Raw genomic sequence first — 144,179 nt, forward strand, 5'->3', positions numbered from 1 at the left:
GTTAGAGAACAGCTCATGCTGGCTTCCTCTCCGGCCATGAGTGGGAAGGTCTGGCAGCAACCTGCAAATGGTCGTTGGTTTCAACAAGCATCTACACAGTTTCCTCCCACCATAATGCTGCTGGCCATCATATAGTCAAATATTCTTGAGTACAGTGTAAAACACCAACGAAATAAATCAATAAATTGAAAACATGGGAAATCGACCACAGGATTTTTATATTTATTTATTTGATTGGTGTTTTACGCCGTACTCAAGAATATTTCGCTTATACGATGGCGGCCAGCATTATGGTGGGTGGAAACTGGGCAGAGCCTGGGGGAAACCCACGACCATCCGCAGGTTGCTGAAAGACCTTCCCATGTACAACCGGAGAGGAAGCCAGCATGAGCTGGACTTGAACTCACAGCGACCGCATTGATGAGAGACTCCTGGGTCATTACGCTGCGCTAGCGTGCTAACCAACTAGGATCTTTATAAATACACTGCTTAATTCTGAAATATCAGATGGAACTCACAGGATGCATTTTACTTTAGCCCTGAATGAACATGCAATTAACGATAAATACCTTTAGACAGACTACACAAATGCATGTAAGTGTAAATATCAAATGTAATGTATAAAAGAGTCTTCTCTGCATTAACTCAGCTTGTCAAATGATAAACATGTATGGAGTACATCATAGTTTTAATTGACACATCATCTCGCACACTTCTCCATACCAAGACATCAAACTACTCAAACACACTCTATGGTCAACTATTAAAATGAATAAATGATTTGGGTTTATGGACGAAAATTTTGAAACTTGCTGTTTGGAATGATATAATTGACTGAAATAGTCATTGGCTGCTATTTACATGCATCTGTTCATATATACACATTTGCATATAGAAATATGAATGTATGAACTAGTTTATATGGCTTTGTTTATTGTCTATACAAATAAAATATTTGATAATTTCACATAATTAAGTAAGAGACTTCATAATCCATTCTGTAAAACAGTAATCTTCTTGTCTCAACTAAACAGCTAGTTTAACATGGTGAGATCTATGATACACGTATGACCTATGTGGGGCAAATGGAAGTCTTTGTGACAGCTTTCCGGACTTCAACATCAATGACTGGCTGTTCCACTATCACCTCTTATAGATTTCATCTAACAGGTTTTCAACATTTTGATCAGCGCCACTGAGGTCAGACATAGCCAAAGGATCTTCTGTTCTGTTCCTGCAAAGAAAAGTGACACAAAACATTAATATCATTTAAATTAATGGGAGTTCTTGAACATAACACTCACAAATTTTCATTTATACCAGTTTTATGGGGTGGGGGTGGGGGAAAACTGGAGTACACCACTGACCCTTGGCGACCTCATGCACATGTGACAACCACTGTGTGTCATGTTGGTGAATAGCAAATGACAACCACAGGAGCACTAGAAGCAGGGGGATACTGAAAGGAAAAGACCTCTAAAACTATGCACAAAATATACTTTCATTTATTTTTCAGATTTTTGTGAGAGCAGTTAAAGGCCTTCAAACATTTGAATTCTAAGGTGAGCTTTACGAAGTTTAGGAACTCTGACGTCACAGGAAATTTTTTTCAACTCTAATGATGACACTGAATGTTGAGAAAACTCATTTTACACATGAATAAAACATTACTGATAAACATTACTAATACTGTTCTCAAAAATTCCTTTCTTCTGGTCAACATCAGGAAAAAAAAAAAGGTGATGTGATGTCAGAGTTCCTAGATACTGTCAGCAAGTCTCACAGAGCCCACCACAGTATTCAAATGTTTGAATGCCTTTAAACACTTTAAGAAATCTGATAAAATCTGAAAGTATTTTTACACATAGTTTTCAATTGTGCGTATGATGAACCTTACTTCATATTTTAGCTTTCTTTCACTTGAAACTTCCCTGCCCAACAACGGAATTGAACGCAATTTTGATGTGACTGAGCAACCACTCCCATGTTTAACAAGTATAAAACTGAAAACATGTATATGTCACAACTGACCTAAGTTAAAACTTGCTTTAAAGGTAACATTACCTTTGTTAATAAATGAAAGTTCAGAAATCTGATACATAGTATTAAGTACCAGCATGTACTTGGTTAATACCATTTTTAAACATAATGTAAAGTCTTTGTAATTTTTGCAGGATCTCTTCACATACAGTATCGCTATTCATGATGGTGGTATTTTCTTGCACATTTACCCAGCAGCCCTTGTAGATGATATCATTCTGCTTCGCCCAAGTTCTCGCTCTAAGTTAGACTTATCCAGTTTGATCTGCTTCTCCCGGTTAGCTTGTCTGGCCAACTGGAATTGAGAAGTGAAAGTGAAAGTGAAATCCAAAACGGTTCGTGACTAGAACATTTGACAACCAAGCTCCTGAGAAAACCTGCACATCCATAACAGAACTTTTATGCCTTGAGCATACATTGCAATTTTTACATGGGCTTCTGTAGAGTTTACTTGAGAAACCTTGAAGAACTTCAGCACAATCATAATATTTAATGTAACACAGCACGGAAAGCTATGGTGCATGTTGGTTTTACAGCCTTTCGATCAATTTGTTAACAGGATACAACATGAAATAAGTTCTGAGTATGATGGTACGTGGAAACATATTACCTTAGTACTATCATAATACTTAATATGTGGAATGCTACGGTGCATTTAACTGTTGCCACAAAGTTGCATTTACACCCCTTCAATCAATTTATGAACGGGTTACAGGATGAAATGAGTGGCGAGTATGATAGTACATGGAAATCTGTTACTGTAACACTATCCTGAGAATCAAACCTCACCTGTTTACTGGTCTGAGATGCCCTGAACTCTGTGTCTCTTACACGGTCCTCAAGGCGCCGGATCTTGTGACTGTACTCAACAATAGTTCTCTCAGCCTAAAAAAATGTCATAAATACACAGGTATATTGCTGTTAATAAGAGAGGAAAACCAATTACATTTGCAGGTAAAGGTAATATTATAGTACTTTGGAAATACTCAACACAGTTTCAGGGGTCAGTTGTTTAAAGTTAATACCAGTCTGTTCCTAATACAAAACTAATAGCAAATGCCAAGTTAATACTCTATTGACCAACTAGACCCTTGACATGATCTTTAGCATTGAATCTTTGTGTGTTTATTTTGTACCAATTTAACAAGGTTTTTTTTTTAACCTACATGTAATTCAGTATGGCAAGACACATACCTCAAATGTTTTCACTTGACTTTCTTTGATCAGGGAGGTCAGCTCCTCATTTCGTTTCTTACACCGGCTCAGTTCTGTCTTGTACTCATTCAGCTTTGCTTCTAACTTCTGCGCTATTGTGTTACACTCTTCCTTCCATCTACAACACGACACAACACAAAACTATAATCATTTTGTTTGTGAGCATGATGTTGTTCTTTGCATAACAAGAAAACTTTTGATAGATTTTTTTTTTTTTTTTTGATTGGTGTTCTACGCGGTACTCAAGAATATTTCACTTATACGACGGCAGCCAGCATTATGGTGGGTGGAAACCGGGCAGAGCCCGGGGGAAACCCATGACCATCCACAGGTTGCTGGCAAACCTTCCCACGTACGGCCGGAGAGGAAGGCAGCATGAGCTGGTCTTGAACTCACAGCGACCGCATTGGTGAGAGGCTTCTGGGTCATTACGCTGCGCTAGCACGCTAACCGACTGAGCCACGGAGGCCCCTTTTGATATAAACTGCACACTCCTTAATATGCTGTGTGCTAGGTTTTTTGTTAGAATTAATCAGTACTTCAATCTATTATATAACATTTCTCTTAAAAATATACCAACAATATAACTTTGTCTTCATTTTGCACCTGTGTGTGCAAACAGCATGTGTCAAATATATATATATATCCATATTTGTCATTGCATAAATTTGAAGTGTTGCCGGTGTATATAGCCCACAGTATTCATATAATACTGAGCTGATATACACAACTGAGTCGATACACCTTGCCTGCTAACACACTAATGCACAAGTGTAGTACAATTATACTACTAAGTAGGCATACATGTATTGTAATGTGAGGATATATCATTCACAGGTAAAATATGCAGTTTACAGGTTTATTTGTTGATAAACACCATACTAAAAATGTTTCACTCATACATGGTGGTTGGTTTAATGGCCGGAGGAAACCAGAGTGCCTGGAATAAAAAACTTGCTTTTGGCAAGTTACTGACAGATTTTCCCACTAATACATAGGAATACAGATATTCACACTATATAGGATGATCGGTCGTGGACAAGTGGTGTTCACTTATCATTAGAAGGGGCAACCACCACAGGAGTTTAGGTGAAAGCTTATTGTCACCAAACCCTTACAAACAATGAGAAAAGGGTAATCTACAAATTCCCTTCCCAAGGGCGGGATTGAATTCATATCTCATACGACATCTTAACTGACAGACAAGTGTCTTAACAACCCAGCTAAAATCTGCTCCAAGGGTTTTACTAGTGGTTGTATTGTGTGTTTACTGCGTGTGTGAGGTAAGCAGTACAGGTAAACATCAAAGCCCTGTCCACCCACCTGGCCGTCATCCTCTGCTGGGCAGACAGAAGTTTCCTCATCTCAGCCTGACTGTGTCTGTTGGCATCCTCTGTCGTCTGTACCTTAGCCTCCAGTTCTCTCATTTGTAAAAGCTGGTCCTGCTCAATCAGGCTCACCTGTAACAAAGAGTGGTTTGATTAGTTCACCTGTAACAACTGATCTTGCTCAATCAGGCTCAACTGTTACAAAGACTGGTTTGATTAGTTCACCTGTAACAACACTGGTCTTGCTCATTCAGGCTCACCTGTAACAAAGAGTGGTTTGATTACTTTACTAGAACAACTCATCCTGCTCAATCAGACTCAACTGTGACGGCCGATTGATTAGTTCACTATACTGATGAAGGATGATCGGTTACATGTACTTAACATCTGCCCCAAAATGAAGAACTTTATCATTATTTCACTGTATGAACAAATTAATGAATAATTTTAATATCTGCACCTAATGTCGTTCTGATAACAACCAAGGCAATCATCATGCTGTTCCTAGCTACACTTGTTTCATTTCAATATTACACATGACAGTACAGCCTTACTCAATTATATCATTACCAAACACCATATCTGTATCTATTGATCACACTTCCTAACACTACACACTGCACCTTCACCAAATTAGTACACTTTTAAGCTATCATGGAAGTTCCTCTGATTATGTCTTTATTATGTGCTAATGCTTCTTCATTATTATTTTATTTTTTTTATTTATTTGATTGGTGTTTTACGCCGTACTCAAGAACATTTCACTTATACGACGGCGGCCAGCATTATACTGGGAGGAAACAAAGCAAGGAGGAAACCCATGACCACCCACAGGTTGCTGACAGACCTTCCCACTTACGACAGGATCTTCATTATTACACTTCCCATTAAACACCTATATTTTAGCTTCTTTCTAAAACTTCTTTACCATGACCTGTTTATTACACTTAACACTGACCTCTTTATTACACTTCATGACACATATCTACATGTGCATATACTACAGCATCCTTCTAACACTTCTTCAAAATGACAACTTATTATATGCTTAATATTATGCTTATTAATACATTTATTCTACAACTGATCTCCTTATTACACTTCCCTCTGAATTATTTATTACACTTCCTAACACATACAGATATATGTTAGCTTCTTTACAACACTTCTCTACACTGACCTCTTTATTACACTTCCTGACAAATAGATGTACATGTATATTCTAGCTGCTTTTTAACTCTTCGCACTGAATTATTTTTTGTACTTCAGACTGACCTCTATATTACACTTCACATTGACCTCTTCATTACACTTCACACTGATCTCTTCATTACACTTCACAATGACCTCTTTATTACACTTCACATTGATCTCTTCATCACACTTCACAATGACCTCTTTATTACACTTCACATTGATCTCTTCACTACACTTCACACTGACCTCTTTATTAGACTTCACAATGACCTCTATATTACACTTCACATTGACCTCTTCATTACACTTCACAATGACCTCTTTATTACACTTCACATTGATCTCCTCATTACACTTCACACTGACCTCTTTATTACACTTCCTGACGGCAGCATCCCTCTCCTGCTGAGCCCCCAGAAGTTTGTTCTTCAGCTCATCAATGTCATGGAGGTAGCGCAGTCTGTCCTCGTTCAGACTCTCTGTCTCCTCCCCCAGCTGTTTCAACCTCTGCTGCATCTGGCTAAGCTGAGTGCTCAGCTGCAGCTGCTCCTGCTTGTTACTGAACACATAACAACAGCATTAATGGCGGATAATGGTACCAGAGATTATCAAAGTCGGTTTCACAGAATGACGGATTAACATTTGTTACTGATTTATTCCATACATGTTTTACAGCAATGGTCAGGCACTATAGTACTATTTATACATTTACATGAACAGTTAGAATAAAACCCTGACTTTGATCAAATATGAAAAAAACTGTCCAGATCCCGAAAAGAAATCCCTCCCGAACATCTTCCCAATATAAAACCACAACTGAGCTAAGGTAAGCCAGATTTGAACTCGCATCATTTGTCAATGGTCTATGAACTTCAATAAAGACTAGCACTTTCCACTTCTCGACCTTGTGATAATGTGCAGCAGGTGCTCAGTATTGTGTGAGAATTTCACGTCGGTACAGCACAATCAATGACAGCAAGCCCAATTCAGTATTGCAGTACTTCACCGAAGCTCTTGGTACTTCATGAAAGCTGTACTTTACCTGCTTAGTACTATGATTTCATGAGCTGTGCTGTGTGACTTATATGCCAAATGGTATACAATTTTGTGTTACTGTGGGACCTGTAATGTATAGTAACCATACAGTATGGATAAGTGAATGTTTTGCCGTGTATAGATAACTTACTTCATCTGGTCTAGTTTCATGGCTTGTTCAAGGGCCTCACATTTCATCAGGGTCTCATCCCTGGCTCGCTCTGCTACAATGGCCCTCCTGCTGATGTCCTCATAGCTGTCTCTATCCTTACCTCCCTGGACCAGACCCTCCTTGTATATCTACAGCAGAGACAGCTAAACTGACACACACCACACTCATACCCATAACTTACCTAGTACATTCAACTGATTCAAGGACATACATTTCATAGTTAGTTTAAAAACACTGAGTCATGTTTAACTATTAAAAATGCACATGTAATATGATGTGGTAATATATGTAATTTAGATAAAAGACAATGAAAATGGTAATGCTTCTCTACATGTACAACATGGTCCTAATACTGCAGACATGGTATGAAGCAGTAATCATTTATTCAGTCCATTCTTTTCAGATCAATCTTCCTACCAGTGAATTAAGCGTTCATTTCACTAAAGCTGTTATCAAGGTCATTTTAACCAAAGAAAAGGGACCATAATACTGGCCGCCGTCGTATAAGTGAAATATTCTCGAGTAAAGCATAAAACATCAATCAAATAAACAAATAAATAAATCAAAGGAAAGGGATTACTTTTTACGGTGCAGGAAACACACCCTGACAGAAAAGCATACTTGACATTTTATTGGTTACCAAGATTTAAGCAACACTATACTGCACACTTTGTACCTTTTCTAATTCTGATTCGGCTGTTCTTTTCTCTCTTAAAGCTCTATCCAGCTGTGCTTGTTTCTCAGCATTATCCTGTCAAGAGATAATTTTACAAAATCATAATCAGACACTCTTACAGCTAAAGCAAGTAAGACACACCCAAGAGGGCATACATCTACACGATGTCTTATGTATATACATGTATTCACTGTTTTAATGTCAAACCTAGTGCTTCAAATATGAATTTTATACTTACTCAAGGCTATTCACCCTACTCGATGTCCATCAAGTTTAAGAATGGAGGAAACATGGTAAAACGGCCACCTCATGGTTTAAGGACTAGTGTACTAGTGTGACAACAGCACTCCTAACCACTTAGCCAACAAGGCACCCTATATGTCCATCAAGTTTAAGAATGGAGGAAACATGGTAGAACCGCCACCTCATGGTTTAAGGACTAGTGTACTAGTGTGACAACAGCACTCCTAACCACTCAGCCAACAAGGCACCCTATATGTCCATCAAGTTTAAGAATGGAAGAAACATGGTAGAACCGCCACCTCATGGTTTAAGGGCTAGTGTACTAGTGTGACAACGTGACAACAGCACTCCTAACCACTCAGCCAACAAGGCACCCTATATGTCCATCAAGTTGAAGAATGGAGGAAACATGGTAGAACCGCCACCTCATGGTTTAAGGACTAGTGTACTAGTGTGACAACAGCACTCCTAACCACTCAGCCTACAAGGCACCCTATATGTCCATCAAGTTTAAGAATGGAGGAAACCTGGTAGAACCACCACCTCATGGTTTAAGGACGAGTGAACTAGTGTAACAACAGCACTCCTAACCACTCAGCCAACAAGGCACCCTATATGTCCATCAAGTTTAAGAATGGAGGAAACATGGTAGAACCACCACCTCATGGTTTAAGGACTAGTGTGACAACAGCACTCCTAACCACTCAGCCAACAAGGCACCCTATATGTCCATCAAGTTTAAGAAAGGAGGAAACATGGTAGAACTGCCACCTCATGGTTTAAGGACTAGTGTACTAGTGTGACAACAGAAATCCTAACCACTCAGCCAACAAGGCACCCTATATGTCCATCAAGTTTAAGAATGGAGGAAACATGGTAAAACCACCACCTCATGGTTTAAGGACTAGTGTACTAGTGTGACAACAGCACTCCTAACCACTTAGCCAACAAGGCACCCTATATGTCCATCAAGTTTAAGAATGGAGGAAACATGGTAGAACCGCCACCTCATGGTTTAAGGACTAGTGTACTAGTGTGACAACAGCACTCCTAACCACTCACCCAACAAGGCACAATATATGTTTGCTAATTCTACTTTCAATAAGGTTAAGATTTTGAGTCAAGTACTCCTTTTTAGCAAACAACAAAAACATTTAACTCCCTTTGAGTCTGGAGCTATTTTCATTTCACTAACAATCTGCACACCTCTAGTTTGCATGTTGTGAGACTGGATTTTATATATTAAAATAAAACCATAGTTACAGTCAAACTGTGGTAAAATACACCTGGCTTTAACTGTTGAGAATACAAATGAGGGCTTTGCTTAGTTAAATTTGTGACAAAATTCACTGAAATATCTCTCCTGAAATACTTACCATTTCCATACTATGCAGTTCTTGCATCAGCTTCTCTATGCTGTCATTACATTGTTTACGGACAATGTCAACCTGTTGAAAAAGACGCAAATACATTTCAAATCCCAAAACACATCTGTCAATAGGAGCAAAACAGAATCAGCTTTTGAATGGATTTACCAAAGAAGTGAAAATTAAAGTCATCAAACATAGTATGTACAACATGGTACCTTCTATCTATTACATGGTACATGTGCCTGTTATCTGCAAGAATTCAGAGATTACTTTCATGATCTTCAAGGAATTTGCAAAAGGAACTGGTCAATGTACAAGCCAAATGTACATGTATCTGCATTCTCCTCCAGAGAGGATTAGAACAGATGGAGATTAGTACAGATGGAGATTAGAACAAGATGGAGGTTAATACAAGATGGAGATTAGAACAAGATGGAGATTAGCACAGATGGAGATAAGAACAAGAGGGAGATTAGAACAAGCTGGAGACTAGCACAGATGGAGAATAGAACAAGATGGAGATTAGAACAGATGGAAATAAGAACAAGATGCAGATTAGAACCAAATGTAGATTAGAACATGATGGAGATCAGTACAGATGGAGATCAGTACAGATGGAGATAAGAACATGATGGAGAGTAGTACAGATGGAGATTAGTACAGATGGAGCTAAGAACAAGATTGAAATTAGTACAGATGGAGATTATTTATTTATTTATTTATTTATTTGATTGGTGTTTTACGCCGTAGTCAAGAATATTTCACTTATATGATGGCGGTCAGCATTATGGTGAGTGGAAACTGGCCACAGCCCGGGGGAAGCCCACGACCATCCGCAAGTTGCTGAAAGACCTTCCCACTTACGCCGGAGAGGAAGCCAGCATGAGCTGGACTTGAACTCACAGCGACCGCATTTGTGAGAGACTCCTGGGTTATTATGCTGCGCTAGCGCGCTAACCAACTGAGCCACGGAGGCACCCTGATGGAGATTAGTACAGAAGGAGATTAGTACACATGGAGATTAGAAAAAGATGGAGAAGACCTTTGGGAAAACAAGTCTATTAAACTATGATAAATGAAATAAAATTTCCCCTATGACTAAGCTGCACATTTCACCTGATTCGGAAGGGTCTTTAAAGTGAACATAAAGTCAGCTACTAAAGCTGAATTAATTAACAAAGTAGTACTCCAGAAATGTTTTAAAAATATTAAAAAAATTCTACACCTCTTATCAACAAAATAAATAGCAAACAATTGTCAGTACCTAGCCACTCATTTGGTGACGCCATTTTGCCATGTTACAGCTATATACGGTGACGTCACAAATCCTAGGAGCTCTTCTGTACCATAGGTATTAAGCAATGTGACAAATGAGAAAATGGAAACAAAAATGCCTGATGCCCAACCAAAGAGTATCAGCTCTGTTCTGTGTTCAAAGGGCCGACCTTTCTTTTAGCTTGGTGTTCAGTCAGTACGATGTTTGTGGACACAAGCGTCATGATTTAGCAGCCCTGCTTGTCCTCGTCCTTAATGGGTGTAAGTATTTGGCCTAGCTGACTGCACTAGCCTCAGGGAATTTACCGAACATGGTAGGACCTTCTGATTGATAACAAACTGTTTCATTCAGATTTTAGGAAGATATTTTCATAATAAATCGAACTTTGCTAATGAAAAATAATGCAAAGTCACAATATTTTTGTGACTCTCCCTAGGGAGTTTTCTTGCACACTCCCCCTGACAAATTACTGCAGTGTCCTGTCCAACATATATACATTGTGACACGGGCAACCGTTCTCAGTCCCCTGCTCATAAATGTGTCATTCAAAATGCATCAGTTTACCACTTAGACTAACAAAACACAACGACAATAGAGAGCTAATAGGTTTTTTGACGTGACAGCCAATTATCATGTGACAGTTTCAGCTCTAATGATTGGCCAAGTTCATAAGGAACTCTACAACATGGCTACTAGGAGCGAATTGTCCGTCAGTGCCATACATGGTACATGGAGGATAAGATACTACTGAGTTTCAGAGCTACAAGTAATATGTGATGACAACTGTTTGACTCTAAAAGTTCAAATCTCATCAGACATCTCTACAGACAGTAGATTAATAACAGTAACACAACTTCTGGCATCACTGGTAAACATGTCCATGTGTAAACACTTGCATAAAACATGATCACTGTGTAGAAAACAATCAGTCTTTTTTTCTAATTGTTTGTCCCCACATTCTAGCATCCAGAAGTAAAACAAAACATTTTGGCAACAAGCCACTTAACCTTGATGAATACTAACACTAATCATTGATTTATTTGTCAGACCTATGTACTGCACACAGTCAAGGATCCTTCACCTAGCAGTGTTTTAGGTGGAGGAATCCAGACAGAGCCAGGGGCAAATCACCCGGCTTGCCAGGCAACAAGCAAATATCCAGTCAACTACATGTATGGCAACAGTCAAATGACTGGGAGCACAGTTTAAACATGTTAACCTGTTTTTAATGAATCATGCTATGAAGTATGATGTACTTCAATCAATATACTTGACCAATAAAAAGATATAACCTTATAAGCCATGTTTTTCTTTGTTTTCTTTTGAACCACATTAATTTGAAACAACAGCTACATGTACAAAACCAATCCCCTTTTTTCTTCAGCCTACACCATCAATTACTTTACAAGTTTTCACCCCGCACTCTGTGTTATCTTATATCTTCATCACATAGAGGTATTTTCTCCATAATAAAGTTTGCCATACATACTTGTCTTCTTGACTGCACTCCAGCCTCATTAATCAGTTTTGTAATGGTGCTCTGTAGCTGTTCTATCTCCTCTTCCTTCTGGTGTACTAACACCTCAGCCTAAACAGCCAAGAATTCACAATTTTTCTATAAATATTGTACTTGTAAGTATTGTACCTACCATTATAAATTTATTTATTTATTTGATTGGTGTTTTACGCTGTACTCAAGAATATTTCACTTATACGACGGCGGCCAGCATTATGGTGGGTGGAAACCGGGCACAGCCTGGGGGAAACCCACGACCATCCACAGGTTGCTGGAAGACCTTCCCACTTACGGCCGGAGAGGAAGCCAGCATGAGCTGGACTTGAACTCACAGTGACCGCATTGGTGAGAGGCTCCTGGGTCATTACGCTGCGCTAGCGCGCCAACCGACTGAGCCACAGAGGCCCTACCATTATAAATAAAAGATTACATCTCATATCACATCAACTTCTACTAACATATAGAATAATTTCCCTTCTTGTTATGTACGACACCATGATACACCATTATTTTTATATACATTAAAAGTTATGTACAATGGGTCAATATTTTTATACATAACAAAGTATATATGATCACCAAAAATCTGACTACACTTATACCTTACCGATGTATGATGTAAGTATGTTATACTGAGGTTATGAAATTACACAGTAGAAGGGAATTTAACAGAAGGCAATTTTACAAGGCTTTGCACTTCACCATTAAGTGACTGGGAAGCTGCAAGCAGTATGATCCGCAGTATCAGCTTTATTAACATGTGCAGTAACACCTGCAGTAACATCTGCAGTAACACCTGCAATAACACCTGATTTTACCTGATCTTTCTCCAGTATGGCATTCTCCACTATTTGTACACTCTCCCGCACCTGGGAAATACTTTCCAGTTCTCGCTGTTCTAAGTCATCACTGTGATAAGAACAATAAGGTACTCGGTCACTCAGCAATGATTATTAAGCAAGCATAAACCAAATAAGTCATTATAATTGTGTATATACACGTATATATAGGCTTAATGTGCTTTGTGTTTTTAATTAAAATGTAATAAGTTAATGAAGATCTAAACTTTCCTTCATTTTAACTTGTCAGAAATCAATGGCTTAACCCAGGAACTCTCCCACCTACAAAAATTGACTGCGATCTTACAAGTGAACAAATTCTTGAGTGTGGCATTCAACAACAATCAAGGATTTTGGATTGATTGGTTACTTTACACTGCACCATAAATAAAGTACTTAACCAATGGTGGCCAATATATTACTGTGGGCAGAAACAAGCTCATAAATAAATCCTATACTCCATGGGAAGCATTCCCACTTCCAGTAAATTTAATAAATTGTATACAAATAATTCGGTGGAGAGTAAATGTGCATAATTCATTACCGACTTTAAATCACCTACTTCCTTTTCTGTAGCTCTGAGGCTTTCGCTTCATAGGTGGATTTCTCTGCTTTGGTCCGGCTTAGTTCTTGCGTAAGCTGAGAGCATCTGAAACACATAAGAGCTAAATGTACTTGTGTAAGAAAAGTAGTTATAGTACATAAGTGCATTATTAACACGGTCAGCCCTCTTTACAATGACATTCATTACAATGGAATATTCAACATCCGCCCAAAATATATCGGAAACAAATGGACATGCATGTTAATTTATTTATTACAGCAGAATATTCAACTTCCGACTCTGACAGCCATTTTCGAGGCCCTTGCACATTCGGACTTCAGTCAGTCGAACAGTTGTTTTAATGTTAAAGAAACCACAATTTTGTTGTATTCAAGATATTAAATTCTACCAATTTAATGTAAATCCTACATGAAACCCGATGGATTTGAAGGAACACTTAAATACCATTAATGTCCACAACGTCCGAGTCCGCACAAAACGAAGGCACACACACTTAACTGTATCAAAGAAACACAGGTTGTAACATTCAAAGACAAACATCCCAAAGCTACACAGGATGATGTAGCTAAACACTTTTCCGAACTCTGGCATAAACAACTTGGAATCTCAACTGTTTGTGACATTCTCAAATCTCTGGAAAGTGGATCAGTGTACCAAAAACCAGTGACATCTTCCTACAGCATTGTGGTGGAAAGTTTGAAGATCTTGAGCAGGCTGTTTCATACGCTTTCTGATGTTTGTGCTAAGAATGCCTACGTGACAGACCAAATGCTACTCGAGAAGGCCAAATATTTTGGAAAGTAACTGAAAGTAAACTCGGACTTTCATTATTCCACCTTATGGCTGCAGAAGTTGAAGAAACACTTCAACATCTCTAAACATGTGATACACAGAGAGGTGGGCAGTGCTATTAAGTCGACTGTCACAGAGGGGTGGATTAAACTACAGGAAGAGCTGTCCGGATATGATCCAGAAAATGTCTACAACATGGACGAGACAGGCCTCTTTTACAAGCTTGAACCTAACTCCACCTTGGCAAATGGATCTGTCCGCGGGAAGAAAAGACAGACAAGAATAACAGTTGCTTTTTGCAGCAATGCAACAGGTACAGACAAACCAACACCTGGTTATCGGCATGTCGGCTCAATGTGTCTTGTACAAGTCTAACAAAAAAGCATGGATGTTAACAGATGTTTTCCAATGATGGCTCTGTAAATTTAATCGAAAAATGCAATCAGCACGGTCATAACAATGCCGGACTCTACCTGTCCCATACGACTGAAATTTTTGGTGCCAAACACCACATCACACATTCAGCCCATGCATGCAGGAATTATCTGCAACTTCAAGGGATTTGACAGAAAATTACTTGTCAAGCATTTTCTACAGTGCATTGAAAAGACAGTAACACTGCAACAAGCAATTCCCATCGTTAAACAGGCTTGGATATGTGTGAAGCCATCTACGGTAATAATCTGCTGGACACGTGAACATTCTACAAACTGCGGTCACCACTCTACAAGATGACGACATCAACGAAGGCAATCTTCCTCTGATCTTAGGTAGCTTTTATTGAACTTTCCCACTGAGAATCGCATAGATGCAGACACATACATTGACATTGACAATGCTACCCAGACGAGAGAATCCTTGAGTGATCAGGCAATTCTGGAGACCCTCAGCAACAGCCGGGGAACTAGAGACAGTGACAGTGATGATGCATCAGGAAATATTGAAGCACCGGTGATTTCAAAGACTGAAGCAATACAGAATTTAGCAAAAATGATACAGTATTTTGAACAAAACTCTGGCTTATGCAGTGTTGGTCATTTGGACAGTGTCTGGAAAGCTTTACGAGCTATGGATAGTCATGTAGCTGCCAGGATTCAAAAGGCAAACACCGATTATGTTGCCTGAATTACAGTACAGGTGGGCCTACAACTTACAATAACTTGCTGTTTTGTTGTTTGATTTGTGCCATTGGTGTATAGGTATGTTCGCATAGAGTTTTAACACTGTTAATAAATAAACATTTAGGAACGCTATATACATTTTTGTCAAGTTAATTTTTTTCTGTTTATTAGACTGAGTACTACAGGACATCACCAGTAGTAATAGATTTCTGATGACGTATATATAGGCCCTACTCATCACAACGACATGAGCAATACTGTACTGTGCCTCCTACTAATTAGGCTAATCAGTTACTCATCAGTAGTGTTATACATCTATTACTAGGTGAACATAAAAAACCTAGTCAGGTTGTAACAGTGTACATAATCAATAATGTACTGTTAGCAGTCGTTTACCTTGAAGTTACACATACACAGTTGAGGTAAGTGGGTCCAAGATTTGCCCATAAACTGAAGAGTGCAAGAGCACTGACTGGATAATACTTCCACACAGACATTTTGGGTTCTTAATAGACTATACATTTCTGCCCTGATATTTTGCACCTAGTTAAAATATATCAGAATTTTGTCTGCTTTGGATAGAACTGAAAACTTTTTGCCCAGTTTTACCAGGAGTTATTCACCAATCAGCACCAAGCGAGGCAGCAACAAGTGCCATTTCTAAAGTCTTCCGTATGATCAGTCCTGGGTTTGATCCTAGGTGGGGCCATGTTGAAAAGTGGACGATCTAGCCACTAGGCCTCCAAAACGGTCTGGTGCATTTTGCATTTTGTCCAAACCCATGTTATCATCAAAGCCATTTAGAGAATACTGTGAAAGTAAATTTCGTCAAAAAAAAGTCCTCTGTGTTAATTTTATTTTGTTAATTCATACTAATGTATTTTGTCACCCTGAGAGAAATAAATGTCTGATAGTTTTCACTGTATTCTGATCAATTACACTCTCGGTACACTTAACGTGTACATACATGTATTTAACTATGTTAAAGTGTCAACAACAGGGACAGATCAATAGACAGACTGACCGGGGTGTGTCCAGAGAAACTTAAAAAAGCCTATAGCACCTATGTAAATATTTTTTGCATGAATTCACATCATTTTCATTGTTCCAAAATCTACCTTAAATGGTGTTTTATATTTTACATGAAAATATGACTTCTTGTATTTAATCCCCAAATGAATTAATAATCTCTTTACTACCGCAATTACTCTGTAAGAATAAAAATATACATACACTTTTACGAATATAATGAAATACACTTATTGCTTGCATGGTTTGTTCAAGATTATATTTATCTATTTGATTGATGTTTTACGTCGTAGTCAAGAGTATTTCACTCATACGACGGCGACCAACACTATGGTATGAGAAAAACAGGTAGAGCCCGAGGTGAAACTCATGACCATCTGCAGTTTGCTGACAGACCTTCCCACATATGGCCCAAGAGAAAGCCAGCATGAGGTGGGCTTGAACCCACAGTGGCCGCATTCAAGGTTGTATAAGCAATATCACAGCCAGTATTGTAATCTTTTCCTGCTGTAACAGTAACAATTTGGTTAAAAGATTCAATACCAACAATCTGAGGAATGACAGGCCAAAAGCTGTACAATCCCATTATACCAAGATTTCTTCTAACACACCAGAATATATACTCTACTCCAATACCACAACACAGCAGTGAAATTAACCTGTACAAGTCACTCCTGCAGTTTACATAGAGAAAAGTAAAAATACTCACTTTTGTGTGAGATCATCCAGGGCTTTCTTCAACTGTAACACTCTAGTGTCCACAAAACCTTCCTTCATGACAGCATCGGATATCTCCTGATCCTACAAAGTACAAGATATGAATGTTGAACTTCTCTGATATCAAAACTCCAACAGCTATTGTGTGCTACAATAATTCCTGTCATTATTCCACTTCCTATGGACAGCAGACATCATATTTACCTTCCATAATAGCTGTTGCTGCAAGTCATCTATTGTCTTTTCATGGTCTGTGAGGGTCATCTTGGCTTTAGTCAACTCACTACGGGCTTGCCTGTAACAACAATGTATGTAGTTCTGCAACAATGAACACCTTTTCGCATAATCTGTACATATACATGACTGGCTTAAAACCGTTTATACAGAATGCATTACTAATTAACAATTCTGTAGAAAATTGATCAAATCGGGCAAAATTTGTCAAACAATAACTTCAATTGCAACTTATCCAACAACAACAAACAATTTGAGACTAAAATTACATTGGATGAGTTGGCAAATTTCCTAGTGTTGTTTATTAATCTAGACAGATTATTACCCTCAAAACACCAAATGTTTGAGGATTTAGGAACTGTGTATGCTATGTACATGTATTTATTAAAATACAAGATAACCTAAACAATGAAATGAACAATATACGTTTATGGATTAGCTACACATTAACATCTGAAGTGTGTTGGGGAAGCATACACTGATGCACGTGGACGTGAGTATGTATCTGCCACGGCCAGACAGCTTACCGAAGCTCTGTTTGCAGGGAATTTAATTCTGTATTGAGAGCTGTAACAGTGCTGTAATACTGTTCTTTAACCTGAAATAATAAATAAATAAAAAATCACATACACACAAGCAATAATCTAGTAAAATATAACAAGGCAAAAATTGTCCTGAACAGGAAAAACAAACTTCTTGTAATAATAACTCATGCACTGTCTTAATAAATAAATAATCAGGCAAAGGAGAACTACAGGTACCAATAGCCCTTTCATCATCAGTTTTCAGAACAAAGCTGACAAAAAACACAATATAAGTGAAAAGAAACAGATGTTAAAATTATTACCAGTGTATGTTTTTTTATTCATTTCTTTATTGGTGTTTACTCCATACTCAAAAATATTCCACTTATATGATGGCAGCCAGCTTTATGGGGGGAGGAATGTAACTAGGCAGATTCTGAGAGAAATTTACTGCCACATGCTGGCAGATCTTCCCTCGTGCAACCAGACAGGGAGCCAGCAAGAGCTGAACTTGAACTTACTGCCTTGGTGAGAGGCTCCAGAGTCTAACACACTAATAAATTGGCAACAGTGGACTCCCTGTGTAGGTTTAATTTTAGTGCCCTATTTAACTTGCATATCAAGGAAGAATATCACTAATGTCAGTAAAAGCATCAACTGGTCATTAACTAAATAATCACTATCCTTAAAGAACGATTAAAATCTGCTCTCACCTGATTGGCTTGCTTTTCTACAACTCTCCAAGAATGGCTGTCTTTCTCCTCCTTAAAAAAAAGAAAAAAATTTTGAATATTTTCATTAAATGAAAACACACACACAAATCCTTACACAAAACCAAGCCAGGAGAAACAATGAATGTCAGCTTACAAAGAAGTCATGACTAGCAGAATTGTTAATTCTCTGTTTCGAAAGAACCACCCTTGTTGTACCTTCTCTACATTCTTGATCGTCTATGCTTTTATGTGGCAAAACACTGTGTCTTTTTTTCAAGAAGTGAAAAATTGTCTGTGATTACACTGTATGTAGTTGTTGATCACCTTTTGTCCTGTTCATCTATTTGGTATACACACTGTATATACATGTACATAAGTTTTTCTGTGAATGTGTGTGAGTATGTGGGACTCAAGGAAGATTGCTTTTGTAAGTAATTACTCTTTCTCAGAGGTAAATTATTATCATTACTGTTACATGTATTATTAACACTGAGCATTAACCCCCCCCCTCCACCCACACACAACATTTACATGTGAGACTGACTTATCTGAAAAATCCACACAAGATGAATGTCACTTGGAATTACCTGTAGTTGTGACTGCAATCTGTCAATCTCTGCCATGGAGGCCTTCCACATTTCCACTGCATGGTCCTTTTCCTAAAACAAACACACCAGGGCACAATTTTTGAGGGTGTCCGGCCCTCAGAGACGACTGAATTCCCCTGTGGGCAACCATAAATTCCTGTCACACTTGCCCCAAGGTGACAGGGCTGCAAATTGCACACCACATGTACTTTCCAATGCAAATGTTATGCTTAAACTACTCTTAGTCCAGCCCAAATTGTGTCAACAATAACCAGAGCCCTCTCATAAACAATTATAAATCTCTTTTTGTACATGAAGTTAAATTTACAAAATCAAATTCAGAATATTTTGTGCTGGACATAAATTTTGACGGGAAAATTTCAGTCCTCCCGCGTTCATCATGTTATCCTGGTTCATGGGCACCATCACTACATTCCCCTATGTTAACTGGGAGACACATGGCCTGGAATCAAGCTACACGAAAAATACATATGTGAGTTACACTCACATGTGCTGGGAGAAATAGGGCAGTGTCTTGTTAGATATGACACTGCTCAAATGTCTTAGGGACAGTCCTTCTGGTCAGTAAATAAATCCAGCAGGAGGCCACCAGATATCTTTAGAAATGAGTTTCTTATACAGGGCTCACTGACAGTGCCATTATGGATTAAACAGTGAACTCAGCAGGTGCTACAATCTAGTCAAAGCTCACGTGGTAAGAAAAGTGTTCACAAGTTCGAAATTTACATGTACTTTTCAAAATGTTGGATTTAAGTAATTTCCGCACAAATTCATTAATGCTACAATATATGGTTGGCTTCACTATAGTTGTCATCACTTCTGGATTTCTGTTACAACAACAACGTATAAACGGGACTCCATCTGTAAACACTGGTTTCACTTTCAGCTACATGAGTGTTATATATGCAGCACTAGCAGAGCAGAAAAACAACATGCAGCAGCCTGGTGTCATGTGATATATTTCAGACACCATAACACTCACTTGTAATAAATATGTCAATTTCTTTTTTGTTTCTTTTTTGTTGGTTATTTGGTTTAAAACCATGTGGGGAAATAGGTATACATGTATGAATCTTTCGATGAAATATTGTAGACGTAACTCTTCGGGCAACCAAATTCCGTGCTGGGCAACCTCAAAGATATGCTATGGTTACTCACAGGGCAACCAGGTAAAATCTTAAACTGAGTCCTGTATACTTCACAAAGAGCAAAATAAACTAAGAGAGATCTGAAGAATTTAATTTAAGATGTTCAAAAATGTGACTGTACCACACAGTTAGTGATTCCTCAGAAAGTACTGTGTATCAAAGACTTTCAGTTTTATTTTCACAGGCTGGTCCATGTACATTGTACATTGGCACACAAAATATGGTGAATTTTCACCGTCTTTATTCTCAGTCAGATTAACTGTGCTGGTGTACATGTACACGTAATTACTTGAATTTGTCTTGAAACACCTAAATCAATGTTACCAGATGTCCGTTCGCCAGAAATCTGCAGCTCAAGTAAATTTGTCTGTCCTGGCCAGCTGGGGTTAACCTTACTGGTGTAATTGCTAGCATTCTTCTAGAAACACCTGAACGGATATGAAGTCCATCAGCCAGAAGTTAGCAACTCAACCTACCTGAGAAGCCACCTGAGCCTGGTGCTGAAGATTGTGAAGCAGTTGTTCATCACTGATTTTATCCCTGACATGATCCGTCTCTCCTTCTATGTGCATCAGCAGAGACTCAACGTTATCCCTTAACTCACCTCTCAACCTGGTATTTAAGATTAAAATCTGGAATTTATCAGGTGTACCAAAACAGGGGTTAGCAGAAGCCAGTGATGTCAATAATCAGCCCCTCTCAACACTGTAGAATGATGGTCACGGCAACAGAATGACAGTCATATGCAAGAAAACACACATGCATGTACATGATACATAATTCAGACTCAGAACATCTTATGACAAAAAATCATCCTTATTTTTTTTTTTAAGAAAGATAATAGAGAGCTTCTCTCTCAGCTTTTTGAAAAAGTAAAGATACAGATATGCTGTGCATTAGATGAACTCATAATGTGAGAAAAGAGAAACTGTGTATCCCTGTTACAATTACAAAAATAAAAAAATAAAAAAAGCCTGAACAATTAGAATAATGCTTCAGTTTTGAAAAAGTACCTGAAAGAGAACAACTTTACTGATCCCAGTGCAGAAAACAGGTAACTTCCATCTTCAACACATCAGTCATTTTTGTGAACTCTATTAGTGGTGTATCTGACTCGCTCTTTTGTGTTTTTCGGCTTATGAAGTCGTTATGTAATAAGCTAAAGTTCCAGCATAATCTTTGAATACTTTGACACAGACAGAAAGAATTTGGCATTGAGTTTTGCACATATCAAATTCATGGAAGTTTGCATATATATGCAACTGTGGATAAAGGCCATAGATCATTTACACAAAATTACACAATTTACACAGCTCTCCCAAAAAGAAATGTATAGAATAAAAATGTCAAACATCACTCATCCCTTCATGCAGTGTAGCAAAGAAAAACTGGTTTTATGATATTGCATCTTGATTTAAAACTATTCAATATTATTAGCAACAGCTGTGTGACGTACCAAGCAGAGTGGTTTTATAATCAACAAATAAACACCTGTGGTGGCTGATGATAGAAATAGTTATAACTCAACTGGTTTTACCTGGAATTTTCCCCAAGCAAATCATCCACCTGTTGTCGAATATCTTGTATTTCTTTCTAAAAAATAAAGAAATATATCACTCGCGCACTCCCATAACTTGAGTTTACTTGAAATCAACATTTACGTGATCATACTATTAAATGTAAGTTTCACGATGTAGCAGGAGAGTCTCCAAGTTGTCATATCTCCTTTACAGGGTAGGCAGCAGGTCATGAAAAATCAAGATGACCAGTTTCTATGTTCAGCAATGAGCTAGGAAGAAGTAACATAGCCAAACTATAGGCTCAACTATGTTCAGCAATGAGCGAGGAAGAAGCAACATAGCCAAACTACAGGCTCAACTATGTTCAGCAATGAGCTAGGAAGAAGTAACATAGCCAAACTATAGGCAAATCTATGTTCAGCAATGAGCTAGGAAGAAATAACATAGCCAAACTACAGGCTCAACTATGTTCAACAATGAGCTAGGAGGAAATAACATAGCCAAACTATAGGCTCAACTATGTTCAGCAATGAGCTAGGAAGAAATAACATAGCCAAACTACCGGCTCAACTATGTTCAGCAATGAGCTAGGAAGAAATAACATTGCCAAACTACAGGCTCAACTATGTTCAGCAATGAGCTAGGAAGAAATAACATAGTCAAACTATAGGCTCAACTATTTTCAACAATGAGCTAGGAAGAAGTAACATTGCCAAACTATAGGCTCATCTCTGTTATGTAATGAGCTAGGAAGGAATAACTATAGGCTCAAGTAATTGAATACATGAATGTTTAGAATACATGTATGTTATGTGCATTAAGGGCCATAACTCTGGTGTGCAAAGCCAATTCTAAAAACTGAACAAATGTGTAGAGGTGGTTGACAAGACAGTCACAGTAAAAGTCAATTCTGAAGTCCATGTACATTTTCATGTACGTTGAGCTCGGTTTTGCAGAATGGATTTAAAGAAAATATATACTTACACAATTATTCTAAACTATACGCACTTCATATTGCCCTTCTTAAGCCATTTTTGCCTGAGAAAAACCCATTTAAATTTGTTCAAATTTTTTTCAGTTGTTTTGTCTCCAAAATCAACTGAAAAATTTGTATAAAATGCACTTAAAGTTGACCTTTCATATGTGAAAAGGTTGAGGAAATAGGGTACTCACTTGATTATTATTCAGCTGCTGATTGAGTTCTTGTATAGTATTGTCATATTCCAGTAACAATGGACTCATTAAACTGTGGAAGATAAAAACACAATATCCAATGTAAAGACAAGAACAGACACTGTAAAATTGTCCAGGGGTATACTTCCATGTGCTTTAGTTACCTGTACAGAATATGCATATTAAAATGTTTACAAGCCACTGCATCCAAGTAAACAAGTTTTATATCTCAAGGCCTGAAAATGAGTCATGGTCTAATATTGTAAGTTCAAGGATCAGCAAAGTATTATCATGCAATTTTGACAACATAAATAGTTCAGGTATACATGTACATAGAAAGTCACCATCGGGATAAAACGTTTGCCAAAATGCATTTCTTTGCTGTTTGTTTGTTTATCTATTATGTCAAGATATATCAAACAGATACAGTAAGTTAAATCCTTAAACAACATTAGGATTTAAACATACCTGTGGTCAGTTTGCCATGGTTGTAAGGTGTTGTCCCCGGCATCTGTGGTCTATTTAATAAAAAATGAAAATAAAAAAACAGCAATGATATGAAGGATTGGTAAACAGAAATGTATTCTAACATTTTCATTTGAGCAAGGTGCATTAGTAACATTCCATCCCAAAGTTTACTATGGGCACTTAGGATTATGTGGAAGCACTAATGTCACTAGCCCATATGGAACAATCAGGTAATAATAACGGTAAATAAAGACACCTAATTGGCTAGTCTCTAGGCTGGCAACACCGGTGTTTCCACATTATTGTAAGCCCCCAATGCTAAAGTGTTTCAGCTACAATGGTTGTCTTTTCTACCAGTTCACTTTATAATATCTATAGGCAGTTAAGTTCATATAATCTATATGCCATCAGAAGATGGCTTTCTGACATATAAAACATAATGTAAGCTTGCCTCCAAAAAATACATTTAAACAGAGATGCCTAAGAACAGAGTTTTTACCTTCAATGATGTGGAAGGAGAAGGATACTTCTCTTGGTATTTTCTCAGTGCTGCAGTTAACCGTTGTACTGAAATTTGGGTAAAAATGAGGTAATAATACCATACATCCAAAAACTTCTCAAAAACATTGATCAACACATCGCTGATAAAATTGTCTGCATTGACAAAAAGTAGGGACATCAGTATTATTGAAAAGAATAAGACAGTGCAAACTCCATGATTAAGATGACAAATGTGAAAAAATTATGATCAGTCAAACGTGTATCAGGCTGTGGGGACTTAGTTCCTATGTCAGCATTACCCATTCCTTTGAATATTCCAAAGAAGTGCTCCTTACGATCCCCAATATGTTGCCAAAACGAAGTATGCATTATGCATATGTGTGCTGGTCAACAACAGATTGTATGTTATCTTCCCTTTCAAGCATAGCCCTACATCCATTAGCCACCAGATCAACCTCAGCTTATAATGACCATCTCAAGAATGATGATCATGTATTGGCAGTGCAAACTTTGTTAATCATAAATAATAACAAATATTGTACTGTTAACAACAACAGAAATACAAAGGTGATATTACGGGAATTGCACAAAAAAAAAATGAAGACAACAGACAATATGAAATTTATGATTTTAGTACCGGTGATGAGTGTGCTTGCCCAATAACCACCACCTGTTTGTAACTGCTCTTATAGACCCTAATGAACTTTGTGGAACAAGAATATTGTGGGTCTACTCTGTTTACGAGCCAAAATTACATCACTACAAACCTATATGGTTTAAATGCAAATCAGGTGGCACGCAATATAATCTAACCATGTCACACGAACTAAATTCCTATATTGTTTTTTATCAAGGAGATTATTTGCATGAAAATGTAAGTAAGATACTCTTGTGCTGATAGTGAGATGCACATGTGTGACACAGTACGGTGCTGTCATTCATTCAACAGTACGAGTGTAACACGTCCAGACACAGCTCTGCGCCACAATGAATGCCAGCTGTCAGACTATATCATGGTACTGTCCAATAATGAATTCACCTTGGTCTCTCAAGAAAGGCACATCTTCAGCCATTTCGCAGACCTTTACCGCTCAGATCTATGACTCTCCGATGAGACTGCGCAGGCAGGTATTCTCCAAAACGAAAGCAATCAAGAGGGTAGGCTGGCGTCGTGCAACAAAATTTCAATCCACCGCCATTAAAAGCGGCGAGATGGTGCAAAACTCTAACTTAGCCAAATAGTCGAAAGTAATTGTATTTTTTATTATTGGTCTTCTTTGTAGTGAAGTTTTCACCATCCAGCCATTCATATTTGCCTCAATATACCCTAAATTATGGGCCATAGAAAGTAGATTTGATATACGCTACAGGATGGAATTATTTCATGATTAGAAAAGAACCGTATTCCCTCTAGATTAGAAACTTTTATGTCACACAAGTGAATAGCTTCAAGATGGCAGCCAGTGCTCTGCGTTTCGGTCAACACCTCAAAGAACTGAGAATTCATCTGTGTCAAAAATCTGCAGCCAGCAAAGGAGTCAGGTAACGGATTTTAAGGAATGCTGTTTTGTCTGTCAGCTGAACATAATGTTTATGTCTGGGGAGGAAATATAATATATATATATGTGTTTCGAACCATTGAATGTGGGTGCAACAACAACACAAGAGTGTAAGGGTATCCTGATGTGACATTTCCCAGAAAATTATGTATTTGACACTTTCTTTGTTCCTATCTTACAAACCACAACAACCAACCCATCAAAATAATCCTCAGAACAAATGATTGGATGTACAGACCATATCGTAGACAAGGTTGATGCCTTTGTTGATTGCTGATTTTCAACTTCGGAAGAAAAGCAGACTTTTCAGTGAGTGTCGCCATGTGACATCAGCCACAACCTCAATTAATCACGTACATGAATTTGATCAAACAAATGCGATGTAGCTGACTTGATGCTGTAGAATGTGGAGAAATATAAAGAAGGCCGACTGTGTGGTATTCTTGTGTAAAATGGTGTCATTGAGTTAAATGTGCAGAACTTACTAAATTTTCAGTGAAGCAGACTGCGAAACATAATTCACCTAGAAGCTGTATCCCCCTAGGGCGTAGTACCTACAGTTTTGGAAATTTCTGACAGTTGCAATGTCAGATTAATTATTCAAATATTATTGTCTGTCAGTCAATAAACCAATCATTGAATCAGATATTTGTGAGTATCTGAGTTAAGGAGGTTGTTAAAGGTTATATGAAATGCTTTGGCTTTATTTCCTAGTGTGCAGTTTAGGACATGTAATAACATATAACAAAAACAAATTTCAACCTTCATTTCATGTGGTAAAAATGGCTTCAAAGTATAATTTTCTTAAGGCCTCAGTGGTAAGCTCGGAAATTAAGTACCTTGCAGTGGTGATGTCAACGATGATTCCCATTAAAAAGAACTCATTGGGGGAGCAAACCAAATGGGGGTGAGAAACAGATCGAATGGGGCACAGTGGGGGCACTAAGCAGATAGGGGGGACCTATGCATTGTCTGAATATATCTGCTTACACTGTATGTACATGTATATAGAACTAGCAGCCAGCCAACAACAGATCAGGCACAATGCATATAAGTGAACATAGAAGGCATGTCGTTCATTATACAATGGTATCAATTTGAACAATAAATCTGTGACCATTTCTTGGAGGAGTTTGACAGTGACAGCTCAGAGCATTCTGATCTGGTCATTTGGGGAAAGTTAGATTGTTTCATTTTCCTTGTCCATTCCTGTCAAAATGCCTAGATCTTTCTATTGTGGGTAGAAATAATCATAATCGTCATTTTTGAAGATAAATTTAGTAGTAAGGTTAGTTGAAGTTGCTGTCATGTGGTAGATTCATGTCAGCTCCTTGAAGAATCTACTTTTCACAATGAACTTCTGTTAAGGGTGTCAAACATAGGCAGTAACCTTGTCTCTGCAATATCCCATAGATCTTGGGACTTAGGGTTTTACAAGGAAATGTTTGACAGAATTTTAGAAAGACTCTAAAGCAGTTAACCAGGCAAAAGTAACAATACAGATCAGCATTCTTTTATGGAATTACAAAATTGTCAATAAATGTGCATATCTGTATTTTACAATTTAACACTGCAAAACGACCAACCCAAGATATAATCCTCACAACACAAAAAATATACAGAACATATCAAGAATGTACTTTCTTGATGTCATGTCTTTAACATGGACAATGGCATGGACTAAAACATGCAAATCTTTTTTTAATTCGCCTGTACAATTTAGTAAGGCAAAGTATTGTGTATTGGGAAATGGGTCGGTGTTGTCCGGTTAAGCTTTTTTATCTCAGCTGTTGTATAATGGGCTCTCATACATGGATTGAAGGTTAAGCTTTTTTTTCTCAGCTCCTGTATAATGGACTCTCATACATGGATTGAGTAACCTGCGGATGGTCGTGGGTTTCTGCCAGGCCCTGCTCTTTTTCCTCCCGCCATAATGTTGGCCGCTGTCGTATAAGTGAAATATTCTTGAGTACGGCGTAAAACACCAATCAATCAAATCAATCATACATGGATTGAAGGTTAAGCTTTTTTATCTCAGCTCCTGTATAATGGGCTCTGATACATGGATTGAAGGTTAAGCCTTTTTTTTTCAACTACCTAATCTAAATCTCCATCCAAATTTCCCAAAATCAGTCAACTTTGGTTCACTCAACGAAACGAAAATTTGGTAAATACACAGCTCAACACGGTTGAACACATGACAACAGTGTTGGACAGTGTTGACGTATCTGATTTGTAGTGTGGAAGGGACACTCAACTTAACTCAACAGCATTCAACTTGCCAATCTTTCAATAAATTGGAGGGAAATTTCCATCTTTCTCTCCAATGCATGAGACACATTGACGAGCAGCTGGAAAAATCGTGTGGTCGGTTTGTCGGTTGTGCTTATTGCCATGGCCATACTCTTGTATCAACAAAATTGTCTCATTGTGAGACCAGTTTCTCTCTTTCAACTTTGGCGCCACCATTTTGGTCTAGTCACATGCCTTAAAACGTTCACAATATTTCTGCTTTGCTTGCTGATAGACTACATTCACACAGCTTGACTCAACTTCTTGACAAAAATACACAAGCGCATTTCCCATTCAGCCAAATTGGATGGTGTTGAGTTTTGTTGAATGGAGTTTTGCACACAAATTGTAGCCCTATACATTACAGAAAGCTTTCTGTGGATAATATGCATACAGGAGGAAACTAGAAGAAAATTTCTAAACCCATAAACTTGGTAAAAGTAGTCAGACAGCTGCAAAACAACGGCCGTTCATTGACCCTTTATTGTAGGTATAACAGTGTGCAAGAATTGTAGCCCTGCATGGAGACTTCCTAGTGGAGATGTTTTTACTACAGAAAACAAAGTGAAGTCTATATAAGTGGTAAATTTTTGCATTGAAAATCTATCAATCAAAATGACTAAAAAACATTCACACACCCAATAAAACTAAAACCAATAAAAAAATCAACCTTCCATCAGTACCCTATTTCTTCTAATTTTTAGGACTTTTATCAACAGTGTTAAAATCATATATTACCTTTTTCTCTTACTTTATTTGGAAAAGTAAAGATATGGAAGTATTATTCATTTGACGGACTTACCATGTCAGAAAACAGAAACTGTGTAAACTTGTTATAATTACATGTGTATTTGCCAGAAAGAGGAGACAAGATGTCCCAAAAATTAGAAGAAATAGGGCAGGTCCTTGGTAGATGTACACACAACCATGACTAAACAGACCAGGCATTGTCATACCAGACATCCTGGTTTGCTTAAAAGTCACTGTTGTCGAACAAGTGAAATATATATCAGGCAAGCTGGTGGGATTCTCTGAATGCCTTATTAAATTTGACAGTAGCATTTACAAAAGTGTCAAATTAATCATTTTAGAAGTTTCCTTATTGTGCTTTGTTTAATATAAACCAATATATGGTGGAATTTGTAGATATCTGATGTAAGGAAACCATTAAGATGTGAAATCTTCAAAACTTTTTAGCCCAAAAGGAGTACTAAAGTGTTAAACTTTAGTGGTTGAGTAAGTATTGTTTGTCCTCCAGTGTCGCATAAATATTACGAGAAAATCATCATCTTTAAACAGAAAGATCTATGAAGTACATTAATAAAAAAATGAACTTTATCATGAAGTAATGTATCAGTTTGTATCCTTATTGTTGCATTATCATGATTTGGCTTTCAAGATATAACTGACTGATTTATCACACATTTTCAGGGACTTCCTTGAGAGGCATTATGTACCTGTGAAAAAGAGCAATCCCCAGGTTCCCATTCTGGTGCGGGAATGTAGTGAAGTACAACCCAAGATGTATGCCAGATATGGTAAGGTTTGCTTCATTCTTCAGCAGTAAAAAGTATCTTGGTAGATATGGAGAACCCTTGCATTAATTTTTGGTGGACGTGTTTGAATTGACCATTGATGGTGGTCAAAAGCTCGCTGGTGTTTAAAAGGTCTGCTGATCATAAGGCTTGATTGTGGTTAAAAGACTTGATAGGCTTGATAGTGTCAAAAGACCTGCAGACTGCTCCATTCCTGGGCTATAGACTGGTTGTGTAAAGGCTTGTTAGTGTCCAAAGTCCTACCCACTGCTCCATTCTTTGGCTAATAGACTGGTTGTGTAAAGGCTTGCTGGTGTCCAAAGTCCTACACACTGCTCTGTTCTTTGGCTAATAGACTGGTTGTGTAAAGGCTTGCTAGTGTCAAAAGACCTTCACACTGCTCCGTTCTTTGGCTAATAGACTGGTTGTGTAAAGGCTTGCTAGTGTCAAAACACCTTCACGCTGCTCCGTTCTTTGGCTAATAGACTGGTTGTGTAAAGGCTTGCTAGTGTCCAGTTTTACACACTGCTCCATTCTTTGGCTTTGCTCATCTTCCGATATATTATGGAAGTCAAATAAACTTGAGTACAATGTGACACATCAACATTAACAACATTGAATAAGTTGAACAGAGTTGCTTTCCCTGAGATATATCACTGCATACGTAATTCATTGTCCCATATGTTATTGTGTTACAATATACATGTTTAATCAGCAGGAGTTCTACCAGTCATCCTGAATTTCCCTAGGAGGTCATCTTCAGTTCTACAGTAATGTATTCTTAGTAGTTTCTCTAATGTGTGCTCTTCTGTTTTCTTATATGATAACTCTATTGAACAATTCATTTCACTTTTCATTAACTCCTTTCACTTTTCATATGTCTATTTCAGAATACGGCCGTGAAACAAGTGTGCCCTTGACAAACTTGTCTGCAGATGATGTCCTGAATTCCATGAAAATTCTATCAGAGAGTACTTAGAGAATGGCCTGCATCTAATCAAGTACTTTGTGAAAATGCTTTGTTCATTGTTGGGCACATCCTGATGGTGCGCAGTATAGATGTCACAATTGCGGTACAAGTTAGAATGTTTGGTGATATCAGTTTCACCCATTGGATTACCTAGAAGGAAATGTGTGACTACTGCTGTGATCCCTCGCATGTGAATTCACCAAGCACAAGCTTTCAGCATATTTATACAGGATATTTTTTTTTTTTGCATCTCCTTATTAAAGACATGACTGGTTTTGTAAAGCCAGTGATGTACCTTAATAGGTTTTTCCACTGTTCTGGTTTGTGGCAGCAAAGAAAAGATGTGAAAATACAAGAATGGTTTGTTTAATGACATTGTGTATGTATATATAGTGCTTTGTAGTGTTAAATATATGATAAAAGAGTTAAAGCTTCAGTTTGACTTTTTCCAAACAGTTTAGTTCAGGCTAAGGATTATATTGTCTAGAGCTATACAGTGTGGACTTTGTTCTGGAGATGGGAACAGACCCTGGTCTAGAGGTTAAAGGCAATCCAATCCCATGGACACAAAGTGTGCAGGTTTAAAATCATTAACAGTTATGAGGCTTATAAATAACAATAAATGGTGTTTCTTTTTTGCTTGAAATGTCATTTTATAGTGTTGAAATTTCAAACCCTTTGATTCAAATCTTTTCACAAGATGCTTTGTCATCCTTCAAGGCTTTTTGTTGAAAACTGTATCACAGCTTTGTATGTTATAAAACTCAGCTCAAGCTTCATGTATCAACGTTCTTGACTTCCAACAAAACGAAATGCAAAAACTTAAATCCCATTGTTTTACTTTTGGCGGAGCAGTTGTCTGGCCATGTAGGTACCTGATGAAGAATAAAGAAATTGCTCCTCCGCAGTCTGATTGCCCCTCCACAGTTTGATTGCCCCTCCACAGTCTGATTACCCTTCTTTGAAGTGGCACTTGATGGTTTGGCTGCAGTCCTGAGTTGGAACTTCTGTTATAAATGGTACACTGGGAAGTGGTTTTCTCTGGATGCTTCCCAGTTTCCTCCACTCATTAACCTGACTGGTTATGGTATGGTTCTATACATGCAGCAAAATTATAAATATAAATTAGGATAAGTGGCATAATTTGTAAATTATGTTGGTTTTGTTCAGTGCAAGAAAATTCCAAAAATAGTACTGTTCCTCAAAAAGGAAAAGAGAAGTGGGTTGCCTGTTTTTTCTGTTGCAGCATCTAGGCAGGATTCCAGAGGAGTCTTTGTGCTCTAAAATGATGCAGTATTGGGTGCAAAATAAATGGCAATGGCCCCTACAAGTATAGTCACTTGTAAAGGAAATGTCCTTTTGCCTGGGAATTGAGCTTACATTGGAATTGAGCTTGATCCTGTATATGTACGGCAAAGGCAAAGGAGTGTCCTGTTTTCTGTAGCACATTTAAGTTTTGAAGAGCCAATCCTCCATGGAATATTCTTCTTGTTCCTCACTAGAAATGGCAGTTTGAAAGAAAACATTAGTCCAGTATACGCTACATGTAAGTGTATGATTGATATATAGACTGTATGACGACAACCCACTGACAACCTTATCTCTGTGTTGTGTTATTGCTCTCCAGTCATCCGCACAACCAAAATCAAACTGACGGCTGGTTAACTCGGACGCACATAACATTCCATCACCCTTTTATCGGTCAGTTTCCTCCGACAGCTCAAGTGGGGCTTTCGGGTAATTATCTCCCTTGTATTGCTCCGCCCTTGTCGATTCTTGCTTAGATAAGCCGTGCTGGCGACATACGATAACACTGGGTGGAATATTATTATAACTCCCCGTATAAAGCTACTACATCGGTACCGCGCGTTGTCACTTGGCAACGTTTCAAACAAAGCAGTCAAGGTGGCTTTTTAACCAAAGTGTCTGAGGTTATTCGAGAGTCATCGGTAAGAGTATTTATGAGTGTAGCACGTCCGTTCGCTATGTACCGTTCTCGGACCATTTCCTTTGAAGTCTGAATTTGCAACACTGTGATTTTTTTTCGGCATAACCACAGCCAGAGAGTTTCTGATAGGCCTACGCGTAGACTAGTTAAAGTCCTTTTTTTTTTTTTTTTTTACTTATGAAGTGTTGTGCGCAATAACTACAAATATCTCTGCTGGCCATGTTACCTACTTTTTTCCACATAGAAACCCCCAGCCTTTAGCCGATGGGGTCGGTCGTGTTTCAGCTCTAAAGAAAAGCCAGGAAACATCAATGACAACAGCAAAGAAACAATTTTACATGCAAACATGGCGAGTCTCGATGCCAGTGGTTGAACAGAGGCAATGTGAATTAATTTGTGGAAAGAATGAAAAACCTGATCAGCGTTGCCAGGTGAACACACCTTGAAAAATAAGGCCCAGTGTGTTAAAATGTGTGTTATCATTTTCCACTTTTAGAAAGTTTAAGCCGCGCACTAACTTTACATACTTTTTGCGTTGATCAAGTTATCGTATTCTTATAAGCATGGCATTATAATCTGGACAATGTCATTTCCCAAGGGGGACTTCATATATTATATTGAGGAGTCTACCGCATTGAAGACCGTTTTGGACTGGATGTTTCCAGTCATTGTTATTGTGGATCCTATTGTAATGAACCGCGGAACGGAGGGATTTTGGACAGCGCTGTGTAGTGTTGAAAATGCTGTGATCAACAGTTGATTTGTGTCTTGCTTTCCATGGGAAACAACGTTACATATACAAGAGAAAATGCACCAAAGCCAGCAGAATTTAAATAGCACAAAATATAGAGAAACTGCACCAATATAGCATTTGACAAGAACAAAGACAAATAAGACGATTAAAATCGCGTGTTCAAATCCGTGTTCTTGAATCCGGCGTGAAAGATAACTGAAATAAATAAATTTGACAAAGAAGTAGTTCACTGTTGTTATAGGCCCGATGTTAATCTTGGTGTCATAAGTTTCCTGCTATCTAAACACTGACTTTCATGCCTGAAAGTTATAATACTTTCACTGATTCCAGTATAGAGCTGTAATTAAGATTAACATGGTTAATTTTTTTGTGCAGGATTTCAGATATTGTTTATGTTTGTTCCTACTTATCGTTTTAAGGTATAGGGTTACTACTTATTTGTAGCGAATATTTCGAGAGGCTAGTGTTGGCTCGGAACTAAGACATACATGTATACAGTCGTGAGTGGTACCTTGCTGCAGGATCTAATGAATGTACCCTCACACTTATTCACTTCCGCTTGCGCGACCAAGATATCTTAATCTCGGGTGATTTAATGGCTTCTTGTCTTGGACGGTGTAACATCTGGTGAAAACAGTATAGGCACGATTTAGATGTATAAACGTTACATTTATGATTACACATGTGTATATGAAGTATCTGAATATCTCGATTTACTGCAAGACGTAGTTCGGTGGTAAGGTGCTCGACTATAATCATGAGGCGGACACCAGATTCTGGTTCAATCCTGCATGGCGTGCAAAACGTTGTTTTGGGGGTGTTTATTGGCGCCCCACGGCGCTCGGCGCTCTGTCTTCCATACTGGTGGAAGACAGATCAATCTGTCCTCCACCAGTATGTGTACGTAACCTGTACTTGGGAAAATTCGTCGTCATAACTTATCAACGTGCCGTTATTCATTCAGTATCTTGCCAGAGGTCGTTGATCTGCTCCAGACCCTCTGGTATCATCCGCCATTGTACATGATTGGGAAAAAATACATATACAGTGAATGTGGTGTGAAAATTCAACACAAACATTTTTTAATTCTAATTTACGGGTACCATAAAAAGAAACAAAACACTGTGATACTTACTTGGCGCTTTGTATATGCTCAACATTGTGTATTGGTACTGTAGTATATGCATGTATTCACCACATGGATATCCGACTTGACGTTTAACCAGTCCTCAGTTTGTACCTTTATGGTGGTTCGCGGGTTCGAATCCAATACTCGATCATAGTGTCGTCTCTACAGTTTTATGACAAATTAACTCCCGCGTACTTTATTACTCAGACGAGGTGTTCTTCTCTCATTCACCCACTCCTAAATCTGATTGTCGTGTATGCCAGTATTTGCAGACTGAAGAAGGCCCTATAACTAGAGCATGTGGTAAACTGTAACGTTATGCTCGTAACTATGAAACATTGCGAAAACTACGATAAGGTGCAATGTTCAAATTTTATATGAACAAGATACAGCTGTAGGAGACTACACAAAGAATAACTGTATTTGTCAATTCACTGTAAAGTGCAAGGAAGGATGTTTCAATATGGTAAATGCTAATATTAATACGGTGGTTGGTAATTCAGTAGATAGGCCTACTGATACGCTGAAGCAAGCGTAACAAAATTGGTTGTCAGAACAAGCATTTTTTTTTTTAATGGAATCATTTTAGTTAAACCTCAAACGATCTGGTCATTCACAGCACAATAATTTTGCTAGATGCATTCAGTTCATTTCACATGTTGTAATGAATTAGGACCCAAACCTAGTAGATTTATAGATGGATGTTAATTGGTACAGAAATACACCTGGAACAAATGCGCTTATTCATAGACCACACGCTTACACACACCGCCTATACACTCTGCTTACATAACAGTTTTGGAGAGGAAGTGTATTACTACATGCTGAGGGAATGGGTGGAATCTTGGATTGCCCGCACTGTTTTTAAGAGCACAAAACAGCGTGATTAGTTTTCCATCTTTACGCGTTTCGCTGAGTGGGGAAAGCGAATAGCGTAAAGAAAAACTGTGGAGCACACATACGGATTGTCTGCCCAAGTACTAGGACCGCCTCCTAAACCCTTCACGGCTAAGCAACACGATACTGGCTCATAAAGAAGTGTCTATCGGTAAGGCATAGCCAAGCTGGTAGGGCCACACTATACGAAAGTTACTGGCGTATCCAGCTCACTCACTAGTCGCTGGTCGCGGGCTGCAGGCGGTTGTCAACACACATCCTTCGCGAATCCACTGACTAGTGTTTCAGCCTAGAGACAATCGAGCATGGCTCCGACTGGGAGGAGGAGACAGCCGGGATTATCGGTTAGGTTGTCGGACTTCAAAAGACCGCTTTCAGTACCTGTGATTTTGATATGGCTATCTGTGTTCCTTATCCAATGTTGCTTTGCTCAAATTCTCCGCTACAACGGTGGGGTGCAGGTACCCTTTGGCAGGTCCGTGTACATCAGCCCAGAAAAAGACTTAACAATTGACGTTCAGCCTGGTGATCGATGCTCTGTATTAGTATTGGACAGCGATGCACTGTCCCAGAGGCCAGGGAAATTGATGCCACCGGTATTCCCGTGTCAGTTTGGCAACCGGGAAGTACAATATACCCACTTTGGATTACGAAGTCCGTCTGAGGACAGAGTTCGACTCCAGATCAGATATGACAGCCCCACAGAGACTATCATCATTCCGTTCACGCTGGACATTGACGTGACGTTCGTGCAACTGGAAATCGTCACCCGTAACGTCCCCATCACTGTGGACAAGCTTCTGGGTGTGAGTACACCCATAGATGAGAGTACGCTGGAGCTTACCTTTGACCGCGACGAGGAAGTATGCAAGCTGTCCATTTTGAATGCAGCTAGTGGATTACCGAGGTACGGAGAAATCATGAATGACACCTCCACGCTGTCCATGATCGACTGCGACGTCTTTCTGACGCAAGGCATCCGCTATCGACACACGGCCACGACGAATTCCCCGAACAAAGATTATATCCCGATGGTTGTCGAAGTAATGGAGCGTGACGGGACAATGACCAAACAGGAATACTTCCAGGTAATGGTCCGCATCACTGGCGGATCAGAGAACACAAGGCCTTACCCTACCTTCAACTCTTTGCTGGTCATGGAAGTGGACCAGTTCGTCATGACAGCCATCACTCCGGAAATACTGTGGGCTGAGGATGTGGAAACGTCTGACGACGACCTCGTGTTTAACATCACCCAAATACTTGGCGTCGGTGAAGGTGTCATTGTCAGCACGGATGACCACAACCAGCCCGTGTCGTCCTTCTATCAGCGTGATGTGCGTGACTTGAAAATCGCTTACAAGCCACCCAGCAGTGATTCGAATACTCAGAGAATTTTCCAAATCGAGATGGAGGTTGTAGATAGCGAGGGATTAACATCAGACCCCTTTACTCTGATGATTGTTGTGAACCCAATGAATACCTTGGCGCCAGTGGTCACCAGGAATACAGGTATTCAGTTATTTGAAGGCGAAGCGAGACCCTTGGTCAGCTCACAGAACTTGGAAATTTCTGACGAAGATAACCTGGAAGACGTAAGAATCACAGTTATTGATGGTTTACGTCACGGAAAATTGTTAACCACTGGCGTACCAAGAAAAGTGTTCACCCCAGCCGATTTAGATGCGGGGCTGGTTGTATATCAACACGATGATAGTGATACATTCAGCGATAACATCATCTTTAGGATGACGGATGGTCGAAACGACGTGGAGTTTTTGTTTCCTGTCACCACCTTCCCGCAAGATGACGAGCCACCTGTCATCAGTGCAAACACGGGCTTAGATATCAGACATGGCCAACTGGCGGAGATTTCTCCGTTTGTATTAAGCGCCACTGATATTGATAGTGACGATTCTACCGTTAAATTCTTACTCGATTCACCCCATTCAACGGAAGGAGAATTCGTAAAGAGACAGTTTGAAGTGCCCAAGAGTCAACAGCCATGGGAGTATAACAATGGCGTCTATGAAAAAGTTGTGAAAGAATTCACCCAAGAGGATATTTTGGAAGGTAAGGTATTCTACCGACATGTTGGTCCCCCATAACTCCGATTTTGTGGTGGATCGTATAAAACTGAAAGCTGTTGACGGCAATGATCCACCCAACGAGTCCCCTGCTCAGGAATTTATAGTCAAGATAGCCCCTGTGGATGACCAACCACCATACCTTCACCCAAACAGCCCTATGGAGATGAAAGTACAAGAGTTTCAGCTGACACCCTTTAAGAGAAAATACTTTCGATATTCTGACGACGGCACTGATAGTCGAAAACTCCAGTACACAGTTGAAGCACCGCCTTTTGATACTGACTTGAACACCTTGTTACCTGCAGGACAAATCGTTCTGTGTGACAGTCCACAGAACGAGGTATCCTTCTTTTCCCAAGCTCAAGTTAATCATCACAAAATTTGTTACCAGCCCCCTAGCAAAGAGCTGGGCATAACCCCTAGGGTTATTCAGTTTGTGTTCTCCGTCCAGGACGTAGCGGGGAATGCATTGTCAAATCAATTATTCACCGTTCATCTCCAGCCTGTAGACAACAAACCTCCAGCAGTGACGAACAAAGGACTGACAGTGTTTGAGAATGGTTACAAAGTGATTTCACCAGAAATGATGGATGCCCAAGACCCAGACACCGACTATGAACAGCTCCAGTTTGTGCTTACAGAAGAACCAGAGTATGGAGAATTGCAACGAGATGGACAGCCACTTAAAACAGGGGAGTCGTTTTTTAGGACTGATATCAGTGATGGCCTACTGGCTTATGTCAACACAGGAGAGGAAATGGACCATGACAAATTTAGTGTTGATTTATCCGATGGTGTTCACCATGTGCCCTTTACCTTCAAGATTAAAGTGAGGTCTATTGACGACGAAGCGCCGGTCCTACTGAACACAGCGCCAGGTGAGTTAGGTGGCTCGCTGGAAGTTGCGGAAGGACAAGCCACAACGATTTCCACAAACAACTTACAGGCTTCCGATCCGGATACAGAGGAGCTGATATTGACGTTCATCGTGGACAAACCGCCAAATGAAGGAATCCTGCTCAGGAATGGCCACCCTTCGGACCGTTTCACCCAAAGCGATATTATCGATGGCTTGGTGCAATACCAGCACACAGGGGGTGAAATTGGAACCCAGGCAAAAACGGATTCTTTCGTTCTAATGCTGTCGGATATGTCAGACGACTGGGTAGTTGGAGGAAACAAAGTAAAGAATGTAGAGATGTTTGTTGACATTATGCCCGTCGATAGTGTTCCGCCAACTGTTGACGTCGTTGGGAAGCTCTCTGTCTTTGAAAGTGAAAAGGCCCCATTGTTACCACGGTATCTCTTGATGGAGGATCCCGATTCCGATATGGACGATTTAATGTGTACCATTATTGTGCAACCAACCAAAGGTTATCTCGAAAACAAATCCCCAGCTCCGGGTTCGGAGAAATCCAGAGCTGGTATGCCAATTACTTCCTTCATGATGAAAGATGTTATTCAAAATGACATCAGTTACGTTCAGAGTGTACACAAGGGTACTGAGCCCAGAGATGATCGCTTCACATTTAAGTGTTCTGATGGCTCGAATCTATCCCCTAACAAATTCTTTCCTATTAAAATCCGACCACTAAACGATGAAGCACCAGAGGTGTTCATGAGGGAGTTTGTTGTCATGGAAGGTATGAACTTAATAATAGATCTGCCAATCCTGAATGCCGTAGACAAGGACGAACCCAAAGACATTCTCACTTTTGTCATTGACAAACCCCCAAGACACGGTAAACTAGTACAGCAGACACCAACGGGAATATATCCATCAGCAACTTCACGCTGGACAATATCGAAGATGGCTCCACCATTGTGTATGAGCACGATGATTCCGAATCTAAGGAGGACTCGTTCAACTTCACTCTCACTGACGGAAAACACAACATCAGCAACGGCATCTCCATCATGATTTTACCTGTGAATGACGAAACTCCTAGACTCACCATAAACAACGGACTGGAAATAGAGGACATAGGTCAGACGGAATACATCACCAATAAGGATCTTAAAGCTACGGATTTAGATTCACCTGATTCGTCCATATCATTTTCCGTCCGTCGCTCACCTAGTCATGGTTGGTTGCAAATTGTTCTGGAGGGAATTCCACGTAATCTTACCAAAGGATCAAACTTTACACAAAATGACATTGATGAGGGTCGAGTCAGGTATGTGCACACCGGGCTACAAGGGGTCAGGGATTTGATCAAATTTGACGTCACTGATGGACTAAATCCCCTAATCGATCGTTACTTTTACGTCACCGTTGCGGGTATAGACATGGTTTACCCAGACGTCGTCAACAAGGGCGTGGAGCTTCCAGAAGGAGGCCAGGTAACTTTGACCACCGCCATTTTGAGCGGTACAGACTTGAACAGTCCCGACAAAGGTCTGATTTTCTCCGTAACACGTGCACCGTCACGAGGTCACCTGGAGGCGACAGACATGCCTGGAATACCAGTGACAAGCTTCAGTCAATTACAACTGGCGGGAAACAAGATTCGTTACGTGCACACCAGTGACGACGAAATGAAAATGGACAGTTTTGAGTTTGAAGTTACAGACGGCTACAATCCAGTTTTTAGAACTTTCCGTATATCATTGAGCGACGTGGACAACAAAAAGCCGGTGTTATTCTTCGAAACTTTGCGTGTCAAAGAAGGTGGAAACAAACTCATTACGCCATTCGAACTTAAAGCCGACGACAAAGACACTCCCGATGAAAGAATTTTATTCACGATCACTCAAGTCCCAGTCCATGGCAATATTCTCCACAACTTTACCAAAATCGTTTCCACGTTCACTCTCGCGGACTTGAGCGAGAATCTCATCAGTTACCAACATGATGGCACCGAAACATTGAGCGACAGTTTTTCGTTCACAGTAACGGACGGCACTCATTCGGACTTTTACGTATTTCCTCAGATGAATTATCTCACACGGAGACCTCAGATAATGGACATTGAAATAATCCCCGTGGACAATGGCATCCCCATGATCTCGGTGAACAAGGGTTCGTCTTCCTTAAGCCCACTTCCGGGCGGAGATTTGGGATTCCGGATCACTAACAAAGTCTTACGGACTGAGGATCGCGACAGCCCTGTGGATGAACTTCTCTACTCAATCATATCGGAACCCAAGTTCGGTTACATAAAGAACATCAACATGGGCGACTTCAGCATACATAATTGGACACAAGGTAAGAGCTTTACATTATTGACGAAATATCTATTTGTCATCTTGCTTCATAGAGGTAGCGGTATATTTTTGCATTTTTTAAACACCAGCCTAATACTTATGGTATTTAATCACAGTATTTTAATTTAAATTCAAAACTGCCTTTTAAGATCAGGAAGTTGATTGAAATTAGTCAAGAGTCGAAAGCTTTAATAGCATTCAATAAAACTTATAAGTAAAGATAAGTTAGAAGTTGAAAGGAAAAGAAATATGTAGTAGTTAACCATTGGCAAGGCAGAATGTTCATTTTATTAAAGTGCACTTGTAAGCTAAATTCAATACACATTTTGAGGCCTTGGAAGACAAATCAGATTGGGTCTTCACTATTTAAGCAGTTTTGTATACTACATGCACGTGGGGAGGCTTTGACTGCATGCAGTGTTTCCATCAAGGAAATGTAGGCTGAGTGTAATGTCCTGCAGACACAGTTGTTAAATAGCCTTGACTGCATGCAGTTTTTCTATCAAGGAATCTCATGCTGAGTGCAATGTCCTAAAGACACAGTTGTTAAATAGCCTTGACTGCATGCAGTTTTTCTATCAAGGAATCTCATGCTGAGTGCAATGTCCTAAAGACACAGTTGGTAAATAGCCTTGACTGCATGCAGTTTTTCCATCAAGGAAACATATGCTGAGTGTAATGTCCTGAGGACACAGTTGGTAAATATCATCACTGTACAATAAACATGAATGAATCAGTTAATGCTGATATGGCTTTCATCTCATTGGCAATATTACAACCATTCAAAACCTCTATAATTATCATGGAGCCATCAAAACTAGACTTAAACAGGCAGGGGAAGTTTTATCTCAGTTTTTTAAAAGTGGGGATTTTTTTACATGGAATTTTTACCTTTGTCTCCTTTTTGTGACTTAAATGTAACTTAAGTAAAACTTGACCTGAATAGTATTTAGGTTCACTATGCCAAGGTCAGTTTAACCAGTAGTTGATGATTAATGGCTTTGGTTTCCGCAGGAACATAACAAACATAGTGACTAGCAAAGATACATGTACCAGGTATGTGGTGACTGTAAAGTTACATGTACCAGGGATGTGGTGACTCGTAAAGTTACATGTACCAGATATGTGCTTGGTGTGTAGATGCCAACCAGATAGTCAGACTCTACTGACCACATCCTCAGGCTGTACTGTCTGCATTAGTGTGTGCCATGATTGTTAGCATGGATTCAACCATAGTGTGCTGTTTTCAAAATATCTGCCAGAAAGTGAATTCTTGACTATTTAGTCTGAGGTTTGTTTGAAAACTTGTTCCTGTCTGATTTTGAGTCAGGTGATGACACTATTTTAACTCCAGGTTTTAAACATCTGCATTAATCTAAACATTCTTACCCTCTTTCTCATGGCACAAGTATGGGTTTCATCATGGTGTGCCCATAAATTACCAAAAAGACAGATGTTGTCCCTTTTGAACTGATATTAAAAAGGAGAAGTCAACACATGAGGATTTGGTGTATGGTACTTTAGATCTAATCTTAAATTTGATAAACTGATTGTTGAGGAACACTGATATTGCTGCATGTATACACATGTAAATACATGATTATCAGATAGGATTCCACTTAAACAGCAATAAAAATAAGATGTTCTCATGTAAGTTTCTGAGTCATTGTTATTGAAAGTCACAAAATTTACCTTATCTGACTTTATTTGGAACACTTTACAAACAGGGATTACAGTAAGCAGAGTACTATTTGCTTACAAAAAGTGTACATGGCAAGGTTTGGTATAATTTGTTCTTACACAGAGCACAAGATAAAGCTTTCTGGAAAACTTGCAAAGATGCTATTATTTTCTTGTTAGACATTGTTACCCACATTTGTCAGATTTTTGTCCACTACTGCTGAGTACTTGCCCAGGGACAGGTCAGTGTGTTTGGAGGGTCTAAAGTCATCTCAAGTGTAAACAGCTTTGAAGGGAAATGTTTCCATGGAGTCCAGGGTATTGGCCACCATTGTGTTACAGCATCCATATCTCTGCCTAATGATGTTTACAAAAATAAGGCATAGATGAGTGTGGTTGAGTTTGAGTGATTTGAGCAGCAGGTTTAAGCTGCAGCTAGCATATCATCATCTGGCACTACCTGGTATGCTTCTAGTTTTATACCAGGGTAATACACTCATTGGTCATAATGAAATTGCTTGAGGTCATCCTTAAAAAAATTATTCTTGGGATAACCCAACCCTATAAAAAAATATGGTATGTTTGTAGGGAGGAATTTTCAAAAGAAATGAACATAGAGTGTAGGATACCCCTAACAAACATGTTTTTAATGATTGACAATCAGAGATAGTCCATTTGGCTGGTATAGTGTGAGGGTGATGAGATAAAGATGCCATGCTTTTAACACCAGCTGGTCAGTAAGCCAGCTTCTTGACCAGTCTGTCTGCATAAATATTTTGAAGACATTTACAGGCAGTTTAACAGGTGCTTGACTGATAAGACAGTGGGATGAACCATTCAACAAAGAACCCTTAACTCTCATTATCAAAGCAGGACCAAATTATGACCTAGCTCTTTTCTTCGTAAGATCTATGATTAACCAGTAGTGTTGACTACTTCAGAGCTAAACATATTCTTATTTTGTGCAATAAAATGAACTCAATTACTTTAGAGGGAAAAAAGAACAGGAGCTGGAATCTTGGCACATTGCTAATATTAAACTACATGTACCTGTGGACCCGTCTAAGTGGACAGGTGAAATAGAAATCAGCTCTGCTTAGGCACTTTTAGCAAACAAAACATACTGGAACCAATGGAAATTTGGACACCCTGTCCAAACAAAAAGGTGTCAGAAATGGTTGGCTGGACACCTTTTTCTCATTTCTGGCTATCTGCCTGATTATCATGAGAAAGATTTGTTAAACACAGTACTAATAAGAGTAAAAGGTGTTTGTAGAAACAAGATTGGCAAATTTTGGCAGGACTAAATGTTATAATGATGAAGCATTTACAGGCCAAATCTCGAACATGTGGACCATTTTTTTTTGGTGGTGGATGAGAAAGCTGTTTGACGTGTTTGTTGTGGAATGGAATGGGCCTAATGTGAATGAAGAGCTGGCTCACATATGTACGCCTATTCTTTTTGTGACTAAAACCTGTCATGTTTATAGCTTTTGTCAGAGGAAGAAGTACATAGGCACATCATTGTTGCATCTGCCTGAAGGAAAATTACATTTGTTCTTTTCATTCAAGCATCTGGGACTTTGGTACATATGTGATGCAGCTACATGTTTCATGTAATCTTGAAGCTTTACAGGGAAGTTGGTTTGAACATTGAAATATTCAGTTCATTAGACTACCAGTACTTCATCTTCCTTTCATGTTAAAGCGGTGATAATTAGGACTTACCATTTATTTGAGGATACAGAAAATATATTTCAGTTAAGGACAGTTCAGGTCAGTACAGCTTTGTTTAGGTAGAATAGCTGTCACAAATTTCAGGAGTTAATTTTTTTCTCACTTTATAATGGTGTTACAACAAAGAAAACATCATCTGTCTCTCCCCAATGAAACAAAAAAGATTACAAAGGTTTGTAAAAGCTGTTCCTGACCTTGTTCAGTACAGGCGAGTGCAACGATATTCAAATCCTATGATTTTGTAGCAGAAAGTGTTTGCATGTAGGCTTGAAGTGATTGAAAGGAGTAACTCTGAATCATTTACTGAAACCAGCATGAACAACTGCTTAGAAACTTGGTACAGATGATATGATAACTGGAATATATCTGTACTTATGAATGGACGCTGTACAATCTGTTAAAGTGGTGGGACATGTTTTGGCACTCTAGAAAGATTATCAAGATGTGTGTTTAACCATTTGGTTTAATTGCCTGCTGGAATTCAAGAGAAATTAAGAAACTTTGTGTGTTGACAGCCAGACTTAAAGTAAACAGTGACATATTGTGAAGTTGTTTGTTTTACTGCTGGCCAGACTTTGGCAGTATCACTTTTGTCCATACTGGGGTATTTCTAACTAGGCCTGAGATGAGAACCACATGGAGCAGTTCAGTGTCAAGCTTGTTGGCGGATCAGATTCCATCTCACTGATAACCCCTGTTTAAGCAATTAAACACTGTGGTGGTGAAGGGGATTGCCTTCACTATCTATAGATGTATACTAAATTAACACAGTTCACTGGTTTGATTTGTTTTTATGTAGATTTCCATTGGATATGAATAAAAGTTGTGCTGATTATTTGAAAAGATGTGATGTTTGTTAACAACAGTTTTAAAGCGTAGATCTTAAAATACTTTCAGGCATACTAGTCCAAGATCTTGGTCTTGCAACTTCTTTTCGGGTTGAACATTATAAAAAAATAAAACAGCTGCAAATAATTATAAAGTCTGTATTAAAAAGTTGTATTGCATTTAGTTTAAAAATATCTGTAAACACTAACATTTTGTTTTTTTTTTTTACATGTTTTTACATTTACATTAGGCCATGATTGATGAGGCAGCCAGGCATGTGAAAGTATTGTGCATAAGGATAAAGCATCTCTTGTATGTTCTCAGTTTCATCCCACTGTGTATAATGTAGTATATAATGGTTGACTAGCCGGAAAGCAGAAACCACTTTATCCTACAGGTCACTGCTATAACATGTGTAAGTGATCATATTAGCTCAGAGTTGAAAGTCTCAGATTTAACCCCCTGCCATTGTAAGTTCTCCTCAAACACAAATATGGGCACATAAACACTCTTTAACATACCAGTGCATCTGATTGATACAGATACGTGGAATTATCAACTTTATATCCATGGGAGCTGTTTTACATACCTAATATATCTGAAAGTAGCAGTATGATATTTCAGCGTAATATCTGAAAATATTTTATGTTGCATTGCCCAGCTTTGCGAAGCTTATGAACTTTGCCAAATGAAATCCCTTCATATATGCGTATACAGACTGTAAGTGTTATTAATGGATTAAGTAATGTGAAAAAAATCCAACCTTCAACGTGAAATATTCTGTTGATTATTTATGTTTTGATAATATGATGATTTTGTGCATTTGAACAGTTTAATATGGAATGTTTTATAGCATTTTATAGTGTATATGGCGTAATTTCATCCATGTTTTAGCTGCATGCCTTCACAGACTTGAATATAGCGTAATGTCATCCATGCAGTCTTGTATGACATATGTCTTGATGCGTAAGAATGTTAAAGTAGACTAAACTTTTATTATGATGTCATTCCACTGAGTTTGGAATGAAATGTTATGGAACAAAATGCTTCTTTCTTGACATCATGGCGTCTGGGTGTGAAATATCAAAATGTAATACCAAAATTGATGTCTTATTGAGCGAAATATCACTGTTATCAGGGAAGGAAATCCTGACATTTCAACTTTTTCAACTGTATATAAATATCTCTCATTACTCATTCATCAGTCAATAAACACCTATTTACTTCATGCAGTGTAATTACCTGTAGTTCGAATTCTCTACTTCATTTGATGTAGAAAATCTTGAATCCTGATGTGAGCATGATGAAACTGTTTTCATTATATTAATTGTAGATTATTAAATGATGATAACAAAGAATATTGGAATTCATTGTGTGCTAAAAATCATAACTTTTCTTTTATGATACAAAATAAGATGCGTTTAATTATATTTTAAATGTTTTTGCCAGAAAACTTGTAATTAGCTGTTAACATGGAATGGTACAGTCAGTAGTTTTACGGACAACTTATAAATATACATGTACCAGTATTTTCAGCTACTACAGGCATTTGCCTCCTCAGTTTATTTTTGCATAAATGTGCTTTCAAGCATCTGACATGTAGGCCTACATGTACTCAGAAGAAGGCATTCCCCAGTGCAAGTTTTTACAAAAAGCTCTGGAAAAAAATAGGATGAGACTTAAACAGCCTTGTGAGAGAGACAGACAGAGAGAGAGGGAAAGAGAGAAAAAAGGGACAAAAATTTGGCAGAGAGTTTGTGTGTGGTCATGTAGCTACAACCTATGCCCCACCCCTATTCCCCCTGTTGCGACATATACAAAAGCTGCAGTTTGAATAATATTATGTTTGACGAACACACTGCTTTGGATCGTAGTTTTTGTGCCTGGTAAATGCGCTAAATCTGCAGGCTTCTTTCTGGAGCACTACACGGCATCATCACATCATATATGCGAATGAGAACCTGCCTTCACAAGGTGCAAGGGCATAAGGTTGCTGACATCCAGAAATGGGATACAGTTTTATGTTTTTTTCATACTCCTGCAAAGTGTTATTCCTGGCTTTCTAATACCGGTATGGAAATATACAGTTCTGGGCCAAACCTGCTGACAGTTGCAGCAGACTGGAAGTTACACCTTTGAACTAAGACCCTTCATGTCAGGAAACCGCCATGATTTGGCTTAACTAAACAAAGTCTTGGGGTGAAACCTGCAGACAAGACGCCACAGGCTAAATTCTTGTCTTCACTACCAGTACAACAGTACTGCTACAATCTTATCTACAAGTTTGTCAATGTTTTAGTTTCACACATTGTGTAATTTGTAGCTCCTGCCCTTGTCTTAGAAGATTAATGTGAAGAGCATTGGTTTTCTATTAAATTTGTCTCCAAATGTAACTAAATGCCACAGTTTTGAGCTAGGGTAATTACATTGCTCAAAACTAAAAATGTATATATGTCACTGATGATGTATGACGAACAGTACAGACTGTCTTACACTGTCCAGGTGAACCATTGTTCAGTTTTGCTTAAAAGCTATAGAGGATATTGCACAGTGAAGGTTGAATAATAACCCTCTGGCATTGATGGTATTTATAGTATTCAACCTTCACTGTGTAATATTCTATTTATTATTTATATCCTGACATTTTCTCTACATGTATATAAATGCGTATCTGTTTATTTGTTGCATCCGTGAAAAAAATAAGCAATGTGCCGTTTTTGTCGTATTTCTGATTTTATTCATACGCGCTTCAATTTGGTTAACGTCCCTGCTCACAAAACCTTTTACAGCTTTAAACGCTGCCTGTAATTAATTATGCATTCTACAAAGGTGCTTAATGCTAATGCATTGTAGGTATTTACATAAATTAAGCACATGAAGAATTTCTACCTTTTCTTTGGCACGGCTTTGTGATGTGGTTCATGAAGGATCAAGGTCTCCAGCAGTGTAATAGCAAAGTGTAATAACAAAAGTTATATCTAACTAGTGAAGATATCATTTTTATCAGTGAAGGAAATACTGGGATTTCACTGAGGTATAAATAATAAAGTATAATATTTAGTCAGATTTAAATGATTAATCAAGTCCTTTCCTAATACACAGATGAACAAATTAAGGCTAAAGCCATTATCAGACTAAAAAAATTAATTTTGATTTAGAAAATTTATGTTGTAACACACATATACAGGCAAATCCATAAACATAAATATATTGTTTACCAGCATGATATTATTTTATGTGGATATATGAGTATAGTAGACAATATTTCATTTTGGCTGACCCACTTATCTTTGTACACTGAGTACTCTTCAGATTTTAAAGGGATACAGAATCAGGCTAGCTGTGGAGATAGGGTTTCCTGGGTTAAATTCTCCAATCTTTGTCACACTTGATTAAATGTACCATACCTAAAATTGGTTTTTGGCAAGGCATAGCTTTACATGCCCCCCTCTAACATCATGTACCACTAATGTGAGAGTATGTTTGCTCATCTGATAACCTGCCCTTGTCATTCATTGCCCCCTCTTCTATGTATCACCTTCTTTGTGAGAAGATAGGTGTTAAGATTAGTACAATGGGTTTAAAATCAAACACTCAGACATTCCCCAGGCCTTTCAGTAAACAAACCATTTCAGGTTTATTTAGCTACCACATGTTGTGTCTTTGTCCTGAGCCAAAGGTGAAGGGTCTGGGTCAGTTGGAAGTTGGGATGGGTTTTAGAGGACACCTGGTTCTGTTAGTGCCAGGTTAGGTGCTTGACCAAGTCTTTAGGGTCACAGGGTTTGTAAGGTACAGAGTACATGGGTCAGTAGGCCCCAGAACGGCCAGACCATAAAGCCTGGTGTCTGCAGTGTGTTGTGGTAGTTTTACACTCTTTTACTAGCCTGGAATAGCACACTGAGAAATTCCCAGCCACTTAGCCTCAGCTACTGCTGGTGATAACTGGGAACTTGGAGTGGCTTGAGCAGCCAATGGTGCCAGTACACTATCTGTATCCTCAATTAAGCACACCAGTATTACAGGCCCCTAGAGTTGGCTGTAGTCCTGCTTCCATACTCTTCCCAATATGTCCAAGTAGATTAAAGCCACTAGCCAATTTTCTTCCTTCATCACTTAGCGCTGAGATGAGGAAAGCCATGGATTTGGCCTTGTTGATAAGAGGACTAAATTCAAACCTCACAGAGCAATATTTGTGTTTAGAGAGTGATGCTCTCTGTTAGCCTATGAACTTTTTAGGGAAAATGAGAAATATTAGACCCACATGCAGTGGATATTATGCTTAATTTGTACCCTGATATTAACAAACAGCTTTTTTACAGGTTTTTGACCACGATACTGTAACTCTTATTAACATTGTCATATATTTTGTACAGTTAAATTACAGTCACATGATAATCTAAAATTATAGATTAAAATCTAACTATTAATGACGATGTTTATATTTTTTACTAAATGGTACATATACTATATGGTGTAAAATATCTAAAAAAAAAATAAATGTATGTGCATGTAGTGTCTTACTAAAAGTTACTTTTCCAAAAAAAAGAAGAAGAAAAGAACGAAAAACAAAGGAATTGGGTCACATGTTTAAGAATATATGCATTTTGTTGCTGATACTACAGTGTATAACCAATTTGCTAATGCATGAACTATTAACTTTATGCTAATGCATGAACCATTAACTGGTGTATGGTTCACTAACCAGGGTTTGAGGAAGCAGGTAGATGTGTTCATGTTCCAGATGTGAAGGGTTTTGGAAGCCATTAGTTGTGAAGCAGTGATGGACTAATTAACTTCTAAATACACTGAATGGTGTTGTTTTTGACAGTTAGTTGTACAGATTACCTTCATATGTCCAGACATCAACTGTAACATTAGTTAACCACAAGACATGTAGATATACAGACCTATGCATACCTTTATTTTATCTATCCATTTAGCATTGTTTTATAATCAGGTTGACGTGAATAATATTAGATGTAATTAACTATGGTTTTTCAAACCACAGATAAAACAGTAATTTTGTACCTATTTTGATTTGAAACTCTTCAAAACACTAAAAGCAATACCACTTTATCCATGATTATCCATGTACATATATAAACTTTCAAGAACAAAACATTCCCTCAGTTTTTAAAGTTGGTATTTTTGGAAGATGGGAATTGATGCAACTACACAAGTTTTAACTGTTCCCTGTTAAGAAATGAAATTAATAAAGCAATGCTTTATCAGTTGGGCCAACATAAGTATGTATAGACACAAAAGTCATGTACAGTACACTTAATTAAGTACGACGTTAAACCCCAAGCACTCACTCACTCACTCACTCAGTACACTTAACTACAGTACATGTAGTTTACAAGTTTGGGTATGAACAGTCTTCTCAGTTATACCCATTGAACCTGTTAGAATTCTAGAAACTCAGGAGTTTTTTTTATATAATTATGTGTTATGAGTTATGTGAAGCAGTTTTCCTGCCTTTCTGTCCTAGTTGTGGCTTACATAAATTACCTACTATCAGGTGTTTGCCTTGGCCTTCATGTATGTAGATAAACCCTGTAGGACTTACATGTACAAGTTTCAGTAGCAGTTTTTTCTAAGGAGCCTACTGGTGTCAGACTTATAGCAAGGCTAGAAACACTGGTGTGAAGCACAGACAGTGTAAAGAATATACATTTTCTTTGGCCCCAGTGATTTTTTTTTGTTTTGCTGCTGCATTTTTCTGAATGCTGTAGGTATTTTCACCTTGGAGATGTATTGCAGCTGTTCTAGTTATTTGACATGTGATGAGAGTGGTCAGAGAGCGGAAGGTGACTGACCAGTTAAACATGCTAATTAGCCTGGTAAAGAAATTAGGGAAGGTCTGGAAATAACACATGTGGAAATTGGACAGTGCAGAAGGAATTCAAACAGAAAATGTAGGGTTATGGAGTTCAAGAAGCTAAGTTTATATTTGCATTTCCTTATTAATTCGTGATACCATTCTGAACAAACAGTGTATCCTCTAAATAATTGTTTATTTTGTACTGTTTGTGCAGGTTGATTTAAAATCTTTGATTACATATCCTCGTGTGTTCACATGCTGGTTGTATAAGAGGTGAAGTTCCCCCAAGAATATGTTATGCAAATACATCTGTGGTATTCTCATCCCCAGAAACTTGTTAGATGACAGATGTGTTCAAATAGAAAACATTGCTGCTAAATCACAAAATGTTGAATTATTTTGGAAAAAGGTCTTACTTCAAGCTTTGAAAACAAGGTGTCTAAATCCTTACAAGAAGACATGCACAACAGAAAATCATCAAAAAAGCTTGCATGTTTCCTGAGTTTTTCCTTCAAAGAGCTAACATGTATCAAGATCTGTTGTTATAGTTACATACACATAATTCAAAGCCAAAGGAATAAAGGCGTGAGATATTGTTGATTTAACAATGTCTAAGCTGTGTTCAGTAGAAGTGTTACTTGTAATTGGAGTTTCCACACTTAAAGCAGAGATTAGTGAGACATGTGGTGTACCCACCAGCATATAGGGTACCTAAATTGTTCAGAATTTATCGATGGTAAACTGGACAGGCTTTCTGATGGATACAGACAACTTCTTTGATTTACCATTACTATCTTGACTTTTCAGTGTAGGCATAACCTGTATTAACATCGTTTTAGATCTTCACACAGACATCTAGCTTACACCAACACCATTGAAAGACCTCCACTTTTGGGCCATTGCATATGCATCAAGTAAATAGCAAATGTCTGGCTGGATCTCAAGGTGCTCTGCTAATGTACAGGTGTGTGTGTGTGTTTGTCTGAGAGATCTAAGGCTTGGCATCCAGGCAGCTCATTCATCTTTATACAGTCACATGTACAGATGTATACATAGTTTGGCAGAACTGTAGCTCTGCATCATAGCATTTCATTCAATTTTATGTCCAAGTGTAGGCTATAATGTTACACTATTAAGGTAAAAGTATGTCTTTGAAGACTGAAACTTGATCATCTGTTCAGATTAAATCAGCCACACATCAAAATAAAGGCCAGGTAAACATATTCCTGATAGTGTTTTGGCTGTTAACCTTTGCTGACCCAATCAGACAAGTAGATTTAATTTGTCTTTTGGTCAGGAACCTGAACTAAATCTTACATCTTGAAGTTTTTTTTTTAAACAGAGAGCCTGTTTTCATGCATACCAGTTCTGCTACTTATCAGTATTTTTTTATATGTGCTATGGTGCATTATGTCAAATTTTGTAAATTTTCTGTGCAATAAAATTATTGCACATGAAACATTATAGAATTGGTGATGTGATTGGACCACTGAAAAATTAGTTTAGCAGCAAATAAGACAAGATAATTGAAAATTTGAAGGCTTGCAAAGACTGGTGTTTTTTTTAGTTTCCAAGAGCAATTCTTTTGAGTTGTAATACTCATAACATTAGGTGCACACATGTCTCAAACCACAAATAATTTGTTAGCCTATAAAGAGAGGAATGTTTGAGCCAGGTAGATTCTTCCTGTAGAGATAATGAATGGCTGTAAGTACTCTGTTAGACTCTAAAGATTAAAGAGATGCCTACATGGATACTTATGGAGTCAGTCTCCCTGTTAAACCTGTGGTGTAAGCAGGGGCTGGCTTCAGCTAGTTGTACAACTAACTCAACATTAAGGGATAGCTTGGAAGTCTTTGCAAAGTGGAATGGAATATCCAACTTGAAATTACTAGTAACTTGTCATTAGCTACACAGGCACATAACATTTGCCTGTGTGTGGTAAATAGGCTGAATTATAATGAGTTAAAGAGGCTGTATGATCTTACTTTCAGCATGCAGTGCTATGTGTCAAAGTAGAGGCAGTTGAGTAACTCCATATGTCTGCTGTATTTGATAAAATTTAGTGCAAGCAAATATGGATTGAGGTTGGTGTATTTTTTTTTAAATTTGTAAAAGGCAGGCATGTAAGTTAGAAAGCACAGTTGTGTTACTTAAAATACAGTATACAGTGTTATGTAAGTGACATACAATTTCATCCATATCTAAGTTGCTCATTTATCCTCTGACTCTTGTGATCTTTGAAATGTGCCTTTTTTGGGGTTTAACGTCATACTGAACAATTTTTCAGTCATGTGATGGTGAGGAATCATTAGATGTGTGCACGTAGATGTGTGCGTATTGTGTCTTCTTGTGGCAGGGCGAGTCCGTGCCAGCAAATTGCTGCTGCCACTGAAATCATCAGATCTAGTCTTGTTATACTGACACCCAGTCAACCAGTCTTGTTTCCTTGCTCTAACTGCTCAGTGCTGTGTGCGAAGCAAGGCAGCAACAAGAACCATTTTTGAAGTCTAATGTTTAATGTTTTAGTTTGAAAATGTGCTTTGAGGTTTCATAGGAATGTAGGATTATATCCTATGGGAAAATGTAAGGTTCAGTGACAAATGTAATATTTTATCGGATTTATTTGCCCCTAAAAATGCACATTTTGAGCAAAAATTTAGGTAATTAACAGTATTTATTTTATACACTATACTAATGTTAATTATTTGATTTCGATGCTCATATCAGCTTTAAAGTAAGAATTTGGGATAATCCATAAGCTCCAATTATAAATAAATACAGCATATTGGACAAGTAGTGGTCTGACCTAAACAGAGAGGTGTGACACTACAGTTTCTAAAATAAAGAGGGTTACATAATAACTTCTTCAAACTTTAGATTCACCTTAATGATATACATAGGACAGGCATGAGTCAGATATTTACTGAAGTGCAGTAATTAGAGCTAGGTAAAATATGTAAAATTTGATTTGATCATAGTAAGTATGAATTTGTTTACCAGATATCTCCAGTGTAGCCTCTTTAGTTCACACGGAAGGTGTAGCAAATATCAGCATGTTTCTTTAATCACCTGTCCAAAAATTACACTTCTCTCCTATGCAGGACTTATATATCTTCCCGTTACAGACAGGTGAATTAATGATCTCCGAATCAGATCACAAAATGCCTGTTATAAATGATGTCATTGATCTTCATCGTTGGATGGCACAGATAAAAAACAAAATTCAGTTGAAAGTTGAAAATCAATGCTTTGTACTGTCTAGACTTACATGTTATGTGCTGTACCATAGGGGAACCCTGTGTGGTAACACTGATGTTAGTGCCTATATACTACACAGTGTCTGGGTTAGCTGATAACCGGGCAATTATGGATGTCTTTTGGGGCTGTATTTTTAGATAGACCCCATGGTGGTGTATTTACACATAATTATTCGGGGGAATGCTAGAGCCTTCGCCTGGGGAGATGTCTCGAGAGGAAAAGTCATTATATAACATGTTGCTGATACGTGTCGGAACGTTGCTGATACGCGTCGGAGCGCTTTAGCGGCCACAGATTTTGTCAGGACGTGATGATGATTGATAGTTATTTTATAATTCCTGGAGTGATCTTTTTTTTCTTGTGGCTTGATGTTATGAAAAAACAACTATTACAGAATAATCAAAGTGTATATGTATTAGAGCAAGTGTGTATATTTAAGATGTGTGAAATATGATACTTTTGGCAAAAACCTTTTTATTTATACTGTGCATTCTGAGTAGGGTGCTCATATTCTTTTATGCACACTTTTAAAATTCAGTCATGCTTGTTGGAAAACCCTACCGTTCATAAATTCCACTATAAAATGGAAAAAAATCCATCAGCACAAATCTGATCAAATTTTTGCTGTTATTTTAGAATAGCCCAAAGAATTACCTTTCACAGAATATCATGGTGGTCTGTTGTTGAGTTATCATTCAAAATCAGGAGTAAAGCTCCCAAAATTTATGAGCTGGGTGCATTTATAAATTTTTCAAACGTAAGAATCCTTTTAAGTCTATGAATAATACAGGTATGAATCTGATATTTGCCTAAAGGTAATTATTTTATTACAAAAAATTTGATTTGATTAGCAAATTCAGATGTTTGGCCCCAAAATTTGTGGTATATTCTCTTTAACAAACCTGTTTAGTTGAAATCAAACCTACACAAATAATTAACAAACCTGTCTAGCTAAAGCAAACCTTTACAATCCTTTTCAGACATGCCCTATCATCACAAGCAAGCTTGTCACTAGATCCTCTTTAGACCAGGGTTGGGAATTTTTTCAGGTGCTTAATAATGCTGTGATGTAGTGTCTCTAGGACTATATGTATGGTACATTATTTCTGATTTGTCATGATACCAATTCTGTGCAAACATAAAATAAACTTTCTTATTAGTCCTATTCAAGTCTCTCACATATATATGGGTTTTATGAACTTTTACTAGTATCTCCAAATATGAAGTATGTCAATCAATGTACCGGGTGCGGTTCAGAATTGAGAACATATTAATGGGCCAGTTGAATTTTATTTCAAGCCAAGCCACGGCTCTCTGTATAAGGGCAGTAAAAACAGGGATCATTTAATTGTAGTGAGAACTTGTAAAGTGTAGCGGGATATGTAACAAATGTTCAAGATAGGCTGCTGGGCTAAGTTCAGCCAGACTCAATCCGGTGTGTTAATTCATGTATGCAGGTGTCGTCAGGATCTTTTGTCATGTTGAGTTTTTTTTCGAATTTACTGACTTAAGGAGTATGTTGAGGTTAAGATGTTAAGTTATTCTCTAAAATGCTGGCACTTTTAGTACCTCTTCTGTGTTATAAACAGAAAGGATGTGCCCAGGTTGGCATTTTGATGCCAGCTACGTGACTTTGACTCTTATGTGGAACATTTTTTAATTTTTTGTCTGCAGCTGTGAAGGGTGATTTTTTTTTCCGGCCTGCTTTCCAACTTTTTGACTTGTATACAAAGAATATGGCAGTATCTCTGCTGTGAGGCTATCTGTGGAGATTATAGAGTTACCTGAGATTTGTTTATGTTTTTACTTTTTTGAGGTGAAGACACCATGTTGAGGGATCTCACACTGTGAGTCAGATGCCAAGTTTTGGGTCACGCCTTACATTTAGTGGTCATAGAAAACCAAACAACTTCAGTGACCTCTACTTTGTTTTCATTTCATATTTTTTATGAGCTACAGGTGAAACCTGGGTTAGCTAAACATTACTCCTGGGCAATGTTTGGCATGAATTCTGTTTTTTTCTCAACATAAGGTTTGGTTTTACCTGTAAAATGGCAGTATTCTTGTTGGTTAACTTCTCCAGCCCAAAGCTGCATACTCTTATTATCAGTGTGGGGATACATGTACTTTGTGGTTGTTTCAAGACAGCTAGACAGTTTGAGGGCTGACAACGGTCTTATCATGAGGATGTTATAACCACTAGCTGGGTGCCCAAACGGCTGTGGCTAAGTCATCTTTAAGATATTTTTAGTAGCGAGAAAGTTCAGAATTCAGCCATAATTATTGTCGGTCTTGAGTTAGAAAAAGACAAAAGTGCCGTGCATTGTCTGATGTTCTGTTACTTCTCATTTAGGAATAAGAAAATAAAAAAAAAATAATTGGAATATGGAGAACTTCAGTTTTCCCACAAAAACACAATACAGTTAATCATCGTGAAAACGTAGAACTTTTGTTGTTTTGATTTTCAGACATCATATATGCTAGTATACATTTATTAAGGTGTTCACTCTTAAAATCTGCATGTAGTGAAGTAAAGGCAAAAACACAATATTTCACCTCTAAACTTTCATTGTATCAACAAACTCAAATCTCAGAAAATCAGAGGGAAGCCAGGTTTTACTATTGGTCCAGGATTAGAATTTAAGGTTAAGTGTGGATGGGGTTGTTTAGGCTAGTATGGGGAAGTCTATGATCCACACTTGTCACACCAAGAAAATACCACATTTATTTTCAGCCATTTCAGATAATTTAACGTATGTATTAAATGATTAATGCTGACATGTTGATGTCAGCTATAGTTGAATGAGTTCAACTACATTTACCACATGTCTTTTATGAGACTTAAAACATGTGAATTCATGGTAGATGTTGGAATGTTTTGCTTCTTTTAATAACTGAATTCAACATGTAATGTAAATCTTTTTATATTTGCTTCAGCTGATATTGACAGAATGCAGATCTACTACATTCTGAAGCCAGATGTCAATGTTACCAGTGACAGTTTCTTCTTCAAGATAACAGACAAAGGTATGGTCTCACAATACATATATTTTTGTCATATGATTGATTTGATAAGTGATTTTGATTGATCAACTAATGACAATACAGTGTTTAATTTGTAAATTCTGGTGAAATGTAAACAATATAGAAGTCTTTGCATTGATAAAAAAATAAAGTTAATTTGGTTGTTTGTGTCTGTAAGATAAATGTGCGTTATTAACAGAGATTTTCAGGACTCATTGACTTTGTCCAGTGTAGGGCAGTCCAGTGGTATTAAAGAGCAAGATCATTTTTCATATTGTGAATCATATAGCTGTATAGTATGTATTTACCTGTTGTTATATACCTGTTGTTATTTACCTGTTTCTTCTTGTGGTGAAAATATGTGTTGGCCAAATGATGGGAATATGAAATGTGTATTGTTGTACGATATCTATGAATTTCGATTGCCTTTTGCTGCTTACAGCAAAGGAGCTGTGTACTTTTCCTAATTGAACTAGATTATTAAAGCAACAAAATCGATATTGATTGTGTATTATATATTTGTAAATGCTAATGTTAAACATGTTTTCTTCATATACATGTACCTACATCTCATGTTGTGTACCTGTAGTATAGTAAATATTCCAGTCATTCCCAAACTGAAAATTACATAATAACTGTATGATGTGAGAATCATCCAGCGTAATGTTTATGTAAAAAACTGACATTAATGTTTTTGCAAATTATGCTGTTTTTTATCCTTCACTGTTGCTGCCTGGTGTGTATTTGGCAAAGTTCCCCACATGATGTGTATTGGTGGGTTATGCTGCAGGTTGTTCCACCCTTCAGTTGCAGCTGTAATGCCACATTTCATTCATACCAGACACAGTATGCAATGTTCTGTTTTAAAGTTTGACAGCCTTTGTTTTTTTTCTGACATTGTAGTCTGTGATCCTGTCAGTACAAGGAGTATTGACTTAAAGTGAAGTTTAATTCTTGTGCATTACGTTCTGCTCAAAGTTTGATAAGATACCTTTGTTAATGTTCAGATTAAAGAATTTCAAAAAAATGTCCTTGTTAGATCTTTGCAGATTTTTTGGATGTAACAGAACTTTTAATGCTGTGATCCAGTCAGCAAAAGAACCATTTCAATAAAGCAGATCAAAATGCATCATAGTACTTTATATGCAAGTTTTAACTTGCCCTTGACCTTCTGGAACGTTATGTTAAATGTTATAAAACACACATTGAAGAGTGACTATGCTGCCTCTCGTATGTACCTTTTATAATAATAGTACATGTAGTGTTTTTGGCAAGGGACGACCTTCTGCCGTGCCAACTGCTCGAGTATTCGTCTTGCATAATGCACACAAGTACCTAAGGGTAATTGTGAAATGTGCTGCATGTACATCATACATTTTGACAAATTAAGTTAACAGTGGAATTGTGAGGTGCCTGCAGCGGCAGTTAATGTGACGAAAAATGGATGTGCATATATGTATGGCTGAGCCAAGAAGCATTTCTGACAGGGTATTAATGAGGCTGTTATTTTCCTGATGTATTGTGGAACAGTTGCACAAACAGCAATGTTCAGTGTGAAAGAACACTCTCTCCAAGTCTGCAGGTGGGAAGGCACTAATCAGACACTAATGTTTATGCCACATGGTAAAATTGGACGGCCATTTTTTCTAAATTGCTAAAAAGAAAAAAAATTTCTGTACTTCTGTACAAAATACCTCTTTCAGCCGCATTGTAATACATACCAGCAAAAACATTCTTCATATGTTTTCTGTATATTGTACACCTATTGCTTTTACTGTCCACTTGAATTTATACTTGGAGTTTTTACCCAAGACTCTCTTCGAGTATATTTGATATAATACATATTAAGATACTGTACAGCTATACATGGACATTGTGGGCTTACATTATAAGAGAGCCAAAATCACTGCAAGAGACAGGCTGCAGAAGTCAGGTATATATACATATATATCCATATATATATGTTAAATTACACATTTTTAGCAAGTGTATTTGAAGAAAGGGTCATGGCTCATCACATAAATGCTGACTTCTTTTACCTGTTTTCTTATCAGTCTTGTTAGTCAAATTGTTACACTATGCAGAGATACATTGGAAACATTTTAGATATACTAAAGCATTTTACCACCTGATGCCCTCTAGTTCTGGACTTTACATGAATGAATGAGCAATTTTGAGACAGAGATGTATAAAATTTGTTTTGATGAAAAGGTGATAAGATTGTTTTTCTTGGTTTCATTGCTCTTGGAACAAACCTCCTTAAGTATTTCACTTGTAAGAGAGCACAGAGCGCTGTGAATGGCAGACTGTGTCAGGGTATGTTGATGGTTAGCATTCATGACTTTATTATATTTGACATCACTGGAATGCAGCCAATGGTACCAGGTTCCAAAAGCATCCAGGGCCTTTTGACTCTCAAAATGTGCATGTGTAGACAATCAAAGGTGACTTTTGCTTTTGTGGTTTGACTCATTTGGTGAGGATGTGAATAAATAAGTGTAATACTGATTTCATTTGCCTAGAACATTCCTTGTGTTTCCAACATCATTGAAAACTGTTGATTGGTTCTCTTAATTTGCAAGAATCCATCTTTATTTCATACTGTATATACATTCTTAGATCTTTGGTGGTTGGTATTGAATGTTGTTTTAGGAATTGGCCTGGCAATTATTGACCTGGAACATCCAATTTGGTTGACAAATAATATATGAATGTTTTGACACCTAGATTAAAAAAACTGTCAGCCATTATGGGCAGTTAACCATTTGATTCATAAAATGACTAAATTTTATGAAGAATTCATACACCTAAAGTGTTTTCATGAAACATGCTTAAATTTAACTTCCTGTTGGCTCATCTGTATAAGGCACCTAATAATGCACATGCAACTGTTCACTTAGATCTGTTTGGTTCCCAAAATCTCTTCTAAATGCACTTTGTTTCATTATATGACTGTGTTCACCTTAAAAAGAAGCTGGGCAGTTTTTATACGGGTAGATCACACACAATAACAATAAAACTAAATGCTAAATCAGTCAAAGAAATGAAATACTCATGGCCTTGGATCCCTTCTGGGTATTCAAGTGATCATGACTGTTGGCTTTCCAAAACACTTTGTAACTTTGTGTGTAACATCCATATTCATATGGTGGATCAGTTCCAAATGGAAGTGGCTGATTTAGGCATAATCCATGCGTATGTACAAACAGTATAAATCTTATACACCTGTAAGGCTGACCAGTAGGTTATAGGTTATAGGTGTTATACATTGATGTGACCTGTGCAGTCCTAGACTTAGGGTTTTGTCTTAATTTCCAGACCTTCAAGGAATCTTCATGTGAGCATACACAGGAATTCCACACTTACCAAATCCAGCTGTAACGAGTGTATAACATTTCAGTGACATTTCGTTACTGGAGAGTGTCTGACACTGACTGACTGTGGTCAGTGCAAACCTTTTGTGACTTTTTCTGTTACTACTTAACATCTCTCTCTTACATGTTTCCATTGCAAATATTTGTGACAACTGGTGGACAAGACTCAAAAAAATGTTTAAATATTTGAATATGTTGTTTTAAGTTTCTTACAAAGTTCAAAGTATGGTAATAATTGGTACAAGACATCTTGAAATTAATACTGAATACATGTAATGGATTTTTCTAATTACGTGAGCTTCATCAATTAAGTAGTTGTTGTGATAGTTTTGCTGTGGTAATCAATCATTTCATTAGCAATGAGTTGCATGTAAGTGTAAAAGTCAGTTGAACATGTATGTCATTAATATGTGCACTTTAGGGCCATGTTGAGTTGATTTCTTAAATGTGAGTGATTGCTGATGCAACTTAAGAACATCCTGCACTAATGCACATTTAAATAGAAGATCCTGTCAGCTGTAAATGATTTACAAACCTTTTAGAAGTAAATGAGTGCAACCATAAAATTTCCTTGTCCAGTTGCGCACAAGTTTCCAACTTGGTCAGTATTCACAACTTTATGATAGGGGGTGACAGAAGATGATAATTTGTAAATTTCTATCATTGGTATTGTATAAAGGCAAAGGCCATAATAGCTTGAGAGTTCAACACAGTCATTTTTCTGTAAATGGTAAGATATTTGATTGAATGATTTGAATAAATTAGAATATTTGGAAGTCTTACGATCAGTGTTCCTGGGAATTAAGAAAAGACATTCTTAAAGAAAATTTTCAAGTAGACCATAATAAACATATCTCAGGAATTTTAGTTATAATTGGGTGTAAACAGAAAGAAACCAGACCTGTGAAGTGGCTGGAGAAGAATTTGGGGGAATCAGTCTTCAGGTGTGCAACTATTGTGTTTGGAACTAGTTGGAGTGTTTGTAAGAGCACATTAGTACAAGGCATAGAGATATTAGTACTTCCAGATGACACTGGCAGTGACATTTATCACCAGTATTCTTATCATTTACATCATACCAACTGTAATCAGTTGTCCATCTTCCTGGAAGCTGGCAGCCTGGTACTAATGTGCTTTAATTGCTAGCTTTCGTGCCTTACCACTTTAACCTATCCTGAAGCATTCTGAGAGTGTCAAGAGATAATTTCAAGGTCACATTGAAGAAATTTCAGACAGCTTTGCACATTTGAAATGGGTTGAGGATGATTCTAGAAAAGCTAATGGTAATGTAGTGATGGCAGCAGTCATGAAAGAGTTCTATGGTGGCTAAAAGTCATCCAAGATAGAATTAAATCCAATACAAATACATGTATTTACATGTATATGACACTAATGTTTTGATGCAATGGAAACTAGGAAAGAAGAGGCTATGTGAGTAAAATGATCCAGTTCCTAACATATATATCTATTTTGGTGAAAACATCAACAAAAGGGCCGAGAGTTTGGCCAAGGAACAAGTATACCTATCTCAGCTCAAGACGCCAACCTATCACCAAAGCCATTTTTCAAACTGAAGATGTAATAAAGTGCAATAGGATGTTAATTTCCTAAAAAAAAGTACTGGTACCAACTGACTGGTCTGGTCCAAATTATGAATGTCTAATCTATCGCAGACCATTGCAACTGATGGTAATCTGGTGTTTTGCTCATTTTTAGCCCATGTGACAGTGGCAACCATGTTGAAATTTATGTCAGAACGGTTTCAACTTCTCTGCCATTTTCCATCAGTATTACTTACTGAAAATTTTGTCTCCCCAGACATAACAAGGTTAAAGTCTTGTGAAATTCCTGTGGGAGATAAGATTGATGTTTGTTCATATGATTATTCTGAGTGCCCCTTGCTGCTACTCACCCGAAATTACCAGATTGAGAAAGAGGCTTCGCAATTTACACCTGTCGACTTGTCTGCCCTTTCTTGTCATCATCATTCAAACTGTTAGTGAGACGCAAGCACTGAAACATTGTAGGCTTTTCACATTGCCTTCTCATGGGCTAAATATAAAAGCATAGGTTTTTTTGTTCTTGTTTGCCAATCTCTGTTGAGCGGTATTTTTTTTTTGTGTGATTGTTTGACATTGTAAACAGCCTTAATATGCCACTCGTTCTTGCCCTCTTGGCATTGTCAAGACAGAACATGGATTCAGACAGGCTCAAGCATGCTTCATTCATGCTTGGTTTACTTCATGTGTGAAAGCAGTTTGACAGATTATATCATTGCCTTGACTAATTGTAGCAGCTGGATTTTACATGTGTAGGAATTGATTTTTTCATTTTTTGATTTGTTGTTTTACGACTTACTTAACAATATCTCGGTCATATGACGATGGCCAGTGTGGTATGGCGGGTGGAAACCAAGCAATGCCTGGAGGAAACCCACACCCCTTGGCAAGCTATACTGGCAGGCTTTCTCACGTAAGGCCAGAGTCAAGCTGGCAGGAGCTGGAATCGAAACCTTGACCTCATTGGTCACAGGCTACTGTGATCGTCAGGCCTTAGGCCACTCGGCCACTGCAGGCCCCTTGTAGGAATTAAACAAAATGTGTGAATTTATGCTGTTCTTTTATTTAAGTACCAAAGTCTTAAAGTTACATCTATTCATTTTTTTCATAATTACATGTATATAAGAAATTTAAACACAAAGAATGTTATGTTTTAACGTCATTTGTTTTCCCACAGTGAGTAGTATTACTGATGGATTTAACATGTGTAGGAACAAAATTCTGTGTACATGTGTGGGTTTGTACTGTATATCTGTTAAAGTACCCAAGTCTTGAAGTTTCATGTATTCATTTTTTATTAGTTATATGACGAATTTAACATGGAGAATACTTTATATTAATGTTATACTTGTTTAACCACATTGAGTTACATTACACGAGTCTTACTTTGGTGTAAGTAAAGTAAGCCATGACAGTTTTGGCTCAAAATACCATGGTAGTGGAATACCATATGTAAGTGGTTAAGTGTTAACATTTCTGTTAGAAGCAAGAAAGGAGTTAGGAAAAAGTGATAAACTACATGTATATAAAAACACATACAGCCTGTGGTTTGGGGATTTCGCTAACCTATCTGCATTCCCTTCACTGTTTTCAAGTAGTTAGCTTAACTGCAATTCCCACACTGTAGGCAGCTAAGGCATCCTGTATTTGCACGTGTGTTTGTTTGAAAACTATGTTCTGAGCTGCATAACTTAAGTAAAATCTAGGGAGAAGACTTTTTGATATAGGCTTCATACATATTTCCAAGAAGAAACTTCTATAATTCTAACCGATGGAGGAAGGCTTTTCAGACTTCTTGTTGGCATACCTTTCTGAAATGAAATAGGCACTTGTGGCAAACCTTCTTTAACTATGCGAGAAAGCCAATTTACTCAAAGGTTTGGTCTAGAGCATAAAAAATACACTGGTTCATCACTATCCCCTGCGTTCAGAATGAAGAGTGAGCTACCGGTACAGTACCTACGGCTGAGTTGTTTAGAAGGTTGATTCTTTTTTTTTTTTTTTTTTTTTGATTGGTGTTTTACGCCGTACTCAAGAATATTTCACTTATACGACGGCGGCCAGCATTATGGTGGGTGGAAACCGGGCACAGCTCGGGGGAAACCCACGACCATCTGCAGGTTGCTGACAGACCTTCCCACTTGCGGCCGGAGAGGAAGCCAGCATGAGCTGGACTTGAACTCACAGCGACCACATTGGTGAGAGGCTCCTGGGTCATTACGCTGCGCTAGCACGCTAACCGACTGAGCCACGGAGGCCCCTAGAAGGTTGATTCAATTGACTTGGCCACATCTGAGGTTTCCGAACACTAATAGCTAGTAGATGACTTACTAAATATGTACCATACAGTACATGTACCTTTGGTCAGAGGTGTGTGATGGATGGGGTATTGGTCACGCGCAGGTTTCAGAACTTGTGCAGATACTTAATTAACATGACAAACTTAACATGACTGCGATATTGGAGTCTGTCTGTCACAGGCTGCCCTTGAGATCAAGACATTGTGAACAGTTAACAACTATAATCATGCTCGTTCACAGGCAGCTGTCGGCCAAGTTGCATTTTCTATTCATCACAACTTAGGTTTAGGACGATAACGTATACTGAGAATGACAAAATTTGTCACCTAACATCACAGTGGCAGGTGACCTGTTGGCAACTGATCTTTGTTAGACAGTTAAACTTTACTGAAATAAATATTTCTGTTTTGTTTTTTGGGGGCCGAGGGGGCATGTGTTAATGACATATATGTTAGACTCCTTCATTTACTCACAAAGGTAGTCCGCTTCGGGACCGGTAGATCCAGGATCAATCCTTGATCGAGTCACACCGAAGACTTTAAAAGAGGAAGTTGTAACTTTGTCGCTTGGCGTTCAGCATGAAGGGGATAGTGCAACGACTGGTTGACCCATATCAGTATAATGGCTCGGGCGGGGCGGCTTACTTGCCTTCGGTGAGTCGTCTCAGTGAAGCAGCACTAGATAAAAGAGCGGTGAAAATCCGTCCTGCAACAAGGAGGCACATTACACGTACATGCACCCTAAGGATTCCTTCGTCGTCATATGACTGAAAAATTGTTGAGTACGATGTTAAACCCCAAGCATGCACTCACTCACTCACAAAGGTAAAGTTTGGCTTTTGCCAGAGATAATTATTCCTTGATCAAGGAGGTCACATGATTTTTCCTAATTCTGACAGTTTGAGTTTAGAAAGGCGGTTTAAGGTTTCTTGGAATATGGGATGATAGTCTACTGGAAAAATTGTAACTTTCAGCACCAGAAATAATATTTTGTGACATTTATTTCCCTCTAAAAATGTACTTTTGTGGGTGAAATTTATGGTCATTTAAGGTATATCCACCAAAAAAAAAACGTGCAGCTTGTTTTATTTTTATTCCAGTTTTATTTTTTAGTGTTGGATAAAAACACAGAATAAAATTGGTGTGACCTCAAGTGTGCGTGCATGTTTCAGTAATGTCAAGTGTGCATGCATGTTTCAGTAACATCAAGTGTGCATGTATTTTTCAGTGACCTCAAGTGTGCATGCAGTTTTCAGTAACCTCAAGTTTGCATACATGTCTTAGTAACCTCAAGTGTGCATGCATGTTTCAGTAACCTCAAGTGTGCATGCATGTTTCAGTAACCTCAAGTGTGCATGCATTTTTCAGTGACCTCAAGTGTGCATGCATGTTTCAGTAATGTTAAGTGTGCATGCATGTTTCAGTAATGTCAAGTGTGCATGCATTTTTCAGTAACCTCAAGTGTGCATGCATGTCTCAGTAACCTCAAGTGTGCATGCGTGTCTCAGTAACCTCAAGTGTGCATGCATGTCTCAGTAACCTCAAGTGTGCATGCATGTTTCAGTAACCTCAAGTGCGCATGCATGTTTCAGTAAAGGTGTCATGTTGTGAGAATGTAAAGATTGAAACCCTGTTGTGCCTTTCTGATCTTTCTGTAAATGATCAGATTTAATAAACAAGATATTTTTCTAATTCCCCAAGAAAATACTACCAACCCACAAAGTTTGCTGCGGCTGCTAAATAATCTCAGCTGTGAACTCACTAAGTAAAAGTCAAAATGGTAATCTATCAATAACAAACAGAAGAGGTCTAACTTTCCCTTGAGGTTATTTGATAAGCATATAGGCTTCACTGTAAATATTCAGGGTCTTAAAGTCAACTCTTCAAAGCTCATGAAACCAGATGGTCAGCAAATTCAGTGCTTAGTGTTTGAGCTGTAGGCCAGTTTGAGAAGTTTGTTTATTTTGAAAGCATTGGTCAAGTCCCCAATGGACTGTAAAGAAAGTGATATGAAATAGACTTGCAGCTGTCTGGGTTAACAGTTTGTGTTTGTTTCACACAGCCTTAATTCCCGTGTGGGATATGTTAACTGTGTGGTCAAAATGTCTATAGCACAACTATGGTTATGAAAAGTCACTCTTTCTGAGTCCTTATTGATATGATAGTTTATGGATGAATGGTCTATGAAACACAGGTTTTTCTTTGTGTTAGAATACAAACATGAGCAGTGTGCGAATAAAAATCATCACATTGTAAATAGTTATGCATACAAAACCTGCTTAAGGTGCCTTATTTTTTCCCGTATTTATATAGAGTTATTAAAATTGTCGGTGTGATATGTACTTTTTGTGTCGTCTAGGTGAAAGCATGAATGGAGAAAAGGTACCAAGCAAGCTGTAGATCTTTAGGGGTCATGAAGAAAGTAGTTTAGTGAAATTAAGAAGGTAAAAGGTCCATATGCATGTTAACAAGTTTTCTGTTACAGGAAAACGCATATGTACATGCTCATGTCACATATGATTGAAGCATGGAAATTGGAAATTTCATTTACCAAAATTTACTCTTTTCATTTGGGTAGCCTTTGAACCCTGTATTTAGTGTAATTACAGCTCCTTAAAGGATTTATTTGTTGCTATGAAAATCTTTGCCTATAATCAGTGTAGATGATAACTTTCAGCGTTGAAATGCAAATAAATTGTGTAGAGCATACATCACCTAGTTTAATTCACCTATATACTGGTAACAAAAGGCCACTGTTAAGCTCTTTTGGTTGGTCAGTCAAATTATTTGATTTTTTTTTTAATATGGACCATTTCCAATTGGCCTTCTGGAATGAAAAGCAGAGTGACTTCTTGCGCATGAACTGCACTATGAATTTGTCCTTGTTTTCATGAAAGAAAAGTGCAAAATATTATGAATGATTTTTTATTCACTTAAGAAATTTGATTCACTTCACATGACGTTGTACAGTTTTGCTGAGGTTCAGATTCATTTTCAGATTTTGTTATCCATTTACTACTAGAATATTGTCTCCTTTCTGATTTTAAGTAGATTAAATAGGTACAACATTGTTATATACAAATAATTACAGATTGTACCCAACTTCAGTGATAAGCCATACATGGGATACATGGTCTGTAAGCAACCTGCGGATGGTCATGGCTTTTCACCAGACTCTGCCCGGTTTCTTCCCACCTTAATGCCGGTTACCGTTGCGTAAGTGAAATATTCTTGAGTACGGTTTAAAACACCAGTGAGATAAATCAGATCAATGATAAAGTGACTTGCATGCTTTACATGTGCTGCAGCATAGGCCATACACATATACAAACATGTAATTCATCAAGATAAACTCAATTATCTTGAGCAGCACAAAATAGTTGACTTTAGCAAAGCCCAAGTGTTCCTCTTTAGTCAACCAACATATCAACCATCCATCTCTATGAGCTAAATGTCCCCAGGCACAAGACACCATGTAGACATTTTTATCTGGGCTGTCACCACTGATAAAGCCTTGTGAACTTTTGCTGCCTCAAATTTACCATTTAAGTTTCCAACAGCTCTTATAGCCCCATGGTGTGGTTTTGGTGTGGCACTTAAGGGTCTGATTTAATAATATACAGCCTTGCTGTTTTTGGACATAAATGTCAGAAAAGCCTGGAATGTCTAGTCTCTCTAGCAACCATAATTTTTCAACTTTGCCTAACCCCTGATGTATCCCTACAACTGCTAGGCCTCATAAAACATGTGGTTTTTGTTATAAATTGTGTCTCCAACTTTTTCAACAATGTTGAAAGCAGTAATAAACAGTTGTCTGCTTTCAAAATTTAGGAGGAAGCTGACATGTTAAGAACTATGTAAAAATATTACAAGATAATGTTTACTTTGTCCTATAAACATTAAATTTGTGTGAGAATTTTGGCTTGATGTAATAAAACTATCTAAAGTATTGTTAAAACCAACAGTGTCTTACTTTTGTTACAGTTGTTAGTGACATCTTTCTGAAATAAACTGTTTAGGGGAATGCAATCAGCTAAAATCAAAAATGTTGTTATTATTTGTTATACTTTTTAAAAGAATGTTGAATTTAATGCACCTGTATATACTCTGATATGGTGAGGAATGAATTGGATGTTTAAGTTTCAGAAAGGTTGATTAATGTTAATATAGTGTTACATTGATAAAATGCTATGCATAAGGGTATAATATACAGTGTTGTAAATTATATCATTTTGGTAAATTGATGTAATGTGTGATATCTATGTATGTCAGCCCTTGTAAAACATGGCTTTGTGACAAGAGGCTATTAGACCCACTTGACTCCTAGTGTTGTCATGACTACACATGTATGACAGTCAAACCGCCAGCATGTGTTGTGTTTTGTCAGAAGTTAGCTGCCCAAAGCATGAGGGGTTTATTTGGCTTTTTGGTCAGGTCAGCTGTTGTCAACATCAGAGGTTTTCTCTTACAGTGTCATTTGGACATACCATTTTGTTTTGCAGCTATGACTTAAGAAAATGGGTAACAAAATGTATATTTTCTTATGTACAGCTGATTGACCTTGTCATAGGTCTGTCACCCATGCTTCCACAAAAATGGCAGAAATTAATTTAAGTATGTCCGTCTTTCTGTCCTTGGTTTCTATGTAATAAATGCTTCAAATACTGTCCAATTTAGATGCAATTTTGTATTTAGTTTCATTTTATGGCCCCTCTGATCAAGTTTGAAAACCAGCTGGATGGAGCCGCCCTACAAAATTTTTGCATGTTTAATGATTGCCTTGATTGTAATTGGTGGTGGTTCCCTGTTTAATAATGACTTCGGATAGATTGTCCAATTTGGATACCGTTTTTTTTTACGCACTCATGTTGGGGCCCCTCAGATCAAGTTCATAAACTGGCCTTATCCATGCAAAAGTTTTTTGCATACTAGTATTTACCATGGAATTATAAATTCATGAATTATCTTGTAAAGCTATATATTTGTAATAGCGAGGTCTAGCTGTTAAACTTATATTTCGTCCTTAAAAGTGAAGGTTGTGATTTGTCTGTCAGCTGGACTACACTGCACATGTATGTGGTTGGACATATATTTATATGTATGTGGTTTGGACAGATATCTACATGTATGTGGTTTGGACAGGTATCTACATGTATGTGGTTTGGACATATATCTACATGTATGTGGTTTGGACATATATCTACATGTATGTGGTTTGGACATATATCTACATGTATGTGGTTTGGACATATATCTACATGTATGTGGTTTGGACATATATCTACATGTATGTGGTTTGGACATATATCTACATGTATACCCAGATTAATAGTATTTCTGGTGGTTTGTGTTATGTCAACTTTGCTTGTTATGTGTTGTTGAAAGGACACAAAATTTCCGAGTCTGTCTCGAATCATAAATGAAGACAGTGACAAAATTGATATGTATATCATGGTAAATGACATAAAATTTCAATCATAACTTTAGTTGAACATTTTGCCTGAGTTTGAGAGTTATATTGGCCTTAGCTAAGTATTTTGACAATTGCTTGGAAGGTAAATGATATCCTACCGGATCCAGCACCTAATGTAATATTTGATGACATTTATTTTGCCTCTAAAAATGTGCCTTATGAGCAAATTACTTTTGGGTCATTCACCGTTCATGCCTGCATACATATATGTACTCTTCTGCACAATTTTACTTAGCTCTGATGCACACCATGACCAAAGTCAGGTAATAAATATTGCAGAAAGAACATGTTTTTAGGAAATTGGAACTAGACAGTATTATAAGAAATTTATAATACCAGTAATATGAATTTCAACTCCTGAAAGTACTGCTTTGTAAATTGACCATATGTTGTTCTTGATCAGGTACTAAAGTGAAAGTTCATGTGTCTACTTGAAAGTTCAAACCACAGGCAAAACGCGCAAGAACTTGGTACACTAATATTGTTTTTGTCGAACAGTTGTGTTGAACTACGCCCTGGACATCTGTGACAGTCATCGCATGTATCATTTTATGAAAAGGGGCACCAAAAATTGCTGACGCAAGGCTCTTTGATATAAGCTCTGTTTACCATATGATGTTGACTGGACAGAAAAAAAACAACTTTTTTTATCTTTTTAAAGCAGCCTATGTTCTCTGGCGAAAGGGCTAAAATATACACTTTTACTTCCGTTGCATTATAGAGGTGGAAATGGGACAGACATTAAAAATGTTGCTGTTTTGCACCAACTGTATTATGTTCCTTGTCCCTTGTACCCATACATTTGCGCACAGCATGTTTTCCATCTCACTGTGACACATTATAACTGGGGATATATGTCTGACTGTAAGCTGTAAGCTGCATGCTGAGGAAGTACATTGTGGTTATCTTTAAACTTCATCTACAGTCTAACTAATGCTGAATGTTTGCACATTTAGGTTTAATAATACACTCAAGCCATTTGCTTCATACATGTATTATAACCAGTGAAAAGTGTCTCACCATTACCTTGATACTGGCTTGATGTCAGTCAACAAGTCATATCACAACATATGTAACTGGCTTCTGGATGACATCTAAAGGATCTAGTTTGATGTACATACTTATATAAGAATGATGTATGGACTACTGTTATATGGAGATCCAGATTTCAAGTGAACGTTATTGTTCCAGTGTATAAATGTCTTAATTATGTTTATTATACAATTGATGTTTCTGCTTTAGATTTCTTTGAAACCTTGTATAATTTACATTTGCTAAATCTGTTGCTTGGGCATTATGCATGTGATGACAGACTCAGGTGAGATTTGAACCATCTATCTTAAACCAAAAACTTGCCCCAGAACATAGCTTTTGAGAAATGGAAAAGGAAAGTTATTATCTATATAGGCTGTAGATAACCTTTATACTCAAAGTTAATGTCTATTTACATTTTCACAGATGTGTCTAGTAATGATCACACTGACATTACTATAGGTAAAGTAATATGTTCTACAAATTTGAAGATATTTTAATGGTTAAAATTTTAAAGCCACTCAGCGAAACTGTTATGTGTGTTCCAGGTGGCAATGAACTGAACAATCAGCCTTTCCACTTGAACTGGGCTTGGATTTCATTGGACGATGAAAGTTTTATGACCAATGAGACGGCAGATAAACTGGAGGTGACCTTACACAGAAGAGGTTATCTTGGAGAGACTTGTTTTGTCAGTGAGTACATTTATATTTATCTGAAGAATTAAAACTAGACAAACTACATACTGAGCTGGTGTGTAAGACTCTTAATTTCTTTAAAAAAGTAGTGTTTGAGGTAAAAAGAGGGCTTCATTGATCCTTAAACGTATCTATTTCACACAGAATTTTAATTTGTGGGGTCTATGTGGCTTCGATGGTTAGCATGCCAGCACGGTGCAATGACCCAGGAGCCTACCACCAATGTGATAGCTTTGAGTTCAAGTCCAGCTCATGCTCTCTTTGGCGGTGCGTGGGAAGGCCTGCCAGCAACCTGCAGATATTTGTGGATTTCCTCTGGGCTCTCCCTGGTTTTCTTCCCACCATGATGGTGGAAATTGTCGTATAAGTGAAATATTGAGTATGGCTTAAAATACCAATCAAATAAATATATAAATTTCTAATTTGTTTAAACAAAGTTGTTGAAGTGGTAACTGTGTCTTATGTTTCAACCTCATTTCTTTGTGAGACAGTGTTTTCAAGGAGAGCCACTGTATTTTATGCATCCTGATGATACGATAAATGATCTCAAATCTCACCCATCCTGAGAATTCTGTTGATTGTAGAAAGGTGTTTTGCGGGTTTTTTTTTTTTTTTTGTTAGGATGATATTCTTCTGAAATGTACATGTATACTTCAGCTATGACATTATGTGACTCAAAAACAGCATTTTTTTGGATGATATTCTAGGTCGTATGTGAGGAATAACATTTTTACAATGTGAAATTTGAAATACAACAATATGAAAATTTCAGCAACTTTCATTTTTTGTGGGAGGAATTTTTCCTTCATCAAATGTGAACAGGGTTTTCAGTCATTTTGAACCGGTGTACAAGAATTCATTACTTTGCAACTGGAAACAGTGCATGTGCATTGTACATGATCTATTTTAGTTCAGCTGTAGAAGCAGAAAAGATTCAGCCTTGTGTTAACTCACTCTCCAGGTAAACTTGTGATAGGTAGTGGTTATTTTGTGGCCATTCAGTTTGGCAGTTCTCATGTTGCCCAGAGGCGTTAACATTGTGCATAATACAGTATACAGTCTCTGCCACACATAGGCCATTGCTAGTGTTTTAATCTGTTCCTTAACTGTGCTTGAGTTGTCTTAGAAACCAGACATAAACTGTGTCCTAAACCCATCTCAGCACTTGTTAATGTCCTAAAGCTACAGTGTATGTAGATGAAATATGATGCATTTCTGTGTTATTACCCTTATGTTTGTTGTTTGTAGCTGTGATTGTTGAAAACGACACTGCCAGAGTTGGAGAAGATGTTAGTTCCCGCTATGCTCACCAGGTACAATTCAACCCAGGTATGTTAAACAGACACATACTGTAGCCTTTCACAGACAAGGATATGAGTTCAAACCCAGTTGCGATCTGTAACTTCTCATATTTCATGTACATGCTGCATTTAAAATATCAATGTCGGGATAAAGTGCATCACTGTTGGTAACTTAGAGTAGTAAGACGTTAGGCACATGTCCCCCCCAAAATGTTAATCATTTATATTTTAAAATTTTTGCTGAACCATGGAGAACATTTAAAATTCATTTAAGATAAAATGCAGTTTTTTTTGCTGTCCACATGTGTTAAGTGCTGTGACATCTCATCACATTTTTTGTAAGATTTTGTCTTGTTTGTCCAATGAAGATTTTGAAAATAATTGCTTTAAATTATGATTTTTTTTTTAAATAAATTTTAATGGATTTTTAGGTGCTCAAAATAGGGGATAACCCTTCGGAAATTATGATCTCAAAAAGCCACCTTTTTTAAAGTTGTTTTTGGTTCCCATTTTTGTTACAAAAACATTGTACAAATTTAATTTATTTGACCCTTCTTGCACTTATGCACACTTATGAATGTGCCAGTGTGATTTGTGTAAAGCTAGTCATAACTCCAGTCAAGACATCATATCCAATCATTATCATCCAGAACAAAAGCTACTGAAGCAGGACACATGTGTAAAAGATCTGCATAAAGACGTCCTGAAGTTCTGTTTACCTGTAAGAGAGTGCCGTGGAGACTGCCTTGCAATAGTTGCCTAAACGCTGCACAGCAGGTTGCCAGAGCTTGAGTTTTGTTGATTACACTCTGGGAGTATTATAGCTAGAGTGAAGAGGGCCAAAAAACCTTCCCACAGCCAGACAGGCTCTTAAGAAAGAGAGCAGATGCTTCCTTGTGATGAGATATATGTACTCGCTGGCCGGCCTAGGTGTGTGTATTATGTGCAGGTTACATGGGAACTTTAGAGGCACGCCTCATCTGCTTTAGAAGGGATAAGGGGGTGGGGGATAGGGGTAGCAGAGGAGGCTGGTAAAGAGGGAGAGGATGGGCTATTATGGTTACCTCATTTCACAGCTAAAAGGTAACAGGATCCTCAGCCATGACATGAAGGATTGCTCAGCTTCTGTCTCCTTGTGGCCAACTACTGCCCTGAAGACATCGTATTAGTAAGCCTAGTGTGTTTACAGCTCAGCAGGACCTGCGAAGCTATAGGCTCTAGCAGTACCCACCTTCCTCTCACTCCATGCCAGTCTGCACAGGTGATGAGGAAGATGACGCCATAAACTTACCAATAATTCTACTGAAGCCTGAAGATCAAATAACAACACTGAGTCTTGTGCCTTGTTTTAAATATAGGTCTGCTCCAGAAAGAATAAAAAAGAACTAACGACAAATCTTTTGGTAGAGTATTTATCAGTGGGTTCCACGTTCTTTCTGTTGGCACTAATTCAGTCAAGTAAGATAACAGTGATTATGTGGCCAAGGTAACAGGAAATGTACGTTTAGCAGGTTGCTATGGATACAGGTTATCTGGCACACACAGAGGCTGTGATGAGGATGGGATAAGAGGAGTGCTAATTATCTGTTACCTGACAGAGATGTAGTTTATTGCTGACATACACATAGGTAAAAAAGTAGACATATGGCTTCAAGATGGCAGCGATTTGTTTACACACAAAATAGGTGTTTTGTGATGCATTGGAAATTCCCAGCGAAAGTCAGACAGAAAACTGTCATAATAGCCTCGTGAAACTGAGAATCTGCAAATACAAATTCCAGTTAACTAATTAAGTCAGCCTTCAGCAGTGTGTTTCATTTGGAATCCTTATCAGTTGTTGATTTTTTGGACAAAACACAGAATTTACAGTTTATGTTTCCAAAACATAAATTTGGATTCTTGTGATGATATATGGGATTGAAATATGTTTAATAAATTGGTGTGTGGAACATTTTAGGGTTCGCGTGGCAATTCATAAATACATACATGTACACGTATGTAGGTTATAGGCAGTGCTGCTTACGTGTGGCAGGTAGCCATCGCCATCTGGTAACCTAAGACTAGATGCTATATATCAGTCTGAAATATTTGTTTATTTATAATCACTGCATATTTTTAAAACCTTAATGGAGACCTTTTCAGTATGCAGTGGCGGCCACTTTTATGGGTGAAGTTTCTCAAGAAAACCAGCGACTTTTGGCAAGTTATTGGCAAACATTCCCACATGTGATACGTGTACATCACAATAGTTCATCACCATCATTTACTTACTGCCATCAAAATGACCAGTAAATAATAAAAGCAGAGGAATCTAAAGAGTTTCTGTCAGAGAATGGGATTGATTGAATGTTCCCTGTGACTTAGCAAAAGCCTGCACCTTAAATAAATTTTAAGGGAAAGACATTCTGGTATGAAGTTTGCAGCGTCTGTATGATGTTCAGGGTTTCTGATTTTGGTTTTACTTCTAATTTCTTTGCTCCAGTTTAAGTTTGTTTCCTTACTGAGAGATCTAAATATATATATAGTACTTAAGACAGCCTTTATGCTCATCATTTATGTGAATGCATGGTGACTGGTAGGGCGTCTTTCTGGCTGTTGTGTAACACTTTGTGTCTTTTTTTTGCGTGTGTACACTCTGGCTGGGTGGGATGTCTCGCGTAGTATCCTAGTAGCTGGGCGGGGCATAATGCTTAGTGTCCTTTTCCTGACATGTGTACACTCTGGCTGGGAGGGGTGTCTTGCGTAGTATCCTAGTGACTGGGCTGGGCATAATGCTTAGTGTCCTTTTCCTGACATGTGTACACTCTGGCTGGGAGGGGTTTCTCGCGTAGTATCCTAGTGACTGGGCTCGGCATAATGCTTAGTGTCCTTTTCCTGACATGTGTACACTCCGGCTGGGAGGGGTGTCTCGCGTAGTATCCTATTGACTGGGCTCGGCATAATGCTTAGTGTCCTTTTCCTGACGTGTGTACACTCCGGCTGGGAGGGGTGTCTCGCGTAGTATCCTATTGACTGGGCTTGGCATAATGCTTAGTGTCCTTTTCCTGACGTGTGTACACTCCGGCTGGGAGGGGTGTCTCGCATAGTATCCTAGTGACTGGGCTGGGAATAATGCTTAGTATCCTTTTCCTGACGTGTGTATACTCCGGCTGGGAGGGGTGTCTCGCGTAGTATCCTAGTGATTTGGCGGGGCATAATGTTTGGTGTTCTTTTGTATGTGTGGGGTGTCATGTTTGGTATCCTTTGTTACTCAGTTGGACGTCATGTTTGGTGTCTTTGCCATCCTCTTTTAGTGAGGTAGCACTGCAGTTATGATGTCATGGTGATCATCCTGTTGCAAGCCAGCACTGTTCTGATCTGACCAAAGTAATTTGGACGGTAGCATTAAACATCAACCAGATATACCAAGTGACCTTTGAAAGGCTACATTCATCAGAATTCATGCCTTTTTTGTTCCAAGCTTTGAAATGTTATACATATTTAGCTAAATATGTATTTACATATATGATGAGTTTAGAGAGTTTGGTGCTGATAACATGACACATTTGTGCCCTTAAGGTGCAATTTGAGGAGAAACCAAGACCTTGAAATAAAAATACACAATCCAATATATCTGGTAGTTTGCTTTCGTGTACATGAGCTCACCACAATATGGCTGAAACACCACCAATGTGGTACTAAACCCCATTCATCCATGTATATGTACTCCAGTCACCCTTTTCCCTCTGTATTGTTGTAGGTCAGACAGAGAAGACCTGGTACATGTACCTCCAGGATGACAGCAAGTTTGAGGGTCTCGAGAGTGTTAAGGTGAGGCTGGCTGACCCTGTCCTGGCGGCCTTAGAGTCGCCATCTGTTGCCAAGGTCAACCTCATCGATTCTGAAGATGGTAAGCTTCTCTTTTACATGTACAGTTCTTCTAAGACTTTGAAAACTAATGTGCTACATGAACAGTTAAATGGTTCAAGGAGTGACCACAAAGTGCTGCACAGGACACTTATGATATAGTATATATATATATATATATATATATATATATATATATATATATACACACTATAGAAAAACATGACATACTCAATTTGTTGATTTAGCTTACTAGTTTCAAGGTATTATGACGGTTCTTCAGAGCTTTTTTTATTTCAACATATTTTGCGACAGCTGTATATACATACAGGTAGATTAAGCCATGGTGATTGGTCCTAGTTAATGAAGTTTGAACTTGCCCAGGGGAATATCCATGCAGAGAGATTATCTCCTGATGTTTTCTCTGTTAAGTTCAGATTTAAATTTCTGAATGATGTACTTTTCTTTGATTCCTTTGGTTTGTGTTTTATTCACCGATAATTTAAAGAAGGGCGTTATGTGGAACTTGGGCCCACTGTGTAGCATTTGCATATAAGAATGATTGCCGATCTTTTATCTGCCTCTTTAATGACACTTAATGCATAGTACACTTTATGTGTTAATGCAGCACTTCAGTTTTAAGAGTGTACTATAAAGTACGTGTGTGTATATTTACTACCTGGAAAGAACGTTATTTACGGTACATATATGCTGGAATTCACTAAAAATTTATACATGGAAAATATGTTAGTTGTAACTTGTATTTAATTGTCATTTTCTACACATGATTAAGGCATTAAAGCATGTTACATGTCACAGTGATCTGCCATTTCTGCTTTCAGTAGAAATTTCAGTGATACATACTTGTGGTAATTTATGCATAAGGAGAGTGGTATCAAGGGGCTTGCTCTTAGATGGAATTTGTGCGTGGATGTGAATTAAGGGTTCGTGCCTCATAATGACTCCTGATACAGGTGTAAATGTACAAGCTGTATAGTGGAATCATGCTACATACTTATAACATCAAGGATTTATACAAATTGTCAGTTCAGTGTTGGAAGGTGTTACTGTATCAGTGGTGTTAGGATGGTGTGTTTGATGTACATTACAGTGTTGGAAGGTGTAACTATCAATGGTGTTAGGATGGTGTGTTTGATGTACATTACAGTGTTGGAAGGTGTTACTGTATCAGTGGTGTTAGGATGGCGTGTTTGATATACATTACAGTGTTGGAAGGTGTTACTGTATCAGTGGTGTTAGGATGGTGTGTTTGATGTACATTACGGTGTTGGAAGGTGTAACTATCAGTGGTGTTAGGATGGTGTGTTTGATATACATTACAGTGTTGGAAGGTGTTACTGTATCAGTGGTGTTAGGATGGTGTGTTTGATGTACATTTCAGAGTCCACCGTCAATTTGGGGGAGGCTGAGTATGAGGTGGAGGAGAGCGTGGGAGAGGTACTGGTCCCCATCACCAGGACAGGCGATGTGTCCGGGGAACTCATGGTCATATGTTCAACTCTGGAGGGTAACAGGCAGATTTTATGCCAAATTTTGTCGTTAAAATTGGATCTGTTCTCTTTTGACTCTGCTATTTTCCATGCTATAGAAACATGATCAGATTATGATAGTAGGTATAATAACTGTAAATGCAGTATGAACCCCCTCAAAAACCAACATAATAAATTAAAAGCTCAAAAAATGTATGTAACTAAAACATGGCATAACTTTAAGAAATTTAAAATATTTAGGACACATAAAAATTTAAGGAACTTTAAAAGTTTAAGGAATTTAAGAAATTAAAAGAATTTTATGAATTTAAGAATTTAAACACTTTCCCAAAATGTTAAAATTGTTCTACAGGTGTATTTATAACATCTGTACGAAATATGGGGTAAAGTGTGAAAATCCTATGTGATGTCAAGGTTTGGTTTCAGGGTCAGCATCTGGAACAGTCCCAGGTACTGTGACGTCTTTCTCTGACTACATCACACGCCCTGAAGACTTCAGAAACATCATCCGCTTTGACAAGAACGAGACAGAGAAGGTGTGTAAGGTGACCATCATTGATGACTCGCTGCTGGAAGATGATGAGACATTCACAGTTGTTCTCACTCAGCCAATGGGAGGCAAACTAGGAGAAGTGAACGCCACAAAGGTCACCATCAAGGCCGATAAGGATGATGGTGAGCTGGTGATAGTCTGACTTCAACTCCGATGATGCTGTTTTTCAATTTACTGATTTTCATTTTCGCATAAATGTACTAATTTATAGATGAAATGCTAATCCATGCACATTTTCCGCCTAAACAAGCAGGTTTAAACTGTATAAAAATCCTCCTATGTTATAATGTTCATGTGCCTGTGAACTACATGTATGTTGCAGACAAGAACTTAAGAGAATGCCGCATAAACCAGCTTGTTGTAGATTTGTTCTGTTCCTCGTTGCAGGCTGTCTTTATTACAGTTGGCAGAAGGAGTTTCATGTAATAGTTTTGATGATTTGTTTTGAGCTTTCATGATGACAGATGTTTTTGTCATATTTCTAATTTTCTTCAGACACAGTATGACAAGCTGCTTTGGATTTCCTGTATGAGACACTTGCAACATTTGAGTGTACAGAACACTTTTGAAAAGTACAGAAGAATTAAGCAAAAATTCTTCATACTAAAATATTTGTTTAACTGGAACAATGGTTTTCCTTGTGCATTTTCTTTCATTGTGTTCAGAATTTTATGTGACTGGCTGACAATTTTATGAGGTGGAAGTGTGGCAGTTTATTTCTTATCCCTCTCTGTGTTAGCAAGCATAGGTGCATGTAAGGCAGGGTTTATAGGGTAGGGATAATCTAAAGTTAAACCAGACGGATCAAGATGTCAAGTTCTGTTTTCTGTCAGAAGCCAAATATTTCTGCCGAATCTATTCTCAAAGTATGTTAATGCTTAAACATATACTAATGCATGTAATCAGGAAGTAACTGAATACTGGAGGATAGCCATGGCATTATAGTATAAGTTTGTCAACTCAAACACTGACATAATCTATTAAAAGTGCTGAGTCCTACCAAGCCATTCATCATGCCATAAAAAGGTTATCAACAAGCCTTGAGGGAAAGTGGAAGAGAGGATTGCTTTCTAAACAGATAGATAGATGTGATACTGTGAGAATACCTGGCCTTCTGGGTTTAAAGGCATTTGACTTTCAGAAGCTGGATAACTACCAAGAGTGCATGATTTGGTTCTGAAGAAGCCATTTCCATTTAGCATGAAGACCTAGGAGAATTAATCTTGCATGCACGCCTAATTTGGCTCTTACTTGGATAAGCCTGTATGGACTGAATGGATGGATATCAACCTGCTGCAGACACACTTGTGACAGCCACTCCGACTTCTGTGGGACAAGGTCATGACCTTGACAAACTTTGACACAGCAGGGGCCATTCTCGTCACTTCTGCCAATTAGTCTTTGACACAAATTAATTTGGATTCATGGAATTCCAAACACACCTAGTAATCATAATGACTGGGTCAGTTTTTCTTTCATATAAAGAAGCTATTGTTCAGCCAGTTTTAAAATCTTGATCCATGGAGACAGGTTATTTTAGGCACCTTATTAAGGCACATTCCTTCATGAACACTTGGTGTCCTCATATAAGTGGAAAGAACTCATGAATACCCGTATTATGCAATGGTACATGTGTCATTTGAGGTCATTGAATACCTAATTTGTATATACCTAATTGTACTATTGTACACACAGATCAAACTGGAAAAACCTTCAAATTTAAAGAAAAGCTTAGAAATGACATACTTGATAGATATTTTGGATGTATTATTGAAAACACCCTGCTCAGTTTTGCCCTAATCTTATGTAAGTTTATGTAAAGTTTCCCTCAAAAGCAATAATAAGTATGGGCATACTTTTTATACGACATGGAACAATCAAACAGACCCAGAAATGTTCACAAAAGTTATTTGTTTTTTTAAATTTACATTTATGTCAAAAATATCAGTGATTTCTTTCTGCAGTAGGTAAACAAATCTCCACTGCCATTGTTTTTCTCTTACAGAACCTGCGTTTTACTTTGGAGAAGCAGACTACCAGGTGGAGGAGAGTGATGGATTCCTGGAGGTCAAGGTCTGGAGAACTGGAACTGATCTCAGTCATGCCTCCAGTGTCACTGTTAGGTCACGACGAACTGACCCCCAGACAGCTGAAGGTCAGTGCTGACTGCTCACTGTTTTGTCTTAACTATGAGACAGTTAAGTTATAACTGCAGAGGAAAGTTTCCCGCAAATGTGTTAACTGTGATCTGTCCACATTTGTATTGGAATGTCTCTGTTAAAGGGGTAATTGCCATTTTTGTGGTGAATAAATTATTATGTCTTCCTCCCTCCTCTCCCCCAAGAAATGGGTGTTCACATTTGATCATCTTTTAGGATTTATCTGTTGGTCAATATTTTGACATTGCAGCAAGGAATACTACCTTGTGCGTGCCCTCTCTCCAGAACTGCGGGAGAGTTTTTAATATAATTTGGTTTTAAGCCTGCATGAAGACAAGTCCCAAAAGAAGTGACCAATTTAGTATGTCTGTTCATTTGTCAGTATTTTGACATGATCAAACCCAAGGTTGAGTCATACCAAAGACTTAAAAAATTAAACCTCTTGCTGCCTTGCTTGGTGCTCAGCACTGAGAGGTTAGAGCAAGGAAACAGTACAGGTTGGCCCAGTGTCAGTATACAGTGACTGGGTGGGGTGTCATGTCAGGTTTCTTCAGTGGCAGCAACCCTTTGGCGACATGGACTTGCCCTTTCACAAGAAGACATAAGTATATGTACACACACTTATCATATGAATGAATAATTGTTAAGTACGATGTAAAAGCATACATACATAGTAATATAAAGCCAGTCTGAAGCTTGCTAACACTGGAAACAGCTCTGTTTATTACTTATTGCCCATCATTTATACCTGTATCACTACCGTATACATATCCATGTTTTTCAAAATGTCTTTTCTGAATATATTTCCCATCTTCCTCATAACACATGCTAAATACCATCTATGAATTCAGCAGATTTTAATCTGGTGTTTGTTTTTACAGCCGGCCTTGATTACATCGCCGTAAATAAGGTGTTGAACTTTGCCCCTGGGGTGACAATGCAGACTCTGCGTATCATAATCCTGGATGATTTGGGGAGGCCACGAGTGGAGGGGTCAGAATCATTTGAGCTGGTGCTGAGGATGCCAATGGATGCTATGTTGGGAGAACCCAGCAAAGCCCTTGTGACCATCAATGATACAGAAACGGACAGTGAGTTGGGATCAGTTTCATTACTTTTTGGATTAAGGCGTTCTCGCTCACTCATTGCCCTCAGCAGAGTCGCTTATCCCTTGACCAATAAGGTTTCAAGTGGGAAGGTTTTGTGAGGCATTTCTTTATACCCAGATAAACTTGTCAGCTATTAAATATTCTTGAGTATGGCATCAACTTCCAGACAAATAAATATAAAAGATAATGTTTTTAATGAAGTCTTTGCATGCTGTTGCAAAGGACTCAATAATGTGTACATACTGGTAAGGCAGATTTCAATGATTTTGAATGGATGAGTTAACGACTTAACGGCTTAATGACATTTCAACAATATTTCAACAATATTCAACAACAGCTGTATCACGGCAAAAACAGTGATTTTGAATTTGATCTGAATTTGATGCAAACATGACGAGAAAGTAAATGTATGGTTATGTTGTGATCTGATAAACGAATACAGTATATCTACAGTTTTCTAGTTTCTAAATGGTCAAAAATGAGAAATGGTACTAAATAAGATGTGAATATTGTAGCTGGTTGAGCAACCTTAGAGTGTTGATGCATCGCCTTCTGCTGAAGTGGCTACATAAGGTTGTCAGCTGTTAAGAAGTAAAAAACATGTACCTGAAAGGTTATGATTTTGAAGCTTTTACATGTATGTGATAATAAGTAGCATATTAAATATTTTGATTTTGTTCAAAGTTCCCAAGATGTCCTTTGAGAAGGCAGAGTATGAAGTGTTGGAGAACGACCAGATTGTAACCACGACCATCATCAGGACTGGAGATTTACGCCATGAGTCTACAGTCAGGTGTTACACCAGACAAGATACGGCACGCGTGGCTGAGGATTTCAATGAAAGACCCGACACAGATGAATCAGTAATAGTCTTCAGTCCAGGTATTCAAAGTCTCTCAGATTAGTAGCTTTTCATGATACTGACAACTTACCTGTAACAGCCTTTTAATGGTTGATCAGATTCCATTATTGTTTATTTTAATCCGGCGTCCACATGATATAGATGATTTGTCGTATCAACAAGAGAATATGAAATCAAAATGTAGTCTATATAGTCTTTCAGGCGATGCTGTTTGTTGAATGCTATAATCATATGAGATAGCTCATGATCTATTTTCGTTCAGCTAGTCAAACTGGACAGGTTGACTTGACAACCACACAGTGTGAAAGTGGCTTTACCCAAGCCATGTTTTACTGATTTAACATGCTAATCTGCATGAATGTAAATGTCCCACAGTGGGACATAACTATTGTTCTGACATAATATCTTCTAAACAGGATATTCCATTGAAAGTTAAGCAGCAGATTTCAACCAGATTTGCAGTACAAAAGAATAACCTTTGCATCAGCAGAGAATCAGGTCCATGAACTTTGTAACGTTACTATTCCTGAATTGAGAATAATACCACAATTTTGTCATGAAGGTCTAAAACTCATATAAATTGACAGTTTCTAAGGTAATTTACAATTTTAGCCCCAATATACTGTTTTGAAGTTAAGACTTTAATTTTTATGATCCTTGGGCCCGGTCCAGCCAGCATAATTCATACTAAGGCATAAAAAGAGTTCTTTGATAGGATTTAAGACATTAACTTCAATGCATAACTGCTACATCTTGTTGTTTTGGCAGGAGTGCGTGAGGAGATTTGCCGCGTGAGTGTGATTGACGACGGTCTGTTTGAGAAGCAGGAAGAGTTCAGATTGGTGCTGGGCACGCCTCTGAGTGAGTCAGCAGGGGGCGCTTTGGTCGGCCTTAACACCACTGTCATCAAGGTCAAGGACGGAGGAGACAGTAAGTGCTTTATTGCTTTAAACCTTGTTGGAACTGGATTTTAAATAGGTAGTGATGCCAAGGCTAGAAGCCAACATGATAGAGTATTTGTTATAAAATGGGGAAAAAATCAGATTTAACAATGCTTGTTCATTTCAGTGTAATACAGTTTGTCATGCAACTGAAAAATGTCTCCTAACTTGGTCATTTGTCTAAAATTGGTCATTTGTGTCAGAAAGCTGTATGACTCAGACAAAAAATGTGCCAATTCAACAAGTAATTTAAAGTGGTAATTAACAGAATACAAGAACTGTGGACTATATGATTTGGTTTATATAACACATGTAAAGGTGTGGGAATAAACACATGTAGACCATCTGATACGGCTGTTATGGTTTGTTACGAGTTGGTGGACGGAGGTGATGTACAGAAGTCAGGGAGAAACCACAAGAATGAAAAAAACGTGCAATGTACAAAAATAAACACCAGATGTGCTCACAGTCAAGTAATGTTCTATCGTGAAAAGGCATTTCATATATAGACACAATTCAGACTTACATCACTCCATGAGAACCAGAAGTCACATCCTTTACTACTGCTATCCAATGTATGGAACATTACCTTATCTGACACAAGGCAGTTCCCAGAATAGCTATCATAGAATTACAGCCTCTGTTCTAAATCACCTATTTATACATGTACACAAAGCATGCTTTATCAGTGAAAACATCACTAGTAATGACCACTCATTGAACATCCTAAAACATTTCAATACAACCTTATCTGTATATAAGTAGAACTGAATTTAACGTGCTAATTAATTGAATGTTAAAACTGAAATATCAGTCTACATTTCAACAACTGATAGCTTTGTCACAACCGACAACTACTAAAAGGAAAGAAAAAATACAACAATTAAACAACTGCCTGGACCTATCCTGATACAATGGTGTCTGACAATGTACCATAATACACAAGACACCTCTACTACATCAGTACAGTAACATTTCGTTTTAATAACAATATCATTTACACACATTATCTAACCAGAGGGGCAACTCTAAAACTCACCCCCTAGAGAGCTGCAACATCCCATTCAGTAAAGCAGCTACTGATGCAGGGCCTGGCAGTTCAGAATAACAATTATCTTAGCTGTGGTATAATGAAACATTGACAGACAATAGGTCTACGGTGTAATAACCAATAGTAAATAAACTAAAATATGCTGATGAAAATATGCTGTCACATAATAATACTGATGGCATAGTTCCCTACTTACATGTACATTAGGACTTTACATAGTACAGTCTCTATATGGTCGTGGCATCCTCTGTAAGGATTACAGTGGTACCGGGTATTACATAAAAATATAATGTAAACAACATACGAGAATCCTACAGCAATTTCCATGTTTGTACTTTAACGACCAAAATATAACTCGTGTTTATTAGCTCAAATTTTACTTTTAACTGCTAAAAGACATCTTGAAACACAAATTGAAGCCTTCTCAAGGTTGTGCTTGTTTACATTTACATAATCACACTTTGTTTTGAGAATTGAATCTGCTGATTTATGCAATGACATCTGATAAGACGAAGTTCTATCAACAGCGCACTAAAATTGCATGCATTCCTACTTACATGGTAGAAGACGAAAATTACGAGACATGATCTGTCTGAGCGTCTGCGATCTGCACAATTGCAAATCAAGATGGCGAGTGACCTTGATTGGTCACATGTACTGTGCATCTTAATTACACATACAAAAACAAATCTTTCAATATATACTGACTTCAGACAATGAATGAGGATTACGAAAAATGATGATTGCAAAAAACAATGATAGCTAATAAACTTCTGTGAGCTAATCAGCCCCAAACAGTCACGGAGATCTCCCAAGGCACATGAACATGCCAGTCACTGACAGTAGCCTAATTACTGAGTGCACCTCTTACACACAGCAAAAGTATATACATATAAGTAAAGATTTACACCTGTGTATCCACAAAGAATGAAATAAAAAAATGAAAAGTTATTCCAAACTTTCTAATTGCTGGTAAATTTCATTTAGGAGTCATGTTTGTGTATTTCATTTGGCATATCGCACGTCAACAAGGAGATTGAAATAAGTGGAACAATACTTTGCATACAAGCAACAGCAAGTTAACTATCGTGAAACGTTGTCTTTCAGAACCGGTTATTCGATTTGAAGAAACCAAGTACAGCATCAATGAACCAATGTTCCCATCGGAAACCGTGACGCTTAGAATTCCAGTCATCCGTAAAGGGGACATGTCTGGGAACTCCATCATCCGTGTTCACACCAAAGATGGTTCAGCCAGAGCTGGCCAGGATTATAATGGTATCTCTAAAGGTGGGTGGAGACTTTAGTGTTGTGGTTTTCAAGGGCAAAATATACCTGTATGTAGATTGCATGCATTCACATGTAGTATCCCTGGTAGGTACAAGCACTTTTTCTCTTGATGTTTCTGTACAGGTAATGCAAATAATACAAACATAAATCAATCATAGGCCTGTGAGGTCTCAAAATATGAACAAAAATCTGCAACCGTGTAACTTCAGCTTTGATTTATTAGTTGCATTTTTGCTTATGAAGCAATGACACCCTTTAGAAGATACAGTCTAGGCTATATAATTGATTTTAGGACTTACCTGTTAATTTAGGAAATGTTTCAAGCTGTTCCCCATGTAAATTAATGCAGTAGTTTTTACTGAAAGGTGTGTAAGTGTAAAGGCAACAAGAGTTGTCTCCCTTTAGTGTGCCCACCACACCTTTACTAGCAACAGCTACATTTACAGCTGCAAGCTTGAGTGCATAAAGGAATGACGCTGTTGTTAAAAATAATCTCTTATTGCACTGTACATTTTATTAAGCAAATACCTTATCATATCCTTATGACAGAAAATGAATCTTATTTTGTTTCAGAAATCCAGTTTGCGAAAAACGAGTCTCGGCACATCATTGAGATTGAAGTGTTATATGATGGGAAGAAGGAGATCCGAGAGTCGTTTACTGTCCATCTAAAACCAGACCGTAACATGATCGCTGATACCAGGGTAGGTCAATCCCAAAGAAAGAAGTACCAGCAACCACGTTAAGGGTAGATCCCTAGTATAGATTGGTAGATACCAGAGTAGGACACAAGAAAGGAAGGGGTTGATACTGGAGTAGGACCCCAGTAAGGAAGTGGTTGATACTAGAGTAGGTTCCCATTAAGCATTTGTTACCGGAGTAGGTCCCAAGTAAGTAGTTGATACCAGAGTAGGTTCCCAGTAAGTAGTTGATACCAGAGTAGGTTCCCAGTAAGTAGTTGATACCAGAGTAGGTTCCCAGTAAGTAGTTGATACCAGAGCAGGTTCCCTATAAGTATTTGATACCAGAGTAGGTTCCCATTAAGTAGTTGATACCAGAGTAGGTTCCCTATAAGTAGTTGATACCAGAGTAGGTCCCCAATAAGTAGTTGATACCAGAGTAGGTTCCCTATAATTAGTTGATACCAGAGTAGGTTCCCAGTAAGTAGTTGATACCAGAGTAGGTTCCCAGTAAGTAGTTGATACCAGAGCAGGTTCCCTATAAGTAGTTGATACCAGAGTAGGTCCCCTATAAGTATTTGATACCAGAGTAGGTTCCCTATAAGTAGTTGATACCAGAGTAGGTTCCCTATAAGTAGTTGATACCAGAGTAGGTTCCCATTAAGTAGTTGATATCAGAGTTGGTCCCCAGTAAGTAACTGATACCAGTGTTGGTCCCCAGTAAGTAACTGATACCAGTGTTGGTCCCCAGTAAGTAACTGATACCAGTGTTGGTCCCCAGTAAGTAACTGATGCCAGTGTTGGTCCCGACTAAAGAACTCTTACACTGTATGCTGGCTGTAAGACTTCCCATATTCAATCTGATTCTTATGTCTAACATTGATATATGCTATATACACTTACAGTACAGCACTTGTACTCACTTTAAAATAAAAACTCAAAATATGTTTGTCTTTTTTGTTGGGGGATGGGTCAGTTATCTGGTAAGGTGATATCCCTTGGGTTATGCTGGTTTTCAGTCACCCGTAAACTAATAACTCATCTCATGAGTTAATTAATTTTATTTCATTACCGTTTTACTTTATATACAAAAGAATACTTCACTCATGAGGCACATTGTCATTAATTCTTTTAATTGAGTACAGTTTTAATGTTTCTACAAATGAATAGTTCCTTGACTAAAACGTATGTATCTAATCATGATTCACATAACCTGTCTCTTAGTTTATTTTTTTGCTTTTATTTTTATATTTTAATATTAAGTAGAATGGGCACATTAAGCACTAAAAGAACAGATCAGTAGGCACTAACATTTGTTCTGTAATGTGACAACTGATGACATTTCTTGTTTTAACAGAACAACAACAAGGTGATTGTATATATTGAGGAGATGAACAAGCTGGCTGATGTGGCCTTCCCCATGAGACCTCTGGTGATGTCTCTCAAGGACTTTGACCTTGTGGGTGATGAGGGGCTGCCCGCACCAATCCAGGGTTATCCAGTCGTCTGTGTCTCTGTAAGGATGCTCATTACACACTTGAATAATGGAATTGTTTTGTCTCTCCTGCAATGAAAAAGTTAGTTTGTAGCAGCTTTGTGATGACACAAGCTAAAAACATTTTGAAGAAAATTTCATTTGAATTCAGAGATTTTATTGGATCCAAATTCATATGTATTTTTCCGTTTCTTCAGTTAGATCATAATTTATTTAGCCTATCAATTTGTTGTTCGGCCAGTCAATGAACTTACCAGCTATAGCTCTACAGCATTTTCATTTTTGTTTTACGCACATTCGGAAATGGTATTTTTGGGGGAAGTTATGACTCAGAAATTGACACACAATTTGTTTCAGTCCCAAAATATTTTAAATTATTAGAATTGTATATGTTGAAGATCACTAGTCACATTTATACCAAGTCTACTAGTACTGGGCCTCTTCATCCTATGCTGAGCTTGAAGCAAGGTAGTACCAAGACGTACTGATGTTAATTCTTAGGTGTGACTCAACTTGGTATCGAGCCCTTGATCTGTCATTTATTAGGCAGGTGCTCTATCCACTACACCACTGCAGGTGGATGAAGAGGAAGGAGGGAACTATGTATGGCCTTCATTCATTCCTTTTGTTACAGTTACTCTTTGGTTGGCTTATTAGAGATGGTTAGATGAATTGTATAGAGATAACTATCATGATTTTGATTGTTTCACCAGTCCTGTAATCCCAAACACCCTGACTTTCCCAAAACTGGGTCACTGTGTGAGAAGGAAGGGATCAATGACACAATGACCCGATTTCGCTGGAGGACTGCTGCACCGAGCGGTGTGGATGGTGTGACCAGTGACTTACAGAATGTTGAATCGCAGACCTTCTTCACCAACACACATTCTATTGCTCTGGACAGCATATACTTTGGAGGAGGTAGGCAGTTATATTGTAATACGTCAGGCGATGAAGGGTATGTGTTGTATAGGATATACTGATAAGGACACTGTGTATGTATTCTCAAAGCAACAATGTTTTAAGTGAAGGTAGGTGTTCAATACTTGAACTTTACTAAATATTTAACCACCACTGCCAAATGCAGTAACTTTCAGGTTAAAAGTGATTAAACTAGGTTTCTTCACGAAGTGGGAGAGTTTTACAATGTAAAGCAATTCTTGTTTAATGTCAGCAGTTACATGTTATTAATTTTTAATGGATGTATAATTTTTGTGACACTTTTTATGCCACACTTCAGCAAAACTGATGAAAATTATTTACAGTCTATCTGTTTGTCTGTCTAACTGTCCATCTGTTCACCTGTCATACTATTGTTACCATGCAATAACTACGTCAAATATTGCTCAATTTTGATAAAATTTAGTGTGTAGGTAACTGTTGTACTTTGTGAAACCTGAAGTGTGAAAAACGTTCTTAGCCAAGCATTAATGCTTTTTGCATTTTTACATATTCTCTTAATTTACTTTGAGCCTTGTCGCTGCAGTCACTGACCCTGCTCTCCCCTTGTTTTCAGGTAGTCGTGTCCAGTGTGGGGCAAGGGCTGTGAATAACGATGGTGACCCCGGTCTGGAGATCCTCAGTGATCCAGTCACAATCAGTGATACAGAAGGGCTGTGTATGGCCAGGGTCATGAACTCTGTGGGAGCAGAGCCATTCACTGCTAAACTCAAGTACACAGGTATGCCCTTCATGACCAGTGAAATGATGGTGCAGCTTGAATCCCTGTTTAAAGAAGTTATACTCAGCAGGAAGTACATTTCGAGCGTAATAGAAATTCAGCAGTCACTACATGTAATGTGTGTATATATATATATATATATACATTTGTTTACACCTGATATGCAGAACTACAAGGTACATAAATTTTCACGGGGCCTTTGGGGTCTGGTGGTTAGCAATCTAGCACACCCCAGTCACCCAGGAGCTCTCATCAATGCATTCCCTGTGAGTTCAAGTCCCGCTTGATAAGCTGGCTTCCTCTGGGGTCATATGTGAGAAGGTCTGCCGGTAATGTGTGGATAGATCTCCTGGGCTCTGCCCATTTTCCTCCCAACATAATGTTGGCCGTGGTTGTATAAGTGAAATGTTCTTGAGGACGGCATAATACTCCAATCAAATAAATAGGTAAATTTTCAAAATCTGTCTGCTAATTGTTAGTGCCATGGTGCCTCCTGGAGATATGCTCACATGACCTCACATGACTTGGACCAGCAGGTGAAAAGTCAGCTTGTATGTCCTTGATTTGATATTGTTTGCAGTTATTGTAATGGCGCTGATGAGAGTTATCTCCCTTGTTCAGGTCCTGATGATCCAGATCACCCAAACAAAGTCCGCCTCTCTGTCTTGGTTCCTCACCGCGATGGCATGCTGCCTGTCATCTCCACACGTGTCTTGTCAAACTTTGAGCTCGCTCTAAGCCCTGATGGATTCAGAATCGGACAACACAGCTGCTCTAATTTACTGGATTATGATGAAGTCCCTACAGAGTTTGGTTTCATCACCAACCAAACCAAGAAGGAATCTGTGATTGGAGAGATGGAACCATACCAGTACAGCAGGGAGATGAGGGGTGACCCCACCCTCAGATTCTACAAGTGAGTTTGTGATGCATTACCAATGTGCCACTACACATACAAAAACATTAATACTCTTCAAGAAAAAGGAACATGTGTGACATGATTACTGACATTCCAGTTTTCTCATCGTGGAATGTGGCTGAAAATGAACCAGTTTTCTCATTGTGTAATGTGGCTGGAAATGAACCAGTTTTCTCATCGTGTAATGTGGCTGGAAATGAACCAGTTTTCTCATTGTGTAATGTGGCTGAAAATGAACCAGTTTTCTGATTGTGTAATGTGGCTGGAAATGAACCAGTTTTCTCATCGTGGAATGTGGCTGAAAATGAACCAGTTTTCTCATTGTGTAATGTGGCTGGAAATGAACCAGTTTTCTCATTGTGTAATGTGGCTGGAAATGAACCAGTTTTCTCATCGTGGAATGTGGCTGGAAATGAACCAGTTTTCTCATTGTGTAATGTGGCTGGAAATGAACCAGTTTTCTCATTGTGTAATGTGGCTGGAAATGAACCGGTTTTCTCATTGTGTAACGTGGCTGAAAATGAAAATGTAATGAATGAATTGCATTGAAGCAGATTTATCGTGTGAAAATTCCCATATACGTTTCTTTTTGGGCACCGTGCATGTATGTATAGGTATTTCAAAATTTTAGCATTTGTTTTTGCATTTAACAATTGTAGAACTTGGAGCTATTCAGTGATAAAAGACATTAGTTCATATAATCGCAAAAGTTACTTTAAGTTTATTAATCCCTGTTTTTGCGTCAATTAATGTGAGATAGGGGCTGTATATACTCAGTCTGTTCTCAGGTGGCATGGTAAAGTCTATTTGAATTTATCACCACCCTTAGTAGTTTCAACAAGCAGCTCTAAAAGTCGCTTTGTGTGTCTCTTGAATGATCAGCCAGGAAGTTAGTCAAATTTTTGACTTCCTATTATTTGACATTTGCATTCATTTTATGAAAGAGGGGCCTGCATGTAAGATGACATGAACTTTTTAATGGATGTAGTAGCTATTGAGAATTGGCAGTTGTTTTCATCTGCAAGCGATACATATTGTACTGATATTATTGTGTATATTGAAAACTTTAGAATTTGTTTTTCAGGAATCTGGACCTTGAGGCTTGTATTTGGACATTTGAGTCATACTATGACATGTCAGAGCTAGTGCAGAAATGTGGAGCCACCATCACAACAGATGGACAGGTATGCATTAGTCTCATTGAGGTAGTCATTTTACTGGATAATGATAGGACTAGTGAACACAATAAAAAAATCTAAAAAAGTGATGCTGTATCTAAAAATATTCCAATAAATGCTTTTTTAGAGGTAATTATAGGTAAAGAAATATTACTTTCAGTGATGAAACTTACGTTTTCCAAAACGTCTTTCACTGATAAATATCAATAACTCTCAGGATCAGGCAAAAGGAGTAAATTAGTCGTGAACAAAATAGACCTTTCCAAATCATCAATCAAGAACATGCAATTAAGCAATCATAAGCAGTATTGATGTCCCACACGTGGGAATGCAAATGGTCAATCTTTCTGTGACGTCATGACATCACAATGGCTTCACAGGGAATGGAATGAAAGGTAATGTCATGAGAAAGGGTGATGGGATATTGGATGAGTTGGATCCATTCATTTTAGGTCACCTGCAGTAAATATATTCAAAACTTTTGCATGTTATGCAAGAATGTGCATTGTTTTCTTTAGATGACAGGAAATCTTTAATAGCCCAAGTGTTCTGAAATGTTTTGCAGATGTAATACAATTTTCTCACATGCAAAGTTAAATTGACCACATATTCAGTGAAGTATATTTGAGATGTTACCTGGCAACATTGTTGTTGTTGTACCAGGTGCGAGACCTTGTCCAGTCCTATGTGTCGCTGAATGTACCGCTGTACGTGTCTTACATCCTTCACTCGCCCGTGGCGACTGGCGGCTGGCAGAACTCTGATCTTCAATCAGCGCTACAGCTCACCTTTGTCTACGACACTGCCATCTTGTGGCAGAATGGGATTGGCTCACCAGAATCAGCTGAGCTTCAAGGTCAGTTAGCCCACAGTCGTAGGCTATAATCCTGTTGTGGTGAAATATTACAGGAGTTGTCATGTCCAGGTATTAAACTTGAAAACTATCACCAACGGGGATTTCTAATGAGAAAATCATGTGTATAAATGCCTAAAGATTATATTTTTACAAGTTTTTACAATGTTTTAGACGGTGTTTTACCTGTAGTTTGCACTGGATCTTAACACACTGTGTCTTTACCACCCAGGGTACCTATATCCAACCAGCATGAGAGTACAGGAAGATGGACGTCTGGCGGTGAACTTCAAGACCAAGGCCAGATTCAGGGGACATTTCATCCCAGCACACCCTGGTCTGTATTGATGTGTACTTGTTACAGTAAAAAGCTTTCAAAAAGAAATCAATAATTTACATGTAATTCTCTCTTATAAATTTGACATTATTGTTGAAATACTCATATGAAAATCAAATTGCCTAAATTACATTTTGGACAACTACTGCAATTTGATGTAATTTGATTGTGTGTGCCATAACAAGGGCAAATGGTCAGATCCTAGTGAATTTTTTTAAGTTTGGGGAGAAAGTCATCTCTACTGGGATTACTTAATGGGGAGACAACTGTGTGGACAGGAGAATTGATGTATTTATTTATTTATTTGATTGGTGCTTTACGCTGTATTCAAGAATATTTCACTTATACGACGGCGACCAGCATGATGGTGGGAAGAAACTGGGCACACCCCGGGGAAAACCCACGACCATCCGCAGGTTGCTGAGAGACCTTCCCACGTACGGCCGGAGAGGAAGCCAGCATGAGCTGGACTTAAACTCACAGCAACCTCAGAGAAGCTCCTGGGTAATTACAGTGCGCTAGCCCGCTAACCAACTGAGCCACGGAGGCCCCCAGAAGAATTGAATCATATATATCTATACATACATATATATATATATATATATATATATATATGTATATATATATATATTTCTGTTTGTTAAAATGTGTCACATTTCCCTTTGCCTTACAGACAGTGGCCTGGAGTCAACAGTGATGTCCTCAAATAACCCTGAGTTGACCTTTGATCTCAAATTGATGCGCAGTGAGCCGACCTTTGACCAGCCTGTACAACAGTGGGAGTTTGTTTCAGACTATGCTGTGAGTTTGCTACCACTGTGTGATTGAATTATTGATACACATTTTAATGCTAGATGGAATGGCATTTCAGATTCATTTGGGACAAAATATAACTGGTTCCTGAATAAATGTAGGCACATCTGTGAATTTCTTCATCTGTTTAGGACCTTCAGAAAGTTTTAACATTAAAGGAGAAGAAAACATAAAATGATGCCAACATCACATGAAAGAGCGTGAAAACTTACTTGCAAATGTGGTATTTAATATTTGTTTTTTTATTTTTTATTCTATATTTTTGTTTAGTGGGTATTTAGGACCATCTCTTGGTATATATCATCTTTGCATGATAATGTTCTAAATAAGTATGAGATGCTTGTCTAATGAATTTTTTAGAATGTTAATAATGTAAATTTATATCCAGACACATGCATTTAATCATAATTATGATAATATTTATGAATATAGTAAAATATAAAAATTATCACATTTCACATTGAACACATTTGTTAGCTGAAAAGATCAAATTCAAGCGCAAATACAAATATTGAACATGTGTTACATCCTCATTTGTACTATTAATACTCAAGAGATGATACAGAAAATATTTTAGAATGTCTTTTATTGTCTTTAAAGAGAAATCGAAAAGAGATTGGAAGACTACATTTACATGTGATTTTTTGCACTCTTTCATGTGAACTTTATGTAATGTTTATGTTTTCTATACATTTCAAGTTTCAGACAAAAACTTCTTGTCAGTGTGATCAGTCAGTCATGACAATATTTTACATTACAGAACAATCATGTATGGCACATTATGTTGTGAGTAGAGTGTAGACCAAGCTGCTTTGATGATTCTTGGAAATGGCAAAGCTGCGGCCCATGAACAGTGACACAGCCAGAAAATGATTGCTCCCTTGAATTTCAAACAGTTTGATGACATTTTTCTCAGTTATCACTACAAACATAACTGACTCTACCAACTTTACAAAATGCATTTTAAACATGAAAGCGTCTTACTATTATACATATACATATATTTTTTTCGAGAACAGTCTCATGGTTATAGTTCAGGGACCATATTTTTGGCTAGAATGTTTATTAAAAAGGGGGATACATGTGGCGTCTAACTGGAAGGTCTGGTAGCAGCCTTCCAATGTTTGTGGGTTTCTCTTGGCCTCAACCCACTGCCGTATACAGTAAAATATTCTTGATTAGAGTGCAAAACACCAATCAAAAAATAATTACAAGTGAGATAACTACTTTTTTAGTTTCATTAAAAATGTAACATTCTTATATATTCATGATAAAATAACTTAAAAATATGGTCTTTAGGGAAGATTTTGGCTGCTCATATTACTGATATCGGAATGGCCATGGATATTTCCTTGGTCTGATTTATAATGTAGAAATCTTTCCAAGAGAAGAATTTGTTTTTCAGACAAGGGACTACTCTGGTACATACACCATCCAGCTGATACCCTGTACTTCCACTGACCAGACCTACAGTCAGCCAGACAACTGTAACCCACGAGATGCTGTGACCTTTGACCTTCCCATCAGATTTCAGCAGATCAGTGACCCAGTCCCCACCGAGTTCAGTCTGAACACTGACTTCCATCTGCTGCGCCAGAGAGATTTGTGGTTGTCTGATGGGTCTGAGGGATTTGCCTCAGAAACAGATGCTGCATTCTTACCAGGTATGAAATCATGAACTGTCGGTACAGGTACATGTATGTAGATCATCATCTACTGGCCACAGGATCACGAAGCTGTCTTGTCTCTGTCTATGTTGTAATTCATGATCTTATTTTTGAACTTGAACGTTCATTTTAATTAGAAGTTGACTGTTTTGAGTACTCAACATTCCCTAGGAAAGGTACTCAACATATCAACATAAGAGGAATCCAGTGTCAGCACAGTGTGAGCTGGACCAGTGTCATGCCTGGTGTCTTCAGTATGGTGATCCAGTGATGTAGTGGGTCCAGTCTGCTACAAGGATAAACCATCATGACCAGAATTTTGTTGACAGCAACGTAGAACAACAATCAAACAAAAACATAATGACCCACTGACACAAAACTCGTGTACGTCAAAATTTTATTAAACGCATGTATCAGCACTGCACATGTTTTGGCTAGCTTTTGTGCCAGGGGTTTAAGAATGGATCTGGGAGTGGTACGGGAAATGTATACATTGTCTGCAGTGTCATGTGGAGGTAGTGGAGGTACAAGAACACGAGTGAAAGACTCATGGACTTTTGGCTTTAATCATTCTTCACAAAGGATTGTGTTAAACATAAATTCATGAGGAAAATGCCTTTAATGTGTGGATGAGTTTTCCAATGCACAGCAGTGCAGCATGGCATCATCTGTTCACTCACCATAGTGAAAGTATCTGATGACCATTTGAGAAAACAGACATGCTTTATTTAAGAATTTCCCATACAGGTCTTTCCTGAATGGTTTTGGCTGCAAAGTACAGCTCTGGAAAGATGGCATTTTTGTTGAGGGTGATGTTTTACTTTGGTCTCGCACGCATGACGCACTTGTAAATACTGTATGCATGCATCATTGCTTATCACATTTTTTCTGGTTGCATGTAATTTTTATTTATAAAACATTCACTGTTGAAATCTGTCACTTCAGGGGATTCTATATTTGGACGTATCAACGTTGACCCTGTTCAGAGCTTGGGAGACGCATTCAACCTCAACATAGAGAAGGTTTTCCTGTGTACAGGCAAAGATGGCTACATCCCCAAATATGATCCCAAGAACCAGGAGTATGGCTGTGTGGCGGAAACTCCTAACTTACACCATACATTCAAAGTTCTAGTGAGTTTCATACAGAAGAATAATCGTGACATTCAAATATCACAAAGTAATAATGTTCCACATATATATATGTACATGGCATGTGGGAAGGTCATCCAGTAACTTGTCAAAGGTTGGTGGTTTACCCCAGACACTCAACCCACAAAACTGACCACCATCGTTTAAACGAAAGATTCTTACAAATATTGAGCTAGTAATGTTAGCTAAACAATATTGTGTACATTTTGGGTATCAGTAATAAATGCTGACCACAACTCATGTTGGATATTATAATTTTAATGTGTTTACTCACTTGTAGGACAAAGGCTCCCCCAATACAATTGTGAGTGACTTCCGTGATGTTCCGTTTGAGGCGAGGTTAGCCATTGATGACCCAGAGGCTTTACCATTGGTCAGCCAGCCTGGAGCAGACGGCTTTTCTCTCAGTGCTCAGCCTTTATTTGGGGTAAGACTTAAGTCAAGGTTCAAATCTTTTGATAAATTTTTCTTAAATTTTCATTTGTGATAGAGTTATCATAGATTTATTATTCCTGGCTAACTTTGACCAAAGGATCTCATCGTCATTATGTTTGTCTGTCTGTTATCATAAAATCTTCAGAAGAGATTCAGGTCCCTTTGTTGGGGAATTATATCACTTTGCTGGCGAAGTCTATCGAAGATAAATGTTCTCCTCTTACATTATTTTATCAATGCAAGCCCATTGAGGTGAAATTGGTATTTTAATTTAACTGACATGATAGATGGTCCTGAAGACTGAATCTTACTAAATTTTCATTTATATCAGGGATCTCTGACCTACTTTTTTGATGTTAATATATGTATTTGGGATATCAGCTTTTGTCAGCAAAATGTCTCCCAAATACAAGCAGGTCTGGTTTTTAAAGCGTCATTTTTAAAAAATCAAGCCAAGTTTCTAGCGTTGCTTTGTTTTGGTAAGAGATATGTTAAGAGTAAGTTTTGAGGTATATACATGACTGTTATTTGTCTTTCAATTTCCTCATTATAGGTTGACCAAGGTCGACAGTGGTTCCTTCACTGTATATACACCATTCGTTCCAAACAAAATTCACAACGCGGCATTGGTAAGCGAAGTGTTGATGAAGAGTTTCATATGATGAGCATCTTAGGCCGAAGCAAGCGTTCACTCCAAGACATAGAAGGCATCGGAAACAATCGTGGGACGAATCTAGCCAGAGTCAAGCTGAATTACCAACCTTCCAAAAGCAACGATGGCGGCGATACAGACAGAGGGAACACAGAAAACAAAGAGGAGAAGCCAGTTTTAACGCCAGTGCTCATAGCTCTTGTGGTGCTTTTCGCTGTTATACTTTTCTTGGTAATGCTTTTAGTTCAGCGCCGTCGAAAGCGATCAACGCCACCTGCCTCACCAACAAATACCATAACAGTCATTGGTAAAGGCGGGAAAACAAGGGTGATATCTTCAGGACATCCTAACAATGACCCAGATAATACCGAAGTGTGAGTTGGGGATCACAGAAACATATTATATACAAAAGATCAGGATCCGTCCCTTTAAAGATGTAGGATTTTGAAGTGCTACAGTGGGTTATGGGATAGCTGCTGGATGCAACATTTACAGCGAACAAATGGGACAGGTTTCAGCTGAGAGATTGTGGTGAATGCCAGTTGTACAACATCTAATTCAGTGGACAAAGATGGCATGAACGATTTACTCGTGTAACAAAGGTTCACAGCAAGAAATGCTCATGATACAGTAGTCTTACACAAGAACTAACCATGAGACAAAAAGAACTTACCAAAGTTACTTACCAAAGCAAGCTTTTTCTCGTGTATCTTTCATGACGTACTTCACTCTCAGTGTGCTATGAAGGATTGCTATATATCTTACAGTGTAAATTGGTGTGAATACTTCTGGCAAGAACACTTCTGGGTGTTATTTTTGTGGAGTGAAAACTATACATGTTCTGGCCATGCTTACAGGTAGCTACTACAGTTGTTGCTGTGCCGGTGACATTACCTTTAAATACCGTGACTTGTATACAGTACAAAACAAGTTAAAACACTTATAAGCCACTGTTGACTGCCATTAGTCCTTAGGCCTAGTCACCTTCAGCAGATAAAGACTTATGAATTGATGGTTGAACAGGTTAGATGCCTATTAAAGGGTGATCTAGTGGTGAGCCAATCTCAAATCCTGAAGGAATCTTTAGCCTGCTTGTACTGAGTTAGGATAAAACCCATTCTGACCTGGTTTTACACAGAATTTGTTCATTCATTGTGCTTACACTAACAACAGTCAGAAATAGCTCTACATGCAAAAGCTCAAATATCTGGTGCTTTACAAATTGTCATCCTTGGCTGCTGATCTTGGGAGTTACGCAAATTTCTATATGACAATCTGCAGACTGATTTTGCTAACCTCATTGTGTGGAATAATGATCTCAGTAAATCTCCACATTGATGTAGTATTAAGGCCAGTGAACACTCTGCCCTGGCTTACAGATTCTGACACCTGTACATGTTGACCAGCAGGCACACTTCATCCTTTGCCGCGATGTGAAACCATGTGATCATTTTCCATTTATTGCAATTTTGTCTGAAAGAAATTTGTTTCACTGATTAAGACAAGAGGGTTGAAACTCAGAAACTTTTATGCTATTGTATACTTTCAGCATACAGTGTATATGCATACAAAGCTATGCGTTAAGACAGAACTGGTAAACATTAAAAAAAAAATTTTTCAGTAAGATATATCGTAGGATTGTTGAGTTTTCACCCAATAAGTAAGGTGCCATGTCATGAAAAGCTGCGCCATTTGATCATATTGTGACGTCAGTTCTCTTGTATACATATTGATAGCATTATAACCTTAACACAGTATACTAATTGCACTGTTTGAAATAGATATCCATGTAAGTGTTGTTATAGAGCCTACTCACATTATTTTCTTTAGGTTAAGCTTACATGTTTCATTAAGAAATTTGTCATTTCAGTTGCAGTGTTGCTAAATCTATTGCTATCCATTTATTTTTCACAAGGTCTGCAATTTTGTTCATTATTTAACATCAGGATTGGAATCATTCTGCCTTAGTATGCATTGTTCTATTTAGCAGTCAGGTAAGGTTATTTAAAAGCTTTTGTGAAGTTAAACAATTTCCTCTTTAAATGTTACTTACCATTTGTATGTGAATTTGATGAAGACGAGATAGAAGCGGAAATAAAACCTATAGAAACAGCTTAAAATCAACAACAAAAAAACAAAACTTCCTTTAACTAAGAGGCTAAACAGCTGTGTGAGTTGGTTGGTAAAAAATTTAAAATCGTACATGAAAGATTCGCAGCTACCCTGTATTGCGACTTTGGGGCTAATATGAAATGTAAAAACTTAGCCCTACAATATTTGCTGTCCAGAGAACTTTTAAGCTTTACCATTTGTCACATCTCAAAGACAGTATTACAGTGTCGATCTGGGCCACAATTCTTTACTTTCATTTCTAAAATCGTCAAAATTCATGTTCCTTTTTAGTTTCAGCTTTTTCAATACATGCAGTTTTCAAGTTAATTTTTGAGACAAAGAAAGAAATGTATGCAGTGAATCTTAAATATGCTAAAGATTATTCCATCATGCTAGGGCTATAGAGATTTTTTTTAACCTTCTTCCTTGGAAAGGAGCAGGCATTTTGTCCATTTATTTATATTTTGGCTACTTTAAAATTACAGTGTATTTGTGGGGTATTTTTGTCACTTTGATATTTGTTATTTTTCATTCCCATGTTGATTTTGCTGTGGATAAAGTTTACTGTGGTCACTGCTGTACATTTATTTGGTGTGCCATTTGGTTTTTTTTTTGCTCAGTACAACAACCTTGCATTGAAGTGCTAACATGCATGCCAGCAGCTTCAGTCAAACTGTCGCTAATTTTACTATAATCATACTGTGGAATGAGTCATATTTGTATTAAAATACATCCATAATAATCATTTTCTAGGAGTAATTCTTACCTCTATTTCTGCTGAATTAGTGGAAAAAATGTGTAGAAATGATATTCCTTTATCAGCTCAAGAAGTACTGAATATGGTACTGATAGTTTCTGAGTCATAATACTCTGCTTTGAAGGACATATTTTATATTTCTCAAAATTAAAATAGTTGTATGTAAATGTGTTGATGTATGACTTTAAGGCTATTTAGCCTGTGTGGGGAATTATATTAAGACATACACCAGGTTTATTAGGAATTCTTGTTAATAAACATACTTTGACCTCCCAGCTGTAGGTTTCTATACGGCAGCTGTCTATGTTTCAGAATGAGAGCTTATCACTGCCTTTAACCTCATTATGATGTCCAAGTGTTCATGTCACTATTTAGGAGGATTTGGAAGAATGGTTTTCCATAAAACAAACAAAAAGTTCAGATGTTCGTTCAGTTTATACTATAAACCAAAGATGCGTTCTTTTGTAATTCTTAGACTAGTCAAAGTGAAGTTCCTGGTGTGTATTTATTTCTGGTTACCTGTGGTTAGATCAAAGGTGGACAGAGGATGTTAAATTAACGAGTTCTTTGTTAACAAAAATAAACAAATCATTGTAGTCTACAGCTGTAGATGTTTTTAATGTATTCATTTCAGACACTTGACCAAATATCAATATCATGACTTATAATTGCTTAATTATTAAAGTCATGGAGATTTCTTTGGATTGGTCGCTGTGAGTTCAAGACCAGCTCATGCTGGCTTCCTCTCCGGCCGTACGTGGGGAAGGTCTGCCAGCAACCTGCGGATGGTCGTGGGTTTCCGCCGGGCTCTGCCCGGTTTCCACCCACCATAATGCTGGCCGCCGTCGTATAAGTGAAATATTCTTGAGTACGGCGTAAAACACCAATCAAAAAAAAAAAAAAAAAAAAAAAAAAATCTTTGGATTGGACAAATCCTGTGAAGTCTACATTTGTCAATGTTTGACCACCTGTGGAACTACTGACTGATCACATGACTTTGTTCCTAAGGAAAGTGGAAATACAGTGACTACATATGCAGTTCATGCAGAAGTTTTTTATACTGAAGCTTAAAGTTAGGCAGAATCGTTAATAAGTTAATAAGTTAATAAATTCAACCTGTGATGAGCAAAGTTAGGTTAAAACTGTTCATTACACATCAGTGTGTGGTATAGATAGCCTGGAAAGAGCATTGGCTTCTTTGATTGGCATTTTGCGCCGTACTGAAGAACATTTCACATACGACGATGGCAGCCAGCATTATGGTGGGAGGAAACCAGGTAGAGTCCGGGGAAACCCCTGGCCATCCGAACGTTGCTGACAGAAAGAGCATTGACAGATGTAGCTTTGTAAGCTTAATTGTTCATTTGTAGCATGGGTACTGTATATCAACTACAGTTTGGCCAGTAAAAATCCACTCCTAGAAGCATACAAATGCCGTAAAATAATACTTTGGATGCCAACACTTTGAGAAACTTTGTCTATATGAATGTGGCCGGGTGGAGGAAACCTTAAGTGGCCTCCAGAAATCCCGTAGGAACTTTTACCTGCGAGTGTAAAACCATAGTCAAGTCAGCAGGTGCTGTTCACCACCGTGGTAATGTGCTCTTTATTTCCAGTGAAAGAATCCTATTGACTATAAAATTAGGAAGGACTGATAAAGTATTACTGTCTGATGCATTTGACATTGTAGCTGACATAATTCGTGAGGAGAGAGCACCAGGACACTCAAGGTAAAGTATTTATTTATTTATTTGATTGGTGTTTTACGCCGTACTCAAGAATATTTCACTTATACCACAACGGCCAGCATTATGGTGGGTGGAAACCGGGCACAGCCCAACCACAACCATCCACAGGTTGCTGGCAGACCCAAGGTAAAGTAAGTCAATTACTTGAATGAATGAATGATTATGGTTATGGTTTAACGCCACATCAGCAATATTTCAGCCGTATAGTGGCGATCAGTTACTTGAAGTTCACCTTTCCTGAACCAGAGTGCGCCTGAACTAAATACTGACTGCACTAGATACAGGTGCACCTGACCTGAATACTGATTGTACCTGAACTAAATACTGACTGCACCAGATACAGGTGCACCTGACCTGAATACTGATTGTACCTGAACTAAATACTGACTGCACCAGATACAAGTGCACCTGACCTGAACACTGCTTGCACCTGACCTGAACACTGACTGCACCAGATATAGGTGCACCTGACCTGAATACTGATTGTACCTGAACTAAATACTGACTGCACCAGATACAAGTGCACCTGACCTGAATACTGATTGTACCTGAACTAAATACTGACTGCACCAGATACAAGTGCACCTGACCTGAACACTGCTTGCACCTGACCTGAACACTGACTGCACTGGGTACTTAAGTGCACACCTGCACAAGATTCCACACACGCACACAGCTGAAACCACGAAAAGAGATGGGACTGATTTTTGTTTAAAAAAATGAAGAAATAACACTGACTACATTCATCTGGGTACAAAAGTTCAATGCATATTGAAACAAACATATATTTGTAAATTTGAAGTCTTTGAACCCTCCTGATAATGATATTTTCTGGAACTTTTCAAGCCGTTTATTCCTTTGATGCATTGTACTTGGAGAGTCCACATGCAGAATCCATTAACAGCACATGCTACATGTGCCTGCCCAATGTAAGTTGACAATTTTTCTTTGTCTTCGTTCTGCAAACAAGACTGACATTTTGTACACAGAAGGTCTGCAATTAATCATAAGAAACTGTCCTCTAATTAGAAGCATGGTTTGCCACGAGCACATAAATACTTTTAAATGTAAAGGAAAGTTAAGAAAAAATGCTGGTAAGTGTGACTTTTTGCAGATTAAAACGTAACAGCACAGTTTGACATTTTGGGAATGTTTTCAAAATAGTTCACTTGCACTCATGATCGTCACGAACAGTGACAGTAAACACTTCAAGCACTCCCATTTTTCATGCAGGAAACTGCTGAGAATGTCAGTTTATGACAAGTAACAAGATAATCTGCAGATTTTTTTTCTTAAATTTTGTCCCTTCAGGATTCATTATCTGGTATCCATTCGGCTTGTGTATCAATACCCAACCTTTGTAATTTAATTACTGACATATTCATGATATAATGCTTCTTCTGTGTTCTCAGAAGTACAAAAAGCATACATTTTTTCTTTATTAACGATTATTTCAATTTAACATTGAAACAACCCTCTATCGGTTACACTGATTCATACATAGGTTTAGGCAGTTTAACCACCTGTGCACATTCCATCTTTGCCTTTATTCTGGTTGATCGCCTTTTTATACATAACACCAATTACACAAATTTACACAGACTTACACATATATTCACTTTTTTTTTTTCATACTAAAGCTTTAATGTCAACAAACTAAACTTTTTTGTTCTGGTTGATACAGGGAAGTGAAAAAATGTATCTATGATGGTTGCTATAAATTTCCAAATCCCTTTCATTTCACTTGACACATGCAGTAGTAAGACGTGTATAAATATAAAAAACAAATTCTGGACCATTTTCAAATATACAGATTCAGTCATAATTACATTCTGCTTCTAATTCTGTCCAACAACACAGAAATTGTCCTGGTATCATCATTTAGGTGGATACTAAATGTAGGACAACACCATCAAATAGAAATGCTGCCATGGCATTCAAATCCAAGATGACAAAACACCCATTTCAACACTTAAATCACGATGACCAGTTGTCTGTCTCCAAGGAAGTTGGCACTGGCTACCATAACAACTTTTACACAAGTTATATGATCTTAAGACAATTTGAATGTGTCAATTTCTGGTAACGATTAAGGTAATTCCCACTGGCCAGACGGACGTCTACACTGGACTGTTCATAGAGTCTGCATCACTAGCAGTGATTTACCAAGGAGCTGAAAAGAAAAAAATAAATATCCTTTTCAATTACTCAAATCAGTCACATTTACTATATTATTATTAACCAATCCAGAATCAAGCAAAATGCATCAGCTGAAAACAGATAAACTTTAAGCAAAATATATTTACTTTAGTACTGATATTGCTTCAATATGCTGTATGCTTCAATTTCTCCTAGATTTAAAACCAGGCTAGTACAGTTGTACTAAAGCGCTGGTTTAGATTGACTTTTTTTTTTTTCCAACTCTCTTGAGATATACATGGACTTACATCTTGTTACTGGACCTTTGACTTCTTCGGACTTGAGATTTTGTTAAGGGCACCAAGTACAATGTAGAAATTCTGAAACACAGATGCATTTACCAGCAAATGACTAGCATTTATAATACATATGGAATACTTCTGATTGGCTTGGAATAAAATGTACAGGTAAGCTTACGAATGTTATCCTCAAAAATTTTACGATCAACTCTTATTTTTTTTTCTCTGCGAAAAGGCCATTCTTAGTTTCTGGGTGAATTTTTTTAACAAAAATGTTGGTAAAGTGTAATAAATACTTTATAAGAAATGTTCAAATTTTTAGCAAGACAGAACATGTAATTATGACTGAATGACCACCAGATCATTTCATGTAGCCCTAATCACTACTGTTATCAAGACGCCCTGATTTTGACAGTCAACATATCCCAAGTTTTTATCTATGCCAAGCAGCTTTTTAGCGGTCAGTATTTATTTATTTATTTGATTGGTGTTTTATGCCACACTCAAGAATATTTCACTTATACGATGGAGGCCAGCATTACGGTTGGAGGAAACCGGTCAGAGCCGGGGGGAAAACCACAACCATCCCCAGGTTGCTGGTTGACCTTCGTACTTACGGCCAGAGAGGAAGCCAGCATGAGTTGGACTTGAACTCACAGGACCACATCTGTCAGTCAGTAGGTCAAATTCTAAACATCCTATCTTCAAAACATAGGCTATTCACTAAATGAGGTGCATGACTGCAAGATGTCAAGTTTAGCAGGATGTCGCATCAGTTGCAAATATGAAATTGTTTACCGGATGTTTTCTCAAGAGATTAAACACACCAAACACAAGTTTAATGAAGAGTGCTGATATATAAACATGCTTCAAATTCTCTGCAATGTTCACATACCTGCACTAATAAGTACATTATACCAAGGTATCCCAATATTCCCAGTGCTAGAAATAGATCAAATACTGCTGGCTTCACACTGAAAAAAAAAAAAAAACCAAAACAATAAAATTAACATTTGCATTTTTTTGTATTGATTTACAGATTTATTAGTTTGGTGTGTAACATGATATAGAAGAATATACATCATGGCCAGCCACCCAACCATTTTCTCAATCAAAGCTTCAGTTAAACCAGCAAAGACTGGCATGACTGGATAGTACACAACCATATTGATCAATGTCTGATTAGGCAGTTGACAGCAACTTTTTCAAGCACTGAGAGTTGTCTGAAGTTAAGCACATCAAAAAATAGTGTGCTTTTTGGGGGACAGACAATGACGTCAAAGAGCCTTGTTTACAAACTATTAACTTGTCATAATTACTTATTTCCCAGATTGTTAAAGATACTAACCTGTAAGAGTTCATCATGAACTGAGCGCCACTGTAGAACATAAACTCTGGATCTCTGAAGCAATAAAATACAAAACCGGTCACTTATAAATCTCTTTGTACATGCTTTCTATTTAAGTACTCCATGCATGCTTTGAATTTTATCTCATACATGTACTTCATTTTGAGTCAAAATACAAAGAGCCATTAGGTGTGTGTATATATCTGCCTTATTGTGGCTGAGCAAGCCCATGTCAACAGTGCCCACTGGCTCAAGGCAGATACTTAAATGTCAGACAACAGACAGAAATACAGCTTTATCTTCTTTGAATCTGCCAAATGGAATCCGTGTCAACTGCATTATTATTACGGAAATGTTGAACATTAATAGTTTAATCAAAAGAATAGTAATACAAATAAGAATTCTGCAGATTTTAGATCTATTGGCTTATCACATCAAATAAGATACTCTTTCAAGTTTTCTTAATAGATATTTCTCTGAAAGGCTATTTTGTACTTTCTTTTGTAAAAGATACAAAATTCTGGAAAATTAGTCTTGGTTTCCATGGCAACCGCCAATGTGCACAAACAATGTTGCCACATCAGGACTACAAAGTCATAGGTCAAGCTTTATGTCAACTATATATAAATTAACATTTTATAAAATGGCTTAGATATGTGCCTCGAGTTGCTACGTTCAGTTAATGAACAAACTAGAAGCAAGCATATCAGGTTAAGAGACAAAAAAAGTCTTTTCAGATGACAACTTTTTTGACCTGAAAGTTGTGGCCGATAAAGCAGGAGCTGGAATCAATCACTGAAATGTACAGTGTTGCACTTATGAATATTGGGCACATAAAACAATCACAGCTCAGTTCCAGCTGGGTTAGGGTAACCTCTTTACAAGACATCAGTGAATACACATCCAACATTTTTGAAAACAACCTCTTGAAGAAAGTGGTAAGGCCCAACATCATCCATGTTACATAATATTGGACAAAGGTTGCTTGTTTGAAGTACAGCTGCACACTCCAATTTCCGGTATGCTTTAAAGAGAATAGGACCTTTATTACCACTCCTGCAAGCATAAATCTATTCCTGAGTTGAAATGACATTGGATTGGATTGATAGGCCTAATGCGTCCTGCAAACTGCTTTGCATTATGGACCCGCTGGATTTTTTTAAGTAAATGAATAAACGTTGAGGCAGGTATATATCAGAAATTGTTGAAATAGAGCTGAATGTTTAATTTAATTGAACTACCCTTGGTCCAATATAAAACAGGGACATGTGGGTCTCACCACTTTCTCTAAAGGGCTGTTTCAAAATTTCAGACTTGCAACACTGACATGTAGACACAATAACCACCCCACCTTTTGTCAGCCTTCAGTCCTGCTGTTTTGACATCCTTCAGATAACGCATGAGCGTCTCTGTCAGCGTCTGCACTAGACTGTGGTCTTTAGGTAACAACTGGCAGGCCCTGGGTTGTCTGGTCAGCTCATCTAGCCATGCCTCCATAAGGCTTTCTTCTACTGTCTGGTAACAGAACAATGGTCATTCAATTCAATCATGGTCCATGCAAACTTTCTCAAGAGGTCATGCAGTTCAGTTAACTTACGATCCAGTGTATTGATAGATCACCTTTCATCACTAAATATGTGGCAATCTTTATGATGTAAGGTGGTACCAATTTTATTTTGTGCTTTATGGACGAGCAGACTACAAGATATGAGAATGGAACAAAAATAAAACTGAAAGGTGACTGCATTGATGAGAGGCTCCTGGGTGATTCTGCCGCACTAGCACGCTAACCACTAGGTAACAGAGGTCCCCATGAACACACTGAGATCATAGTGAAATAACTGCTGTTTTTATAGACAACACAACACATATCACACCCACAAACATGGGCTTCACTATTTTGTCTATACTAATATCTGTTTTCTCTCACAGTTAATACAGTATACACATTGACATTATAACAAAAAGAGACTTACTAAACCCTCCCCAAAAAGCTGGAATGATCCCTGACTGGACAGGTTGTAGATGTACCGGGCCAAAGCCTCAGCTACAATATATGTGTTTCTTTTCACAACAGTCACATCCACCTGGTCTCTGTAATCACACAACACGGAAACAATCTCATGTAAAATACACCAACTGATTTGGAGCCATTAAAGGGTGGAACCAGTGCACTAAATCATTAACTTTGTAATTTACAGCAAGTAATATGCACACAATGAATCAATGACAGAACAGTGCACTCGTGTTATTGTGCTCTACATGTCAGCAAAACTTAACCCCAATACATGAAGAACATTTTAAAATACCACCCATAACATTTTGCTTAACACTGATTTTAATACACTCAGTCATGAATAAATGTAACTCACATTATTTAATATGCACACAGGGAATCAATCATGGAATATGCTGTACCTTGAATGCAAAACCGGAGCCCAATACATGCAGTAGTTTGTATGAAATCACGCCTAACATTTTGTTTAATATTGCTTTCCCCATTATTGGACATGTACTTTGTACAAGTGAGCTAAAATTATCTTAATAGAGTATAAAGTGCAACTCTTAAAGTTAAGACTTTCATTTTGGTAAATCTATGATATATATTGTACCTTGTGTCAAGTATAGTTGATCGTAACGGTGATCTGTGCGTATCCAATCGTGACAGGGAAAAAGCTGGAAGTCTTCTCATGCTGAACCTCTCGTGCTCCCAAGCCAGGGACTCCTCTGCCAGGTTGATCTTTTTGTGAGTCATCTTAAACTGTACCTCTGGGTGGTACTCGGATATCACATCTTCAAGGTTCTGAAACAGCATTATCATAAACTATACGTCTAGCTGGTAATCTGATATCACATCCTCCAGATTCTGAAACACAGTGATATCATAAATTATACCCCTCAGTTCCGAAACATAGGGTTATCACAAACTGTACCTGCAGGTGGTACACTGTTATCTCATCATCTAGGTTCTCAAAGACAGGATTATGATAAACTGTACCTTTAGATTCTGAAACACAAAACTGTATGTCTGTTTTGGTACTTTAATATCACATCCTCTAACTTCTATAGGGTACTGTAAATCACCGAGTTTAGCCGAAAATTTCTGGCTGTAATGTTTAGCCGATTTGAGTTGTCTGAAGAGATGACAGCGGAAAGTGATCAGCCCTAAGCTATGAAGTAATCCCCAGTGATGGTCTGGCTGCTGGCCCTCGGAACATGGAGTAAACTCCCCAGTCATGGACTGAGAGATGGGTGATTTTACACCCACTAGTCCATCTAGACCCTTATTAAAATGTTGTTTGATGCACATAGCAAGCCATTGTTCTCAAGGTTGGGTCAGACGGTTGCCGAAAAAAAAAATTTTTTGGGACCCGTGAAACAACTTGTGGAAAATGATTTAAAATTCTCCCAGTTGGTTACTTCTGTACAGTATGAGTTTGGGGCGGCATAACATACAAGATATTAGCCTTGCACCCCCATTACACTCCATGAAGGTTTTGTTTGCTAGTTTGCACCGTATGGGGGTCAATTACCGTACTGGACAGTGAGGCTTAAAACACCTTTGTTTTCAATCCTGAATTAAAGCGAATAAAGCATCAAGCGACAATTGCAACAAACCTGTATATTCCAAAAATGTTCACACTAAACAGGCTACCTGACGTATTACTTCTCAGGCAGACAGGCTAAATTTGCAGGTTACACTTGCTGGCCTCAATTAAACGTGCGAATGCTTAATTGTTCAGGTTACATGGAGATAGCCCAATGACTGCGAAATCAGGGGGTTGGTGTTGTCCCCAAATCAGCATACAAAGGTATTTCAGTGATACAGGTCTGAGTGGTAAGTATAAGTCGTCAAGCTCTCGTCAAATAGCAGTGGAATTTGCGACGTCTCACACATGTGTTATTTCTTTACAATAAAAACTCTCCTCCCATTTCAGAAAAATTCTATTTTCCCACCTTATCAAATCGGGTACCTTCAGTTCCACACAGAAAACATATTTCGGCACAGTTTCTGAAACTAGATAAACCATATGCTCTAATTTCGTTCTCACATCAACTGCCATGCACTGGACTGAGAACTCCATCATGTGCGCGTGAATATCTATTAGATGCATTTATTTTCATTGACCCGTCCCTTGGAACGTGAAAAATCTCTCGCTGAATCTAGACCAGCTGACAGAGGCCCATTAATGTACATACAGCCACCTGCCCACTAAAATGCGTGTACAGCAATTTTCGTGAGACCGCTTTGGACTTTGCTACTTAACCATTTCAGTAAAGCCATTTTGTCATGTATTACAGTGGTTAATGCAACACACGTAACCCATTTACAGAGAGTAGAATTAAAAAGATTGGCCAAAACATCAGGTGGTCAGATCGGGTCTCTGCTGTGATTGACGGTTCTTCTAAACTATGTTGAAACTTCAAAGACTATACCTAAAGCTGCAGCGGATGGTTGGGATTAGCCATGATATCAATGAAACTCTCCCGTTTATATCTGAATACTCATAGGTTGTACATGTAGTTTGGCACCGCTTACTTCTAAATATCCATATGTAAATATAATGAATGCTATTGTTAGCTGGTAAGGTGTGATCACAAGTTCTGATAAAAACAAATTGTGTGACCATGGATTTTCTTACTCCAACAAGGGCAAACCTGTAAAGCTGAACCTAATCGCGGTAAGTTGGAGCAGCCAAGTGTTGTATTTATATTTGTAAATTAGCTTCTAAAATGCACATGGGTATTTATTTACTTTAGACTAGACACATATTTGGCACTCACCATGCATGAAATGTGCATTCTGGAAGTACACGTATCGTTATTCTACTAGAGCTAACAGAGGCATGTGACACAAGGAATCATCGGATATACTTTTTAAAACAATTGGCTAAACTCTATGTGATTTACGGTACAACAGGATATGGAAAACTTATACTTTGTCACACTGTTCTATCCAGCTATTTCAGAGACTCCTCAGATGTTGAACAAAACAATGTCACCTAATCAGCACTGAAACTCTATTCTTCAAAAAAAAAAACACCATCACTCGGCCATAATTAAGTAGAGTGACTACCTTTTGGAAGATTCCCCCTGCGCTGTCTTCTTTAGGTGGCTTAGACACATGAAGGTTAAGGGTATTCCCCTGCCCCAGAGAGTCCAGGCACAGTACAAATAACACATCTCCTAGGATGTTAGAGTCTGAAATACCAAGCCGGTTCAGGAATGTATACTCATACTGGGGTGCAAGAAAAGTTGAAACTAGCATAAAGACTTACACAAATGAAGATTTTCTTGACTTTCACAGCAATTGTGGAACATCATGAATCAACTACTGTTCTACATTTTGCGACACCCAGTCTGCTCATTTTAGCCAATATATATATAATTCTGGCAGGAATATTGAGTTTCCTTTTTCTCAAAAGGTTAGACCATCTAATGAGCAACGTACTCATATGTTTACTTTTCCAAAAGGCTGGTGAAGAAATGTAATATTCTTCTTCTATATCTGTCCCAAATTACAGAAGAATTAAGGTATTTATTTGTTCTGGTGGATTTTTTAAGGAGGAGGAGGGCGGGAGCCGGGGTGCAAACAGATGTGAGATCTTACAGCTTCTCTTTGATGTGCAAGGCATATATCTTCACAGAACAAATTTAGCATGCATGTACCCCATCAGGTTAGCTTTCCAGACCATTCTCAATACTAAGATAATGTTTATTTATAATGTTTTTGCTGACATTTATCAAAGATTTATATATACATACAAGTACTTACCTGGAGAGTCTAAGTTATCTTCAATCCACTTTTTTGTTCCTTGGTAATTAAATTTTCCTCCCCCAGACAAGAGAAACACAAGATTGTATCTTGTTCATTAAGGAATGAAACAGCTAGCACAGGTACTCCAACTTGTCAACAAAGATGTCACTGGAAGATATGCAAACTGCTTCTACGTATATTCCCCCATTTGTAATATAATGGTCACTTGTTCATAAATCATTTCCACCACGAAAAGGGGTACAATCTGTTCACTGAAAATCTGAAATTTCTTGAATATATATATGTATAGTTTGTACCTTGTATCAGTCAGATTGCTTTACCATGCAGTTAATGATACGAGACTGATGGCTTATACCGGGTACACTCAAAGAGTACTTGGAGCAACATTTTTGGAGTCTGTTTGGAAATCAATGAGTGTTTTCTAAGCAGAGACAGCAAATTCCGGACTAAGATATTAACAGTACATTTTACGTCAGAGAGAGCAAGGTGAAGACATTGAAAGTATTTTCAGACAAATTCAAAGTGTACTTTAGATCAAATTCAACACAAAGCGTCAAATCAAAAGGATACTTGGCATGTGTCCTGGAGTTTGTGTAGAGTTTTGAGAAGAGTCTGGCCAGCTCCAACAACATGACTACCCCACTTCCATTAGAGTCTGCTCCTCGTGACAGGGCCTGTGATAGAGGGAACCAGATAAAATTGGTTTGAAAGACAGTACCAAGAATTGATACATTAAATTTAATATGCTAATGAAACCATGATTAAACAACAAGTTTATCCATCCATGCATATTAAAGATTACAAAGATTATTGGTAGCCTACTCACTGGTGCCACTCCATAGGAGTCATAGTGGGCAATAATGGCTACCGTGGGCAGTTGGTCTTCAATTCCATACCCAGACAGTTTACCCTGAAATCATAATTAGTACAGAAGTATGATTATACAAGGATCCTGAATCCCAGTGTGTCGATATGGTGAAACAAAAAAAAAAAAAAAAAAAAAATTTCAAATTATCTTGAATACAACCCTTTTAAATAATAAGTACTATTTAAATAAACTTTAAATTTCACCACCTTTTGCAGGTTGTCAAAGTGTAAGAAAATTATATTGTCTACATGGAAACACTGTACGTATACAGTGTAAACTTGCTATAGCGCGCTGCTTTGAGGACAGGTTTCTGAGCACGTTATAGGCTGCCTTGCGCTATAATGAAAGACCTTTAGATCCAGTATACACAGCTACAGTATATAGGGGCACAGTCTATGTTACAGGTCAAGATTTTGACATTGAACGAAGTTTTATCGATGCAACGTGTTTTGCCAAATGCTTTCTTACTGTTAGTTTACTATAAACGCATGAGATTTTTTGTTACCTAAGGATTCAAGCATTTCAGCACCGTCCTATCCTGCGAAGCTAGCCTCGTATCTCGTAATCACAGGCCTGAGCTCATCTACAGAACTCGATGCATGTTACACATTTCCACAAGCTGAATTCAAGTAACGTAGTCTCATCCACTTTATTTTTAAATTTAAAAAAATGCTACAGCTCATTTGGTATCCAATTCGTCCATGTCTGCTCGTATCAGAAGTAACTCCTGGACCTTAAATTCCTCAGATTCCAAACTGTCAACCCGATCACCTGACCGCGTTATAGCTACTGAACCAAATATACAAAATACTGTTCACCATTTTAATGTATATCATGTTAAAGCAATGTATCAAATGAAGGAAAGAGAAAAAAAAAAAAAGAAGAAGCCATTCTCAAATGTTTGAGTGAGTTCATTGCAACTCTCACATGTCAGAGTGCCAGTAAGCCAAATCTCACTTCCTGTAGTTTCACATCTCATATTATAGCCGTTCAGTAATCTGACTTAAGTTATCAGCATTTACTGAAAGTGTACAAACATTAATCTCTTTATGAGGTATGCCTGTCACGGTGAGCAAAATGTGTTCTGCATTGCTGACGAAACTACACACACACGGAAAAAATGCTGCAACAACAACAACCACAGGCGTTTGGAATCAACTCACTTGCAAAGGAAATGTGACCAGCTACAACCTCTTCCATTATTCATAGAAAAATCCATTTCTTTTTGCTTATACTGACGTAATATTCAAAAGACTAAGCCTAAAATATCAAATAACACTGAGGAAACGAAGCAAATGATGCTGCGTTCTTTACGCATACTTCTTGGTGAAAAACCTTTATTCGTTTGCAGTTTTCGCTGTTCTCACATTAAAGTACACCATAGATTTTTGAAGGACATGATTTGTGTCGTGTTGTATTCAATTGCGCGCTGTATCGAGGTGTCTTATAGTGATGCTACACTGTATAACAATACATTCACAACTGGGAAATGAAAATGTGACTATATCACACCTGAAAACTTCAAAATGCTTCAGTTGCAGCGGTTACTTTCAGGAGGGCAATGTCAAAAGTTCTTATACACTTATTTTTACCTGAATATTGACGATCTGAAAGTCCGCCATACTTTTAGCCTGGGCTCCATTAACAACCAGCTGGTAGCCATTAGCTAAGGCACTACCCAGGAGAGCTGAGAAAACACGATGAGATAGCCAATCATACCGTATGTCAATGACAGTCATTTAATATTTATATTAAACTGAAATGTTAGAATATCCTTGACTTCACTGATAAAAGTGATAGGTCACAGTGTTACATATCACTTTTGATATTACATTTTAATTCAACTCTCACCTGCAAAATATTTATGGTATTCAAGCTTCACTATGCACTATGCAAGGGAATTAAAAAGTGCCAAATTTTTTTGATTCTCCAATTGATTTTCCAATTAACAGAAATATCTATACATCCCCCCGCCTCTCAATCTATTACAGATGGCCAAAGTGTTCTCAGCCAAGCTCAAAGTCAATCAGATAGGAGCGAAAGACAAAATGCAACAGTAATCTTCACTGTCAAATCTGCTGAACTATGAAATCATCATAGACTTGGAGCTTGGCAAGTTACACCCTATGCACCTTACATCTTTCCCACGACTGACCAGATCATTCTCGGAAATGTAAGACAGCCATAGACAAGTATGTGCCAAGCTAACATTTATTTATCTGACTGCTCGACACCATACTGAAGAATTCTTTTACTTCTACAATGGAGGTCAGTGTAATAAATAGAGTAAACCGGAGTTCCTCTGGCAAACCGTTGACCTTTGGCATGTTACTGACAGACTTTCCCATTATATTGGTGGAAGACATCGTTTTCAATGAAGGCTGAACTGCACACACAGCCACATGAGTGTTGTAGATCACATGTTGTCTCCTATGGACCAGGGCCAGGGAAGGCATGGAAAAGCTAAGCTTTAAACAATTCTTATGGAAATGTACAATTACACCCGCACACCCACCTTCCACAGCTGTAGCAGCCTGATCACTCGTACTGGCCCTCTTCACTTCCTCATACATTTGCCCCACCTCAGCACTCTCGTGGGTGAAGTAGACGGGAAGGGGCGTTTCTTCTGACATCAAATCCCGCTCAAGTCCCATCAACAGCTGAAACAAGTCCCAGGTGAAAATGACCAGTGTTAATGTATGTTTAATGCTTTCCACAAGAATTTTTTGCTTAAATGAAGGCAGTTTATGGGCGGGAAAACTGGAGAGTTTGGAGTAACTCGTTGCCCTTTGCAACATATCTGACAAACCTCTTGACTTTCTTTCACATCTAACCTACATGTTCTAAATTTTGGGACACCTGGTGTGCTCATTTTAGCCAATATATATGTCATTATATATAATATTTATAATATTGGGTTTCTTTCTTCTCAAATGGTCAGACCATCTAATGAAGTACATACTCATATCTTTACCTTTCCAAAAGGCTGGTAAAGAAATGTAATATTCTATTTTTAACACTACCATTATCTGTCCCAAATTTTAGAAGAATTAGGGTAGATCATTTTACTACTTCTATGCTGGTCAAACATGCGAGTAGAGCAAAGAAGATTTACCCACAGCATTTACTGAACTACAAAACCTTCATCTTTGATTCACTGATTATTAATTACTAAATCATTTAAATGCCACACTCCAGAATTATACACATTTTCAACAGTGGTCTGCTTTATTGGAGGAGAAAATTGGCATGCCAGGAATAATCCAACCCCTTTTTGCAAGTAGCTACTGCCACAGAGACACCTAGGACAACAGAGTTGGAGGAACCTTGGATACCTTATCTGAGTATGGGATTGAACTGACACCCCATATGTTCTGGCCTTTAAAACCATAAGCACCTGAACTACTCACCCAGAACCCATTCCAGCTTATGTTATGTCTCATCTTGTGTATTCAGTAAAAATCAGAGATATTTCACCTAAAGTTTGGTATATAAATATGCACTTAGAATCAAGCGAAAAGTGTCACCTGAAAAATGTTAAAATTTAAGGTGAAATACAGTATGCCATGAATCATTCAAGCTAATCCATTGCATACTGCTGCTGTTTCATTGGCTTAAAAGGTTCTCCATTACATTTCCATAAAGATAACTTAACTACTAGTGAGAGTGATATTGCTGTCCATTCAGAAGCATTAGGTATTTGTGCACATCCTGGAGTCAGATCATCTCCATAAAAGTTCTATGATCATCTGTTATTAGCACCTATGAGCCACAACACAAGGTGACATTTTAACACTGACAAGCAGACAAATACCTTCAACTGAACTGAATAGAACTTTACCCTATATGATAACTGGGTCAAGTGCCAGGATTGAGTAGCCAATCCAGTGATGTGTTATTTCCTTTCTACCAAAACAGGTCATCAAACCTATCCGGTACATACCTCCTTCTCCTCTGCAGCTAAGGTGGACACATTTTGGGGCAGGAGAATGAGAAGGGCCCCGGCATTCTGTGTCAGCAAGTCTCGATATTTGACCATGTTTATCTCCCTCAGTCGAGCAATGACGCAGCGACGAGTCAGCATCTTGGCCTCTAGAGATCTAGCCTCCATGTTAACCATGGCATTTCTGCAGCCTTAAGAATAAAAAAATATTCAACAAATATGAAAACAGAACAATTTGGCAATATAAACAGTCCCGAGACTGTTGAGTATGCTGTATGAGCAACAGTGTATTTTACACAACTTTTACATTTAGTCCAGTTGCAATTTCACAAACGAAGCATCTCATTCTACCACTGTTCTACAGTTACCTGTATGCATATAAATTGTTTTCAGCCAAGCTCAAAGTCAATCAGATAGGAGCGAAAGACAAAATGCAACAGTAATCTTCACTGTCAAGTCTGCTGAACTATGAAATCATCATAGACTTGGAGCTTGGTAAGTTTTAACATTATATTAAACCAGCATTTTTGTTATATCACGCTCTTTTTTATCTCTTGACTCATCAACATGTTTTGGTTTTGGCCGCAACTGCACCAATACCTACTGAACTAACTATCCTTGCAAATGCTACCCAGTTCAATGCTGGAAAATCCGTCCCCGTACCTGTCAATTTAGGCCAGACATTGCTACAACTCAGCGTGAAGCAGAAACACTGAAAAACCCGTTTCCATAAGCCCATGAAAGATATGTCACCACCTACCCACCTGAACAGGTAACCTGTCAAGATGTTGTCATCTAACAATTCGTGAATCACCAAATTCATCCTTATTGCAAATATGTATTTTGTTGCTTTTGTCTTTGCTGCATCCTCTATCATGAACAGTAGATCATTTGAGCAAGTGACAGGGAATGGGAGATATTTCGTTCCTAGCGAGTTACAGTGGCAATGTGGGGAAGCATGGGGAGTTGCCTATGAGAGACACAAGTTCTCGGGAGTTTCGCGTTGGGGGTACTCGCCAACATACTGGAAGTTAGGGTTAGAACCCTGGCAGTACACGGTCTTCGAGCATAAGCGTTGGGCGAATGGAGTGTTCTTTAAACCCAACTTCCGGCATATGCACGAGCGTTCCACATGGAACTCTCAAGAACTTGTACCTCTCATAGACCCTATAAGAGAGCTGGCTTTCCCAGTGTTTCTGCTTCATGTGAAGCATAGCTGTAGCGACACCCAGTCTAAAGCAAAATGTGCAGTGACACACTTCCAGCTTCGAACCGGGTACATGTAGTTGTGGCTATGACCAAGACATGTAGACGAGTCAGGAATGAAAAAAACAAGAGCATGAAATTTTTTAGTAATAGTATATACTACAAAAAATGTGTTCCTTCGACGACTATAACACATTACAAAGAGTTTCACATTGTAACGCTTGTGGATGCGCCACTTGCTACTGTAAGACAAAATTTCTCTTAAGTCGAACAATTTTTTCAAAATATTTACGGTAACTGAAAGAGAACTCCTCACCACACCCACGTGAATCTTCATCGTATGGAAGACAAATTGAATTTCGAAGGATAATAACACATTTCTTTTGAAACGTTATGTTCAGTAAATTTACCATAAGCAGTTCCGTGCAGATCGTACTGCTGCATTCGGTAAACACCGAACTCATGAGCCCCTTGAACAGGATTCATCGGGGAAATGATTATCAACAGCGGCACAAAAAACAGGAAAGATAGCGGAAAACTGTTCCTGAACATTTCCAAAACTTCCCCGGCCTCGTCGAACAGCATCTTGGACGCCTGTGGTTACCTCAGATTCGAATTTGTGCAATCAGAAATGAATATTTTTGGCTGGAACAAGCTGAGGGTGAAACTGAAGCACGCTGTGTTCGAGGCCAAGCTGCGCTTTGCCAGGTCTGCTTTGCACATGGAGAGAAGAAATATGAAAACGAGGCTACGGTATGATTATCTCCCCTTGCACCCCTCTCCTCAGGCTGAAATGTACAGTGTAGTTTGTTCTGTGAGTTGACATTTATGAAGTGGTCTGAACGGTAATTTCTTGGTCACAAGCTCTAAAATTTGGACTTACGGGATACATGAAACACTCTGGTTTGATTTCTTAATGTGCAGATTATCATGTGTACGAACATATAACAGTACGAACAAATTTTTCAACATTCACATTGTGGGGTAAAATTGGCTTCAAATGGTTTCCTTAAGGCCTGACGGCAAATATGCAAACTAAAAATGGGTAATTAACCGGTGTAAAAATTTTCGCAAAATGAAATTATTTTTAATAAAAATTCCAGGGCATAATTTTTTCATTTGGCATAGAAAAATAACCTTTGTTTTATAGTTCCTTTTCACGTATCCTTTAAGTCAGAAATGGCTTTGCAGAATTGGCCCCATTTTGGTCATTGTAAACAAGTCAAACACCTCATTCCAGAATTTTTTCTAACTTACCAGAATTGGTCTTCCTAGAATTATGCCAGATAAAGCAGCAGAAAGTGAAATTTCAATGGATAAATGTATTCAAGGCTTTTTTGTTTAACCTACAATATCGGCTACTTATCAGTAAACTGGAGGTGCCCCAAAAAAACCACTGACCTTTAGTAAGCTACTGATGAACTTTTCGACATGTGAGAGACAGACAAATGTCTGCCCACCATATTGGGGGAATGCACACACTGTTCAAAAAAACACTAAATTGTGCAAATGGCTATCATCAACCACTTCTTGTGACAAGATCATACAGAAGGTGAAAGGGGAATCCACAAACTCCCTGTCCAAGGCTGGGATTGAACCAGCGTCTTGTATGTCCTGGTATCTAAATCTAAATTGAACTATGACTGCATACATACAAACATATTAGCAAGACTCTGACCACCAGGATATGGTGACAGGTGAAAGGTTTTCTATCATTTCAATTTGTACAGATAAATATGATGAGTTCCACATTACAAGTCATATCACCAAGAACCCTAAACAACTGCCATGTATTTATTTATTTGTTTCATTGGTGTTTTAGACCATACTCAAGAATATTTCACTTATACGATGGTGGCCAGCATTATGATACTTGAGAGGAAACCGACAACCATCTGCAGGTTGCTGACTTTCCACATGTATGACTGGGGCTAACCACATGGCCATTGAGGTCCAGCAGGAATATACATCATCCACATATAAAAATTGGAGATAAATTAACATAACTCTGCAAAATTATGATACATGCATAACATTTATTCCATTGCAATATAAGTTAGTACAGCTGGAGACAGTACATGTGTCGTCAACTGGATTGTGGCAATAGAATAATAACTTTGTTTATGTTTAAACTGCTGCTGTGTCAGCCTATGATCTAGGGCCCACAGGATACTGATCTGGACACTGATAAACATCTTGACAAAACACATTCAGTTCCAGCCACATGCATTTTTACCTGGAGCTAGACAATGAGAGAAGATATTCCACATTCCTGCATTTTTTTACTTTTTATCTCTCTGAGGGTAAACACCAAAACTCAAAGCATTTTTCACTTAGACCTCAGTGCTCAGTTTCATTTGGTGCAAAAAATCAAATGAAAGATAAGGCTCTCAACTAATAGTATCCTACTTGCTCCTTCAAACCTTCTAGAAATTCCTTGTACAATTTTATAAGATTTATGCCGTTCTCAAGAACATTTCTCTTCTACAAAATGGCAACCAGCATGATCACGGGAGGAAAACCCTGGACCATCCACAGGTTGCTGACAGATCTTCTCTTGTACTACTGGAGTGGAAGACACCATGAGCTGGACTTGAACTAACAGCGATCATATTGGTGAGATGTTTCTGAGTGAATGTGCTGCGCTAGCAAGCTAACCACTCCACCATGGCCGTTTCATAATAGTTCTATGAATGGTGGTATTTGTTTCACCAACACAATGAAAACGTGTTGGAATTCGGCCAATGTTCTGCTGAGAATCTCACTTTGAAGCTGTATGCATGAACTGATAATGTCTTGTTAATGTTATAGCACCAGTCTCTGTAGCTATATGTACATGTATGTACATATATATATATATATATATATATATATATATGTATATACACAATTTGGCTCATTTCACCGTGTCAGGCTATATGCTCCAATCAGTGCTTCAGTATTCTGCACTTTACTTTACAATTTCACTTTATTCAACTTCATAATGTTCACTCAGATTTCAGGCTTAACTATTTAACGTACTTATAAATTCTTGCCAGAGGAGGATAGCAAAGTTACAATGAATGAATAGCAATGGTATCAGCAATAATGATGTGTGATGGCAGAGTAAACATGGCAGAGACAAAAACACCACATTTTCAGTGTTCATACAAAAGTCAAAATTTAATCATCATCTGAGAATGTAATCTTCTTCCCCTGGAATGGCTGAACTTGTGACATTTGTTGTTTTCTCAATCTGCTCGCTTCCCAGGATGGGTGTAACTTCTCCAGAGGTTTCTCCAAGAATTTAGCTGGAAATAAACAAGCATAACTGTGAAGTAAAAGATACAGTACATAGGTCCAGTCATAACACAGAGAAAGCATTGAAGACTTCAGCATGAAGATCTGGCTTGATGATCCACCTTCACATGTGACAAATTGACAAAAACAGACATAAAATAGTTTTTTTCCAGTCAATGAAAAACTTCTTCAAATTTCATCTCTAATGGAAAGTCTTCTAGCAACCTGTGGACGGTCGTAAGTTTGCCTGAGCTCTGCCCAGTTTCCTCCCACCACAATGCTGGCCACAATCGTATAAGTGAAATATTGTTGAATACAGCATAAAACTAAAATCAAATCAAATAAATAAATACTAGATATAAGATTCCAAATACACAGGCTCCAATGAGATTCAGAATCCACAGGTAAGGGTGAGATTCAAATGATGTACACAAATAAAGGAAAGATTCAATATTTTGATAAAGATGAGGATGAGATTTATGGAAGAGAATAAGATTTGAAATACACAGATGTGGATGAAATTCCAAATTCATTGATAGGAAACAGATCCTAATTACATAGATAATGAGGAGATTCTAACACATAATATGCTGGAGATTTCAAATACATGTACACAGAAAGAGATGAGATTCCCAATACATGTACACAGAAAAAGATGAGATTCCCAATACATGTACACAGAAAAGGATGAGATTCCCAATACATGTACACAGAAAGATAAGATTCCCAATACATGTACACAGAAAGAGATGAGATTCCCAATACATGTACACAGAAAGAGATGAGATTCTCACTGAAAGAAATGAAATTCCAAATACATGTACACAGAGAGGGATGAGATTCCCAATACATGTACACAGCAAGGGATGAGATTCTCAATACATGTACACAGAAAGAGATGAGATTCCCAATACATGTACACTGAAAGAAATGAAATTCCCAATACATGTACACAGAAAGAGATGAGATTCCCAATACATGTACACAGAAAGATAAGATTCCCAATACATGTACACAGAAAGAGATGAGATTCCCAATACATGTACACTGAAAGAGATGAGATTCCCAATACATGTACACTGAAAGAAATGAAATTCCCAATACATGTACACTGAAAGAGATGAGATTCCCAATACATGTACACAGCAAGAGATGAGATTCCCAATACATGTACACAGAAAGAGATGAGATTCCCAATACATGTACACAGACAGGGATGAGATTCCCAATACATGTACACAGAAAGGGATGAGATTCCCAATACATGTACACTGAAAGAAATGAAATTCCAAATACATGTACACAGAAAGGGATGAGATTTGAAATACATGTACACAGCAAGGGATGAGATTCCCAATACATGTACACAGCAAGGGATGAGATTCCCAATACATGTACACAGCCAAGGATGAGATTCCAGATTTGGGATGAGATACACGATGGTTACCAATAAATTTAGTACATTTCCTTCCCATTATCAACTAGAACATCTTTTTCAGTTTCTCCAGGATTAGACAATTGTCTATCATCGGCAAAACCAAGATACTCAGCTATCAACTGTGGCCAGTTCAGAGATAAACACAAAATGTCCCGACCCATGTATAGTTATTTTAAAACCAATCTTTGTACAATAAATTGTAGTGCCATGTATTTACCATTACTAGTCAGAGACTTAGATTCCTGATGGCGTCCTCTGCCACGTTCTGGTCTTTCTCTTTGTGGATGTGATCTGAAGTTAGAACTTTGATTTTGTCTCTGATTTGACTGGTACTTCAATGATTTGTTTTCATGAAACATCTCATCTCCTTTCCTGAAAATTCAAAAGGACAGAATAAGAAAATTTTAATGTTGTCCAACAGAAATTTTCTGCTTGCTGTGTCTGATGTGCAAAAAAACATTCTTTGCCAGCAACAAATACAAGTGATTTTTTTTTTCACAAAACTCTTTTCCATCTCATATGCTGTTTCTCTCATTAATATCTTCAGGTAACTTGGTATTACTTGCTCCTTGCCTTCAAGAACAGGGAATTTCTGGGTACTTCCTGATCGGTTTATTTGTAGGATGGGTAAGCATGATTCACACATCTCATCAGGTAGCGGACAAACCTTCAGCTTAATAGCTGTGACCTCACCAACACGAGCTGGTACTGAACCTGGCACCTCACTAGCCAAGAACAAATGATCTTCCAGTGGGCTATTCCTAATACTTATAAAACATCAGGCTGAGTATTGATGAAGTTTACCACACAGTGTCAAGATAAAACATTAAAAAAAAAAACTGAATATATATAGTCTGGTTTCCTCCCACCATAATGCTGGCCACCGTCATATAAGTGAAACAGTCTTGAGTATGGTGTAAAATACAAATCAAATAAAGAAATAATCAAATAAATAAACATGTATATGTTATTTTTTTTGCCAGATTCAAAGGATGCACAGACCGGCATAACGTTCTTCATTTTCCTTTAAACCATAATTAGAATTCCTTGCAAATACTGTGAGAACCAACTTTCAGACTGTTTCATGAATCAGAGAGGTGTGCTACACACATGAACTTCAAATAGCTACTGGGCAGATTTTCATACCTTTTTCTGTATGGAGCATCCACTTTTCCACCAACCGGTCGTCGGACTGAGGTATGTTTCTTCGCCCATGATGACATTTTCTCCCTACGGTCATCTGTCAGCGAGCCCACAAATGTTGAGCGTATGGCTATTTTGCCCTTCTGTAGCTGGTCATCATCCTCAAGGTCACTTCCATCCTCCTCACCTTCACTCGCTGCTTGGTCTATGCTCTCTGTACCTGAATCAACATCATCATCTCCACCCATGAAAAACGCATCATGCTTGACACGTCCTGCTTTTGTGGAGGTTTTCTGCAAAAACTCTGGCATGAATTCTCCTTCACTATTCCTGCCAAGGTCAGATTCATTTGATGACCCAGCATGCACTGGGAGAGTGTCATCTGGTGTATCATGTAATGAGAATGACTGTATGACCATATGTTTTCTTTGAACTGTGGGGATTGAACTGTGAACAGTGGTAACCTTGGAGATGACATCCAAGGGGTCACATTCATTCCTCTTATTTTCAGTCAATTTCGCCTTAATTTTGGGATCTGGTGAAGAGACTTCAAAACTTTCCCCTGATTTCTTCAGTTCACTGATACTAAATTCATCCCCTGAGTCCTTTTGAATTTGTTTTCCTTTGTTTTTGGATCTCAGAATGTTTGTGGGTTTTAAATCGTTCCCTTTCATGGCTCCCTTTTGTTGCAGGAAATTCTGCATGAGGGTTTCGCCGGCTTTCATATTTGTAGCAGCTGCTGTGGCACTAACTTTCTCTTTTGTGGCCTTTTTCTTGTAGCGTCGCCCGGTGTTTTTGGACAGAAGATATGCTGCTAAAGCTTTCCAGTCTGCATGCTTCTCTCTGAATTTCCTCACAACATCCTGCATGAGTTTATGGTTGCTGTATCGAGTCATGGCCTTGGTTTCTGAAGCTGATGGCTGAGGCAAACAAACAACAACAACATCCATTAACAAGACACATCATTTTCCAATTACTATACCTACGCTACTGAAGTCAATCCTAAACCGACATTACATTTTCTGTTAAGACATCTAGTTATTTCAAGTTCTGCTTGTTACCGATCTGTCAAACTGGCTTCTTAAAATTCTGACTACAGACACTTGAAACTATTCTAAATGTAAGTATGTAGAATATTACATTTCATTTGCTGGAACACCAGAGATTATAATTATACATATACAATGGATGATGTTAAACATTATTCTTATTGTAATTGGTCACTAGCAATTTTGGCAGTAATTTTACAGACATCACGTAATAATAAATTTGCATAACCACCCATTGGTGACCCAAGACAGGTAATTTATTTATTTATTTGACTGGTGTTTTACGCCGTACACAAGAATATTTCACTTATACGACGGCGGTCGGCATTATGGTGGGTGGAAACTGGGCGGAGCCCGGGGAAAACCCACGACCATCCGCAGGTTGCTAGAAGACCTTCTCATGTACGGCTGGAGAAGAACCCAAAACAGGTAAATTTAACATGTTCAATTGAAACATACCAGCATAACTTTCCCATATTTACAAGTAAGTCACTCACTAAGTTTTCAACATCCTTGAATGTGGTTGTGGTGGCCAGGGCATACTTTGACACTTTGTCAGGGTCCAGCCTCTAAATAACAAAATAATTTGCTAATTAAATGTTTTACTCAAACAGACATTGAGTTATATATTTAATTAATCAGCATTTCTCATTTGCTCTTCAGATATTTTGATGTCAGATAATATTTATTTATTTGATTATTCGATTGGTGTTTTATGCCGTACTCAAGAATATTTTACCTGTACGACGGTTGCCAACATTATGGTTGTAGGAAACCGGGCAGGGCCTGGGGAAGACCCATGACGCTCTGCAGGTGCCTGACAGACCTTCCCACGTAGCCTGAGAGGAAGCCAGCATGAACTGGCCTTGAACTCACAGTGACCGCATAGGGAGGCTCCTGGGTCATTGCGCTGCGCTAGCGGGCTAACCAATTGAGCCATGGAGGTCCCCTCAGATAATATTATCACATTATATTATCACATACATATACAGAACTATGCATGTATCATACTCCTGTTCAGACCACAGTCATCATACAGTGGTTTGGTGCTACATCATACAGTATGCCACACAACAGTGACATCACAAGTGAAACCCTGACAACAAACTCTGACAGGAAGGGATGTGGTGAACTTTCGTTGGTTGTACTTCCTTATTCATTATAAAATGTGGTTTAAGTTACAGTATGTAATCTTATCGTTATTCGGTATTTATACTATCACTTTCGAGTTTTTCTAGTGCTGAAATAGTCTCCACAAAAACTGTCTGAGAAATTAATGTACCAGCCTTTTCACATGTGAAAGAGCAACTTTAAGTGCAATTTAAACATGTTTCAATCTGATTTTGGAGACAAAACCACATCAGCTGGATTGGCCAATTTTAGGGCATCACGAAAAGCATAATTTTATCAGCCTACACAGAATAATGCCCCAGAATTTGCTTGAATAAATGAAAAGGTTGAAAAATTACAGTATGAGATCAGTGGACGTTTAGATAGTGTCTTTGGTACCAGTATTGTACATATCATCACTCGATTTTCATCACTAGAATTTGTGCTCAGAAAGTGTAAATCCTAAACAATGATAAAACTATTAAAAATACCTATATCTAGTTAAGATAAAGTTGTTTAGGTGTGTATGTGCCTTTAATCATAAGCTAAATTTGTTTTCTTTTCATCTGTCTGTTCTGGGATTGGTAGACTTCACTAAATGGTTTCATCCATTAAGCCTATTACAGCAGATTTTCTGAACGCAAACTGTATGTTTCAGCAAAGTAGTGTTTTGAATGTTAAGAGCAATTTGCAGATCACCTTTATAACTTCAATCTCTTTTAACATCCTTTCTGCTTTTCGTTTCTTCTTAGCAATGGCTTGTTCAGTTCCTCTGTAATGTAAAATTCAAAATATACTTGGTACTTTATAGATAGTACTTCTCTTTTGTATTTTCTTTTACATAAATACTACATAATGACATAATGAACATATTCTGAAGCAAAGAGCCTTGGTATGTATTTACGCCAATAAACCAGTACCATATTCTGGACAATGTTTCAAACAGGTATGCTTATCTATTTAATTAAAATTAGAAAAATCTAATGAGGGAAATTAGTATAAATCTAATGTAATTTCTTGAACATTTCTGCCATTAGGGATTGAGGGGCTTCACTGTAACAGTTTAGACTAATCATTATAAATTAATGCAGAGACTGGGATGTTGAACACTCCTTTCAGAGGACTATTTGAAATCATAATCATCACTGCTAATACTGGCTTAATCAATATTATATCCTACTTATCTGATAAAATAGAGTGTATTTCTGTGACAACAAGACTACAATAGCTTCAGTCCTGCCCCTTCCACAAACTTGTCACTATACTATGTTGTATGCTGACAACATATGGCCTTGCACCAGGGAAAGAATACTGACTTGGTACAGTTCTTCAGAACGCGGACACGTTTCACCATCTTGTTGATGAGCTGAACTTTTGTTCTCTTCACCGTTTTCCTCATTCCAACAACCTACAACAAACAGAAGATATATACACCTAGGTAAGCAATAATTTCCAACCACCAATTTACTCCTGCTATGTCTACAAAATTTAATTGACAAATAGAAGGTCAGGTTATTAGAAAATTGAAGAAAGCCTCAAATCACACCTTTATTCATTTATTTGTTTGTTGCTTTGCTCCAAATTCAAGAAGTTTCACTGAAATATAGAATGGCAGACATATTTATGGGTTGTTGTAAACATGCAACTCTGATTCAAGTTATTGCTCGAAATTACATCAAATGTGTGGTAGGGTATTTTGCTCCGTTCTGCTCTGAGGAGTATTTTAGTCTGGTGCCTTGCTTAAAGCAAACTCTTTTGCGGTAGTTGGGCAGAAGAAAGTGTCTCTGGGATAAAATAAGAGCAGGAGAAAAATAACTCAGGCGAAAATGTCAGTGAGATTTGCGTTAGTGATAAGAGACATTTCTGGCTGCAGGCATTGTTTTTAGTAAAAGAGATTGTGCGAGAAATATGCTTCTTCAGCAGACTATTTGTATGACACATTGTCATTCTGGTGGCTGTTTATCTAGAATCACAGTCACATATTTGCAATAATTTATGGGTAGTGGAAACCGAAGTGCCCAGGGTAAACCATTGACCTTTGGAACCCTACTGACTGACCATATTGATGAAAGGGAAGTGGTCTTCAAGAAACATTAGACTGTGCAAAGAGTGTGTGACCTCACTTATTTTTCACCAAGTCCCCCACAAACAGTGAGAGCAAGGGGATCAGGTGAGGGCTGTATTTATGCATGTATGCTCGGGGTTTAACGTCATATTTTTCAATCATGTGACAAGTCATTGGGTGTGTGTATGTATAATGACTTCTTGTTGCAAGGTGAGTCCATGTCACCAAATTGTTGCTGCCACTGAAGTATCATGCCGCAGACACAAGACATTAGGCCACCGAAGCAGTCTGGGTGGACGGTTAATCTTAGTCCATCTAGATGGACTCAGAGCACTATTTTTAAAGCCTGACAGTCATCATAACACCGAGTCCATCACCACCTTTCATCTTCTTTCAACTTATCGCAGTCCAACTCGCTTCCTCTGTGCATTTCTATCCACACCAATGGAACTAACTCACTCGCTGCCTTGAAGTCATACTGACTGCTAGAACTTTGGCAGTACCGAGTCCCTCACCCCTAGAAAGCCATCTTAAGTGTCACTTTTTAAAATTCAACTGAGTTTTGGCACTAAAATCCTCGAGAAAACTATTATATTTCCATTAGTGTTTGCAAGAACGTCAATCTTTGTAATTCAAGCCAAAAAGGCATAAAACAGAACATCTATTTTTCATGCAGGTAAGTTTGGGTGCTGTCAGGGTCGACTTCATTGAAATCGGTTGGATGCAGATGTGCGGCGATTTGTTTGAGAGGTGGCGACGGACTCGGTGTTACGATGAATGTCAGAATATTAAAACAGCACCACAAGTCCATCTAGATAGACTAGGCTAAACTAGGCTAGCCAAAAGAATTAGACGTATGCCAGTGAGAATATGCAATGTTCATATTTAATTCAAAAGGCTAGTTGTATGCGTCAATGCAAATACCCTTGTTTCCTCACTGGTGTGCTTGGGTTTTTGCGTCATTTTTCCTCAGTGGTTATCTTATTGCCCAATGTTTTGTTTTGTCGTCATTTAAAACTGCCAGAGCCGAAAATTTGATTCACTGATAACCGTCTGATAACATTCATCTTTTTTTTTCAATTTTTTTATTTACGTCTTGTGTTTGAAAAAAGAGTGAAATAGAGTTTCGCATGACCCTTTGCCGTAAAGAAACTTGAAACCTGAAATCAAAGGACATCCAACTTTGCACGATGTTGTTGTTGTAATGTAGGCACCTGGTTATTCAGAGCGATGTGGTCAATACTAGCTGGTACAGCTGTATCCAGTGTCCTCACAGCTGACTCTCCCATTGTTAAAAAAATCCTCAGAGCAAGACAGCGTTAATGTATCCGTGATTTTTCTGAAATGATATTTTTTCAACACAACAGTCACGTTTCTTCTTGGTCAGCCATTCTACAAGCGGTTGTTACTAAAATTGAAATCCGGCTAGACGGACTCTGTTTGATGGCAGTGGTCAGATAGATGTTTCTTGTGATCAAAGACAAACTAATCAAAACCACATTTTACCAATTTTATTTATTGTGGAAAACACACCAAACCAAGGTTATTGAAAAGAAATTGAAACAAATCAATTTTATTGGTGAAAAATATTAAGTCATAATTAATAATATTCAATTAGACAATATTGCACTCTATGTCAATCATTAGATAACAAATCTACCAGTATCACATTCACCAAAATTCCAATCTTACTCCACACTTATTGCATGCTTATTTTATGCGAACAATGCCTCGGCCTGTTAGATGCATGGATGATACAACCATTCGGCTTAGTGTTTCCAAGAGCTACTCAGTGCAACATATACTGGTATCATAACACCACAATGAGCTATATGCAAGCCACATGCAAGCAAGCATTTAACTGATACATTTAACTGGATTTGCTTTCTAAAGTACCTTAGAGAGCAATCCCAAAGTAAACAGTTTTGTTGTCAGTTGCCATGTTCAATACACCATATACGTATGTGACTGGGGGGTGGGGAGGGGGGGGCATGATAAGTTGACGGGGTGGGTGAGAGGGATAAAATTTCAGTGGGGGAGCTAAGCTCTGCCTCAAATAATGATTTTTCTATGCATCAAATGACTTTGGCTAAGTGGTTTAAAATTCTTAATAAAAAAAGGGCGGCATGCAGTTTACCCTGGATTTATCACATTTTTTTCACCAGAAATCACCTAAATTGTGTCTCCAGCAATATAAGTGTCGAGAGCTTACGGGGCCTCAGCCCCTCGACCCTTGCCGGGTGGGTTGGAATACTACAGTCACTGCCTCAGCACTCCCACCCCCACCCCAACCCCAAAAGTTTATAACTGTCCGCTGCTCCTGATATACTAGGCTTACAATTCTTAGCACAATTCAAGGACACATAGCATGATTCAAGCAAGCTATCAAACCTTATAATATGTTTGTTTTGTGACAACAACTATGTCTATACATACAGATGGATGTGAAATTATCTGGTGCTGCAATTTGATTATATCCATTTTGCCAACACACAAATTTCAATATGGTATCCATAATGCTATGCTGGAACATGAGGCCTACAAAGGTCTATGTACACTCTGACTCTAGAATATACATGAATCTACAGAGTCCCTTCAAGAAGGAGTGAATTTATATGAGCAAAAACTGAGCAATAAAATTAAAAAATCTATTAAGCAACCATATTTTAGCACTGCAAGGATGACAAATTGAGCCAAATTGATGAAGTTAAACTGTAGCTAACAGAGGCAGGACATAAAGCCATAAAATTTTACTCAAAGTAACAACTTGAAATGTTATTTAACATTTCTTCATGTACTTGTAGTATACACACTAACATATACAAACATACACACAGGAAAACTGTGTGCACACAGGAGACAACACATGTACATGCATGTCTCTAATCGCATTTATAATTCTGAAGTTAAGGAGAAATCTGATAATAATACTTACATATTCAAACCAGTTTGAAATTACTTGATTTGCATGTGTACATTAGATAATTTCTTTCTTGAGTCTAGGCTCATTGTATTTATTTATTTAATTTCTAAATTAATCCCACACATAATCCAAGCAGATGTTTTTTACAAGATGATACATTTTTGAGTATGACATTAAAAAACTTCTGACAATAAAAAAAATGACCAAATGAGTGATTGGACCATACCATATTAAACATTCCACTGAGTCAGCACTGGTCAAGTTCATCTTGGAAAAAAAAAATAAATAAAATAAAAAAACACGGTGTTCCAAGGAAGAAACGAAGAACTTTACTGGGTGCATGACAAACTCTTTACCACTTAGCCACCAAGAGCCTGATTTCAATTTATATAAAATTGATAATAATAATCCCAAATTTTTAGAGTTATACTCCCATTATACCATTCATATTAGGTTTATGACTTCAGTTCAACAATTAACCTAATTAATTTTTATCAACGTGTCGTAACGCACATTTTAATTGACGCATTCTTAAACAACCTTTTGAGGACTGGCATCCTCAAGCAAACATAGGTTTGCCTTTCACACAAATTTGCTACAGATCATAAAATGATCTAATGACTCTAATGATCTAGTGAAAAAAGTACAATGTTAGAATACAGAAGAGAGGAATTCTATACAAAAGGTATTCATATAAATGCTAGCACATATAAAATCAACTTTTACATTTAATAAATAAAAATATAAGAAAACAATTCAGCACACACTTCACACAAGGAATACAAAACCATACAATTAACACCATATCCTTAATATCAGAATCTGAATGGAATCTGATTTATCTGACTTCAAAGGAATTTGCATTATGGTCACGACAGTGGGAGCAAACAAATGGATTCTGAACGGTTTCTGTATGAAATGGGAAATATTAAACTTCTACCAAAGTCATACATGAATACATTATGTTTGCAACCAGTATCTGATTTAACGTACAGCGAAGTGAAAATGTGGAACAAGATATCTATTTAAAGCAAAAGTCACATGTTCAGGTCTATTTGAAATTCCAAGACATTTTGTCGTAAATCCAGAAGTGCAAGCAACATTGGCTGGAATATGTAGGTCTCTTAACTAGTTTTCAAATTTATTATGTGAAAATTTTGGCTAAATAAATGTTTTTTGCAATGTATGTTGATGAATTAAAATTGAAGGTTGAAATTTGACTATTCTGCAACTCGATCAAGACAAAGCACATCAAATATCTAACTTCCAATAATACTCCATCTATACTTGTACATGATAGACCAGACATGTTTCAATTCAGTTTTCAATTCTTGTTTTACAGATATTGTATCTTCTTTTCTATCTGCAATAAAGTATTTTGTAACATATACAATCTACAGAGTTAAAGTACATGTACAATGTACAAGTAACAGCCATTAACAACTTTCTAAGTTAATGTTTACTTCTGCATACCCTTATCTAAAGAAATGGTAGATTATCTTCGTCTCTGTTGAATTGGTGGTGGGTTGTTGTCCTGTGACAATTGCTCAAAGAGAAATTTGACAGTCCTCAGAATTGTTGCGTGGATGCAATACTGTAGAAGGAGGGCCCCGAAACCTTTATACAACCCAGTGAGTCCTTCATCTTTTATGATGCACATGAAGCAGTCTAGGGGTCCCTCGTAACGGGTGTGGATGGGCAGCACCCCTAGCCCTGAGTCCATGTTGTCTAAGATGGTCCTGGTACCTTGTATAAACAGCCGGTGCATCACAGTCTCCAAGGGGTACAGCATAACATCAGCCAAAAAGTTGCCCGTGAACGCGGCCAGCAGCTCTGGGAAGTACTTGTCATACATACTGCGGGATGGAATGCGCGATGCCTCTGCCAAATGTTCCTGAGAGGACTGAAATTTAAATGGAAACAAGACGTTGCCATAATTTATCTCTGCTTCAATCTGTCAACCTTTCTGTGATGTACACATATAATACTATCATTTTGACAAGGATACTACATGTACTGTAAAAACAGATAAAAACAGTTGAATCTTGCATTATGCATGTGGAATTAACTCATAACTCTCTCATGTCATAAAATATTGGTGAAATTCTTATAATTCTAAGAGTTAAATCATATATAGTGATTACTTCTGATAAGTTTGCACTTACAAGAGAAGCATTAACCTCTGAAAGAAAATCAATCCCATTGGACCAGTTCACCTGTATGTATATGGAGAAGGGAAATAAACAATAAACAACAAGGAAAACTCATTCAACATTAACCTTTGGTGAACACAATAAACCTAGCCCACCTGTCTTTCTCGCTGTTCTACTTTCACTGCCGACATCACTGTGTACTGAGCTATTGAGGAGATAACATAATGGGACAGTTTATATCCCAAGACAGGGAGGATCAGCTTATAAACTGGTAGCAGTCTGGTGGATTGAGGTAAACCCCATCCCATCACCCTGGTCACCCCTTCTTTTAAACAGTCAAACACCCCAGGCCTTTCACTTGCTATATCACTCTGGAATGAAAACAAGAGAAAAAAGTGTCCATGCATTGGGAGAGAGGAACATACCTTGGGTATTTGTCTCAGGGTTAGACAATATTAATCTTTTAGCACATAAGATTACAAATACTAAACTTTCAAAGAGTACAAAAAAACACACCTGAGTTCTGAACTGAAAATCAACCTCCAAAAATGAATGATTAAATAGCACAGTATGTAGTTACAAATTGAATAATATGAGAAAAATGGCAATATCTTGGCTTAGAAAAACATCTACTTACTTGAACAGTCTCTACAAAACTGGATGCATAGAAGGGGGTTGTTAGAGTGTGAGCCATGCTGAAAATCGCAAAAAATTAACAAATATCAAAAGTACAGAATAGATCAGAGATAAAGACATAACTGCTTAGTGTTCATGTATTATTTATCAAACAAGCGATTTTCAAACCATTTAAAACTGATAATATGCTTTAAATGAAATAGAACACACAAAACAAGTTGGGCGTGAGACTAGTTGTACACTGTATCACACTAGTGATATTTTCAGTTCCATACATCAAGCTATACATAGGGAGAAGAAAACATGGGAACTATTAGTATGAATCTGAACACTCCAGTCATATATCATACACCCACACATTGCTAAAACAAAAATAGGTTATCTCCCCTTGTCTCACACCCACTAGGCAAATGCAAACATGGAGTTAGCATCATGATGAAGTAATACTAGTAATTGTTGTATCTGCTCTTTACAAGTGCCCAACACCAGATGTATTGGGCATTCACAAATGTTTGCTGTAATATTCATACATAATATCAAATGTCTGTATGTGAATAAATTCATACATATTTGAAATAAAAGAGGAGGTAAATTATGCAGAACACAAACTGGTTTCTGGCATCTACCAGTTGCAAGAAAACATGTTCATACCATTTTAAAACAAAGTGTTGTCCTATTTTCTTCAATGAACTGTGCCTGGTGACCTCCCTGAAACATAAAAAAATTCAAATCTCTCATTTTCACATGTAAAATTAAATTATAACCGGAAATTCATCATATTCTGTTCAGTCACTTACATAAGTGTAAATGTGCATTTTCTTATTTGAGTTTCTAACACTATGAGAATGATGTAACCCAATACTGATAGGACTATTTAACTTCCAGCTGGTGAAATTATCTTGGGAATATCTAGTTTTTTCTAATATTTGCTTTGGGAAAGGTGTAATCTGATATTTTTTACTTACTCATACTTACTTTGGGAATGGTGTAATTTCACTGATGATTGTCTCACTAACTAGGAAGATGCCACGAGCAGCAAATGTGCTCCCAATACCCTTCCATAATGAGGTCAGTCCCTAAATTAACGTAAGAAATTTCATCAAAATGAGGACTAACTATGGAATGTTGAATGACATGTATTCAAAAGTTCAATCTCTACACTGCCAATTATGCACATGTAATAGATTCTAACCCAGCCCTAGGTATTCTGTAGTTTTGTTTATTTGCTTGCTTCTTTTTGGTTTAAGAATTACCTTCAAATTGATTTCAGTGCTATCAAAATGTTTCTCTGTCATGCACTGTAAGTCAATCTCAATTCTGACATACCGACATTTATAAAGTTGCCTCAATGGAATGCTATATTTCGAACCCAAGATGTGACACCCCAAAGAGACAAATGATACTGATATCAGGATGTCTATTACTTGGCCTGTCAACAGATGCTAAATGCCAAGAGATGAACTTGTCAAGATTGAAGATTTTAATATCTATCACATGGCTAGACCTGTGGTCGATTCATACAGCAGTTTTTGAGTCAAAATTTTAAAGATGTTTAATTGGTGACAGATTTGGGTTTCCAGTTTTATAAGCATTCATGTTGAATTTCAAATAATTATGACATAACTACAAACTGGCTTTGTGGGATTGGCCTCCTGGTCACTGAATCTGAGCCATGCAGATTATCATGCAACAGTGGCCATCCAGTTCATTTGTATTAAAGTGAAAGACAGCACCTGCGTAATGTTTATGTCCACTGAAAGACTACCATTCAAAGTATCTTAAACCTGCAATAAGTATTTTTAAAATTTTTTTCAACCCAGTAAAACCCAGTCATTTACAGTTTAAGTAGCCTGTATAGATGCACGGCCAAGGTATTCCTGGTTCAGGTCCTAGCCTCCGGAGGGGTTGTGCTGGTGATTTTGATCCCTATTAAATGTTTACAAAATTACAATAGGATTGTTATACACTTAGATTCATGCTCAATTCTGAAACAAATGGAAATAAATCTAAGCAACACTGAGGCTGATCTAAGCATCGACTGTTGCTGAGCTTTATGCTTCAGTTTTGTAAGTGCTGGCTTCTAAGATGAGAGCTGTGCTCTCCTAATTATCGCGAATGTCAGAGAAAGCACCTCAGCTTGAACATGGCGTTTCAATAAGTTTACTGTATTTTATAAAAGAAAACAGGAAAAAATCATCCCATGTATGTGAGAAAGATAAAGGAGCAAAATTTAAATTCTTCAATTCTAACAAATTTAGAGAAAAAAAAAATTACATCATAAAAATTAATTAATTTTCAGCACTGTCAGGTGAGATGCCATCTTCTCCTTCCCATAAACCTTTGGCATCCCAAATGAATTTTTCACTGATTGATATTTGTTATTTAGACACTGACGACTTAAGGCTAAAATGAACGACAAAAATGGTATTGTATACTACATACTGAAGATGCCTGCCTTGATTCACACCAGCCATTTGTGCAGTATTGTCATTTTGCTCTACATGTTATTTGGTGAAATCTCATTAAAATAATAAAGTATGATACTTTTTAGACAGCTTGAGAATCTTACTTTCGACTGAAATATTTTACAGCCAGGTGCTGTCTTGTCCTTTAACATTCCCCTCATATTAATGGACTGTCTTACAGTGAGATATGAACAGAAACATATTTCCCTGTTACCTGGGAACATAAAAGGTTCACAAGCAGAATGTAAGCATTTATTTCATACAGTCCCCCAACAAGTCAGAAATATGTAAGAGCACATGTTAATAGCAAGGCTAACCTGATGTTTGCCGATGTTGAACACAACTGGGAATATTGTGAAAGGAGTGAGATGATACCAGCCTCCTTCTGACTTCACCTGTCAAACAACACACTTCTATATATGTAACTGTAACTAATTTTTTTCAAAATATGTAGTTTATAACATTTTGTAAGATATATGTTACACACAATACATATTAAATCTAGCTCACCAGCCTAGGTATTTTCTTTGAACAGGCAGACAGCTGTTGAGTGCTCTATACACTACAGTGCATGCAGACGGAAAGCTGTCATTAGTAGGCTCAGGCCAGGTAAAAAAGTGTTTGTCATAAGTTTCCGTCATATTTCATGTTGATTCAATGAGTCATGTGGCTTTGATTACAATGTTTAAGATCAAAAGAATTGTGCCTAAGTATCTTGGAGATGTATATCTATATGTTAGATATAGATCTATATGTTAGAATGATTCAACTGGGCAGAGGTCATGCACATCTTGACAATGACATATACTCCCAAGTACCTTTAATTAATAACAACAACTTTATTTGAATGAATGAACAAATTTATTTATTGATTGGTGGTTTACGCTGGACTAAAAAATATCTTATTCATACAACGGCAACCAGAATTATGGTGGGATGAACCTAACCGAGCTCGATGGAAACCCATGACCATCTGCAGGTTGCTGCAAGACCTTCCTACATACTACCGAATGAATAAACAAATGACTACTGTTAAATACTACACTGAACTTTGTCTCATTAATTACATTGTTCAACAGTATAATTAAACTATGTTTTGATGAGTCTGTTTTCAGCCATGTATATTCTCTGACGACAAATGTACATACCTGGCATTGCCTCCTCAGTACTACGCAGGGGTGCGAAAGCACATACTCTGAGAAAACACTGAAATAAAACAAAGAGCATTGCTGAATTTTATAAACAGAAGGGTGAGGCCAACCTAGTGCAACACTGTAAAAGTTTTACAGAAGTCATTATAGTTAGTATAATACTATGCAAATTTCAGTACTGTAAGTTAAATATGTACACATAATATGTGGTGGACCAAATCTAACTTAGTGGTAATCTAAATCTATATGAATTCAGTCAGATATGATAGAATGTGTGCACAGTCCTACCTTGACAAACCTATTCCCAGCCCAACAAAATTTTTAAGCTGATCTGAAAGAGAACATTGTAATTTATTAAAACTTTGGAATTTGTGAAACAAAATTGTCAGAGGCAAGACAACATTCATGTTAATAGTGTTCAGGTAATTCTACAAAAGAATTAGCACAGTTGTAAACAATAAACATCATGGGAGGAGGCGGCAAGCATGTTTAAAGATTTTAATTAAGTTTTAAAGAATATATTGTCTGATGCCAGTTTTTAAACATGTTGATTTCAAGGTATCAAAATTTCAAGGATTTTGAAAAGATCGTTGCATTTATTCCTTGTAATCACACATACTTTACTTAATAAGCTTTGGTTTTGGTTTGCCAATTTTTTTTTCTTTGTGGCCTATGTCACCTATGCTAACCCTCCCACACTGAAGAAATGAAGTTACCAAATTGATTTGTGCTTCAGCCTATTTTAAGATGACTCCATTATTTTCAGTAGTTTACTTAGGCCTGTTTATCCTCATTAAATGTTACACACTACCTGCACCATAACATGTCAGTAAAATTGAAATTTGTCGGTGAGAAGGGATGACAGTTACTTTTACACAGTTAATTCACTTCTTTTAGATTTCTCACTTGAGTAATTTAAGTTCAGTTCTAAAAGATAGGCCTGGGTGAACCACAAATTTTGGAGAGTCCAGCATTAAGGCATCACTTTACTCAGTGACAGGTTAGCGGGACTGTCACTGACATATATCACATTTATTTCATCATTTTGTCTTCACCTATCTGTTCTTTCTTCCGACGCTGCTGAGGGTCGGTTGGTCGACTCTGTTGTTGTTGTAGCGGGTCAGCAGAGCTGCCATAATAGCTGGGGTCATGTTGTCTGTAGTATCGTCGATTTGGAGAGCTCTGCCCACGCGGTATTTCATCGTCCATCACCCGAGTCCCCATCTGCAAGCGTGACAACGTATTCTCGGGGCTAAGATAAGTTTTGGCCTTAACGCTGCGACGATTTCACCCCTAAGCCCACCGAAAGACACTCTTTTGTACGCTGAGGGAAAAAAGGTACTTCTATTTAACAGCTGGAAAAATGGCGGCAGTTACAAGAGACTTTTGTTGGCGATTACCAAAAATTGTAAGTAATTCTTTAAGGCGCGGATCATTCCTCTTGTTTTTAGTTGACTGATGAAAGTATATTGGGCACAAATAAGTTTAGTCGCCTGTCGGAAATTTTCCACGTCAGGTGACAACCACATTTAAACCTAAAAATTCTGTGGCCCCCGCGTCTTCATCAGTTCACCCATAATTCATTCAACTTCCAGCAGCCCAATTGCGGAATGTAACTCTGAAATCGATCAACACGAAGAATCACTGCTTCTTATGTGTCGGATCGACGGTAAGCCACATTTACCGCATCTTCACACGCACATAGTCAATGCCACTGCCTCATTCAAATATTCCATGATATAGTCTGTGTGGTTTGCTCAGCTGGAAGAAGAAACCCTATCACGTATCTGTGATCCAAATGTAAATAGATTTCTTAATTATTTGAACGGATGTCGCTTTTTTCAGAAAGTTTGAGAGCCATGCTGGCAGATTCTTTTTTAGCATGCGCAGAAATTGATGTATTGTCATAGTCGGGCTTGATGAAGCCCAAATCACCTAAACACCATGTGCACAAGTTCACCCATGTAAAGGTTTGAACTTGTAAGTAATGTCGAGGATGAGCATGGAGGAAGGAATGGCTTGAGATGGAGTGATAAAGTTTGGTGTTGCATGACTACCATATCGCTATGGCACACTAACTGGGACAAAAACGTTCCTTCTTGTTTAAAAACTTTAGGTATGAAAAATAAGTGGCATAGCTGTTAATTATGCATCACCAATGTTTTTCATGGCAGGCTGAAAGTTATATCTCTATTTAACTATGGAAGTGTTCTTGGCTGTGACAATACTTCAGAATAACAAAGATCGCCACTGCCAAGCTTTCTCAGTTATATGTCAGATTAGCACCATGTTTGATGGGCATCAGAGCCCGAAATAACACGGTATGTTTACAGGAATTATTTTTGTTACTCTTTAGGCCCATGTCAGACTTGTTTCTTGAATGTAGAGTGCCAGCTTGAAAGTCAGATGAAACCGCCACAAGGTACATGTAGATTAGTATAGGACAGGTCTCAGATCATCGTTGGCGTCTGCGTCATTCATAATATGACAATATAACAATCGTCTGAGGCGTCTCAAATGAAATTTCAAGAATCAAGTCTTGTGTCCCGCTCTCCAGCATTAACAGGCGTACTGTAGGATGGCTAAACTCTACTCAGTGTATTTTGTTGATGTCTGTGGTAGAGTTTGCTTTCTGGATTTTTCTAAAAAGTCTATACATGTACATCTACATCAAAAATAGTTCACTTAAACAATGGCATCCAGCATTGCATTGGAAAGATATCTAGCTGAGCCTGAGTAAAACCCCACAACTATGTGCATGTTGCTGACAGACATTCCCATGTACAACCAGAGAGGGAACCAGCATGAGCTGAATTTTAATTCACAGCCAACGCATTGTTGGGAGGTTCCTGAGTCATTGTGCTGTATTAACACACTAAGCATCTCCTATGAATATTCAATTTGTTGATACAATTTTATGTCAACTTTTAAATCTTACTTGACTTTTAATACTCCATTGAACTCTTGGCATTTTGTGTTAGTTTAAACAAAGTAAAAGAGAGTCAGGACTGTCATGGTTGATTATTTGTTTCTCTGTGTATGATGTTTTGAGTGATTGACTTAGGGTCTCTTATTGTTTTTTAGGAACTCCATGCTCATTTGAGTGGTTCATTGAGTGACAGGACGCTAGAAACATTACTGAAACAAAGAGGAGCCTGCTGTCCAAGTAAATCCCAACTGATAATAAAAGAGGGACACTCAGACACCTTGGAAGAGTTAGTGTTGATAGACATATATTCTTTGAACACTTGTTAGAGAGAAAAATTTTTTAAAGATGTACTATTAAGTTGTGGAACGGCTATATTTCTTTTATATTTCTTAGTCTAGTGTACACCTTTTTTATTTATTTATTTATTTGATTTGTGTTTTATGCCGTACTCTAGAATATTTCACTTAAATAACGCAGCCAGCATTATGGTGGGAGAAAACATTACGCTGCGCTAGTGCGCTAACCAACCCTGCCACCTGTTATATTAAACTCAGATGATTGATGTAATAGTAGACTGTATCTATATTTGTAGTTTTAAAGCCCTACGCAGTTTCTTTGGCATGACATTGACATCATTTTATGCACTGAGGTAGCACTTATAGCCAACACTGCTACAGGTAATATAGCTGGCCAACTACATTACATGTGGATGCAACCTAGGGCGAGAGAGCAGGAAGTGAACAGGTGCCCACATTGGTCAAAGGAATTAGGCAGATATCTTTGGCAGCAAAACTTAAATTCATTAGTAATACCAACTATGCATTATTATAGTTAATTATATGATTTGATGGTTGAAATCTGATTATTTCTATCTTTTCCATTCAGGGTGTTCATGAAGTTCAGAAAGATCCATGAGGTCACTGGTAGTGCAGACGCTGTCTACAAGGTACATGTACATGGTTTATACAAAGATGTGATCAACCACATTGACTCATGGACTGGTGTGTGAAGCACAGCTCAGTGTACCATTACAAAGGTGTGAGTGTATAGAGGATATTGCATAGTGTAGGTTGAATATAGGTACCATAAATATTGCAATGTGAGAGGCAGAAATGAACTCACTTGTGAGAGGTACGTGTAGAAGTGATAACTCACTTGTAAGAGGTGCATGTAGAAATGATATCTCATTTGTGAAAGGTACATGTAGAAATGATAACTCACTTATGAGAGGTACATGTAGAAATGATAACTCACTCATAGGTTTTCATTTCTTCCTTTCACCAGGGCAATATTTATTGTATTCAACCTTCACTGTGTGATATTCCATTCATACTTTGATAATATGATGATTTTGTGTATTTGAAAGTTTTTATAATGAATGTTTTACATGTACATGTAGCTGCAGGCTTTCATGTCGCCTAGGGTGACGTAGAACATGACTTCTGTGACGTTGTGTCTTTTTGCAGGACGTAGGAATGTTATAGTTGACTAAACTTGTATAATGATGTCATCTGGCTGAGCTCGAATTAGAAGGCATAAAACAATATGTTTCTTTTTTTTGATGTCATGGCATTTGGGTGGGCATTATCAAAAGGTAGTAACAAAAGTGGTATCTAACTGGATGATCACTTTTATCAGTTATGAAAAATTCACCTTCGTATAAATATGAAATACTAAATTATATGTGTATGGTTATGTTGAGCAAGTAACATGTTGTTAATATTCTGTTGTATATGTATTGACTTTACAAGAAAATGTCAAGTTAAATCCTTTGGCATTGTGAATATAGATGCGAGTTTTGTCCTGATGCAGGTCTTATTTACTCATTGCATAAACCAGTCTACCAATGAAACCTTGGTTTGCCATTTGTTAAGTATTTTTGCTGGAATGCAAGCGTAGAATGCAGAAATGCCCTTTCAGCACAATGAAACACTTATTTTCATCAACCTGCCACTAATGAGGTCATGTAAATCAAATTTCCTATACCCTAAGCTACATCTGTTAAAGGATTAGTGTCCAGATTTATGATTTATTCATAATTAAGCTACACCTGTATATATTGATTATATATTGATTGAGTGTAAAAAAAAAATTGAAAAAATGTACATTAATCGAGTAATATGGCTCTTAAAAACACTAAATAATGAGGCTGGTTTTAGGCATTTTTTCCACCAACCCTCGGTAATCTCTGCCAAATTATGCTATACAAGTCTAACCTTCAGGAGCTGTCAGAGTAGTGCCATTTTAGTTCACTGTTTAGTGCTACAGGAGTGAGAGCAAGCATTTTGCATTTGTCCAAGAAATGGTTTGCTGCTCAGCTTACGGTTGTAAAACCAGGTTGTCGAAGAACCTTGAAGTTGGTTTTTGCAAGTTTCCAGATGATTTGGTCCCCAGGAAGGCATGGATTTACTGCACAAGATGGAAAGATTTTGTACCCACCCAAAACAGCCGTATCTTTTCTCGTCATGTGATACCTAAAAGCTACGAGAGGAATACAGCTGAAATTCCAGAACAACACTTGCACACAGTAGTTATAAAATATTATTAACTGAACTAAAAACTGATAGATACTAAATCTCTGTACACTTAACACCAACGTCCACATGGTACATGTATTTATATTGTGTGCCTCTACAGGGCATATTATATGCACCTATAGGCATAAAGCTAATGTGTACCAGTTAGTGTTGCCAGTGTGGTTGGAAATGCCTGGACAAAGATTAAATTTAAGTCTGAAAACTCGGAATCTAAAGTCTGGCCAAAGATGTCAAAGTCATAAATCGGGACTTTGACGTCATCCACTATGGGTTCAGATTGATATGGTAGTATATTTACTTCTGTGTAGCTTGAACCCATCTCGAAAATCACATTGATTTGATACAAATTCCCAAATTATTTAGGCCAGGTAGACTTGGGTTGGCCATCTGTGACATCACCTGCTGAGGAGCAACGACGTACCAGGCGGCCAGCTGGAGATTGCCTGGAGCAGTAAATCTATTGTTTTTGGTGGATTTAAAGTCATTATTACATCTCTCAGAAGCCCTCTCCATAATATACTGTTTAAACAGGTTAGAATCTTTATAATGAAGACCAGAGGGTAAATCTGGACACTAATCCTCTGGTGTTGCTCTTTTCATGTGCAGATGTGTAGTGGTACATGTACAAATAGAATTTTTGTCTTTCTGTTCTGTTGTGTAGATTGCCTGTGATGTTATTCAAGATTTCTGTCAGGACAATGTCAAGTATTTAGAACTAAGAAGCACACCACGAGAGGTTGCCTCAGCAGGCCTTACCAAACGTAAATACATAGAGACTGTTCTGAGGGCGATTGAGGACCAGGAGAAAGCATACCCTGACATCATAGTTAAATACCTGCCATCCATTGATAGACGTCACACCATAGATAACATAGCAGACACGATTTCGTTAGCTGATGAACTAAGCAAGACCAGCTGCGGGAGAATTGTAGGAATGGACCTTTCCGGAGATCCTCTTGTAAGTTATCCTTCAGTTTGGGAGCTTGTTTTCTAAATTTTAGTACATTTTGACTGTTTTCATTACTCTTCATCCTGAAACATTTCTAGGAAATTGTGGAGATCTTTTCAGAATTTAAGGCTTTTTAGGTTTTAATTTGTAGTTACACGCCATTTTTAAAATCTTTTCCTGTTATTCTAGCCCCCCCCCCCCCCACTCCCCCAACCAAAGACAAATTAGAATGAATTCATTAATTTTTGATGAATGGTGAATATCTGAGGAATCTGAAGAAGTTTGTCAAAAGGCCATTTTTCCTACAGACAGTGACAGACTCTTTATATGCTTGCCCCATTCCAAAACAAGCAAAAGGGTGTTATGTTTGCATGTATGATACAATGATACATTTACCATCTTTATGGTATTTTGACCATTAAGTTTTGATATGACATAGATTGATAAGGACTGACGTCTAAAAATTTCTTTATTATATG

The 144,179-nt window shown here is 37.8% G+C and overlaps 7 protein-coding genes and 2 non-coding genes across 10 annotated transcripts in view; 3 read left to right on the forward strand and 6 right to left on the reverse strand.

The window, feature by feature from the left end:
• Positions 1 to 214: 214 nt before the first annotated feature.
• Positions 215 to 25,201, reverse strand: LOC135472998 (sodium channel and clathrin linker 1-like). 2 transcript variants are annotated; one of them, XM_064752764.1, is made up of 23 exons: positions 25,060 to 25,201; positions 24,019 to 24,086; positions 23,520 to 23,569; positions 23,052 to 23,124; positions 21,896 to 21,951; positions 20,835 to 20,970; positions 19,190 to 19,261; positions 18,603 to 18,653; positions 17,893 to 17,963; positions 17,336 to 17,426; positions 17,124 to 17,215; positions 13,470 to 13,556; positions 12,887 to 12,977; positions 12,042 to 12,140; positions 9,283 to 9,354; positions 7,664 to 7,738; positions 6,967 to 7,115; positions 6,147 to 6,339; positions 4,579 to 4,715; positions 3,235 to 3,373; positions 2,825 to 2,925; positions 2,232 to 2,335; positions 215 to 1,234 (listed from the first exon to the last, which is right to left on the reverse strand). In XM_064752764.1, exons 1-22 carry the CDS (start codon positions 25,091 to 25,093, stop codon positions 2,281 to 2,283), a joined length of 1,992 nt encoding a protein of 663 aa, XP_064608834.1. In that variant the 5' UTR covers positions 25,094 to 25,201; the 3' UTR covers positions 215 to 1,234; positions 2,232 to 2,280. The 2 variants fall into 2 exon arrangements, with proteins under 2 accessions (XP_064608834.1, XP_064608833.1); XM_064752763.1 differs by having other exon boundaries at positions 219 to 1,234; positions 2,830 to 2,925.
• A 263-nt stretch (positions 25,202 to 25,464) lies between these two features.
• Positions 25,465 to 31,022, forward strand: LOC135472841 (NADH dehydrogenase [ubiquinone] 1 alpha subcomplex subunit 2-like). Its single transcript, XM_064752540.1, has 3 exons — positions 25,465 to 25,562; positions 29,303 to 29,409; positions 30,297 to 31,022. Exons 1-3 carry the CDS (start codon positions 25,474 to 25,476, stop codon positions 30,383 to 30,385), a joined length of 285 nt encoding a protein of 94 aa, XP_064608610.1. The 5' UTR covers positions 25,465 to 25,473; the 3' UTR covers positions 30,386 to 31,022.
• A 4,352-nt stretch (positions 31,023 to 35,374) lies between these two features.
• Positions 35,375 to 98,724, forward strand: LOC135472583 (FRAS1-related extracellular matrix protein 2-like). Its single transcript, XM_064752142.1, is given in 27 exon segments — positions 35,375 to 37,203; positions 37,205 to 38,951; positions 38,954 to 40,402; positions 56,669 to 56,758; positions 71,041 to 71,187; positions 72,439 to 72,519; positions 76,231 to 76,380; positions 77,740 to 77,865; positions 78,275 to 78,523; positions 80,407 to 80,556; positions 81,442 to 81,651; positions 82,354 to 82,551; positions 83,300 to 83,461; positions 85,631 to 85,813; positions 86,387 to 86,517; positions 87,851 to 88,009; positions 88,702 to 88,909; positions 89,505 to 89,669; positions 90,291 to 90,585; positions 91,673 to 91,772; positions 92,430 to 92,622; positions 92,852 to 92,956; positions 93,630 to 93,757; positions 95,175 to 95,433; positions 96,382 to 96,569; positions 96,868 to 97,014; positions 97,576 to 98,724. Coding segments are annotated over 27 exon segments (9,291 nt in total). The 5' UTR covers positions 35,375 to 35,409; the 3' UTR covers positions 98,053 to 98,724.
• Positions 98,725 to 103,566: 4,842 nt separating this feature from the next.
• LOC135472799 (BOS complex subunit ncln-like) lies at positions 103,567 to 118,532 on the reverse strand. Its single transcript, XM_064752472.1, has 15 exons — positions 118,284 to 118,532; positions 116,668 to 116,858; positions 115,240 to 115,384; positions 114,317 to 114,411; positions 112,683 to 112,766; positions 112,427 to 112,530; positions 111,854 to 111,942; positions 111,155 to 111,279; positions 108,690 to 108,880; positions 108,054 to 108,171; positions 107,429 to 107,592; positions 106,078 to 106,131; positions 105,625 to 105,703; positions 104,739 to 104,810; positions 103,567 to 104,464 (listed from the first exon to the last, which is right to left on the reverse strand). The coding sequence occupies exons 1-14, from the start codon at positions 118,456 to 118,458 to the stop codon at positions 104,745 to 104,747; spliced, it is 1,680 nt and encodes a 559-aa protein (XP_064608542.1). The 5' UTR covers positions 118,459 to 118,532; the 3' UTR covers positions 103,567 to 104,464; positions 104,739 to 104,744.
• Positions 114,742 to 114,830, reverse strand: LOC135474501 (small nucleolar RNA snR60/Z15/Z230/Z193/J17). Its single transcript, XR_010444977.1, has one exon. It is a non-coding gene; the product is annotated as a small nucleolar RNA snR60/Z15/Z230/Z193/J17 (small nucleolar RNA).
• LOC135474503 (small nucleolar RNA snR60/Z15/Z230/Z193/J17) lies at positions 117,068 to 117,156 on the reverse strand. The gene has a single exon (XR_010444980.1). It is a non-coding gene; the product is annotated as a small nucleolar RNA snR60/Z15/Z230/Z193/J17 (small nucleolar RNA).
• A 5,140-nt stretch (positions 118,533 to 123,672) lies between the features above and the next one.
• On the reverse strand, positions 123,673 to 129,344 carry LOC135473612 (serum response factor-binding protein 1-like). Its single transcript, XM_064753472.1, has 5 exons — positions 129,172 to 129,344; positions 127,209 to 127,300; positions 126,592 to 126,664; positions 125,280 to 125,351; positions 123,673 to 124,653 (listed from the first exon to the last, which is right to left on the reverse strand). Exons 1-5 carry the CDS (start codon positions 129,244 to 129,246, stop codon positions 123,673 to 123,675), a joined length of 1,293 nt encoding a protein of 430 aa, XP_064609542.1. The 5' UTR covers positions 129,247 to 129,344.
• A 122-nt stretch (positions 129,345 to 129,466) lies between these two features.
• Positions 129,467 to 138,588, reverse strand: LOC135472898 (mitochondrial outer membrane protein SLC25A46-like). Its single transcript, XM_064752624.1, has 9 exons — positions 138,341 to 138,588; positions 137,574 to 137,616; positions 137,283 to 137,340; positions 136,452 to 136,529; positions 134,645 to 134,745; positions 134,321 to 134,377; positions 133,671 to 133,728; positions 133,189 to 133,404; positions 129,467 to 132,783 (listed from the first exon to the last, which is right to left on the reverse strand). Exons 1-9 carry the CDS (start codon positions 138,507 to 138,509, stop codon positions 132,376 to 132,378), a joined length of 1,188 nt encoding a protein of 395 aa, XP_064608694.1. The 5' UTR covers positions 138,510 to 138,588; the 3' UTR covers positions 129,467 to 132,375.
• A 44-nt stretch (positions 138,589 to 138,632) lies between these two features.
• Positions 138,633 to 144,179, forward strand: part of LOC135473613 (adenosine deaminase-like protein) — a gene marked incomplete at its 5' end in the record, with an annotated part of 9,250 nt that continues 3,703 nt past the window's right edge. The window contains 5 exons of the mRNA XM_064753473.1: positions 138,633 to 138,693; positions 138,881 to 138,954; positions 140,370 to 140,500; positions 141,100 to 141,160; positions 143,413 to 143,709. Of these exons, the coding sequence (XP_064609543.1) occupies positions 138,633 to 138,693; positions 138,881 to 138,954; positions 140,370 to 140,500; positions 141,100 to 141,160; positions 143,413 to 143,709 (624 nt within the window). The remainder of the gene's footprint in view (positions 138,694 to 138,880; positions 138,955 to 140,369; positions 140,501 to 141,099; positions 141,161 to 143,412; positions 143,710 to 144,179) is intronic.

This window comes from Liolophura sinensis, chromosome 8, assembly GCF_032854445.1.
Source record: "Liolophura sinensis isolate JHLJ2023 chromosome 8, CUHK_Ljap_v2, whole genome shotgun sequence".
Classification (NCBI taxonomy): Eukaryota; Metazoa; Mollusca; class Polyplacophora; order Chitonida; family Chitonidae; genus Liolophura; species Liolophura sinensis.

Excerpts from the sequence above, each read along its gene's own strand:
- LOC135472998 (XM_064752763.1), bottom strand. The coding sequence starts at position 25,093 with ATGGCTGAAGATGTGCCTTTCTTGAGAGACCAAG. Across the intron at positions 21,952-23,051 it reads AGCAGCTGAATAATAATCAA|AAAGAAATACAAGATATTCG; the intron begins GTGAGTACCCTA and ends TTTATTTTTTAG. Across the intron at positions 7,739-9,282 it reads AACTGCATAGTATGGAAATG|GATAATGCTGAGAAACAAGC; the intron begins GTAAGTATTTCA and ends ATCTCTTGACAG.
- LOC135472841 (XM_064752540.1), top strand. The coding sequence starts at position 25,474 with ATGGCAGCCAGTGCTCTGCGTTTCGGTCAACACCTCAAAGAACTGAGA. Across the intron at positions 25,563-29,302 it reads GCAGCCAGCAAAGGAGTCAG|GGACTTCCTTGAGAGGCATT; the intron begins GTAACGGATTTT and ends ACACATTTTCAG. Across the intron at positions 29,410-30,296 it reads CAAGATGTATGCCAGATATG|AATACGGCCGTGAAACAAGT; the intron begins GTAAGGTTTGCT and ends TGTCTATTTCAG.
- LOC135472799 (XM_064752472.1), bottom strand. The coding sequence starts at position 118,458 with ATGCTGTTCGACGAGGCCGGGGAAGTTTTGGAAATGTTCAGGAACAGT. Across the intron at positions 112,531-112,682 it reads ACTCCTATGGAGTGGCACCA|GCCCTGTCACGAGGAGCAGA; the intron begins GTGAGTAGGCTA and ends CCTCTATCACAG. Across the intron at positions 111,280-111,853 it reads AGATAACTTAGACTCTCCAG|ACTCTAACATCCTAGGAGAT; the intron begins GTAAGTACTTGT and ends TTGGTATTTCAG.
- LOC135473612 (XM_064753472.1), bottom strand. The coding sequence starts at position 129,246 with ATGGGAGAGTCAGCTGTGAGGACACTGGATACAGCTGTACCAGCTAGT. Across the intron at positions 127,301-129,171 it reads ACATCGCTCTGAATAACCAG|GTTGTTGGAATGAGGAAAAC; the intron begins GTGCCTACATTA and ends TGTTTGTTGTAG. Across the intron at positions 126,665-127,208 it reads GTTCTGAAGAACTGTACCAA|AGGAACTGAACAAGCCATTG; the intron begins GTCAGTATTCTT and ends TTTACATTACAG.
- LOC135472898 (XM_064752624.1), bottom strand. The coding sequence starts at position 138,509 with ATGGGGACTCGGGTGATGGACGATGAAATACCGCGTGGGCAGAGCTCT. Across the intron at positions 134,378-134,644 it reads GAAATTACACCATTCCCAAA|GGAGGTCACCAGGCACAGTT; the intron begins GTAAGTATGAGT and ends TTTATGTTTCAG. Across the intron at positions 133,729-134,320 it reads CAACACTTTGTTTTAAAATG|CATGGCTCACACTCTAACAA; the intron begins GTATGAACATGT and ends TGCGATTTTCAG.